Genomic DNA, 144,179 nt, shown 5'->3' with positions numbered 1-144,179 from the left:
TGAGCGTGTGAGTGTAAGTGACTTGAGTGCATATGTGTGTGTGTGAGAGAGAGAGATAGAGAGTATGTGTGTGCGTGCGTGCGTGCGTGCGTGCGTGCATGTTACAGTACTGAATGAGTGGGATGCTAACAAACCTAATAACACAAACAATCAGACTCTGTCACCATAAACAATACGGTGTGCTTGTCCTGTACATATCAGGATGTCACAACTATGTCTTGTGTATATGGACTGAAACATATCTGTGTCCTGTAGATCCATACCATATCACACATAAATCTTTGATGCTTGATAGTTTCCGGATGCCAGAACGTGGAGAAAAAGTTGCCTTTGTATATCAAACGAACCCTTATCAACTTGATCTCTTGGTCGTCCGGATAAAGGTGTGGTAGAGAGTAGACGGATGTGGGAATCTTGTTTGTGCTATGGGCATCTTGTTTCCGCTAGTTGAACATTAAGTAGCAACCTAGCTACCACGTGGTGCGTGGATTAAACCTGCCATAGAATCTGGACCAAACAATCCAGTGATCGGTATAACGAGCAGTGATCTACTTGTTTAGGGCAATACACCTGTCTAAACTCCAAATGGCCATGCCTGACCAGCTGACCCTTTGAAGTAAGTGTAAGAGAGTATAGAGATGCAAATACCCAATGTAGTGGTCAAAGAAGGGAGAGCACAATTACCAATTACGTCATAATCAAAGGGCAGTAACTCGGTTTCGTTTAGCTAGGCAAACATAGGCCTCTTGACAATATAACAGTTCGTCGCTTACCGTGCGGGTTATACTTTCATCGCAAGAAAATGAGTGTATATTTTCAGACATTGATATTAAGTAAATCCATTTTGGTTCACACAACAAAGCAATTTTCGTATGCACGTCCTAGTGGGGCCAGGATTTTGTCAAAATTGTGCACTTTGATTTAAAAGCACCAATTTTCTGGAAAGGCTTGATAAGGCCTGTGAGTGACCATGGTTTTACGCCTCTTTTAGCAATATATGAGCAATACCACAGCGGGGAACACTAGAATTAGGTGCTGTACTCATGTGGGGGGTTGTCTTCGGCATGACGAACGATCTGACGTTAGGTTCATGTATGCAAAAATGCATTAATTTTACACTCATAGATGCAGATAACACACTGTGTATATATTCTCGGTTGTTGGACTCCAGTTCGCCGATACATGAGTCGAGGACGCGGTCGAAAGAACAGTTCTTTCATATGAAGCTGAGGTTGAACGTCCTGGCAAATTGCCGTTTCCTTGATTTAACCAAAGTAACGAAAAGGCAAACAATCTCCCCACCAGTCTTTTGATCTGAAGTATATGAACACACGTCGATAAAAGTACAAAACACGCTCGACATGCCTTTCAGTTTCGTTTCTTTAAACGGCTCGTGCGGGTATACTTGAAATCAAAAGAATCTAGTGAGGTTCTGTTTATTGAACAGTATTACACGAGTATGACGATGTGTGCATTCCCAAATAGCCCATGTTCCTATTCTCCAGTACGAGAAGTGGCTCATTCTACAGGAAACTTTGTAATCTACAAGCATGTGACAGTGTCCCAGTGAATCTCATAGCACATCGCATGACTATGTCAAGCAGTGAAGGTCACCCTGACCTGAAGAGGTCAATCAGCGACAAACCCCCCAGCGCTTCAGGTGACGTCTGGTCATTTGCATCTTCGTCGGTCGTCAGCTGCTGGTCGTGCTGGCGTTTAATACAATGACAATGACGATGTAGAGGAGGTATATAGGGTTGGAATGATGTATTCACGGTGTAGAAGAATGTATATATGGTTGTCAAGGCAGAATATCTGACAAACTATTTTGAGACAGAACAAGTCAAGTGAGCGTTTATAACCATATCATGACCCGTAACACACACACACACACACACACACACACACACACACACACACACACACACACACACACACACACACACACACACACACACACACACACACACACACACACACACACACACACACACACACACACACACACACACACAAAGTCAGGAACGCTATTTTGTGATATTTAGGGTAAACGGATGTCAGTCAATCTTTCGCAGTCTGAAACAGTTCCACTACATGTTCAGATAAATATGTCAAGATGGAAACAAGAAGAAATGTCGATACAGAACAGCGTACAAGGACGCGGTCATTACTTGGCTTGTGGAAATATCTTAATGAGGTCAATCACGATATGTATATATGCTTTAAACTAGCTTTGCCCCGAGGCTATACTAAATGCAAAGTCCATGGATGTTTTGTTATTGTATCTTTTAAAGAGTCAAGTCTAGATAAGGACGGTTTACGGATGGCTATCTGTTAAAAGTACAGTATATATTGTATAGAAATTACCATCTAAATGATGAATTATTACCTTGGAAAGTTGTGCAAGTCTGGCTATTAACAGACTTTGTTTAAGTTGATACAATGTGTATGTAGCTCGGAACTATCCATCTTCATCAGACCTTCTTCACGTGATTAGCGCTGTCAGTGTCTTGGAATGTAACTACCTGGCTCTCATTACCGACTGCAGGGTGTTTCTTCCTGCGGGAAGGATTGTACTTAGTGAGTGATCTGTCTCAGAAAGGGCGTTCACTGACCCGCGTCCCGACCACGCCTGATGCCCTGAGCTAGTGTACACGGTGAGGGCATGTAGGCCATGGATCGTATGCCAGCCGATACAACAATGACGGTCAGATATTAAGACATTACAAATCACAAATAAATATTCAAAATGCAAAATATTTATAGCAAAATTTGTGCGATGAAAGAGCACACACACACACACACACACACACACACACACACACACACACACACACACACACACACACACACACACACACACACACACACACACACACACACACACACACACACACACACACACACACACACACACACACACACACACACACACACACACACACACACACACACTGTTTTGAAAACTGTTAAGGCACGACCATTGTCATAAATACGCTGTCTGACAAGGGGAAATTATCGACAAATAAAAAACTTATCTTAAATATATGTCGAAAGATTAAAAGTAAAATGTCTCTCAAGACAACTATTTAGAGAACGTGTCTATTTTTGTCCAGACCTATCTCGGTAACAGACAAGCCAGAATGGATATAGGTCGAAGTAGTTGACTTTGTTGTTTAACCTTGAGCTCCTTTACTTTATATTTATGACTTAAATCTGTATATAATAGAGTCTGGATCAAACAAACCAGTGATTGGTATCATGACCATCGACCACCACCCGATCCTGTAGGAATTCAATATTTAGCTTTTCTTACGGTAGAAGCTTTTCACTTGGGTGAGCGATTGGTCTGGCGAGGCTCTGTGGGGTGGGGGATACGAAATTAGTCTTATAAAGGGCGAGTTCTCTTAAAATGTGAAATTAGTAAATTACGGAAAAGGAAATCACACAGTAATAAGACAAGATCATGTTGCTGACAGCCGGCTGCTTTATTCATATGATTTACATGTCGGACGGCTATACTTGGGTAACATTGTGAGACCAAACTTCACGTTTATAGGAATCCTACCTATTTGCGTCTCAAGATGATGGATGAACAGTTTGTGCTGTAGATACGCTCGTGACGTTGAGAATACCGTCACAGTTCGAACAATTTTCCAAATTAATGCCCCGCATAACTACATCTCAAAATACATTCACGCTATTTAGTATACATTACACAAAAACGATAATTATAAACTGGAAAAAAACCCCTCAAAACAAAAAAGTGTTACTAAAACCCTTTTATCTTGACATATTTGTTTGTCGTGCTGATAACAGGAAACCAGCCAGCCACAGGCCATGTTGAAAATATGTCACTATCGACCCTGTGTTAAAACAAACGTCTTGGAGAAACTAATCCACCTTTCTTGTTAACCTATGTGATGAAGACCACAAACGGCCTCCTCCCAATCACCTCACTGTTTGCAGGCTTCATTGTAGGCTAATTATGCATATTTTACCCACGCTAAATGTTTGTTTATTTGTTTCACCTACTCCCGAGGATGTTGCGAACTGGGACGGAGGTCAGCGCGGCACCCTGGTCATAGAGGATGATGTGGTGCTGATGGAGGTGAATGCCGCCAGTATACTCACATTGTGTTAGCCCTGTGGCGAGGCTATCTATTTTTGAGTGTTGTATAAACACCACAGCTATGCGATGTGGTGAGGTCATGTGTTTGTTTACACCCACGGTGTTTTCTCAGGGAGACATTTGCCCGACTGTCTGAATTCTGCTGTGGTTCATTCCTGGGCTTTGGGCCGTCGTTCCAGGACCAATGCAGTATCGTCGTCATACAGGGCCAATGCAGTATCGTCGTCATACAGGGCCAATGCAGTATCGTTGTCATACAGGGCCAATGCAGTATCGTCGTCATACAGGACCAATGCAGTATCGTCGTCAGACAGGGCCAATGCAGTATCGTCGTCAGACAGGGCCAATGCAGTATCGTCGTCATACAGGGCCAATGCAGTATCGTTGTCATACAGGGCCAATGCAGTATCGTTGTCATACAGGGCCAATGCAGTATCGTTGTCATACAGGGCCAATGCAGTATCGTTGTCATACAGGGCCAATGCAGTATCGTCGTCAGACAGGGCCAATGCAGTATCGTCGTCATACAGGGCCAATGCAGTATCGTCGTCAGACAGGGCCAATGCAGTATCGTCGTCATACAAGGCCAATGCAGTATCGTCGTCATACAGGGCCAATGTTCACATACGACGACGTTTGGCTCGGAAAATGTTGTAACGTAGGCATGTTTTACATGCGACAATGTCACTTCAGTATGTTTTTGTCTTTTCCTCATAATGATTCAGCCGTCTGCAGATTATCCACTCACATTACAACATTCCTACACCTGGTCATCTTACAGTGGTGTTATAGTCTTAGGAACGCCCCATCACAACTAGATCTAATCACTTCTGCGGGATTTAATAGTGTCTGGCTAGTTTTAGATGACTTAACAGTGTCTGGCTGGTTCTCCATGACTTAACGCTCTCTGGTTCTCGATGACTTAACAAATTTCAACTGGTTCTCGATGACTTAACAGTGCCCAGCTGGTTCTCGATGACTTAAAATGTCCAGCAGGTTTCCGATGACTTAACAGTGTTCAGCTGGTTCTCGATGACTTAACAGTGTTCCGCAGGTTCCCGATGACTCAACAATGTCTGACTGATGCCCGATGACTTAACAGTGCCCAGCAGGTTCTCGATGACTTAAAATGTCCAGCAGGTTTCCGATGACTTAACAGTGTTCAGCTGGTTCTCGATGACTTAACAGTGTCCCACAGGTTCTCGATGACTTAACAGTGTCCCGCAGGTTCTCGATGACTTAACAGTGTCCCGCAGGTTCCCGATGACTTAACAATGTCTGACTGATGCCCGATGACTTAACAGTGTCCAGCAGGTTCTCGATGACTTAACAATGTCCAGCAGGTTCTCGATGACTTAACAGTGTCCAGCAGGTTCTCGATGACTTAACAATGTCCCGCAGGTTCCCGATGACTTAACAATGTCCAGCAGGTTCTCGATGACTTAACAATGTCCAGCAGGTTCCCGATGACTTAACAGTGTCCAGCTGGTTCACGATGACTTAACAATGTCCAGCAGGTTCCCGATGATTTAACAGTGTCCAGCTGGTTCTCGATGACTTAACAGTGTCCTACAGGTTCCCAATAACCTAACAGTGTCCCGCAGGTTCCCGATGACTTAACAGTGTCCAGCAGGTTCTCGATGACTTAACAGTGTCCAGCAGGTTCCCGATGACTTAACAGTGTCCAGCTGGTTCTCGATGACTTAACAGTGTCCAGCAGGTTCTCGATGACTTAACAATGTCCCGCAGGTTCCCGATGATTTAACAATGTCCAGCAGGTTCCCGATGACTTACCAGTGTCCAATTGCTTCTCGGTGACTAAACATTGTCCAGCTGGTGCTTGATGACATATCCCTGTCTGACTGGTCATAATAGTGTCCAGCTGGTGCTTGATGACATATCGCTGTCTGACTGGTAATAATAGTGTCCAGCTGGTTCTCCATGACGTAACAGTGTCTGGGCGGTTCCCGATGTCTTAACTGTGTCTGCCTGGTCATCGATGACTTAACAGTATCCGGCATGTTGTCGATGATTCAGCAATGTCTGACTGGTTCTCGATGATTCAGCAATGTCTGACTGCTTCTCGATGACTTAACGTTGTCCATCTGTACAGTGCCTGCTGGCTAGTTTTCAATGACTGAACAGTTTTGGCCGGTTCTCAATGACATAACAGTCTGGTTAGTTTTCAATGACTGAACAGTTTTGGCCGGTTCTCAATGACATAACAGCCTGGCTAGTTTTCAATGACTGAACAGTTTTGACCGGTTCTCAATGACATAACAGCCTGGCTAGTTTTCAATGACTGAACAGTTTTGGCCGGTTCTCAATGACATAACAGCCTGGCTAGTTTTCAATGACTGAACAGTTTTGACCGGTTCTCAATGACATAACAGCCTGGCTAGTTTTCAGTGACTGAACAGTTTTGGCCGGTTCTCAATGACATAACAGTCTGGCTAGGTTTCAGTGACTTAATGTGTCTATCTGGTTCTCAATGACATAACAGTCTGGATAGGTTTCAATGACATAACAGTCTGGCTAGGTTTCAGTGACTTAATGTGTCTATCCGGTTCTGATAGTATCCATCTGTTTTTCCATGTCTGGCTGGTTCTAGATGACCTTACATTACCGCGACTTTGTCCTCGGACAATATTGTTTTTCTCGAGTCCTTAAAATAGCTACTGACCTCATGAACACTCAATAATTATATAAATACATAGAAACAGAATATGTCGTCAGGACCAATGGTGAATACCATAAAGGAACTATGATGACTACCCTTTGTCAGCGGTACCAACCTGTCTTACTATATGTACCACAATATTCCCCTAGGATTCTGTTCGTGTGTTCAGTATATTCTGATACTGTTGGAACCTGTTAAACATACTTTTCAATTGACAATACTTTAAAGAAATGCAATGTGTGAAGCGTTAAACAGAGATACTGAACTGGTGGATAAGCAAACCCCGTCGCGTATACCTAGGTTCAGGCATTAGACTATCGGCCTTAACTACGAACAGAAGTCAAAATGTCTGCAACCGCTGCAACGTGCACCGTTATCCAAGAAAGTCGTCCAGCACTGTTTTTTACTAGTATTCAGGAGGTAAATATGAAGTTGTCGAGATTCGGTGAGACCTGTCCTATGACTGCACCATACTTTGTTCAGACCGCCCTTTGAGTAACCCATTTACCCCCTAATGAATGAAAACTTGCCCACAAATTCTTCGACACGGCACTTGCGGATCAAACTATCTGCGGATCTTGTCGCCAATATCCTCAATAGTTTTAATTTTTCGGAATATTTGCCCAGTGCACAAAAGCCAGGCTATAGATCACGTACATGTTGGTCTCTTTCAGTCAGGGCACGACAGACTCTCAGTCTATATAAGCAAACCATGTTTCTGTGTTGCTATTAGCGACGGGGCGTCACGTGATCTCGGAGATCACGTGATGTAAACAAGTCTCCATGTAAGCGCAACACAAGTCGTTATGTAAGGCACTGTTTATTATGTGGAGTGTAATTTGTTCAAGGTCACTTACCAATAGTCAGTCTGTTACACACGAGAAACCCACAGCCTTATTACTTTTCCACACACCAGCCACTCAAATAACACCCATCGTTAGGCGAGCTGGGTCGGGGTAAGAGCTTAATGTACGATGGGATTGAGGTAGGTCCCTGGTTTGACTTGTATATTCCCGTGAGAATAACAGAGTTTTTTCTGTACGTGTTTGTGACGGGCTGAACGGGCGGGGCTGGATATGTCTGCCTTTTTATAACTATGTGATTTCTGGTTGTCGGGTTGTGTACATGGGTTGTAGTAGGGAATGGGTTGTATTGGTTGTAGTGGAGTAGGGACTGTGTTGTTGTAGTAGGGAAGGGGTTGCATTGGTTGTAGTGGAGAAGAGACTGTGTGGGTTGTAGTGGAGAAGGGACTGTGTGTGTTGTAGTAGGGAAGGGGTTGTATTGGTTGTAGTGGAGAAGGGACTGTGTGTGTTGTAGTGGAGAAGGCACTGTGTGTGTTGTAGTGGAGAAGGGATTGTGTGGGTTGTAGTGGAGAAGGGATTGTGTGTGTTGTAGTAGGGAAGGGGTTGTATTGGTTGTAGTGGAGAAGGGACTGTGTGGGTTGTAGTGGAGAAGGAATTGTGTGGGTTGTAGTGGAGAAGGGATCGTGTGGGTTTTAGTGGAGTAGGGATTGTGTGGGTTGTAGTGGAGAAGGGATCGTGTGGGTTTTAGTGGAGAAGGGATCGTGTGGGTTGTAGTGGAGTAGGGACTGTGTGTGTTGTAGTAGGGAAGGGGTTGTATTGGTTGTAGTGGAGAAGGAACTGTGTGTGTTGTAGTGGAGAAGGGATTGTGTGGGTTGTAGTGGAGAAGGGATTGTGTGGGTTGTAGTGGAGAAGGGACTGTGAGGGTTTTAGTGGAGAAGGGATTGTGAGGGTTGTAGTGGAGAAGGGATTGTGTGGGTTGTAGTTGAAAGGGACTGTGTGAGTTGTAGTGGAGAAGGGACTGTGTGGGTTGTAGTGGAGAAGGGATTGTGTGGGTTGTAGTGGAGAAGGGATTGTGTGAGTTGTAGTGGAGAATTGATTGTGTGGTTGAGAAGGCATTGTGTGGATTGTAGTGGAGAAGGGATCGTGTGGGTTGTAGTGGAGTAGGGACTGTGTGTGTTGTAGTGGAGAAGGCACTGCGTGGGTTGTAGTGGAGAAGGGATTGTGTGGGTTGTAGTGGAGTAGGGACTGTGTGTGTTGTAGTAGGGAAGGGGTTGTATTGGTTGTAGTGGAGAAGGGGCTGTGTGGGTTTTAGTGGAGAAGGGATTGTGTGGGTTGTAGTGGAGAAGGAATTGTGTGGGTTGTAGTGGAGAAGGGATTGTGTGGGTTGTAGTGGAGAAGGGATTGTGTGGTTGAGAAGGGATTGTGTGGATTGTAGTGGAGAAGGGATTGTGTGGGTTGTAGTGGAGAAGGGAGTGCGTGGATTGTAGTGGAGAAGGGACTGTGTGGGTTGTAGTGGAGAAGGGGTTGTATTGGTTGTAGTGGAATAGCGGTTGTAGTGGAGAAGGATTGTGTGGGTTTTAGTGGATCTTGGCTGCTACGAGCAACGTAGTCGAGTCACAGGGGCACTTGGGTTGAGTTTAGTTCACTATAGTGGATGGATATGTTTGAATAAAGCGCCGTTAATTTGGATGAACTGGATATAAAAGGTTTACGGTTGGACTTCTCATGTGAGCATACATGTAACGGCAGTATCCTTGCTCTGTCAGTCGAGGTGGGCTGCAACAACAGGCCTAGCTGGGCCATTAACGCTTTGTCCTTGAATATATATATATATATATATATATATATATATATATATATATATATATATGTCGAGTTATAACATCGAGTTATATCCTATGCACGCTTGATTCACACCTCGCTCTTTTCATCAACAAAACACAGAAAGTTCCAGGAAATTTTTGAAATGTTTGTTTGTCCTCTATGTCCGGGTAGCAATGGGTTAAGTGATTGGGTTGGGGGTGGTGTGAGGGCTGGGGTGGGGTGAGGGCTGGCATTTTCATTCCCCATCTCCAAATTTCTACACATGCCGGATCATAAATTGCCTTAAATGGATGAGTGGGGACCCCTGGTGTTTTCCCTGGGTTTCACAACTTGCGTTTATGGACGGTACGTCTATCCCGGACTTACTTGGCCGGAAGCATAGTTTTGTTAAATATCACAGCGTGCATGTTGAACTCTAATCACCCTATCTTGTTCCCTTGGCAACGCGTGGACACATTGCTGACGTGTACCCAGCCTGTTTGTAAACACGAGCATGCTTTATGCGTTTCCTTGACAACGGAAATACAGACACGCCATTACTAGCGTATTGTTCCGAGGCGACAAATCCTCTTAAGGTTTCTATTTATATCACATAAACATCCCTCTGGGCATCCTATAATTTGGTCCATATCCAGTGCAAGTGTCCCAGTGTACCGCCATTTTGAATAATTGGCATTAGAGTCTGGGAATTACCAAGGGCAAAGGTCCAGCAATAATACTCCGCGCGCCTGGTGCGTAAATGTTACTAAATATAGCTACTGCGTCGTGGTAGCCAGACCAGACCTGGATTTCTAGTCCAACTATTTAAAAGCCAGTCCGACATCAACACCTCCATCTTCTACTAAACAATACGTGGTTGTTACAGACGCTGGACTCAATATCCCCTCCACCCCTCTAAAGTGTTATGTAATGTTGTGGCGTTGGCAGATGGCAGGCGACGGCGTGGGTGTGATCGGAGACGGTGGCCTGCGCAGTCTCGTGGGGGGGAGGTGGGAGGGATTCTGATTGTATGTACTTTACAAACATATGGTCCTGGAATGAAGTAACATTTGAGCTTAATAAGATAATTCTATAATGGATGCCGAGAGTGGGACAGGGAGGCTCATAAACACGGGATGCTGTCGGCGATTGGTTATATATACATAGACCAAGGGTTACATTCAATCTTTTGAAGATACTTCTACGCACGTCTTTGTTGACAGGACCAACTGGATCTGTGTTGATGTCAGGAGCATACGTCCTTGTTCGTATGTTTACATAAAACATATATATTACCATATGTGTAATTACAAGTTCTGGAGACACCTCTGTCGAAATGTGACATATATGGAGTGAGTGAGAGTAGAAAGAAACAATTTATCTGCGTGCTCTCAGCCCTACGTTACGATATTCACCAACGACTACAACTGCCAGAGCGTGCGTGTGTGCGTGATTGTGTGCGTGGGTGAGTCAGTCAATCAGTCAGTGAGTGAGCACATTTACATAAAACTACAGAGCTACAGGGTGGAAGAACAGCATAGTGAAAACAAAATATCACTGAATCGATGCAGGGTTGTGAATGCACTGAGCGTAGGAGAAATGATAATAGACTTTTGTCGTTGTTTACCTGTCCTCATCTCAGTTATTTACAGGCCGTTGAACCGAGCCTGCATATTTCCCAACTTGTGTGCGAAATATTTTAATAATAAACTGACAGTTCTATTGTATACATGGGTTCAGGACGAGTCATTCACCTGTCTTTATCAGGTCGATAATTGATGGTTCTCAATGCAGTTGTCCACAATACATTTACATGTCACATGTGCAAGTAAGAATTGTTTCCAAGTGCTTGATATTCCGCCATACATATGCTGAATAACAATAGGCACATATGGCGCTTAATTCCAGGAACAACTGTGAGGGCTAGCTGTACACACCTTGTGTGTCACTGAAGCAGTTTTAGCTAGGATTCCACATATGCCATGTTCATACATTCTGATTTCTGGATTAGTGTTTAGCTCTAGACAGGTTAAACATGAGTTACCGTATATTTATATATTTAATGGGCATGTGATATTTCTCTACTGCGGCTGCTTCCCAAAACAAAAGCCATGTCGACATTTCTCCATATTTATTAATTAATAAATAAACTGTCAAATTCCCAATATTGTCAATAGCTAGGTGCTGTCACAGACACGGATTCTAACCTATTTTGATGTTCTTTGACATAAAATGTGTAAAACAGGTAGTGCGAGTGCATTTCAGTTGTGGCAGTTTGATGCTGTGGCGCATGATATGTATGCAAATATTATCATTTAATAATTGTGCACGCAAATTATATATTCGGAGAATAAGAGGTGGTCTAGATACTGCCCTCTGTGGACAGTGGCCAAGGCAACGTGAAGTGTGAGATCGGTCACTTGCCAACTGACCAGCATATGTGTCACCTCCAGCTGCTGGACGCTTGACAGCCTCGATGTGACATGCCAGACAAAATTGCTACAATGATACGAAATAAATTGGCAGAAAAACGTGGACGTAGTGACGACCTTCAACAAGCTAGTATTGAAGGAATTGATGTGCACTCTAGGTAATCGATTAATGCGACGGCACCGACAGCTTTTCATGTAGAATCAGATCGTGGGAAAGCGCTGATATTATTGTGACGTCACACGGTCTGGTTAATGAAAATAGTCCCGTCCTCTGTGACGTCACAGGATTGTGACACAGGTACTCGAGTCACAGTCAGATGATGTTGTTAGGAAACCGTTAGTCACCTAGCTAGTATCACTCCTGGTCGAGGTAGTGATCTCACTCGGGAAGATATACACGGCGTACGCACACATGCTCTGTATTAGTCACTGTTGGACTTGTACCAACATCCCAACATCTCGGCCATTTGACCGCGCAGTACCCAAGCCACGGTTGTGTCTCTATCAGTGGATATTTCCACCTGGTGTGTCATCTCCACGAGTTGGTGAATCACAAACAAAACAAGCAACACTGGTTGTGTATAGAGCGAACGTGCTAAATTTGGGTAGCCATTAAACAAAACTGACGTCACAATTCTATTTTCTCATCGAGAGTGAAGAGCGTACAGATATTTGGGTATTTCCTCAGAGAGAACGAGCATAATGCAGGAATGTTGGCACAGGTATATATAGTCTGGTTCATAATTATTGAGAATTTTTCTTCTTACTTTGAGCTATCCTAACACCTCAACTGATTCACTGATACTTAAAACTAAGTAATGGTATAAGGGAGGTAACTCATCTTGGCCTACTGAGTATAGTACAATTACAGTTACCTCCCCTGAATTTGTAGCAGACGTCATTTTCCTCAGCACTGTCAACAATGTCTGCTGAAGATAAAAGAAGGTTGATTTTTGAGTTGTGTAATCAAGGAATTGATGATGTAAATACATTGGCAGAGAGAACAGGAACTCCTCTTTCTACTGTGTATAGGATTAGGAAGAATTGTAAAGAGGGAAAGGATTTTGGGCACCAGAAAGGAGCAGGGAGACCCAGAAAATTGGACTTCTCAGATCGCGTCCGGCTGGGAATTTTAGCGTCTAAAAAGCAAAGGGCAAGCATCTCCAACATCAGGTATGAAATGATAGAAAGGGGATCAACAGTTGTATCAAAATCTACAGTTAGAAGAAATTTGATTGATCTTGGATGGGAGAAAAAGACTGGAATTCCTTCTCCTCTCTTGAAACAAGAACATAAAGACAGGCGTGTTGAGTGGTGTTTGGCACATGAAAACTTTGACTGGGAAAATGTGATTTTTACTGATGAAAGCTCAATATGGGTATATCCCAATAATGTGAAAATATGGACAAAGTCTGCGTCAGCACCGTTGTATCGACGACCTAAATACAGCCCAAAGTTTCATGTATGGGGAGGGATATCCTTATTAGGAACGACCCCGCTGTGTGTGTTTGAGGGAAAGATGACAAGTCAACGCTACACTAACATATTAGATAATTTTCTCCTTCCAAGTGCACATGTGTTTTATGGAAATGACTGGATTTTGCAGCAAGATAATGATCCTAAACACACCGCAAAACATGCCAAGCAGTGGTTTCAGTAGAAAAATGTGACTGCATTACCATTTCCTGCATATAGTCCTGACTTAAATCCCATTGAGAACATTTGGGGGATGATGAAGGAATGTGTGAATCAAAAGGGGTTGACAAAAATTGAAGACATGAAGAGAGAAGTGGTCCGATACTGGGACAGCATAACTCACGAGACACTAACCTCTCTGATAGGAAGTATGCCTACCCGTCTTAGACTGTGCCGTGAAGCTCAAGGAGACTTGATAATATATTAAATTGTTACCTACACAACATGAAAAGGTCAGTTCACTTTCACAATACATTCAATTTTATCTGATTTGTTCTCGTTTAATAATATGAAATGCTTTAGCTATTCTCAATAATTTTGAACCATACTGTACATACAACATAGTACGGAATAAGTACCCGATTCTATTCATTACTGTCAGGTCGCCACCATGCAGCTGGGATATTGCTGAGTCAAGTGTCAAACAAACAAACAAACAAACAAACAAACAAACAAAAACAAATGTCATGATGGTAGAAGCATAGTGTAAACTATCAACTGTGTCTAAATAAGTGACTAATTGAAGTAATTCTTTACAGTATTCCAAGCCACACATGCTGAAGGACAGTGTTAATGACCTATCTTTGTTTCATAACTGTTTCAATGTAGGTTACACGCGTTGGTACAGCTGGACCAATGTTTCCGTTCATGGTCCGGTCCGTATTGGTATATAGCCTTGATATTGGCGAATCTATAACACCATGGACCCGAACGGTGGGTTGCTAAATTTCTGCCAGCTAAAAGTACTTGATATAAACACGTGATACACACATGTACAATCACGCCCGTATACACAGTCACGCACTCATGCAGCCAGACACACATATACAGTAATAACTTATATATACTGGAAAAGTTGAGCTCTAACCAGTTTGCTGTGGGGCTTGGCGAGTTCTCACCTAGAGCAGGCCCACGGTATTCCTGCACGGAGACTGCACAAAATGTGCATACCTTTCTGAAAAACAACAGTCATCTTGGTGCAAATAGAACAATAACCAGCATTCAGCATCCTGTCTAGATACTTTAATAACTCAATCTCATAGATAAAACCTGAAAACTTTCATATACGTAATTCTTCAGTAAGTGATTCAGTCATCATGGGAATTTAATCATTCCCCGGTTACATTCTCAAATGCTTATGATTTAACTAGTCATAACAAAAAAGGCACCCGAGTAATCCCGAACTGCGAATAATGAATATATGCAAACTATGAAATAAAATTCAGTCTAAATGACAGAGATAGCAATACCCCAGAGCACCACCCAAACGCATTTAAATTTGAGAATAAATCGAATGATAAACCATGTCTCGAACTAAATGTTCACCTAATGACCATATACTCCACAAAACGTCAAAACTTACAAGATTGCTGGGGTGTTGTTAGAGGTTTAATGAAGAGAGCTGCCAATACAGGATACAATACAGCTATTGATACTCTGTGATGTCCGAACGGATGAATAATTCTGTCCTTGAAGTTTTTTTGTTGTGTAAGTTTTGTTTACTGTTCAGTACTATCAAAATACCAGGTAAGGTATCGATGTCAGCTGTGATGGACTAGGCGATGTACAACACGCTAGGTAATCAATGCTCTTAATGTATGCGTGCGTTCCTGAATCAGTACAGCATCAGATTACTGGTGGTTTTAGGTACCAACTATAAATAAACGACCTCTGTCCTCGCGTCTCAAATAACACGCACAAGCACTAACATGCATACCTCGAGAACAACATCCAGTCAATTCGCGTCCCATAATGGTGTCTACACGCACGAATTCCTATGAAGCTCACTCGTGGTGAAATGTGAAAATTTAGAACTGTGGTGACATCTCCCAGTGTCATACCGACACTGTTACCATTACAGAAGGCTTTACATAAGTTACAGCAGGGGACACAGCTGAACCATTTGAAAACCAACATGGCACGGCCTTTCCGTGTTCCTCGATACCTTGCTTCTCGAAGCGGTAGAGCTGTAGCTCATTCCCCGGCCGTTCACCTGAAGATTCCTGGCGCGTGTGCGGCTAGTGCTGATACTATCTAGTCGTGGTATTTAGCGTAACCTTGTCTGCTACAAGACAGATGTATAGGACGTATCCGACACGCACACATATTGTACTGGCAATATAGCCATATCTGCATGCAATGCTGATATATTCCCAGCTAATGCATAAGTCTAAATGTCTTTTTCGTGTGCAAGTGAAGATGAGCACATCACTACTGTCATTCCCGCGCCTCTTGACCGCGTGGCGACCTGTCTGGGGCCGAGAAGCTTAGTCTGATGCCGACCGAGGGCAGTGCGGGCCGTTACGGAGGTATTAGTATGAGGGGTAGTCGTTCGGGGATGGACTGTGCGTCTGAATAAACGGTGCGTGCGATAAGACATGCGTTAAGGGGGATACGGGGTCTTGAATAATGAACCGGCCAACGCAAAAATAATCTGATTTCATGTATACAACTTTGAATAAATCTAAACTGCTAATACATATACCCAGTTCATAACAATCTATTTTGTACTTGCGTCTTGTAGATAGATGTTCATGTTGTTAATTACTGGTCCAGACTCGATTATTTACAGACTGTTGCCATATAGCCGGAACATTGCGGCATAAATCTAAACTCACTCACTCACTCATCCCGACTTTTGTGTCTGTTATGTGGTTTATATAATATTTTCACTGTTTCTTCAAGGAACGTTTCGTCAATAAATGTATTGTATCCGATACACTATGTGTGAGATGAATTTGTACCACGTGGTACCATCTATAAAGTTTGCACCACGTGGTTAACACGCCACGCAGACACGTATGCCCCACATTTCCGAAATGATTCCGGGGCTCTCAAAGACAGGTGTTCGAGCTGTAGAGAGGGGTGTGAAAAGCATAACTGCCCGGATGTGCCGGGAATGCCGGAATCCGGTTCCACTGGAACACACCAGTCTCGACCGGCTGACCAAGCCCACTCGTGCCACGCACCGTACGTGAAGCATGTCAGTCACGTGGGCCGTCACAGTGTTGGTGTTGTCGTTGTCACTGTGATGGAGAGTCCGTATAATATCGAGGACGTTTCTGCGTGTAATTTGGCATTCTGTAGTAGGACTCAGTTAAGTCCGCAAAACCAGGGGTGGTATACTAGAGGGCGCGTATTAAATATAGTTAGGGGTTATATAACACGCTGAAACAATCGGTTTAGTCAGGGTTTGTACAACAGAGGGGATGCACAAAGTTCAGTTAGGGGTTATATGACAGTATTGAAACATCCAGTTAGGCCAGGAGTTGTACAACAGAGGGGATGCATTAAATAGAGGTTAGTGGTTAAACAACAGTGTTGAAACAATCGGTTTAGTCAGGGTTTGTACAACAGAGGGCATGCACAAAGTTCAGTTAGGGTTTATTTAACAGTATTGAAACATCCAGTTAGGCAAGGGGTTGTATGATAGAGGGGAAACATAAATAGAGGGTATGGGTTATGCAACAGTGTTGAAATAGTCGGTTAAGCCAGGGGGTGTATCATTGAGGGGAAAGTATGGCAACGCGGGGGATGTTGGTCTGGGGCTGTATGTATATCTAAAGTAAGCCGTGAGGCTTGACATTAGACCAGCAGATCTCTACAGAAAGCACGTGTGGCATGGTCAGTACCTGTTCCATATTCCCACCTCCTTCCCTCGCCCCATCTCAGATGTGTCTCACTTACCCCCTATCAGACACATACTGCATCAAGGTTTTATAGACGATTTTACTCAGAACCAAGGGGTTTTGTGTTCAGTTCATTTGAAGTGTAGACGCATGTGTACATGCTTCAGCATAGTCAGTCTTACAGTTCCATGTTATATTCCCTGCAGCATAGCCCCCCTCTCCCTTCCTGCAGTGCTAAAGCCCCCAAAACAACCAGTCCAGATTTCCAAAGGTTCGAGATCCCTGGTCTCCCTAGAGTTCCTTTTCAATTTAAATGTATTTATTTGTTGCAGTAAAAATACACATACATATTCAGAGACTTAGCGTTGTCAAACAGAATCTTTCACAATCCGGCGAGACTCAGAGACACTAACATGCATGCCAACCTGAGACTGTGTCAAATTCACAACCTGAACAAGACGGATGATGAATCCACAGCTTTAATTATACTGTCTAAACGATAGCACAGACAAACAGTTGCCTCTCGGGAACTAGATTTAACGATAACCAAACGCCAGCCGGTGTTTGGAACCGTTGCTGTGAAAAATCAGAATGTTTTGAAAGCGTCTATCCGATTGCGAAAAAACTTACATTTGAGACTGTACTTGAAGATTATTTCTGGCTAAAGGTACTGTTTCCCTACCACGTTATCGATCAATGTTCGATTTACGCTTATGCGTGTCTTGTATCGAAAGATAATTTCTCTATGTGCGTAATTCTATAATTACCTTCCACATTTACCCAGTTAGTCCCAGGTAGTGGATGACTTTCCCAATCAGGATACTTTTGTCATAACAGGGTATTTTATTTACATCTATCCCTTACCCGCACTCATCCGCGTTTTCCTTATCTATTCTCTACCTTATTTGGGTAGCCATGTGGTAAAAGCGTTCGATTGTCACGTCGAAGATCTGGGTTCGATTCCCAGCATGAGCACAATATGTGAAGATTTCTGGTGACCTCCTCCGTGATGTTGCTGGAATATTGCTTAAAGCGGCGTAAAACCACGCTCACTCACTCACTCTACGATGTTTCCTCAGTCGGTCCTATCTCTGTCATCTGTTACAGCCAAACACTGCTGTGTGGAAGTTGAAGTGTTCTATATAACTACCTTCAGTAATCCATGGTTCGTCACAACTGAAACACGATAACTAGATTAGGAACAGGAATTGACCAAACCTTTCATTCGTGACAACCATACATTCGACTTATCATAGTTCGACACAGCGATGTTTATATTCCTCTGTGTGATCTTCCCGATTTCTTCATTACCCTATATTTGATGCACCCGCACAAACATTTTCTGCAAAGTTGTACTATAATGACATTGCATGCCTTGCACGTGAAACGAAGGGCAGGCGTGGGAGATTTAGAGGAGATATGGATGGTTCTGACTTTAATGTCAGACAGTGTTTGGGTTGTCTCAGACATCTCGAAATACTCCTGCCCCGATCTATCTGCTCCCACACACGTATATAGATACTCCAGGGGAATGTTTACCCTTTACATAAGCCCCCACAGCCTCTCTCTTCCCCGTCGCGCAACTCCAAGAACCCCATGCATGGCGTTCCACCACAAACGTAGCCCGAACACTAGATGAGTCTCGCTCGGCACCAGTATAGTACAACTGGCGATATTTTATGAACAGCCAAACAAATACCGTCGGCTTACTTCTAGTTTGACATTTACTGGCAGATATAAAGCCAGCTTTTTAAAAAAAACACATCTATAAAAGGATAGTAGCATCCCAAATGGAGCCGTGGAAATTCATATTTCCAGGAGCTGAGACAATCTGGCCTTGCCCAGATATACTAGGCTTGAGCCAAATTCCTTCTTAGTTTATTTCAGGGTCTGGCGGACAATGAGCCACAGGCCGTAAAGCGGGACAGCTCTCTGCCACGGAACATCACACATGCCCCTCTATGTCGTAGCGTAGCGTGGGCTCTCTGATGCAGAAACAAGCACTGATGCATGCGGGAACAGAGGTCATCGTCCGGTTAAATGAGACACAATTATAGAAGGACTTGGGTTTCATGAGCGGACATCTTAAGCCCAATCTTAACAGATCTCATTTATTTCACGATAGGGGCATCGAGGATCTGTGCACGTGAGCGCGAGCGAGTGAGAGCCTGAGGCTGAGCGAGTGTTTGTGTGTGAGAGTATGTGTGTGATTGAGTGCCAGGGTGAATGTGTGAGTGTATGTGAGTGAGTTTATGTGAGTGAGTGTATATGTGTGAGAGTGAGTGAGTGTATGTATGTGAGTGAGTGCCAAGGTGAATGTGTGAGTGGATGTGTGTGATTGAGTGCCAGAGTGAATGTGTATGTGTGTGAGTGTACGTGTGTGAGGGTATGTGAGTGAGTGTATGTGTGTGAGTGATGTGTGTGACTGAGTGCCAGGGTGAATGTGTGAGAGTATGTGTGTGATTGCGTGCCAGGGTGAATGTGTGAGTGTATGTGTGTGATTGAGTGCCAAGGTGAATGTGTGAGTGTATGTGTGTGATTGAGTGCCAGGGTGAATGTGTGAGTGCAAGCGTGTGTGTGATTGAGTGCCAGGGTGAATGTGTGAGTGCAAGCGTGTGTGTGATTGAGTGCCAGGGTGAATGTGTGAGTGATGTGTATGAGTGACGTATCAGCAGCAAACAATCATGAGTGAAGACAGTTAATACCACTTAATGTGCCACCAATACCTCTCGAGAGTATATATGACTTGTGTCGTACACAGAGGGTATGTGTTTATATATATATACTATGGAAAGAGATTATGTGTGGTACTAGACAGTATATGCGCCTCAGAGACAATATAATAGATCTATTGTACGGTCTCTGGATTTATTAAAGAGCATATGTGTTTTATTAACGAGCATACTTTTTTGTTTGAATACAATGTTAAATTGTGTTTTATTAACGACTATACGTGTTTTATTAGAATACATTGTTAAATTGTATTTTATTAACAAGTATACGTGTTTTAATAGAATACATTGTTAAATTGTGTTTTGTTAAAGAGTATATGTGTTTTATTAAAGAGTATATGTGTTTTATTAAAGAGCATATTTTTGTCATTTCATGCCATTTTGAAACATGCTTTCAGTGAGTCAATACAAATTGCCAAACACAAAATTGGATGGTACTTTAAACTCTGTTGCCTCTTAGATAAGTTTAACATCAATGAAACTAACCTAACTTCTTCCTCTGTTCTGAAGGACCTCCAACTGAAATTTACTGACATGTTCCAGTCCTCTGTTCAAGATGAACCAAATTCACTAAATTCAAGGAACAAACTTAGAACTTACAGCAAATTTAAATCAGAAATTTAATGTTGTACTATGTCTTGAACACTGCAAGATAAAAAGAACCCCACCGTGTCCACTTCACAAAGTTAAGACTGAGTAATCATAGGCTATACATTGAACTAGGTAGGAAAACAAGACCACCAACACCTTTGGAAGACCGTCTCTGCAGTCAATACTCAGTTCTTGAAGATGATGAGCACCATTTCATGTGTTTCTCTAAATATTCAGATGTAAGGTGCTACTTATTTACGTCCCTTTCGACGCAAAATAATAAATTCCAAAGTCTTTCTACAACGGAAAAAATTAACCTAATGTTTAGAAATGACCAACCTAATAGTATAGAACAAATCATTTGTTACTATGTACATAATTTCAAACAAATATAGAACACTTCTTGATCATCCTATCCCGTTGTTATATATACATCATATCGTATGTGTTTTCTTGTGTCTCACTATGTACCTGACATATGTAGTATTAGCTTCTAGCTGTTATGATAAGGATCATCTATGTATATTTATATAACATTGTACCTTGTAACAAAACAAAACAAAAACAAACAAAAAAAACAAAACCAAAACAAAACAAAACAAAACCAACAATAATAATTCCATTCCAATATCACCTCCCTGTCCCCATCACGTGTCAGTTTTCATACTCACCCTCATCCTCAGCTCGACAATAAGAGACTGAAGGTTGCTTAACACTCGAGGGTTCTCTTCCATCGTCATTTGATCATAGGAAAACGTACCTGTACAAAAATATTGATCTGTGCATGCTGGTGCTAATACCTGGGTCAATAATTAATTTCAGTTCCTTGTACATCAACGTACTCCTGTGATTTAACATGGCAACTGATACAGACTATATTTTAGGGTTTCTGTAACTCGGTACCCCGGTTCTATTATTTAAGAAATATCTTACTGGAACAATGAATAAATTGCGATAGGCCTCCTGAGCAATGCAAGTGACTCATAAGTGAGAATTCATTAACATCAACAAAAATATTTTAAAAAATCTCCAGCTATTTTCGTTCCCTTCGCGCCAACATCTGCAAGCCTAGATTGGCATCCTGGCGTTAACAATGTTCCCGTTCAGGACAGAGTAAGATGAGGCAGGAACGATGGTTCCAAACGAGTTAAATTACTTCATTCCTTTTTGATCTTTGAAAAACGCCATGTGCAATCTGGATGCTCCAGTGACCTCGATCCGTGTTCGGGTTCGCACAAAGGAGTTTTCAGCCGAAAAAGGCTTCATTGGTAACGCCATGCCGGGACTACTTTCACACACTGAACAAAGCCCAGTTCCCGCCATGAGACAAAGAATTAGGTCCTGTTATCAAACACAAATGACCTAGTTCTTGTTCTTGAATTTAGAACACGTCATGATTTTAACAAAGGTTATTGACCTCAATCTCCTGAACACATTTGTATTCAGAAATAAATAGGTGCTCTCCGGTAATATATATTTATATGGCGAAAAAATTGAACAAATGGTGACTCGTAATAATTCAATATTTATTAAATAGTAACAAAGGTGTTTTTTGCCTGAATTTCAATGTTAAACCATTTGGTGCGATTCATATGGTAATGTTTCCCACAAATTCCTAATAATGCTTGAACCGATTAAGATATAACTGCACTCTTAAATCACAAAAGAAACTTATGTCACCATTACTCACAAAAACACAATTATTTTGCAAAACATGTATAATGTGATGGTTAGAAATGCGTCTAAAAAGTAACAAATGTGGCGAAAAATACAATGACCAGTCAGTTAACGTATAATCCTATCTTTATGTTAATTTTTTATTTCACCATTCAGGGAAGGCTCTGTGTGTATTCAAACAGAATAATCAAGTCTTCTTCTCAGTTAATTGAAATAGCCATGTTCATGTTTATGGATAAACATGATTTCAAGACTCTCTCTTGTTTACAAATGTTATGTCGAAATAAATGCACACATGTGTTTGTTCGATACTTATTGACTTTTCTGTTCTTTCAATTGTTGTCGATCCTAATCGATTTCTGTATGAGCTGCACAAAGAAGGAAGACCTCTGCTTTACAGTGATTTAACCTGTCTTAACTGCACAGAAGAATTTGGTGTTGTTTGTTGTATGAATATATATATATGAATATAACATGTTTTAAACTTTCCGTAATTGATTTATAGCTTTGTTTTGACAAAACATATTCTTCATATCCAAGACATAAATAATGTTATGAGCTGTTCTATAATCCACGACTACAGTACTAACGTATGTTTTTGTAGTGTTTCCCAAGGACTAAACATAGTGTCTGTTGTATGGAGTTTATCCAAGAAAAAACATAGTGTCAGTTATTTGGAGTTTATCCAAGACAAAACACTGTGTCTGTTATTTGGAGTTTGCCCAAGACAAAACTTGGCGTCTGTTATCTGGAGTTTGCCCAAGACAAAACATGGCGTCTGTTATTTGGAGTTTATCCAGGACAAAACACGGCGTCTGTTATTTGGAGTTTATCCTGGAGAAAACACGGCGTCTGTTATTTGGAGTTTATCCAAGACAAAACACGACGTCTGTTATTTGGAGTTTGCCCAAGACAAAACACGACGTCTGTTATTTGGAGTTTATCCAAGACAAAACACGACGTCAGTTGTTTGGAGTTTATCCAAGACAAAACACGACGTCAGTTGTTTGGAGTTTATCCAAGACAAAACACGACGTCTGTTATTTGGAATTTATTCAAGACAAAACACGACGTCAGTTATTTGGAGTTTGCCCAAGACAAAACACGACGTCAGTTGTTTGGAGTTTATCCAAGACAAAACACGGTGTCTGCTATTTGGAGTTTGAAGGCCGTTTGTTACAGTATGTACATTATTATGAACAAACTATCACAGGGAAAATTTATACCATTTATCGACACCCCGAACAAACTGACTAATGATAGAACCAGAACGATGAATAGAGAAAATAGGAAATCAAACGAATTCTGGCTCGTTGAAGGAACTCTAGTCTTCTTATCATTATGGAATCAAGGTGGGAAGTTGGAAACTGCTCCGCATATGCGTTTGATGTCTCTATTATTCGTACTCGGAGAACATGACTGATCCTGTCATTGTTGAAGCTCTATCAGACAAGCTTCCGACATAAACACATCATGTGTCGACATTACCACGATGTCCCCACCCCCAGCTGGCCAATACATTAGCGATGAAACAATATCTGCCGTGCACGTGCCAAGCTGATCTCGTGACCGCGTGTTCGACCTGACATTAACCTTATATGGTATCGTGGGACGCGCATAGCCTGTATAATGGATGTCATTAACACATATGAACACGTAAATCATATGACGTCCGACTGTGACCAGCTCATTATGACGAGGGAACTTCTCGAGTACCGGGGGTTGCATATGACACAGTTAAGTAGCAGATTGACGGGCGCTCTGCAACACGTGTACAGTAGTGAAGGGCAGTCAGTAGCTAGTTTATGTGCGTTGTTCGGGCACATACGTGTGATATATCATGTGTCATATATAATTCTATCTCAGCACGCATGCATGTTGTTATTAATGTAGCACTATAATTTCAATCAATTTTATTATAATGATATATACATGTACCTTTCCACACGTTCATTACGGAGAGACACAGTTTGGTTGCGCCAGCCCAAACACTTCACGTTGTTTCGATGACAGAATACAACGGCGCTATCGTTGTCATGACAGAATACAACGGCGCTATCGTTGTCATGACAGAATACAACGGCGCTATCGTTGTCATGATAGAATACAACGGTTGTGGAAATGAGGCAGTTTGTATTCCCCATTTATGAAATAAACGAAAAGTCAAAATAATTATGCCTGATATTTAATGCACCCAAACCGAAATAAACCAGTAAACCCACTGAAAAAGTCTTCCCGATAATGAAAGCAGTATTGCAAGTGAGTTGTAACTCCAGACAGGAGCTCTATGAGGACACATGTATTCATCAGTAGTATGGCTGTACCAAACTCCAGAATTAAGCAGTTGAGTGCTGTTGTCAGCTGTGTCCACGAAATGCACGAGATTTTGAAGGCCACGTGCGTATACGCATAGCGATTCCTTCTCGCGCTGACCCAATCATATCATCTGTTTCCTTCTGTTGAGGTTGCACTGTTGCTGTGATGATCGAGTACAACGGTTCCACTACTGTTCTCATGATAGCATACAACTATTGTACTATTGGCGTCAGTATGTGAATGTGTCCACCAAGTCAGCTAATCTCACCAGCCGATCCCGCTAGTCGCCTCTTACGACAAGCATGGGTTGCTGAAGACTCATTCTAACCTGCATCTTCACGGGGATTGGTTGATAGACTGGATCAGTTACAACATTGTTCTAATGAAAGATTAGAACGGTTGGAAGAGAATATTCATGTTAGAACAAATGCATTATTTAGGTGATAGAACAGGGCAGTTGCAGCGTTGTTTTCGTCATTGAATAGAACATTTGAAACATTGTTTAGAAGTCAGTATTGACCATTTGAAACATTGTTTAGATGTCAGTATTGACCTTTTGTAACATTGTTCTTTTCAGTGTTGAATCATTGCTTTGATAGCTGAAGAAATCGGTTGCAACATTGTTTTCGTGATAGAATAGAGCAGTTGCTGAGCTAAGGTACGATAAAGTGAGATAAGATAAAGTGAGATAAGAAAAGATAAAGTAAGATAAGATAAGATGAGATGTTGTGTTTTTTGTGTTTGCTTGACATGTTAGCTTGTAACATGCTTGCTAGTGTTCTTTTAATGTCGAACATGTGTATGCATCTAGACAGTCCAGTACGTGAGTCTAATCGACTGATATATGAGGATATACCTCAACCATGTCAGGGAGTCTGACCACCCGCTCCCATCAACGAATCACGTACGTGTGTGCGTATAGCCACTCACAGGTTAGGTTCGATATAAGTGATGTTTACTCTGACTCTTTTGTGAAATAATTTGTCAGATATGTTTGAATTGTGACAAGCAAAGTATCGCTGGTGATGTATGGATGGAGGGTCCTAGTTCCAGACATTGGCAGGGACAGCTGGATTCTTTCACATATAGGGTCCGTTGTCGAAATGTCTGCAGGTTATATTACAGGGCTAAGTGGATATATAGTGAAACAACTCCACAACATCATGCAAGTCTTGTCTTGTCTTCCTTAGATTACACCGAGTTAATGCATTAATGAGTCGGGCGGGGAAAGTAGGTCATTAGCCTCAACATGACCCAATAAGGTCAGGCATCTTAATATGAATGCCTCAAGCCTGGGTCGTGCAATGCCCACCCCTCGGGACAATTATGAAAGGGCAGAGACGACCTAGGGACTTGTCAGAAATGGCAAAAGCCGAACCTTAGACGGCCCAATCCTTTCAAGTACTGTAATGAGGTCGCGTGGCCTTGTTTGATCAGGCGACGGTGTGTGTGTGTGCACTGCTGTCGGTCGCGAGGATGGTGATGCCACTTGACCAAGTTTCCCAGCAATAGCTTCCGGTCAGACTGACCAATGTTGCTGCAATCTGTTCACAAACAAATTGGCCGAAGGTCGCTTTCCTGAACTCCCAGACAATGCCAACGGTCTTCCTGTTCGATGTTGTAAACAAAGACGGACGTCTATCTGTATAGGCACATGTGAATTCTGCCAACTAGAATTATACCTACCCTGACCTATCTATGTGTATCTTTTTACTAGTCATAGCTCACTGATACATGGTATTGCCCATACCCCACCGCTGACACAAATGCTTCGCATTCGCTATATATACACAATGTATCTGTGCATGTCGATAAATTTAATCCGTACCTACTGTGTTTATTTATTTTGTAGTTTATAGAATATTATCCTGTTCCATGGATAAAACATCTTATATAACAGAAGCGGAAAGAATGTGAGAATGTGTGTTAGTCTCTCTCTCTCTCTCTCTCTCTCTCTCTCTCTCTCTCTCTCTATATATATATATATATATATATATATCAGTGTGTGTGTGTGTGTGTGTGTGTGTGTGTGTGTGCGCGCGCATACATGCTTCATTTTCATCCGTTGTCACTCCAGTTTCAATGGTCATTTAATACACTCTCTGTCATATCTATGGATTTATGGTCCTCAGCAATGCATATGCTGTTAACTCATTTGAATTCGTAATCACTACATCAATGTCCTCATCCAACACCCGCCGTTGTGAATATTCACTAACTGTGGTTATTGTAGTTGTTGCTGTTGTAGTAGTTGAGGTTGGCTAGCGTCAGGTAGAGATGGCGACGCTATCTGGCTCGTGAGAACCACAATATGCCACCCAGTCTGTGTGAAACACAGCCTGTGTGACCCTCTTCAAGTCGATTCGGTTGTGCTTTCAGACATTAAATTGGACCCTACTCGCTACACATGGAATATATTTACTTACCCCTTAACACAGTCGTACGTATATACGCGCGCACATTGAAGGAGAGGGCGCTTGACGTCATTCTTTCCTTGACCAATCAGATCGGCAGAAAAATAATGTCACGGTCAACATCGCGGAGACAGTGTTAGTTCGTCTCGACACAGACAGACATGTCACAGGTTCGGTTTACTGATAGATTAACATATGTTCAAGTACACAATGCCATTTCTGTTCAGAAAAGTCATTCTAAAGTTAGTTGCATGTGCATATTTCCAAAATCTTTCAGCTTGGTCAGCATGACTGCAGGGCGAGATACATACTACATGCAAAATTTACCAATATACCCATGTTTGTAATTATTGCTATGCCAAGACGCATGTATTTTTGGAAGTGACACCACTACGGGTATAGGTACAGTCTGTATTGTCTACAGAGGCAAATGACAGACACTACTCTGTCTGGTCTGTTCACGACAAGGTGAACTGTACGTAACATTCTATACTCGATAGATATAGTCGCCATAAAATGTTATGCATAAATGAAAGATATTTATACATAAGGATATGGTCCAACAATCAGTAATAATAATAAATAAATTCATGAGAACTTTTTGTGTCTTCAAAAGATTTTATTCAATCCGAATTTACAGCCTTAGGGAGGAGCTTAGGGATGTCAAGTATATTTTGAGGAATTCAACGATTCTGGGGATGTATGCCCCGGTCATTTAATCAGGAATACGTTTCGGAATATATGGTTTCTCCTTCATCAGGAATACAATGTTTTGCAGATTATGTTTTCTCCTTCATTAGAAATACGACATCTCGGAGAATATGCTTTCTCCATAATCTGGTAGAAGAAGTTAATCTACGCTCCGAAATTTTGCGTTCCTAATAAAATTGTTTCCCTCAATAAATTCATGATTAAATCAATGTTACACCCCACATCTACAAATTCGTACCCTTTTAACGAATTCTAGTAAAGAATATTTAGAAAATTTATCTGGGGATATCTATTACGCTACTACATACAGAAAAAAATTATACTACCCGATGAAGTGTTCACTGTATTTGTGCTGCAGGCCTGAGGCCTCCTGAGTACGGAAATTAATATAGATTGTTGCTGAATATTATAAATATGACAATCAGGATTGGACAGACAGACAGACGTAAGCAAGCACAGAAGGAATCACGCATGTGTATACACAATAAAAAGAAGCATGAATTTTGTTCGTATGCCTTTTGGCCACTAATCACGACCCGTTGATATTTACAAATACTCTTTCGCCACCTTGAAAGTAAACTATGTTGTAGGATTTGTGAGATTCAGGGTGGTTGTGAACACCTGTTAATTAACGTGTTGTGCTCATCAAGCCTGGGTGGTCCCGAGACCAAGCGTCATTGGGGTCACTAGCTACGCGCGCAAATACTCATGACGTCAGAGTTTACAATCTGGTGTGTGTCAGTCTCCAGATTCCGTATCGCACCTGTCAGTCAATGCACGTACGTATGTAAGTGCAGGTGTTCTCGCACTGTGCAGGTCAAACAATAGACGCGAATGCCGCACCTTGAACGATCGCCCCAGTCTGTAGATAGACGTTTTCAACGTTTTTAATAATTGACTCGTTTGTTGAGGTGGCGGCGTCAGTGTGGATGATTGAATAGATCCATTGTCTAAGGGGGCCGAGGGAGGGTTGGCTCCTCCATTACAGCACAAGGTGGCATCAGTCAGTTAAGCTGATGTCTGTTATACGACCACCCCTGTAGTGTAGTGGATAAAGCATCTGCCCGGTCAGCCTAAGGTCAGTGGTTCTATCCCCGACGGCGTCATATCATAATGCGGTAAAATATGGTACTACTTGCTGCCTTGCCTGGAATTCAGGGTAAAAGCAAAGGTGGTGCGCATTGTGTAACATAACGTGATATGTACCTGATATAACATTACGTGATGTGCACCTGATATAACATAACGTGGTGTGCACCTGATATAACATAACGTGGTGTGCACCTGATATAACATAACATGATGATATGTACATGATATCACATAGACTTGATTGAATCTGATATCGATATTTCTCATAATGCTTCTTAAACCCTCCGTTTTCACAAAGGATGCAACCAGCTGTATTCATAATCCGCTAGTTAACCCGAGGGCATTAAATAGAAGATGAGACTATAAAGTGTTTTACAGGGTCAGGTAATGCTTACAATTCCTGTCATTTCAGCAATTACTCTCACGCCTACTTGAAAGTATTAAAACAGTCCCCTTATCCTGTCAAGGAAATAATGGGCGGGAAGTGAGTGAAACGTACTCAACACATCATGTCAGCGTAACCTCGCTACGTGGGGTTTCAGTTCGAAAGGATATAGTTCGCGTGTTTTTGAATGCTCGACGATAATCTCCTTGGGTTCAGCAAGGTACTTTGTGCATTATTATAGATTAATATGCACCGACTGCATTAATGCAATCCGCAGACGTACCGGAGATGAGTGATCCAGGCAGCCAGAAACATTGATCTTCTATAATTAGGGGTAATTACAAAGGTGCGCATCTGCTATTTACCTGAGATAACTCCAGGTGTAACACGGTGCCACGATTTCACGTTGTAAGCACAGGTACCAAGGCCGTTGTGAGTACAAGCTTCAATCTGGACACATATTTCGATAAGGCTGCCAAACCATAAATATTAGAGATGAGCATCAACATTCTAAACAGCAAATCTTAACTCGAGTAGTGACTTGTGATTTGTTTAACGATATAGTCAGAAATATTTCGGCGCTCTGAAATACTACAGCCTTGGCCAGGGGGTTGACAGCAGGACAGTATTCCGTATGGGTCACCGTGACATGCAGTCGTCAAGGCCACCAGATCCTCCATTTATTCATTTCTGTCCGTTACTTGGCAACACTAAACAGAATGGTAGTTCAGAATAAACATTATTCTCATCTGGAAACCGTAGGGATGACTAATGAGAAGTGGTCGATATCAATAGCAATACCAAATATGATATATGATCCATACAGAAAACATGGTTTGACGCATCCACACAAATGAAAGCTATCGATGGTGCTTTGACTCACCTCACCACAAGCTGCAAATATTGATGGTGGTTTGACGTTCTATAACCTGCAGATATTGATGGTGGTTTGACGTACAATAAGCTGCACATATTGATGGTGGTTTTACGTACAATAAGCTGCAAATATTGATGATGGTTTGACGTACAATAAGCTGCACATATTGATGGTTGTTTGACGTACAATAAGCTGCAAATATTGATGGTGGTTTGATGTACAATAAGCTGCAAACACGGATGGTTGTTTGACGTACAATAAGCTGCAGATATTGATGGTGGTTTGACGTGCAATAAAACATTGATGGTGGTTTGACGTGCAATAAGCTGCAGATATTGATGGTGGTATAACGTACAATAAGCTGCAGATACTGGTGGTGGTTTGACGTAAGCGCACACGTTGCAGATATTGATGTCTCAGGCTAATGTGCCGTAAGCCCATTCTGTGATTGGGAAGGACCTGCAGCTGGCAGGTGTCAATTTCCAGTCGTTAATTTCCCGGTACTGAGATGCATGTCGTCTTCAGTCTTATCAAATAGTTAGTCTCCCCTTCATTCAACAGCTGGCGCACAGACCAATTTGTCTGCCACTGACAGGTGATCCAAAGACTAGTATGAATGTCAGTTGATAGTGAGGTCAGACAATACTCTCTGTACAAGCTTATACAAACTTCTCTAGAAGCTGGTCTGCGAGGATGTACAGGCAGCATATATCTGGGCATGTTTTAGCACGTTATACATAATTACTGGTGAAGTTAGACATGCTCTTTCTGCAATAGCCATATATAGCCAGTTGTCACGAAATTAATCTGATAGAACATCTAAAGTCCTCTCACATCTCCCCTTCTCCTTCTGTCCTCTCTCATTTCCCCATGTCATCACTTTCTCTCTCCTCTCGTTCTCATATATCTCACCCCTCTCTCGCCTCTCGTTCTCATATATCTCACCCCTCTCTCGCCTCTCGTTCTCATATATCTCACCCCTCTCTCACCCCTCGTTCTCATATATCTCACCTCTCTCTCATCCCTCTCTCACCCCTCTCTCATCTGTCTCTCTCATCTCTCTCCACCTCTCTCGTCTCTCTCATTCCTCTCTCATCTCTCTCTCACCCTCTCTCATCTCTCGTTCTCAAATGTCTCTCTCATCCTTCTCTCACTCATCTGTCTCTCATATTTCTCTCCCATCTCTCTCTCTCATCCCTCTCTCATCTGTATCACATCTCTCTCATCTCTTTCTCATCTCTCACTCATCCCTCTCTCATCTCTTTCTCATCTCTCACTCATCCCTCTCTCATCTGTCTCTTACATCTCTCTATCCCCCTCTCTCATCTCTCTCTCTTTCTCCATAGTATATAGAATCAAATGAATGTTCACGACACACCCGAATGTGATGGCGATGAAAGTGTAATCTACGTAAATGGTTTCTTATAAATCTTCCAAACTGTAGCCGAATACCTGTCCAGAACACACCAAAATACAATTTAACAAAACAGACAAAACTGTTTAAGTTCATAAAAGTACATTCTATGGTTCGATCCCGTGTGGACATATATTTCAGTACGAGTGAGTGAGTGAGTTTAGGTTTACGCCACACTCAGCAATATTCCAGCTATTTCACGGCGTTCTGTATATAATCGAGGCTGGACCAGACAACCCAGTGATCAACAGCATGACTGTCTAACTGAGCAACTGAGAACGGATGACATGTGTCAACCAAGTCAGCGAGCCTGACCACCCGATCCTTTCAGTCGTCTCTTACGACAAGCATATAGTCACCTTTCATGACAAGCATGGGTTGCTGAAGGCCTATTTTACCCCGAACTTTCACGGGTGCGACCCTGAAGCTTGTTTATATTGTGTGTAAAAGGTTAATATGGCAAAAAAGCAGGAGTTAATAGTAAGCATACAAATGTTGCAGGCAAAATGTAATCATGTATATATGTAGCATATCAAAACTAAATGTGTAATATTTAACAAACAAAAGGCAAAGGCATCTTATCACCTTAAAGGAACTTGGTTTTAGGTATTAGAAAATTCTCATACGTTTATATACATATCTCTTCAAAAGAGGTCCCCAAATATTCGTGATGTCGATCACAACCACATGCAGGAATACACAGTCTTGCTTATATAACCGAAATTCAGCCGAAAACGTCATGCCGTCAACGTTCAACACAACACACAGGACGTTGTTTGTTGTCTGAATCATTTTTTCTGGCGAATCAGTTATTTTTTTTTGGGAGAAGGGTGGGGGGAGGCGAAGTATGCCGCCGTGGAATGTGTATAAACCACATGACCATGAATCTGTTTTGGCGCGCAGACATCAAACAGACAGCTGAATGTGAAAACACGGCCACAAACACACCAGAGACCCCTCTGTCCCGACCAGGTTGCCTTCTTTCATGTGACATACTTGTTCTTAATTTCAACACCTTCTGTAAAGTTGGCCAACATTCCAAGCGTTGGGATCCTGAGCGTATTTGGTTAACAAATGCCGAATGCATTCATATCGATCTTCCACCAAAACAACACCAGACGATCAAGCGCATACTTCAAACATTAACTGGCTAAAATTAACAACAATGAATCGCCGGGCTGTAACCGAGCGGTATTCAAGGTCAATGCATTGGAAATACCACGGGTCCATTTTGAATGAAATTGTTGATTGAGGATTTTTTGGTGAATGCATTAAGTCAGGTCACCCAGATTCATGAGAAACACACAGGAACAGCTGACCTGCTTTTGGAGAAGACAGAAAACTCGTCTCACAATGCACTACATGACGAACCATGGGCCTTGTCACCCTAGGTTAGAGAAATTTGGGCCTTGTCACCTTAGTTCAGAAGAAGGTGGCGTGCGTCTTGTCACCTTCTGCATAGTTCATGTAGCCATATGTTTTGTCTCTTTACATGTACGTTAACGTATCAAATCTTGTCACTGTTCATATAAGCCCCTGTTCAGTATTCCTGAAAGCGACGTAAGCCCATACTCACACACCCATTAAAGAAATATCTGCTCACCGTGATAGCAGGATAAAGTATGATTCTAGCTCTGTTGTTGATGCAACATAAGATCATAATGATACATACAAATTAATCATATTTTGATTGTATTAATATTTGTTCGTGTGCAAGTAGTACAAGTCTAGATTTGGGTCTCAGTTCCTGAGACACAGACCAAGTCATATGACTTTTGTGTTTTGATTTTTTCCTGTTTACCCGTTTGAAAACCGTAATGTCTGCTCGTGAAAGCATGATGGTATTTGAGGGTAACGCTGGTGCGAGTTGGCGGGAACTGGTAGCAGTCTGTTCCAGTACCGCTGACCAATCACGTGACGGGTCATGACCTTTACATTTGCTTGTCAACATGGCCGGAATGCCACGTTCAGGATGCATGTTGAAATGGCGGGAACGGAGAACAAACTCGCAGTGGGTGAAAGAGTTTGTTTTGTCTGTGGACAAATCTCTGTGTTTGAACGGAGCCAAGTTTGGGTCGACCATCATGAGATTCAGGGCAAATCTAAAACTGCGCCAAAGAATGTCGAGAAATTCTTGGCTCTGTCAATATTTGGTAATGTCCCGCTGGAGCTCTGCACGCTGGAGATATAGGAAGGATGACGACCATGCTCTGACCGCCGCTGAGATACCCGTTGAGTCCAAACAATACTAATTGCCAGCAGGATCTGAATGTTACCAATGTTTTCTGTTGTACATAGAAGTAGATAGAATGAAATATGTTCCTTTCACCGCTATACATTGATCATTATGTTAATGGCACAGGTCGGATGTCTAGCAGATGGTGTTAAGACAAGATGGACGATAATAACGCTGAATAAGTCACAAGTATTACAGAAATGTACCCTAGGTACGTATAAGCCCAGTACTACGAGGTGACGTAACGGAGAGGCGAGGTGTAGGTCAGGTTGATGACACGGAGAGACGAGGTGATGGTAAGGTTGATGATACGGTGTAACAAGGTGATGGTAAGGTTGATTATACGGTGTAACAAAGGAATGGTGAGGTTGATGATACGGAGAGACGAGGTGATCGTAACGGTAATGCCAGAGACTATATAGTAGACCATATAATCTATTATATGATCTCTGGTACTGATTAGGAGAGGCGAGGGGATGGGGAAAGCAGATGATAAGGAGAGACGAGACAATGGTGAGGGGAGACGATGTGATGATGAGGCTAGACGATGTGATTGCAAGGGAAAGGAAACGAGATAGGACTATGTACCTTCAGCTATATACACAACAATTGACCCCTCCCCCAAGATAAAAGGATGGATTTATGTGTGTGGATGTTATATACATATTGATGTTTCCCCGTACACAATACAGATATAATTTGCAGCTGAGTAAATTTTCGTTATGAACACCATAACCTGTAAGTCATTCTCACGATGTCACAATGGAAACTAACAATCGTATATTCACCGAGTCGCATTCCTATCGTTTACAGTATCAAACCTGCACGTCTATCCGATTAATTCACACATTTCAGGGGACCATACATAGCATATGGCCACTGATTTGATGCTTGTGACGGCGATAAAAGGGTGGTATGAAAAGGTTTACGATCACACAGCTTGCAGGCGGTTCACGACCTCATGTATGACCCCCAGGTGGTAAGGTATGATAGTCAAATATTGTTCCAAAATTATCATATTATCAGGTACGATACAATAGGACTACATGCCTGTTGTTGTGTTAAGGCCAGGTGTAAATTTTGTTTTTCACAGATATGAATTTACATTGGTCGTTTGTAGCAGGCACAGATAAATGTTGTATTTCACAGCTTTACATCTTCGCGTTGGTTGGTTTGTAATTGACGAGCAATAATATATTTCACAAGTGAAGGACATGGCGGTTGTATAAAGACTGTATATATGTTGTATTTCACAGCTTTACGACAACTTGACGCTGTTGTCTGGAAAAAAACAACAGGTCACAGGGACCACTACCACTACCACTACCACGTGATTAAAGCGTTCACTGGTCAGAGAGAAAACCCGAGTTCTATTCTCTACATGGGTACAATGTGTGAAACCCATTCCGGTGTCCTCCTCCGTGATATTGCTGGTATGTTGCTAACGCGGCACCTCACTCACTAGTACTACCACCACCATCATCACCACCAAAGCTACTACTATCACTGCAACGACTGTTGTCACCACAAATACTGCTACTGCTACTACTACCAGCCACACCACGAACTATCACTATTTCCACTATCGTAAAACGTTACTATTTCTCGTGCTGCAGTCTGTCTCACGACAACAGAGACACATCACTCCCTCTTCCGCCCAGCCACTTCTGCAGTGCAAACTTAGTCAGTTTCTGAAGTTCGTAGCAGTTTATGCTCTTCTTTTGAAGAGGATATTGTCGTATTTATCTAAGCTGTGACATTTCTGGTGTTCCCAGCCTTGATATTGCTGGAATATCGATAAAAGCCACACAAAAACAAACTCAGTCAATCAGTCAAAACTGTAAGTGTCCTTACAGACATTTGTTAGGTAGTATAGCAAACAAACAGAAGTATTGTGCACTCATGGTCTAATATTTGCATTAATGCTTCATAAACCTATATTCATGCCCATCGACCTAAGTGTCATAGATGAAATACTAAACCAGATCACAATATGTCAGGTGTTTATAATTGTGATAAATGTTTGCAGGTCAAATCAATACATATATTTATACCTATCTATGTATAACCATTTAAAGACTACCGACTATTATCCGCTCCATAGTAAGTGTATCACAGCACCCGCCATTGACGGTGTCTCAGGAGTTGGTACTGACAGGTCACCATCTGGTGACTTTAAACACTTTATCAAAGAACGGTCTGACATACACTTATTGTAATTCATTACACTCGTACTGTAGACTAAACTTTCATAATCGGTTAACGCTGAACATTTATTTGGAAAGCAATCAAACAGCAGATGTAGGCTATATATATCCCGAGTTTAATGACACATACACTCACAAGAGCACACTCATACACACGTGCATACACTCATGCACATATATCCTATCGTACATACCCTGAAAAAATATGCCCAATACTCATCTTGGAATTGGGTGTATTGCGGCTCTTCACCACCGTGACATCTGTATCACAACGATAAAAAATGAAGTGATCGGTTTTAACATCAACCCATATTGGAGACAGATACCGCAACAAAATTAATCCCAGTGTGTGTTCCATTTTGATGTTTGGCATATAATGAACTCATTTAATCTTTAGTCGTCCTAACTTCTCAAACAAACGGTGCTGGCATTGGTATGACCCTTAAAGAAACTGGAGGAACTTGTCGGTAGCGACAAACGAGGGATATACAGGTAAGGGGAGATAATCTTACCAGCACTGATCATTCCTGGAGAAAGACGACTAGTGCGTAGTAAGCCGAAACAGATGTAATATATACTTTCGTGTATCTAGACAGTGTTTGTTACTATTGTTCTTTCCATGCATGTGAATTCAGTTATCAAATAAAAGAGTTGTCTGGCGTGGATGGACTCCTTGCTCGTACCACTGCTACCATGAAATACCCGTATTACCACTAACTACCACTATTACCGCCACTTTAGCCAAGAATATCCGGGTAGAATTGATCTGGAGCAGCCCGTGGTTTTGTAAGAGGCGACTAACAGGATCGGGTGGCATGACATAGGGTATCATATCTCAATTGCGTAAATGCTGGAGTATGATCAATGGGTAACCCATGCTTGTCGGATCGGGTCCACACATCCTGTACTCCAACAGTGTAGAACGATGCTCATGTTGTTGATCACTGGATTATCTCGTCCAGACCCGATAATTTACAGACCGCCGCCAAATAACTGGAAATTTGTGCTGAGTGAGGTGTTAAACAAACTACTACTACTGCTGCTGCTGCTGCTACTACTACTACTACTATTACTATACTGCTGCTGCTACTACTGCTACTGCTGCTGCTACTACGACTACTACTACTACCGCAACACAACGTTTACTACGACTGTTACAACCACCACAGCTGCTACTACTTCGGCCCATTCAGCATCTATCATCTGGTGTCAGTAACAACACAAGTTACGCCTTCTGCTACCACAACCCCATCCGCCACTGTACAAGTACATCCACTATTTTCACCGGCTAGCCACATGGACTTACACCATAATGCCCCTCTGAGTTAATCCTATTCCCTGGGGCTAAATACACTGTTTCACCTGCTGTTAACATACAGACATGTCGCGACGAGGCAGGTGCGGAGCAGAAGGTCTGTAATAAAAAAAAGTTGTTTCACATGTCACGCGCTAACTACTCTTGGAATTCACTGTAAGGGGTTGGTCCCATTGGAAGGAAAGACCATACAGTGTGGTCTCTGATGGAGGTTATGTTCTGAAGCTGGACTCCCTTTTATTATATTTGATGACTAGTATAATTCAAGGACTGCTTTCTTTTCCGTAAAATATGTTCATTTCAGAGACTAGATATTTTTAGTAGCTTCTCAACACAGGCCATTTTGTCCTGGATTTCATAAATCAGACCTGAGCAGCACATGTCTATGACGTCACACAACCAATGCCTCCATGTGATAGATGGCTTTACCAACTGACCAATCAGCGAGTGGCTTCAATTTCCTCCTACACGGAAATACAGGCGACTGCCCGGGGTCAGGATGATGAGCCCCGATTCAGTGCAGGTTAACATGCTGTAAAACCTGACGGAAGTCTCACCGTTATATACCTCTCACTCTGACATTCCGACATGGCGGGGTCACCGCATATACAGCCCCGTCTGGAACCATTCCCTGCGTCACGGTCATCATAAATACGTCACATGCAGCGATGACCGGACATTGTGTAACAAACAATGATAGATGGAAATGCTATATTTGCGGCTTTTATTTTTTGCTGCTGTTGTTGTTTTTTTTAACTTCGGCTACATAATGACATTCGCTGACCTCTATACACTCTCCAGGTGAGATCATGGTCAATATGCTATACATGACAATGCAGACCATTCAGTTGGTATACTGGGAATACAGTATGCTAGTACTGAACCCTCTCCAGATGAGATCGAGGTCAATACGTTATACATAACAACATATACCATACAGTTTGTATACTGAAATTACGGTCTGCAAGTAGGGAACCCTCTCCAGGTGAGATCGTGATCAATATGTAATACATGACAATATAGATCATACAGTTGTAGATTGAGGTTACATCATGTTAGTACAGGAACCCTCTTCCGGTGAGATCGTGGTCAATATGTAATACATGACAATGTATATCATACAGTTGGTAGATTGAGGTTACTGTTTGGAAGTATAGAACCCTCTCCCGGTGAGATCGTGGTTAATATGTAATACATGACAATGTATATCATACAGTTGGTAGATTGAGGTTACTGTTTGGAAGTATAGAAACCTCTCCCGGTGAGATCGTGGTTAATATGTAATACATGACAATGTATATCATACAGTTGGTAGATTGAGGTTACATCATGTTAGTACAGAAACCCTCTTCCGGTGAGATCGTGGTCAATATGTAATACATGACAATGTATATCATACAGTTGGTAGATTGAGGTTACTGTGTGCAAGTATAGAAACCTCTCCAGGTGAGATCGTGGTCAATATGTTATACATGACAATATAAACCATACAGTTGGTAGAATGAGATTACAGTGTATAATTGTCGTGTTTTACCTCTACTGTGGGGTGAAACAGCGCAGTGGTAAGGCGCCTGTATATTTATCCCAACGAAGGTTCATGCCTCGAGGTAGGTACATGTGTAGTATCCTTGGACAAGATTGTCTCAGTTCACTTAGGTGTCAAACGGGTAGCTGTGAGGATGTGCAGGCAATTTGAATGTTTAACAAGCTGCAATGTTGTATGATCCCCAGGGAGTTGAAAATGTATCCGAAAGTACGATGGTGTCCTATGGCCGGGGACAGATGTCCTTTTATCATACATAAATATGTTTCTTGTCTTGAATCTGCTTTCTTATAGGTACTGACGTATTTCTCTGTTTAAAAAAAGTTCCCTTTATTGTCCTTGTCGTCCAGAGAAATCTATTGTGTTAGCATGTAGTGTGAGGTTTCATTGTACAGTTTCCTTTTCAGCATATATGTGCGTATTGGTATTTTGTCAATTGAATGTCTTCCTGTATTTCATAACTTTATATCATTCGTCTACAGAATGTATACTGTATATTTTTAAGGTTCCAGCAGGGCCCGCTAAAACAGTACTTGATGACTATTCACATGCGAACAACTCGAGTCATCAGCAACACGACCTTGAGATCCCGACCCACGCGGATCGACCCCACGTAAAGTACATCCCAACTTCGCAATAACAGATTGATCATTCTCCGCTTGATTGAGCAACAGCAACAACGGTAGTCATTGTTTGTGTGACTGCGACTTACAGCTGGTGCTTGATTGCGTCCGAAACTAATATGTCTCGATTTGTTTTGTTGTCAAGCATTCTTCAAAACAAACAAACATGTTTGGAAAATAAAATGACGCAGTTTAATTATTAACAATAACATGGTGTACCCAGCGCACTGTAAGTCCACGTAGGTCTGTGCACGTTAGTCTGCGTACGGTGGTGTGTCGTCTCTGCAAAGTAATTGGAAATCTATGAACAGTCTTTAAACGGTCTATGTACGATCTGTACAGTATCACACTGCACGCGGTCCCATGGCTACCCCTGTTGAAGATGAATGGAATGGACTCGTACTTGAAGCGTTTGCTCATCAAGACACCGACACAGTTCGAATCCCAGCGTGGCCCCATGTACTCGCTATATATGTGTATAACTGTCTGCGAAGTGCGCTAGATCGTTACAAACAATTTGTCCTCTACAATAGTTTCATATTTTCGGTGTTCTTAAATTCAAAATGACTTTTGAACAAACAAGTATGACTACCAATATGAACTATGGTAACAAAATGACATAATTATGTTAAGTGAATATAACTTATCTATCTATTACAACATATGTCGCTTCACTGATAACACGAACGTGATTTATCAGCAGATGTTTCGTATCCTTGTAACGCCTGATATTCTGCTGGTCAACAAAATACGGATGTGTCCTGTGATTGGTTGAACGGGCTCCGGCAGAGTGTTGCTATGCGATGCGGAGCTTTCATCTTCGCCTGTGATTCATGACAGACATTGTGTTTGCAGGGGGACATTGCTGAAATCAATACGTAATTAACACACTTTAAAGACAGTGTATGTTTTATTGCTTGCCGGGTTTTGAAAATTAAGGTTAATTAAGGATCGATGTCCGATTTATAAAACAATACTCAAACAAACACACATATCAAATTGTATATGAACGAATATTTAGTCAAGGTGTTGTCCTAGATGGGTCATACTGTGTACGTTGTTGAATGTTGTATTTGTTTTTGTTGTAGCCACTTAAAGAACGATCTTGAAAAAAATATCTGCACACCTGCCTTTGGCTGAGACACACCTCCGTGTCACTCATATCACGCGCTCACGACAAAACTAATAAATCTCGCACCAAACGGGGTTCACATGTAAATTAAAAACGAAATAAAAATCCACTTCTCGAATCCTGTTAAGGATCTTTTCACACACACACACGCACATACATACACACGCGTACAGAGCACATGGATCCACTCTACACTCGGTCAGGTTGTGTGACCATTCGGCCCTCCTCAAGCTTTTTTTCCTCTCTTGGGGTTGGAAGCTCTGTGTCTGTAATGTTGACAGTATATGTTTGACTGTCTATAAGTGTCTACAGACACCAGAACGTATCACATACCATCGAAATATGTGTGTAAACAGTGGCAACGTCTTGGAAGGAAATGTTTGCGATCTCGTACAGCTTGCCGACATCTGCGCTATTGTCACAAGACTGTGATGACGTCATCACATCAAAGTGTCAAGAGAAGCCATATTGGATAGGCCATCCTGCTACTTACAATAGGAAGCCCCTCCTTGTCTACGAGGAGGTCCGGTTACCCTGCACACTCGTGACATCATAGCTAACCATGCGGCCAGGACTATTCAATAACAACTACATACATTTTATCCGAGACAAACGTGAGCTTAACGATATTTAAATTAGCAATGTTTGGCATTTATCTAAACCGACGGACCATACCAACGACCTGGGCCTTGATTTTCCAAGCTCTCTTAGGGCAAAGGCAGTCGTATGTGTCATGCGTTCACATTAACTACAACTATCTTAGTGCTAAGAGAGAGTCGAAAATCCACGCCCTGTACTACAGTGAACATATGTGCAGAAAGGAATAGCTCATAATTTAAAACTTTAAGGATTATTTTTTGAAACTGAAAGAACCTATGCAGTCAAGATATTTGTTTCGTGAAATATTCACATTCATCTATATACTGCTTCGTGTAAACAGGTATCTTTACTACACTTGTCGCAAATTAATTCTCTTAACCCAATAATAAAACGGTAACAGCAACCCCGATGGTGCAGTAGATAGCGTATCTGATGGAGATCAGAAGGTCGGGGTTTGAACTCTCTGGTCACGTCATATCAAAAGACGTTACACCCCATCTTAACTCTGACGTCGTCGATGACGGCACACGTCCGGTACGACCATGACAAGGGGGCACAACTGGGGCTGTGGAGATATGATGGCTCCGTTGAGTGTGGACACATTTACAGTGAATGCCATTCACGGTTTGGGTTCGAATCAAATCGATCCTGGTTAGGGTTTGATCCCCTGGTTTAATTAGATTTAGTTCCCTTTCAAAGATCGAATGTCACATCACGTGTGTTCTTGAGGTCGAAAAGAATTCTTGGTTTCAATCCACCAAAAGTTTCGGTCATTACCAGAAAAACGCCAGTCACCTGCAGGAATTGTACCGGGTACGTCGACGTATAACTTAAATTCCGTCCAAATCGACATGGACTATTTCGAGACGGACGTACCTGGTTCAGAGGAAGATGACATAATTGTGTGATGATATATTAACTGCTTCCTTTATTTCTTTATTTTCACATTCTTTCACGTGACGTAAGTGCGTTATGACACTGACACAACTGACATGGTAGAAAAATGCAAATTCCACATCCGGAGAAGGACTTCCTCTTGACTGTAAAGAAATAAATCCTCGTGACGTCATCTCACAGCATGATATTATGATAAATGTCCTGTCTCAAGCTATGTGTGTTTTCGTGCCACGAGCAAGTCACATCACATTCCTCACCGTCTTTAAGGTGAAGGTCATCAGCCTTATGGCGCGAACACAGACTGTCTCAATGGACGACACACATGTGCTAATTACGTATCTCACTAGCTGCGACCCACTCGACCGTTGGATTCATGATCAGTTTTCTATGTTATTATAAGGAACTACAGAAGGGAGTGTTAGAGGAGTCATAAAACGACACTCACACCGCTGCTTGGTGCAGAATCTGCTGTTTCTTTATTATTTGTTAACGCTTCACTGAACGAGCCGGCAATATGGCGGCGATCTGTAAATATCTGAGCCTGGACAAGAAGGTACAGTGATTGACATCATGACTATCACCCAACACAACTGATCGTGAGATGATCTGAAAAGCAGCCAGTTATGCAACTCTCTCATCTAGACTAACATATAATCTCTGAAATGAACATATTTTTTAAAACAAATCCTAAGTTATATTCATTAAATATACTAAAAAAGAATCCAGAGATTTTCTTTTCAGAACCTGTGGAAATCTAAATTTGCCACATATTCTAGACTTGCATGATCTTTCTTGGATATATTTATTTCCGGGTCAGTATGACAGCCTACGTTCTCACGATCCGACCCATTCTGTAGACTGTCCTTCGTTCTGTCGATCCATACTAATACTGTCCTTCAAAGGTACAAATCTAGATAAGAAGACTGACGCCAGTCTGTTTAGAGGGACCATGTGTTTGTTTTATTTATTGTTTTAATTCATCATTTCGACTAAAAATAATACCTTAAAGACAAACTCAAGTCTAGATTCTTGCCATGAGTCGCTGGTTATCTGTACTTTTACCTGGAATCTTGACGGATGCCTTTGGTTGTAGGGAACATGAGTGTAAGATAAGTCCCCGATCGCGAGTGTCTCGTTTTATCAAATACATGTATATCCGGAGGCTTGCCGAGGATTGTCAGAATGTTTCAGGCATCCGATAAAATACCACACGTGTGAAATTCCATTTATCACCCAAAACATTTTCCAACTTTTCACTTTGCAAGCAGTAATAACAAGTTTCTTGAGTGTAATAAGAACAGCTGACAGATCCCAGACAGATCGGTGATATGATTTGATTGTGACGTCATTCCGGCGCTATATATCGTAGAAACTATTTTTGGGTGACACATGTCAATATGGCCTCCATAATTACACAGTCAACCTATTCAGCATATTCAGTTGTTGGGTCAGACGTGCCAGGGCCCACGAATACGATCTATGGTCCGGGTTCTAATCCTAGATACAACCTGATGAGGTACCCTATGCCTGTGTTGGTGGGATTCACAGGGCACATGCATCGCTTCAGGTTTCCCTGCCACATTAGGCTGACGGCCTGCTATATAAATGACACTGACATTGGGTAAGATTTTGGTGTTTCTTAAATGTGAACCAGTCCAGTAATTAGAACTTAACACATTCATCAATATTTAGAAATGCCTTTTCAACGTGACGACATATGCTGAAGAAATATGACCTCAGATTTGTGCGGAACTGGGGTGTGTCTGTTCAGCTTCCTGCACTCGGAAAAAGAACATACTAGGTAGTAATGTTTTGTTTCTGTTGCTGGTTTAAGGTTAGACTACGTAGTCAAGCACATCTGATAGTTATGGAGGGTTTAGTTAGTTAAAGAAGAATGTGCAACGTTACTACAGAAATCAATGCGGCAACTCGTTTTGTTGTGACCTCAAAAGCACCACAACTCACAACCTGCAGTCCCACTAGAATGTCGTCTCTGTGAAACATGCAGTGTCTTAGAAGATGAACAACACTATATAATGTATAGTTTTAAGTATAGGAGAGAAAGGGAGTCACTTCTACAAACATTTCTTTTTCATAAAAAAAACTTTGCTACACTTCCAAGAAAAGAACAATTTTTAACAATTTGTTCAAGCAGAAATCCCCAAACTATTTCTATATGTCATGATATTTACAATTTTAAATGAATTCAGTGTATTGCCTCGTGTTGCTTCCATCCGATTATACTGCAGATGATAAACTGTTGTAATGTACATCATTTATGTATCTATATTTCTATATGTTTGTAACTGCTTCATATTTGTAGTTTATAGAATATCGCTACTGTTTCTTGACGGAATGCTATCCAGTAAATATCTTATCTTATCTTCACAGCTGTTTTCGCAAGCTCCCCGTTCTACGACAGTTTGATTTATTGTAAAACAGTGCTGTCTATATGTTTGCAGTGTGCCAAATAATTTCGAAAGTTTGCTAGGCAGTCGGGCTAGCTATGCGTGAAAGTTACCAGCCCACAAAATATTCCACTAGTCCGAAATTTGAACGTGGACATTTGTGTCATCATTAAGCTGCTAACACTTTTATCAGGCCAGAATCTTGCAGGATTTACAAGCGTTTTGTAAGTTATCAAGTCGGAGAGAGTGATATATTTGCAACATGACGCCATGAAAATTCCCTAGCCAGTCGGCCCGGTGCTTGTGAAGATTTACTGGCCCGTCTGCATGTTTACAAGCCACGGGCTAGCGGGATATTTCGCACGCTGTTTGTATGACATTGTTTCTGATGAGATTCAGTAGGACGGACACTTGTAATATACTAGCCTGGGATTCTAAAGTAATGTGGAAGTTTCTAGTTCAGTCGGAACAATCAAGCTCAGAAAACATATTTGTGGAAGATTCGTTTCATATATAGAAGCACGTGATGAACCCCAACTTATATCATTATATTAAGACCACTAGTTGGTGTCCACTTCGCCCTGGATATTAGACCTATGTATGTATCGGAAACTGGGGTATTAATTATGATACCAGTATTATTATCACCAACTTGCCATTAGTGAGTGAGTTTAGCTTTCCGCTTTTAGCAATATTCCAGCAATATCACCACGGGGGACACCAGAAAATGGGCTTCACACATAGTACCCGTGTGGGGAATCGAACGCTGGTCCTCGGCGTAACGAGCGAACGCTTTAACCACAAGGCTACCCCACCGTCCCAACTAACACTGCTGTGGTATGTAAAACGGAATCGGTACAACCCCTCATGTTTTTACTGCCATTGTAATTACGTTGCACTAATTTGTATTGATGCGTAAACTAAGTTTATTCATAACATATTTTTGTAAACAGAATACTTTCTTTGTTCGTCTGTATCCAACTAATTGTCGATTGGTTCAACATGAAAATCAACATGTGACATTGTGGGCTCCATACCCGGTGCACATGGCTTCGATCATCAGAGTGTTAGGGGCGGTGGGGTAACCTATTGGTTAAAGCTTCAATCGACCGTCCAAAGTCCCGGGACTGGAATCCCACATGGGTTCAAGGTTTTAAGCATATTTCTGTTGTCCACCGCCATGTAGCCGTGGACCGGCGTAAAATCATAATCACTCATTCACTCAAAGTACCTAACACCATGCACCTGTATCATTGGGCTTTCATCTCACATAAAACTGATACTGATGTTAGTGAAAAACTGTTGTTTGGGACGTCAATCCCCAAATACCCACTCACTTTTGATCTTTTCCAGTTTTCAGCTGATCTAACCCAGCACATGCACATGTTCAAGATTGTGCATGTATTATATGTCTGTTTATTAGCGTCAAGCTGCACCTACATCTCCAAACACCTGTATATGTAAATCAGTTGCAGCCTGTACCTGGAGGTGAGGTCTCCTGAACAGCAGTTACAACACCATGCGGACAATACAACCAGCTGGTACAAGTACCTCTCCTCGAGAACGCTGAACATCCGGGTTCAACAGAACGTCGAAACTATTCCCTCTTCTGATTAGTTGGAATGTGGACACATACGCACATCTGATTGGATGTTCACCAGGAAACAAAACAGTTAGCAGACACTGTCGTGACGTCATCTCACACGAGTATTTCCGCGTTATCTGAGTTATTATTCCACTGCTATGGAAAGGAGTTATTTCCGGGTCCGTGTCTACCACTGATATTTAAAGTATCAACAATTTTTCGGTAAATGCGAATGTTTTTACCAGAATTGATTTCTCGTGGCCTTCGCGTGGGTCATTGTAACGAAATATGGATATCGAGGGATCCTTTTTTCATTCATATGATTATACTCAGAGTAAAAAGGAAGATTAAGACAGCATTGAGGTTCTGGTCCATAGTTATGCCAAGTTTTGAAGGATTTTAATTTCATGGTGGAATTGTTTTGCTTTCTGATATTTTTGTCCAATTATTTTTGTCATCTGTTTAATGACAGTCCTCTGACACATAAATACAATTTTGGACAGCTTTAACGCAATGTTCTGATTTGTTTTGAAGCCTGCCGGGTATAGAGCCGCACGTATCTAACCAAATCATCTAGTGTCATCTAGCCTCGTCAGGAATGCATCAAACATTCCAGCATTCTGCCCACTCAGTCAACGGTATTAACGATAAAAACAGGCCTCACTTATGAAGCAGACAATGCCGGAAGGGTAGCCGTTTAAAGACGATAGCTTACAACAAATGTCATATAAAACTATCATAGGGTTACTGACCCGTCGTGTGGTATACTACCTTAGTTCATTGTATTATCGGCGCGTAACATCGGTGTACTTTAGTGCTAGTACCCTAGTTCATTGGGCGTCTCCCTGTACCTCAATACCTATGTTCATTGGGGATATAGGCATATCTACTTGTGCCTTAATACATTTCATCATGAGATCTGGCCATGTCTCCGCGTACCTCAATACCCCAGTTCACTGAATGATATGGTTGTATATCCATGTGTCTTGGTACCCCATTTCATTGTGTGATCTGGGCATATCCCCTGTGGCACATTTTCCCTCTTTCATTGTTTTCTATAGACATTTATTCGCGTGCCTTATCAGTTCCTCGTGTGACCCTAGCAGTATGTGAGTATCTGTATACCCTACTGCACAGTGTGACACAGACCTTCATTCCCATACTGCTGCATTGTGGGACCTGCATGTAACCTTCATACCGACCTGTGTACACCTGATTACCCCGGTGTTGTTTGGCCCGTGAAGCTATTTAATGGCCGGTCTGTGTGTCTGATTTGACGTTTCAATGATAACATCTCCACAATCAGAGACCATTATAATAATCTATCACATGGTCTCTGCCATAATGCACCATCTGTTAACTGTGTATAAATACCATTGCATTCATGCACTGCCGGAGATTTTAATATTGGTTTAATTAAGAACATATTCCCCTCTCTTACTCTCTCCTCCCCTCTTCTCTCACTTTCCTCCCATCTTCTCTGACCGTCCCTTCCCTCTTCTCTCACTCTCCCCTCTTGTCTCCCTCTCCTCTTTTCTAACCGTCCCCTTTCTTCTCTCACTCTCCCCTCCCCTCTTCTCTCACTCTCCCTCCATTCTTATCTAATCGTCCCCTCTTTCTTCTCTCACTCTCCCCCCATATTCTCTAACCGTCCCTTCCCTCTTCCCTCTTCTCTCACTCTCCCACCCCTCTTCTATCACTCTCACACCTCTCGTCTCTCTCTCCCCTCCCCTCTTCTATCACTCTCCCACCCCTCTTCTCTCTCTCCCCTCCCCTCTTCTCTCACTCTCACACCCCTCTTCTCTCTCTCTCCCCTCCCCTCTTCTATCACTCTCCCACCCCTCTTCTCTCTCTCTCTCCCCTCTTTTATCACTCTCCCACCCCTCTTCTATCACTCACCCCTCTTCTATTACTCTCCCCCTCTTCTATCACTCTCCCACCCCTCTTCTCTCTCTCTCCCCTCCCCTCTTCTATCACTCTCCCACCCCTCTTCTATCACTCACCCCTCTTCTATTACTCTCCCCTCTTCTATCACTCTCCCAGCCCTCTTCTCTCTCTCCCCTCCCCTCTTCTATCACTCTCCCACCCCTCTTCTATCACTCACCCCTCTTCTATTACTCTCCCCCTCTTCTATCACTCTCTCACCCCTCGTCTACCACTCTCCCACCCCTCTTCTATCACTCTCCCCTCCCCTCTTCTCTCACTCTCCCTCCATTCTTTTCTAATCGTCCCCTCTTTCTTCTCTCACTCTCCCTCCCATATTCTCTAACCGTCCCTTCCCTCTTCCCTCTTCTCTCACTCTCCCACCCCTCTTCTATCACTCTCACACCTCTCGTCTCTCTCTCCCCTCCCCTCTTCTATCACTCTCCCACCCCTCTTCTCTCTCTCTCCCCTCCCCTCTTCTCTCACTCTCACATCCATCTTCTCTCTCTCTCCCCTCTCCTCTTCTATCACTCTCCCACCCCTCTTCTCTCTCTCCCCTCCCCTCTTCTATCACTCTCCCACCCCTCTTCTATCACTCACCCCCCTTCTATTACTCCCCCCTCTTCTATCACTCTCTCACCCCTCGTCTATCACTCTCCCACCCCTCTTCTATCACTCTCCTCTCCCCTCTTCTATCACTCACCCCTCTTCTATTACTCTCCCCTCCCCTCTTCTCTCACCCTCCCCTCTTCTCTAACCGTCCCCTCCCTCTTCTCTCACTCTCCCCCTCATATTCTATCACTCTCCTACCCCTCTTCTCTAACTGTCCCCTCCCCTCTTCTCTCACTCTCCCCTCCTAATCTTGATATTCTCACTAAGTGTTGCACTTGCTGCACTAACTTGCACTACCGCACCCCCCATCTCCCTATAACCCCACCCTCCACCCCTATCAGCCCTCCCCATGCACTGGCGTTACTCTCTGGCTCAAGTGCAGCAGCAGTAGCAGCATCCTCCGTTTCATCAAGTACAAAACGTGCAGTGTCTGGTGCTGCGGCTAGGCAGGCGGGCTCGTCCGGAACTATTTTCTGCTGATCAACAGAGCGTTGCGTGGTTACTCGGACGAATAGTGATACACTCGGCTGAATCGTTCATTACAAATTATTAACATGTGCATAAATGTCTGCCGCCGCATTTTACTAACTCGACCTCATCTCCTCCACCCCTGCAACAACTCCTCCTCCTCCTCCTCCTCCTCCTACTACTACTACTACTACTATTACTACTACTACTACTACTACTACTACTACTACTACTACTACTACTACTCCGCTTTGGGGATAAAACCAGCAATCCGTCTATACACAATACAATGTGTCTGAGAGAATCCAGGAGAGGGTTTGGCATGGAATCTCAACTGGCTAGCTATACTTTAAACATCCTCGCTAAACAAAACACGCACATGAAAATGAATACAAGTGCGTGAAGTGTCTACACAGGTGGAATATAGGAGGCACTATTCATCCTGCCCCTACTAATACCACCACGTGGACTTCACCGGCAACTTCACATCCAATACCGCACCACCTGCCCGCTGCCATTCTGAGCAATGCAATTTAAACTTTAATCTAATAAATGTGAATTTGAATTGCAATACGTGTGAAATCCATCACTAATTTACCAGACCTTGTACGATTAAAATACAAGAATGTCACTAAACCTGGCTGGCGTTGAGTGTCGACAAAAAAGGCGAGGACTCGGGGCACACTCGTGACGCCGTGAGTTAAGAAAGTGCACCTGTACGATAATCGTGAATGCGTCAAATAATTATCCCATAATTGCCACAATGGAATGTATACCCCCGGGACAACTATTTATAAACGGCGATAAAAGATCCCAGCCTAGACCGTCTCGAGTCGGCCCGTGTGAATCAGTACATGATATTCATAAAAATAACTCCTTAACGAAACATTATATAAAATGCCAGCATGTCGACGTGGCAGCAATCGCCATGTAGTATGGTCATGCTTGGTGAATGATCAAGTGTCTGGTGCTTCATACCCGCAGTCACCGTTCCAGCCGACGTGACACGTAAACGCACTTTTAGCAGATTGACAGGAATGGATGTATATGTTTGACTCGAAAATCAAAATTCTCTTCATGTGTTAAGGGAAGGAATGGAAATTGTTAGTCGTTCAGGAACACCCGGTGTCCTTCACTGAGTGAGTGAGTTTGGTTTACCGCCCCTTTTAGCAATATTCCAGCAATATGAAGGCGGGGGACACCAAAAGTGGGCTTCACACATGGTACCAACGTGGGAATCGAACCCGGGTCTTCAGCGTGACGAGAGAACGCATTAACCATTAGGCTACCCCGCTGTCCCGTGTGTCGTTTATTGTTTCGTGTGTCGTTTATTGTTTCGTGTGTAATGGTATTAAGTGTGATGGCTGTGCGTACACAGAGTTAAGATTGCAAATAGTTACAGATCGTACAAGGTCATCCTCGATTTAGGTAACCCGCGATCACCTGTATGTTGCGTTGAGAAGTCAAGGATCATTATTTGGGTTCGAAACCAGCATCATCGGTTTCTGAGGCGCCTAATGGACGCAACTCCATGTAGCACCAAGTACTGGTTACAAACTTATGTACATGCTGATGTATCAGGGCGTGGACACACTGATGATACACATTGTGATGTATCAGGGCGTGGACACACTTATGCACATGCTGATGTATCAGGGCGTGGACACACTGATGATACACATGCTGATGTATCAGGGCGTGGACACACTGATGATACACATGCTGATGTATCAGGGCGTGGACACACTGATGATACACATGCTGATGTATCAGGGCGTGGACACACTGATGATACACATGCTGATGTATCAGGGCGTGGACACACTGATGATACACATGCTGATGTATCAGGGCGTGGACACACTTATGCACATGCTGATGTATCAGGGCGTGGACACACTGATGATACACATGCTGATGTATCAGGGCGTGGACACACTGATGATACACATTGTGATGTATCAGGGCGTGGACACACTTATGCACATGCTGATGTATCAGGGCGTGGACACACTGATGATACACATGCTGATGTATCAGGGCGTGGACACACTGATGATACACATGCTGATGTATCAGGGCGTGGACACACTGATGATACACATGCTGATGTATCAGGGCGTGGACACACTGATGATACACATGCTGATGTATCAGGGCGTGGACACACTGATGATACACATGCTGATGTATCAGGGCGTGGACACACTGATGATACACATGCTGATGTATCAGGGCGTGGACACACTGATGATACACATGGTGATGTATCAGGGCGTGGACACACTGATGATACACATTGTGATGTATCAGGGCGTGGACACACTGATGATACACATTGTGATGTATCAGGGCGTGGACACACTGATGATACACATGGTGATGTATCAGGGCGTGGACACACTGATGATACACATGCTGATGTATCAGGGCGTGGACACACTGATGATACACATGCTGATGTATCAGGGCGTGGACACACTGATGATACACATGGTGATGTATCAGGGCGTGGACACACTGATGATACACATTGTGATGTATCAGGGCGTGGACACACTTATGCACATGCTGATGTATCAGGGCGTGGACACACTGATGATACACATGCTGATGTATCAGGGCGTGGACACACTGATGATACACATTGTGATGTATCAGGGCGTGGATACACTGATGATACACATGCTGATGTATCAGGGCGTGGACACACTGATGATACACATTGTGATGTATCAGGGCGTGGACACACTGATGATACACATGCTGATGTATCAGGGCGTGGACACACTGATGATACACATGCTGATGTATCAGGGCGTGGACACACTGATGATACACATGCTGATGTATCAGGGCGTGGACACACTGATGATACACATTGTGATGTATCAGGGCGTGGACACACTGATGATACACATGCTGATGTATCAGGGCGTGGACACACTGATGATACACATTGTGATGTATCAGGGCGTGGACACACTGATGATACACATGGTGATGTATCAGGGCGTGGATACACTGATGATACACATTGTGATGTATCAGGGCGTGGACACACTGATGATACACATGGTGATGTATCAGGGCGTGGATACACTGATGATACACATTGTGATGTATCAGGGCGTGGATACACTGATGATACACATTGTGATGTATCAGGGAGTGGACACAATGATGATACACATTGTGATGTATCAGGGCGTGGATACACTGATGATACACATTGTGATGTATCAGGGCGTGGACACACTGATGATACACATGCTGATGTATCAGGGCGTGGACACACTGATGATACACATTGTGATGTATCAAGGCGTGGACACACTGATGATACTTATGACATCCTTCAATTGTCATTTTTCTCTTTAGTACTGTGTCCGACTTCGGATGAAAACCTCCCTGGTTTGATTCCCATCATGGTGCACTATCAGTGGTATTGGTCTGACACATCAGAGCGTTTTGGATATGTGGATACTGCTGATGCAACAGCAAACTCAGTGCACATTTAAGTCAGAGTAACACCTCCCTGTGATATTTATAACGTGATAACCTTGTATTTTTGTCGTCTGCTCGGTTTCCGGTATCCCGCCATTACGTCTTCAGTAGTGACAGGTCATGTTGTCTCCTCAACCGAAATCTCACAACACTGCATGACTTCACACATACAACTCTTAAAAGTTAGTGACTTCACACATAGGACGCTGTGCGACTTCACACTTACAGCACTATGTGGCTTCACACTTACAACACCGAGAGGGGCTGTGTTGAAGCCAAGTGGTTAAAGCGTTCTCTCGTCACTCCAAAGATCCTGGTTCCGTTCCCTAATGGGTATAATGTGTGAAAACCATTCCTGGTGTCCATGCAAGAGATATTGCTGGGGTATTGCTACAAACTACACTCACTACAATCACTGTATCGCTTCGACTTAATACTTACAGCACTAAATGACTTCACACTTACAAAACTATATTTCTTCACATTTACAACACTGTATGATTTGACACTTACAACACTATATGACTCCACACTTACAAAACTATATGACTCCACACTTACAACACTGTATGACTCCACACTTACAACACTATATGACTTCACACTTACAACACTATATGACTCCACACTTACAACACTATATGACTCCACACTTACAACACTATATGACTCCACACTTACAACACTGTATGACTCCACACTTACAACACTGTATGACTCCACACTTACAACACTATATGACTCCACACTTACAACACTATATGACTCCACACTTACAACACTATATGACTCCACACTTACAACATCATATGACTCCACACTTACAACACTATATGACTTCACACTTACAACACTATATGACTTCACACTTACAACACTATATGACTCCACACTTACAACATCATATGACTCCACACTTACAACACTGTATGACTTCACACTTACAACACTATATGACTTCACACTTACAACACTGTATGACTCCACACTTACAACACTGTATGACTCCACACTTACAACACTATATGACTCCACACTTACAACATCATATGACTCCACACTTACAACACTGTATGACTCCACACTTACAACACTGTATGACTCCACACTTACAACACTATATGACTTCACACTTACAACACTATATGACTCCACACTTACAACATCATGTGACTCCACACTTACAACACTATATGACTCCACACTTACAACACTGTATGACTCCACACTTACAACACTATATGACTCCACACTTACAACACTGTATGACTCCACACTTACAACACTATATGACTTCACACTTACAACACTGTATGACTCCACACTTACAACATCATATGACTTCACACTTACAACACTATATGACTTCACACTTACAACACTATATGACTCAACACTTACAACACTATATGACTTCACACTTACAACACTTACAACACCATATGACTCCAAACTTACAACATCTACGTACAACAGGAATTGTGACGTGCAATTTCAAGAGTGCTAGAGCATGTATTTCCGCCAAGCCTGCAATGTTCACCCACTACGGGTTTCGATCCTAACACACTTGGGTACACCTATGCTAAGGGTACATCGATATGCAGACAGCCAGCTCACGTAGCCGCCCTCAGTATGTATGAAGGCTTGTGCACTCATATCCTACAACCCAAATCGATGCATTGTAATATAGCACCTGAACTTTTACAAGAATACAAGCCTCAATTCTCTGATATTATTAGCTAACAAACTTGACATGCTTTCGAATGAATTAATTTCATTAAATTTTATTTTTAGCTCCACCTGGTTTGCTAACCAGCTGTATTAGGAACCAGGGAGGACAGAATCACACAACACAGGTTCCATGGCTGTCTTTAGTTTCGATGAAGGTGATGACGCTGACCGCGCTATGAGCTTGGTGCATGGAATGTGGAATGTATCTATCCGTGTTTTCACTTTATCATTTGTGTGATATCTTCTTGGTGTTTGTGATGTGAAGCTAGGTCGCAGAGCAAACTTCTAAATGCGTGTATTTGTCTCAGACAACATGACCCACGTGTATTACAAACAAACCACCTATCCCAAACCAATTATCCCATGTCTATATTGGCGTTACACACGATACGTGTGTGTGTATACACATCCGAATAACACGTGTGGATAGACATTACGCACGGCAAGGCTGTGAGTACATCACACGTGTAACGTGCACACAGACATCAGACAAAACACATGTGCAAACCCACATACTACACGTGCATGCAGACATCATACACTACAGGTGTGTACAGTCATGCACACACTGCACAGCGGCATGCCTCAGTCTCTGAATAATGATATTTACAGTAGATGTTCGTCAGGCTTCCGTTCTGAATGTACTACCTCTCCCCACGATCCACACATCTCTTGGATTCAAACATTCATACACTGCACGTGTTTATTTACAGACTGAGACCATATAGCTGGAATATTGCAGAGTGCGGCGTAAAACTAACCTCACAAATGCACTCACTTTTCAAACATTCGCTGTAGATGTCTCCAGATATTTAGAGAACGTAGTCACTTGTTCCTTATTGTGGACAAAAACTTTAAAATATACTCATCAAAAACAAATAAGGGAACACATGAAAGTCTAAGTGTTCCTATATATAACTAAATATATAATGCATAAATATTTGAATGATGTATTTACATAGACTCTCAAAAAAGCTGGAGCTGGAGAAGTCCTCAGTAATGCTTTTGCTGGTTTAGCTGGCGACAATAATGCCTCAAAACTCAATTTTAAAGCTGACTATGCTGATTTTGCATATTTGTAATGGTTTGTATGAATTAAAACGAAGGTAAATCCCAGCATATCCAGCGTAGATTATTCACATGGAGTCAGTATTGACTTGGCTGGGACAGATTCGGCAGACGAGAGCGGAACGTCTTCAACGACATGGATATTGTACGACCGCTTCCGTCAGATGTGAGTTGACAGAGGCAGTCTAGTTGGGAGGACAGCCTTATCATTTCAGAATGTCTAGCATCATCACAAATGTCCTGTCACCGATTCTTGCACTTGTCACCACTATGTGCTTTTTACGTCCACTGAAACCTGTACTTTTGGATAATCTGGTTATAATCTGGTGAGGACAGTCAATATGCGATGCAAACCGATATCAAGGCTTCAACTTCATGTTTCGGAACAAACGTATTTTCACTGTTAAATGTGATATATCTATTCTTCCAGGGGAATATAAATATAATGTGAAGACAGAACTGTAAATACCCTGTAACGTATGTATAATTTCAAACGTTATATGTACCATCGGTTCATTCCCTGGATACTTTAAGACTTGGTGGTTCCCCCTACTCTGTCACACAGGCCCTGAGTCAAATATATCCATATATAGATGTTAGTCTACGGTCATCCCCCACACGCATCGTTATTACATAGATAGTTGTATTGTTATAGATGTGAGAACCTTGAATATGCTTTCGGGCTCTAGCACCAGCTGGCTGTGATGATCTAGCTTGTGAACCTAGTAAAGAACACCACGATGATAAAACAGTTGACCGTATTTCTTCACTAAAGTTATTACGAGGGACTATTTTCAGATGGTTGTGTGCGTATTATACTAATCGGTAAAACTAGAGTCATTAGCCTCGTCATAGCCTTGCTGCAAGGCTTCACTGAGTGCTGACTCCATGGAAGTAATAAAGTTGTATCCGTCGTGGAGGCAAGTCTAGGTCAGAGGACGCCTGTCTGTTAGAAGAATATATGATAATAACTGTTTAGAAATTATTATTTAAGCTATCAATTTTTATCTTACAGACTTGTGCAAGTGCAGTCTCATCAGGTGTAGGTCCTAGCCCTTCATTTATATAAACATCACGTACATCAGTCAAAGGCAGAACATATGCATAAACATCACGTATATTACCTGAATATCTAAATTTACATCACGTATATTAGCCTATAATATACTTATATATCATGTACATTAGCTTAGCATGTACGTAAATATAAAGACATTGTTGTCTGTTTTCATATATAGCACGCACTATCGCCCCACCATCTACACAACCAATATATTAACCTTACTATCTACCTACAGCTCGTTTATTATTCGACAAATATCTACATAAACATATATCTGGTGCTCAACGCTATGTGTTCTGATTACTACTAAGCCATGGTGTGTTATGAACAAATGGTACTGCAACCTCTAACAGAACAAGGCAGACATATTTAGCCGGTTAGTAACTCAATAGTCACTATGCAGATTACAAACAATGTGAATTTTCTGCCCCAGGTTTTTGTACACACTGTTGTAACAAAGGAATGTGGCACCATTCCTTTCACTGACTAAATAGCTGTTCAGGGTGTCTACCTGTACAGGGGATCACACGGCCATACCAACATCTGTATCGCCTGGGTCGTGAACTTTAATTCTAAAAGTAGACCCCACCCCCACCCCCATCCCCACCTCCCACCCCTCGTCTCCAACCAAATACACACACGGACTATGGTTCGCGTGTCCTAAGCTTAACCCGAACTGAAAGCGGTCAGTGGGTCACACAAAGCTATCACCACCCTGTGCTGACCATGAACTGACCGGAGGAAATGTAAACAAACGCAGTCTCGTCTTGGTGGTGATGATGTCGTTCGCAGTGATGGATGTGACAACAATACCAGTTTTCCCCGATCTTAAATCTTAAACTCCTCCAGGATTGTCTGTAAGGAAAATAGTTTAACTTTATGTATAAATCAAAGCTTGTGTATAAATCAAGGACTACACAATCCCACAAATGTGCTGAATTGAAATGTCGTCCTATCATACTGATAAATATAAATGCTTGCTTCACTGATTTAGGAAGGCCTTCGACACATACGAACGACATTTTTTTGTCTACCAAGTAAATACAGTATGCATGGAATTAATGGTGACCTGTAATATGGTCCGCTTGGTCTACATGTGAAGTACCAGCAAAAATATCACAAGGGTTGTCTGTGCCATTTGTTTTCAACACTGGTGTTCGTCAAGGCTGTACATTGTCGGCAACACTCTTTAACATATTGATTATTGGTATACATAAACACCTATAACCAAAAGTGTAAGCGCTACAACCGAATCAAATGTGTAATATATTACGGTCTGTAAATAATTCAGTCTGGACCAGGCAATCCAGTGATCAGCAACATCGACAGGGACACGATGCCATGTGTCAACCAAGTCAGCGAGCCTGAGCACCCGATCGCGTTAATCGCCTCTTTCGACAAGAATGGGTTACTAAAGACCATTTCTAAGCCGCAACTTCAATGTTTAGGGAGCGGATATAGCTTTTTGAGAAAGGTTGATGAAGGTGGCGGTGCACACACGTGCACACCAAGTAATGATGGATCCCTTCCCTGGATCCGTCTATGTAACAGTGTCCATTGAAGGTCTTCGCTTCAAGAAATTTCCCGTGTTGTAACGACAAACATTTTCGTGTGTATGCGGATGCTGTTGCCATCTATCTATCTATCTATCTATCTATCTATCTATCTATCTATCATCCATCCATCCATCCATCCATCTATCTCATAGACAGTACTAAACCAAATTCACTAAATTTAAGGAACACACTTAGAACTTAGAAAATTTAAATCAGAAATTAAATTTGAACCATACCTTGAACATTGCAAAATGAAAAAAAACACACACTGTTTCCACTTCACAAAGTTAAGACTGAGTGATCAAAGGCTACAAATTGAACTATGTAGGAGAACAAGACCACCAACATCTTTGGAAGACCGTCTTTGTAGTCAATGCTAAGTCCTTGAAGATGATGAGTACCATTTCATGTATTGTTCTAAATATTCAGAAGTAAGGTGCTACTTGTTTAAGTCCCTTTCATATCAAAACAATAGATTTCAAAATCTTACTACAACCGAAAAAATTAGCCCCATGTTTAATAATAATCAATCAAATGGTATAGAAATAATTTGTTACGGTATGTATAACTTCTTGATTGTGCTACGTCAGTATGATACACATTATATCGTATGTCTTGTTACTGTGATTAATTATATGCCTGATTTAGTAGCAGTTAGCGTCTAGTTGGTATGATAAGGTTCATCTAGGCGTATTTCTATATCTTTGTACCTTTTATGTTCATGTTTGTAGTTTATATCATATTGCCACTGTTCCTTAATGGAATGCTATGCAATAAATATCTTATCTTGTCTACAAACTCTCACACACTGAATACCTGAAAGATTGCGACTGGCAGCAATGTCGGCACACCGGAGAGTGGTGTTGAAAAGTCATTTTATTGACGCATCATTCAATGTTGAAATGAGAATTTCAATAATATACACTCCGTGTGTTTGAGAGAGACATGACTCGGAGGATACACCTACACTACTCCCTGCTGAGGTAAGAGATCAGCCTTAGCCCAAGGGTATCTAGACTTGCATAGTGAGTTGGGTTGTATGCAGCTTTTACCAATATTCGAGAAATATCACGGTGGGAGACACCAGAAATGATCTTTATACATTCTATCCTTGTTGAGCACTTTACCCGCTGTTTTACCCCACCGCCCGTCATACCATAAAGGCTGGGTAGAAGGTAAACTTGTAAACTTCATGGATTGTGAGAGACCAGCCAACGTGAAAGACAATTCTAAAACGAATATATACAAACAGTATTGGAGACGAAGTGTCCTCTCTCTCATCTGAAAAGGATACAGGGCAACAGATGTTAAGTAAATGTTACGTAAACCAAGAAATTACAGAGAAAAAGGGCTTGTGAGTCCCTTTTAAACTAGCAAATGGAGTAGCGATGACTTAACACGACATCACGGCCCCAGGCTAATTTGCATATCACGCGACCGGACTTTTCTCCTATTAGTAAACAAACGCCCTCATAAGTAAGACAATACTGACCCAACGCAAGCGATTCGGTGCGATCTTCGTAATGTTTTACATTGTTAAATAAATAGTATTCTACATCTGTGACAGTAAGGCTTATGGCAATGCATATCTATGTATCAAGCGGGCAGGGCCATTTGCTCTCTCTCGGTACTCAGGGTAGGAGAGTGCGTTTTTCAGAAAGGGGTATTCCACTGTAGATACCATATATCGTATGTATAACATATGTATGAAAGAATCTGCCTGCCCCTACAGCCAGCGAGTGTCCAATGCTATTCCATGTTATGATCCCACTGGTTGATGACAGGTGGGATATACCACCGAGTGTCCGATGCTATTCTATGTTATGATCCCATTGGTTGATGACAGGTGGGATATACCACCGAAACTAAGATTGCTACTGAAAGAAGTCACTTTTTTAATTTTCTGAGAGTTATACTATTGCATGGTGTGACCCTAGAGGACCAAGAATGTTTCAACCTGCCCAGTCTCTGTCCAACCACTGGTCATCTATTGTCAAGCTCATGTCCAGCGCCTGTTTAGATACATAGTTTGGAGGCAATTTAATAGAGGAAAGATCATGAAAGTTTGGTATTTCAGATTAAAGGGTATTTTGAAACGTTTGGATTAACTTTCAACTTTCAGTCCTTTACCCAAAAGCTTAATACTTTGAAAACTCACATTCGAAGTTGAAAACCTATGAAAATTCAGATGTAAACCTAAGAAATGGACAAACTACTTTGGATTAATACATGGTGGATTAAAGACACGAAGCTACCTGTTCGAGTATTTATTCAGAAACAGGCGAAATCTATTACCTCAGTTATTTCAAGATAATACGAGCTGTTGTTTAACCAACGTAACACCATTGCAAACAGAATATTTTGTGACGGTGAAGAAGAACACAGATTATACCAAAGGAGAAAGATTAGGAATTAACACGGACGCAGGAATTGAAAATGCTCAGAATACAAATTTTGACTAGTATTATAATCTTACAGTTCAAAAGGAAAAGGTATTCCCAAAATTTCTTCAAGCGAGCAAATACCCGAAAGAACTGAACACAAGAAGAATCCATTATAGTAATCAGTATACAACTGGAGAGTTTAATGATTTAGGTAAGAGATGATACAGTGACTGGTCAAGAGCAGTTTCCACATAAATCCGGAGTGAAGAAACAAGCCAAATCACCTTTGGACAAGACATATAGGAACAAATACAGGCTTACTACATGGGCAAAGCTTGACATGGTCAGCTTTAAAGTCAGCTGAGATCGTTTTTTTTCTAACTAGTTTTTCCATATTCCTGGCAAGGTGTGGAAATACCATGGATTCATGAGAAAACTAGAGCACCCCCCAAACCCCAGGGAACGAGAGAGAAAGATGGGGAGAGCAGATCGATGCTAGTTTCGTGGATAGACAAGCGCACATCTTGTCGAGTCCATTGTTTGGCACTATTAACAATGTCAGACAAGCTCAAGAAAACCCTAAGCTGAAAGAAGCACCAAAGAGATATGGTGTTTGTTGCCGATGCATCATAATCTGAATCTAGGAGTCAAGAAACGGCAAGCAAAGAGAATGTTCTGAGTTGCTCCACTTCAGAACATCACAATGCCCAAACCGGAGCCGGTACTTAAGCAGTACGAGTTGACAGTATGCTGAAATGTGAGCTAGAGATTTCAGCTAATCACACCTACCCTGTTCCAGACAGCATCGTCAACGATTTCACACCTTTGTAACAAATATAGGCTGGTAGTAAATAGAAAGGGTCAACTCCATCACAATGGAACCCTCAGAACAATGACGAGTGAGTGAGAGAGTATGGTTTTACGCCGCTTTTAGAAATATTCCAGCAATATTATGATGGGGGGCACTAGAAATGGGCTTCACACTTTGTACCCATGTGGGAATCGAACCTGGACCTTCAGCTTAATCTGAGCCAAGGTTCAGTCTCCAAAGCAGTGGAGTTATTAACCAAACGATTTGGAAGCCCTCACTCCAAATCACTGTCTGCTCGCCAAGCGAAAATCAAATTTGCAGCCAGATACGCTTGAATTAAGCGGTTCTTACACACGACGCCAATGGCGTCAGATGCAGTACAGTGGCAGCTGTTAAAACCGGCCCTCACTGAGCCTGAGGAACTGCTCCGGTTTCGACAATGTGCTGGTTTGTAGAGCTGATGATAAATATATAAATCGTGGATGGGACTAAGATTATGTGCTGGTGTTGGCAACTTGCCGAAATGGACAGATGCTGGTTTTGACAGCTTCCACTGTATGAGGCAAATTTGTTATAGAAGAGATGGCTAAGAGAGTACTTGTCATTATTTAAGTAAGAAGTGAGTGAAGCTGAGAATAAATTTGAAGACTGGTATAATTGTGATCAGTGGATAAGTCAGTCCCTAGAAATACATGGTCAACAGATAACGTTGTGATGCGTATGCATGATAGAAAGGGTTTTTTTTAGACAAGTCGACCCTTGAAGGTCCCGGGATGGAATAACCTTACAGCAACACATGATCTCCAAAAAAGGTGACTATGCTTGTTGTAAGAGGCGACTAACAGGATCGGGTGGTCAGGCACGCTGACTTGGTTGACACATGTCATCGGTTCCCAGTTGTGCAGATCGATGTTCATGTTGTTGATCACTGGACTGTCTTGTCCAGACTCAATTATAAACAGATCGCCACCATATAGCTGGAATATTGCTGCGTGTGGCGTAAAACGTAAGTCACTCACTTGTAAGACGAGTCGAGGCGAAAATGCGGACAAAGATTTTGAACACACAACCCAGTGTGCTTGCGCCTTGAGAGTGACACCTAAACAGTGTGGGGGAGCGTGTCCCCACAACGAGCCTGGAGCTGGGGGTTAGGATAAGAACACTGATCAATACGTTTGATCTGTTTGTGCATAATGTATGATACTAAGATTGTAGCCTGGAGCAAGTTAGAATATGTTGTCATAACATTTAGTTGTTTAGTCAATTAAAGTCGCTTAGGGTGACATAGTTTTTCAAGTCGAATTCGGACAGTTACTTTCTTGGCAACTGTTACATTCAGATATAAGTAAAAGATTGTTAGGTATTTCCGTTGCATGTAAGAATACATGAGTAACTTTGTTAAGGTTTTGTGTGAGTGGGTGTATGTGTTACGTGCAAATATCGCTGACATGTGTTTAAAACATAAGAATTTGCCAGACCCTGCAGCTAGTGGATGTTCATGCACGTGACTACTTTCCCAAGGTTTGTGACATCCATAACAAACACCGCTGTAACTAAAGCTTATAACGTAATTGTCTTTAGTTGGGTCTGATCCGATCAACAACGATAAGGGTCCAACCAGAAATTAATGATGCATGTGTGAACCCTACTGAAAGAGACGGTTTAAACGATTCAGTATTTCCATGAAATAAAACTGTTTATCATTATTCTGGCACATACGAAACTCAACGCGTCCTTGACTCGTGTCCCTTGAGCTGTAGAGACCCCCTGCCATATATATTCATCTGACAGTTGATACTCCCTGGAAACTCTGTAGGCAACATACAGCCGGTCCTATCTCGCCGCACGTACGGCGTACTGTAAAGCATGGAGTGGAGTCCTGGGGTGGAGTTTTGGAGTGGAGCCTTGGAGTATATGTTTATGTACACTTGCCACTTCAGTAAATACTGATTATTGCCATTAATGGCTCTTCCCAGCTGTGATTTATACCTCTTGTATCAAGTACTGTCACTGTCGTTGAATCAGTGGTTTTAAAAGTACTACAAATTATTAATGCTGGAATACGTAAATATTCTACAAATATGCTATAACTACAACCTATATATATTATCTGTTATATGTAATATATCGCCACTGTTCCTTCATTGAATGCTATACAGTAACACGCTATCTATCACATCTCAGTAATTAGCCATGCAGCCTTACAGATTGGGAAATGGTCGTTAGTCATACTATGAAGGTGCAAACCCTAAAGATAATCCCACACATATACAGTTCATAAAGTTATGTTTGATTTCTGAAATTTAATATTTATGAGGGAAAGTTAGAAATCATGTAATGGTACTGAATATATTATGTAAGACTTTGCAAATATTCAAATACGGCCATGAATGGGCACATGGTTTTGTGTTTTTAATTATGTTCTTCGTGATGTAACACATTGAACCACACAGGAAGATTGTATTCACGTTAATACTTTGATGGGACTCCTGATATCCTTTCAGATCGTAATAGTTCCAAATATGTTACATATGTACATGTTTATAAAACAAACTGTCTAAACTGACCAAAGTGGTATTATTACAGTGCCTTATCGCCCACTACGTGACATATTCAACAGTGCTGAGACACTGCTGGGGGATGTCAGCAATATCATACCTGTTCCTGGATGTGCCGACAAAGGGTTAATAACCTATAAGATATTTATATTTTGTTGCTAATTCTAAGCATCCTGAAAGCCCATACAAACTGACATATGCACCCTCCTCTGGCCACATTACCTGATAGCCGGTGGCTGGCCTTGTTGGAAAAGGCTATGGGTGTGGTCAGCCATTTCACCTCACATTCATGACTGGCCTTGTTGGAAAAGGTTATGGGTGTGGTCAGCCATTTCACCTCACATTCATGGCTGGCCTTGTTGGAAAAGGTTATGGGTGTGGTCAGCCATTTCACCTCACATTCATGGCTGGCCTTGTTGGAAAAGGTTATGGGTGTGGTCAGCCATTTCACCTCACATTCATGGCTGGCCTTTTTGGAAAAGGTTATGGGTGTGGTCAGCCATTTCACCTCACATTCATGGCTGGCCTTGTTGGAAAAGGTTATGGGTGTGGTCAGCCATTTCACCTCACATTCATGGCTGGCCTTGTTGGAAAAGGTTATGGGTGTGGTCAGCCATTTAACAAAAGACAGGAGTTCCCACCTTACGATATGCCTCTGAAGAGATTTGATCACTGTGTTTACACCAGCCCTAGGAGTAAAGAAACGGAAAAAACAATCTCAATGTTAACTGCGCAAGGCGATTGGATCCTGGGTTTGAGATGAAGAATGTCATAATACATGATGAAGTTCAGGAACAACTGACTTCCTTCACAAATAGAAATTTAAAAAAACTGATCGTTTTTACAACGTAACGTCCATCGTCCTTGAGGACTATTTATACTGAGCGATGTTTACCAATACTGTACTGTGAGATATGTCTGACATGGCATCCGTTATATGCCAGCCATTATAATATCTTTCATATTTTGATAACTCATAAAAATGTTGTTAATGCCTTTCAGTTTTCTCCAAAGTTCTTAAACATTTCTCACAAACTCCATGCAGTTATACTTTCATTAATTTTGTAGACAACAAATTGATCCAAAATTTGGAAATGCTTACATGGCTATCCTCACGAGCACTGGTTTAGCTTCTGTCATTCTGAGAGCAGATCGTATCAGAGATGTGTTCATTCTAATCTCTCACATTCCAATGCTCTCCCCAAACATAACCTGACAGAAAGTTAGAAACATAGTTGAAGACACAGAAAGCTGATGAAACTCACAAACAATCAGCTTCTAAAATTTCCAGTTGTATTTATTTTGCTTTTTGGTTTGTAAGTTCATGAATGTTGAAAGATAACTATCTAAAAAAAGTAACATTTGCCGTCACTGAATAATAAAATATATATTGTGCTATTTATCTTATGTAGACGATTTCTTTATTGAGTAAGAAATGAAACATTCTTGTAGCAATAACTGTTATATTCCTTCATGACTAGTATGTCCTAGCATTTACTTCTGACAATGTTATATATGTCCTTTATTGGACAATAAATAGTGCCATTATTACTATTTGTTTTACAGGTTGTAAATGATTTACGTTTCTGTTATAGCGCTTATGTTAGAACAACAGTTCTCGAATATTCCTAAAGATAAAAAGTGTGATGTTAGACTTATTTGTAACTATTTCACATGCACTACTACAGCCTGCATTGTCTTGTCCACCCTATACCACTCTGTGATTTTCATTTATTACTGTATATGACATTTATAGTCTTAATTGGCCACCCACCTTGATCATGTCTACAGTCACATCAACTGTTTCATCAAGTGCTATTGTTTCTCCTTATGTCCTTTATTGAGTGCTTGCTTGTCAATTGTTGTTAACTGTATACATGCTCTCATCTTTATTGTCAAGAAGTCCGGTCTTTCGACTGTCTGTGTAGGGACGACCGCAAGCAGAACGATGATGCTTGTAACACCCCGGAGTTGAGCCGACACCCCTCTCACCTCATTCACGTTTATTTGTTTGCCATGTCATGTGTAAGCAACTAAAGAATTTTTAAATCAACTATACTTCGTCTTCATCAACGTATTGTACGTATAATTCCGAAATAGCTCTCCTGGTTCATACACTTTTTTTCATGATGGCAACAAAGCCCCAGAACAGGACCAGCATTTAATGCTGTTAGAGAATGACGTTTCTGGAGTTAACAGGACTAACTGATACGTGTACAAAATGGTTCCTGCCACTGATAACACCAACCAGCTAAAGATGTTGAAACGAATGAGCTGGTTTAGCTACCCCTGTGATAAAAACAAAACAAAATAAAAGCAACCCCCCCACCCCCAACAAAAAACAAAAAAACAAAACAAAACAAAACAACAAAAAAACAAACAAAAAACAAACAAACAAACAAGCAAAAAAACCCCCCAAACCAACACAAAACAAACAAACAAACAAAAACAGCAACAACCAAACGAAACCAAACAAAACAAAACAAAAACAAACTCGGTTACCAAAATATTTACATTAAGACTCCATTCCAAGACTCTACTCCAAGAACTCACTCCAAGATTCCACTCCATGTTTTACAGTACGCCCGCACGTACAAGGCTGGAACTCAGTGTCCAACACTGCGTTGTCGGTGCCACAATAATACAGTGTGGACTTAGCTGCTGCAGTGTCCACGTAGTGACGTCTTCAACATCCACCCTGCATCTACGTCTGCAGCTCACAAGCAACACCATCAGGTACGTGAACTGCATCGTATTCCGTCAGATGATGATAACCAGAATGATAGGACATTGAGTTGATTCTATTACAGGCTCAGGCACGGACTGAATTGAGAAATGCCGAAACACAATGTCGTGTTAGTCTGGCAGTGGTTTATTGCGCTAGGTGTATCTGAACTGAAGGCAGGTGCATGTCTGTTAGGTAATATAGCTTCTACGAACAGAACTGTGTCTTGTTTATTGAAGGACAGAATAGCTACTGTAGATGGTCTACGATAAAGGCGATTGAGGTATGTCAGCTTCATCTTTGTAAGGTGTACGAAATATGCATATCAATAAAAGGACGGAGTACCTATTGTAAACTAGTAGCGTCCATTTGTGCCAAGATGGCTGACGTTCAACAGGTGGGTTCCCAATGTAGGAGGTGACACGCCCTCAATTTATAAACACGACCTTACGAACTTCTTTGAATCTCCCGTGAACCTAGTGTGTGGCAGACTTCTGTGAACCTAGTGTGTGACAAACACATTGTGAAAATGTTGGAAGAATGACTGCGACCAGATAACGTGATTCTTTCATCAGTGCCCTCCATCTGGCGAGACCACACTGAAGAACAGCTCGGTCGGCCGGTGTTACCATGCTCCGGCGTGAACGATTACAAGGCTAAAGCCTGAATTCATACTTTTTCTAGGATTGTTGGTGATATCAGGATGTTAGGTTTAGCTTATGAAACTTGACGTGTATTCTTTTTGCAGTCGTCTACGTTCAGACAGTGTATTTAGAGAATCTCACCATCTCTTAATTGATATCAATTATCTCATCACAAGCTGATAAAGCTGAATTTTCGAAGCTTGCCGAGTGTATACTAGTATGTATTTGTGTCTGAAAACACGATGGTGAGATTCTATTTAACCTAATAAATCACTGTCAATGAAAATGTCCCTCTATGAACTTGGTACTACCGTTGCAGTCCAATGGTGTCATAGTATTTTGATGTCATCAAGGTCATAGCGTTGTCAGGGCATTGTGCAAATTCTGCTGTCAAGGCAATGAGTGAGTGAGTTACGATTTAACGTCACATCGGCAATATTTCAGCCATAACGTGACGAGAACACATGTGACATTGAAATGGTCAAGGAAGAAAAGATCTACAGTTAGGGATTGCAAGCGCAATTGGCCATTGGTCACGTAATCTGTATCACACTGGAGACCACCCACACGTCCCTTAATGTTTCTGCACAACCCTGTAGGTTTTCCTGGTCCGTGGATGGACCGTCGTCCCTCAAGTGCATACACTGACTGTCTGGTTCTACAACAGTAAAATGCAATGTGGGTTAATTATCTTCTGATGATGCAGATGTTCAAGTCCTCGTGTGTCATCACCAAGCCATGTTTCGTGCGTTTCAGCACGGACGAAAGCTTCTGGCTATCTGCCCACACTGATATACTGGAATATACCAGAAAAACTGTGAAACGTAGTGATAAACAACACCGGCAGGCACACAAGCTCTGCTGTGGAGGAATGTGGGCATTTACAATCATACGATAGTAAACTTCCCCCTTCATATCAAGTTTTTGTCCAAAGGGAAATAATTTTGGTTTGTACGAGCTAACTCGAAATTTGATATGAAAGGGGGAAAGAGTTTTGTATCATATTTATTATCGACGTTCTAAAAAATGAAAATATCGTTAAAATGAAGCAATATTTTGCTTTCCTATATAGAACCATGTAACGCGGATTAATATATCATATTGGTGATTGGAATGTCAACCGCTTCACTCTAGGAGAACATACGCAGCGTAGAGGCAATGTATTTGCTATACGGAGCCTAATCACAAGAAAATAAACAAATTAAGACAAGATCAAGTTGTAATCAAAATTTAATTCTATTGAGTTGAGGATTTGTTTTCAAAAGCGATAATGTAATTCATCAAAACACTTGTGAAGTGTAAATATTTTAAACTTGACTACGTGACCTAAATCTTGCCTGAACGTCAGTCGGCCATCACTGTCGGACTCGTCATGTTGAGAAGCGTTCACAAAGAAGATTATAGGGAGCATTTAATTAGAAGTGGCCAACCCAAAAGCAAAGATGAATGTGAATAACAGGGAACTGTATGTCTCAAATAGTTGAGCTTAATGCTCTTCATCGGAGGACGAGTTACTGTAAATGATTCGGCGACGCTTTGCGCAGGATGACAGTGACGCCTTCTCATCTCGGCATGGAATTCCCACCTGTCGAGATTCGATGTTTATGCTGAAGAAAATTGGTTCTGAAAACAGAGCCTACAACCTCGAACGAAAACGATTTCAAGCCTATTGTGTTCAGATTCTGGGAAGTGCGTTTGAGTCCTACGTAAGAAACCACGGGAGGCATGACAGTGACAATATGTTTGTGCGGCAGGACGCGAATGGATGCGACTGACAGTGGCAGTGATACAGATACAAGAGCGCCGCTCGTCTCTTGATGTTGTGTGTTACTGTGCAGTCCTGACAACACACACGCAGAAGGTATTCAATCTCTTGATTATATTGACAACTCTTCCAACCAATTGTCCGTCAAATTTCACGAAATCAGTAACTTTTGCGGGCGACGCCATATTTGTTTACACTTATGAGAGACCTACTAGACGTATTTGTTTACTTATCTTTAAAGATTTGTTTTATTTTCGTTTTTATTACAGAAACTTGAGTTATTACAGAATTGAAAATAATGCTAGTAACCACACTAAATGAAATAAATTTTATCTAATTCCATAGAAGTGTTTTCGTTTTACATGCTCTCAGGTGTGAAAACGTTTGAATGAAAATCATGAATGGAATGAGTGATGAAAGAAGTACCAGTAATGTCAAAGTTCAGTCAATCAGTCCATCGAAGGTGTTAAGACACATATGTGTCAAAACGCTTTGTTATGAAACACCTTTACGAAGTACCACGTGGGTAATAAATAAAATTATTACTCGCCCGTGGAAGATACTGCAGTGTGATATTTTATATGACGTCATCATGATTCACAGTTATGACTTCACAATGCTAATGCCGCTGTCGCAATGGTACCAGACTTTGCTGGACTCGCTGAAAGGTGAGAGTCCTCACACAGTAGGCAATTTAGCCGCAGTTTCTATCAATTTTATTAAACTCGTGAAACATTTAGCATCAAATTAGCTTTCCCTCGTTTGATGCCAAATCATTCACTTGTTTCATAAAAATGGTATTACACGGAAGGTCGTTTTGTATCCACTATATAGCCAACGAGGTATGTGTCACCACAGGAAAACTGTCACAAGAGAAAATACTGACGCCATGTTTGGCGTTATCATGTATACCAAATGAGTTATTCTGATTCTTCCCCGCTAACACGTTATTTTGAAGGTAAACTCGTAATACAGTTTTGAAGGGTACCTTTCTTGTGTCCAGTCGCTCTCGACTCCATTACAAAGAGCACCTTCAGTTTGGCTCACTTTGTTATTTATAACTGACTGGTTACATCTCAGTGACACCTCATCTGATGAAGGAGGGCATCACTTGGATACATTGCATTTGAAATACTGTCCATACATACCTTTGTTCAGATTTAAACAAGTCTCCGCGGCGAGACGTGCATCCCAGTTGTGCGTGGGCACTTAAAATAGGTTCATGAAGAATGTTTATATTTATTTCTTTAAAGAATGTTATTGCAACGATTTTCAAATTCTAACTATATAAAGATGATCAAGCCTGGCACGGTTTTTGTTTCTATAAGTAACATTCCATAAAATATACACATGAGCATTAATTAATCACCCCCAAAAATAATTGTCGATTGTAATAAAAAGGGATCAAAACAGAGAAGTCAACCAGTTATATCTAAATGTACATTCAGTTAGCATGAAATTCACGCGCTGACTCAAAAGCATGCTTTTCATGATAAAGTTCAGTCATGGTACAAGCGACTGAAGGGTGGAAAACGTGAAATGAAGTATTCTTATTGCTTTCTTATCGACGTATCCATAAGTTACAGATCTGAAATTGAACTTTTTTAGACATGCCGAGGCGTAGGCTTTCTGAAAATACCAGATGGCAGATTATTGGCATGCATGATGCTGGTTTCTCCTGTCGCAGCATTGGGCCCAGATTGAATATCAACCACACTGTCATTAGTCGCCTTATAAGGAAACATGCGGCCACTGGTTACGTCAAGGATCGTCCACGATCAGGAAGCCGAGAAAGACCACTCTCCGATATGACCGTGCCCTAGTTCGCCTAGTGAGATGCAGGCCCATGACCAATGCCAAAGATCTCACAGAACAATGGGGAGTGGATGTTCGTCTCTCAACCAGCACCATCCGAAGGAGGCTCAGGTCCGCTGGACTCCATGCACGTCGTCCAGTCAGACGTCCCTTACTCACTGATAGACACATTAAGGGTCAACGTTTGGCGTAGTGTAATTAACGGCAGAACCACAATCTGAGAACAATGGGGAGTGGATGTTCGTCTCTCAACCAGCACCATCCACAGACAGACATTGTCCGTGTGACCATAGTTTTGGACATAATTATTGATAACGTTTTTAGTGCCCCCATATGACCGTCAATAAATTACAGCCGAAAGTAGCAGCAGTGTTGGTAGTTGATGGATTGACACTTTAGATGGCTCAGTTCACGAAATTATAACCATGTGTTTTGTTTCCATATCATGAATGACCGGCGTGTTGTGTTAAACACAATCTTATAGCATGAAAATGGGCGGTGCTTAAATAATGCTCATGTGTATATATGTCTTATTTATTGTTTTCTAAAGTGGCAACATAAAATGCACGACTCTTTATCTTGAAACAAATTTCGCTTGGTTCACTGGGATAACGGCCAACATTGTTCATACAATATTTTATAACGTAAAGAATACATAATGGGGTGTTAATAATTGTGAAACAAGTTGTATGATTGCATATGGATTTAGAAAATGATGATTCCATTCCCATTCTGTTATGAACACGTGCAAACATGCCAATTTTGTGCAAGCGTTTTTTATGATGTGCTCTTAAACATTGTCGAAATTTAAAGTTCATCGGTGGGTGAGTGCGTTAGATTGCCGACTTTGAGGCTGTGGGTTCGAATCCCGGATAGGGACTTAAGCTAACCAAGCTATTACTGTACTTTAGTGAGGACCTGTAATCCCAAATCTAACCCATGTTAGGTTGACTACTTTGTATGGCATGGTGTATTCAAAGCCGAAAGTTGTTTAAAGGTTACTTCAACGTTGTTTGGCATGCGTTTGACTTTCGTGATAATGAGGTGACGGACATCAGACCGTTATGGCGGTCCTCTATGGGAACCTATGGTAATCTTACGTTTAACGATGAGTGCAAATCTCAGTCAGATGTTCTGTAAAGCTTTAAATCTTTCTCATTAGGATATTTACAGTCAGTAGGTGTCACTCTTGTTTATTAAATACCCCTTACATATTTTGTTTTTCGTCTTCATGAAATGTGTCGAAGCATTTTTACAACATCATCTTTCGTCGCATTCAGTTCCCCATAGTCCCGCATGATTACGTAAGTGGATATACCAGAGATTGACTCACTCAGCGCTGAAGTATGTGACCAGACATTGCTGGGTGCTAATTTGCCTATGACATTAAGTTTCAAGTCTTAATTTACACTCCACTTTGGATTTCAAATACAATTTTTCAACCTTCCTTTAGCTAAAGCCATTGTTTCCAGCGCATTGGTTCCCCGCCGTGATATTGCTGTCAAATTGCTAAAAGCAGTGTAAAACCAAACTCACTAGCTCACAAGACATTCATTTCAGAACATACAGAAAATATGGCTGCTACCATGTTAAATGAAATAAAACACTAAATTTACAAAACTATGACCGTACCTACACATCATGTTTCATATTGTAATAGGACGAGTCTGGCCATCTATGGACTTTGCGTTGTGTATTTTTTAAAAGGTGTTATATGGAAATTCTAATGGCCAAGCTCGTACTACTGACCCAGGTTCTTTCCACTCTGTGACAATAGACCAATCTGCCACAATGTCTCACGGATAATATGGTGCCAACTTGAATTCTACAAAACAGCAACATGCATCAACCTATCGCAAATTCTTCATGTCGTATATGATGCCAACCCGACTAGATTCTGCAGTAAATACCTAACTGCTACAACTCCATGTGAGACAAAACAACTCACGACTGCTACAAACTGTGCCACAACTCATGCTAACTCGACTAGATTCTGCAGTAAACATCTAACTGCTACAACAGAGGGGGTGAACCTCAAATGAAACCTAAGAACTGTGTCTTACTCTCATGCCAACTCGACTAAATCATGTAATACTTGCAATGCACCATGTTAAAAAAGGTGCATAAAATCCTCCCACGAAAACCCAACATGATCGGACACAATATTCTACATGCGACTTTTATTTTTCCTTTCCTACTTCTTCTAACCTCTACAGTTATATATATGAAACTGAATGCATGGAGTCACCACGCCGACAGAAATGAATCCATTCACCCTGTTTGGACTTAACTACCTCACACTATTACAACTTTATTGTTAAACAAACATAATAAGTGGGGTGGAAAAGGGTTTCGTTCTGATACAGAACGTACAAAGCGGGCAGCTCTCACCTCCACACAGCTACTAGTCGTCACGGACTCACTTTTGACAGGCGCTACAACGGTTATCTACCCGGCCCAAGTGACTACCCGGATGACGAAAGTTGGGCTATCAGTGACTGGCCCGCAATACTGACAGCCTCTCCAATCAGAGCGCTCCTAGTATACGCTCAGCTGGATAGCCAAAACATGTGGCATTCAGCCACAACAGACGAGCTGATGGACTGACTGACGGACTGGCTGACTGACTGAACTAGGAAATGTCCGAAGCACTCACTACCGCAACCGGAATACATACGATCTGCAGCTCTCATTAACACACGTAAGCCACAGAAGCCGAAAACCCCTGTTTTACCACGATATCATATCTCTGTCCATGTGTAAATTAATATAGAAACAACCGTTCTGTCCAACAAAACTGATGCATTCATACTGAGTACAAATTGCGTACCTTTCTTATCAAAGGTTTTTGTGGAGACTAATGTAACTCCAAATGTAGACAGGTTATTACAGCCAAATGTCGCCGAGATGAAGGTGATGCTCATGCCCATATTTTGTTGCTACTTAGTACTTAGTACTAACAACTCTGAAATTTACAGAAAGGTCATAATCATCTAAATATATAGGATATATTGAAAAGAAACCCTGAGACCCAATGCAGTCGAGATGCATTCGAAGTGGCATCGGAACTACAATCCGCTTCACCTGCTTCAGTACAAGAACTGAGAACTGAAATGAAGAACGCCAAAACGTGTCAGTACAAAACACTTTGTTGTCTAACAGAAACGATACACAGTTAACACAGTCCCGATCAACGATCGTAATTTTGTTGTGAATCCGTTTCACACACTTGTCCTTGATTTCTACCACATGTATTTTAGTGACAAACAAACATGATCCTTACAAGTGTTTATCCTCTCTCTTATTAACAAGTGATATCATATTGTTAAAGATGTTTTCATGATCTTGACACAAGATCTGTTGCCCGATGATATGTGACAGATGATGAAGTTTGACACAAGATCTGTTGCCCGATGATATGTGACAGATGATGAAGTTTGACACAAGATCTGTTGCCCGATGTTATATGACGGATGATAAAGTCTGACACAAGATCTGTTGCCCGATGAAATATGACAGATGATGAAGCCTGACACAAGATCTGTTGCCCGATGAAATATGACAGATGATGAAGCCTGACACAAGATCTGTTGCCCGATGTTATATGACGGATGATAAAGTCTGACACAAGATCTGTTGCCCGATGAAATATGACAGATGATGAAGCCTGACACAAGATCTGTTTACCGATGATATATGACAGACGATGAAGTATTACCGTCAGGCGTACTCCATTCTCAGCGTTGTCATCTTCACTGTCATGTATGTATCTCTTCACTCCCACAGACAATTTACAGGAATGGACAGACACTTCAGGTGAAGTGAGGCAAGAGTTACAGGAATGTTGAAAGAATACACCCGGTTTGACTTGTGAAGTGAATGAATTAATAGGCTAAGTGCATCGCCAATTTTCCGACTATTGGCAGCAAGAACCAGTTAAAATCAAATCGCAAAAGTATGACTTCAATGACCATATGAAATAGCCATATATCACAAAGAAAGTAAAACAATAGTTTTGCAAACGATTTTGCTGAGGGAATAATAGCATTTTATGGATCATGGAAAACGGTGTTTGTAATGTAGACACATTGTTGTATGTCTTCAGAGTCAGTTATATTTCAATGATAATACTTTAGGCCTATTTACAGATTATTGATGGGACATACAGTCACTTGTCAGATATGGTAAAATGTCAGTTATACACCACCGATGAGGTAGACGCGCAGTAATAAACTACATATACAGTAAAAGGTAATGATGTGAAAGGTCATTTATATACTACTGATGAGGCAAAATATCAGTTTTATACTAATGAAAAGAAAGCGCACTGATACACTAGGAACAAGGAAAAGGTTAACCATACACCACGAATGAAGTAAAGGGGCAGATTCGTTACATGTTTCCCATACAACTGTTATTAAAATTCACATTCCTTTTCAATACCAGGATTGCCCCTGGGTACTGTTCATTTTGCCTGTTAGTTTAGTGTGTCAAAAACATGTCACTGTGAATCCATATTAAACGGTCATATATCTCCATGCACCAACAGATGTATAGTCATGTCGGGAGTTCACCTCGTGCTGCAGGACGTTAGGGATCCTAATGAAATACTGAATTAATCCAATTTATATTTCCACTGGTAAGCAATGCCTCCCACAATGCAAAAGAAATTAGCTTGTTTGTCATAAAAGTATTGTTTTACCAATAATGAAAAACACTGTAAGCTGCCCAAACATACACATAGTCCGCCACTGTAAGGAGCTCAGGGCCGTCTGCTACTCATGTGTATGATATTTGCTGACAACTATTCATAAACGACCTGGTCATTATTACACAGAAGAATAGTATTTAGAGTTACATCCCCATAATTTCGTCACAACTTATTTCACTTGTGCCTATTACTTCTGTACCCGAAATGAATTCAAAATTTACTGCGTTGTTTTAGAAAGTAAGCCGTTTCTCATGACTTTTCAGTTTTATGACAGTTTTACATATGTTGTCAAAGAAGATAATGTACATTCAAAACAGTGAAATGCCCATTTCCCAGACATTTGTGTCACCTCTCACCAAAGCAATAGTCCCAAAGTGCAAAATCATAACCTAAAACATGCTAATATGAACATGTATACCAATTTTCATAATTAAAATGAAATATATGTACTTCGTATGTTTCAGAGTTGTATAAAAGTCATAAAGGAATACACAATGACTTCAGCATGTATAATCTAAGGGATAACTTCCTTTTGGAAATTCTTTATTCATCTAATCTTGCATATATCTTGTAAATGTATACATTTTCTTGGGATAACATTGCCATATAATTCAACAAATGTTAATGAGTTTGAATGAGTATGGGTTCTATTTCCAGTGGGTCAGTGTTTTAATCCACTCATCCTTCAAAGTAAATGCTGTTTTTATGGTAACTTTTATTGTATAACAGTAACAGTTTAGTCATGAAAATCCAAAAATAATCTATTTGTGGTGCTCATCCTGGCAGATTGCTAGTTCAGAGTGTTGTGTACATTATCCCCCATTCATATTTATAGCCAATATTTTCCCACACTTGTTTAGTCCCCAGGGAGCATACATCCATGTTAAGCACGATGAAGTAACCAAGCACATTGCCACCACATCCCCATGGGTACAGGTATTACACCTGGCTGAAGTGAGATGATATAGAATTTACTATCTTGTCCATGGATACAATGCAAATGTGCCCAGCTCCTGACCCGAACCGAGGTGCCTCCACCAGGGATCGAACCCAAACTTTCAGCACGATATTGCTCTCCACATATTTACACAGCATGTACATTCATAGAAATTTGTTTCAAGAATCAGTCTGGAGTTTTGTTTCTGGATGAACCATATCACACTGGACATGTGAACCATCACAGCATGGCAGACACATCTCTGCATACTTCATTATTGATAAATACCATGTTATGAACATCTATAAAATATACGGAGTTTGGTGGCATATACAGATACCCTAATATTGAATATATAATTACACAGCAGGGAATGACATAATTGTGTCCCTATGAGTCAGGGGTAGCAAGTTACAGTATGACAATTTGAATTCAGGTATTGCGTATCCACGTTTTCAATCACAGTATATTTGTGAAGGTACACTTCCAAAACAGCACAATACATAACCATTATTTTTAAATTTTGTTTGTAGTAATAGTGTTATTGTTATTGAAGACTGTCAAAACAAGTATCCAACATTCCTTATATACACTTCAAAGTTGTAACATGATCCAGATGTAGGTACAAAATAGTCAAATTATGGTGATCGGGGTTCGCCTTGAACACCCTTATCACAACAAATCTAAGGAGCATATAATATTTTACAAATAACTGAAAGGAATTGGTGAAGAGGAGTAGGATGAATGGAAAATGTAAACAGGATGATAAAGTAATCGAGGTTCGCCTTGAACACCCTTATCACAACGGTCCAGAGGGGTATTTGTCATGTATATACATATTCAATGATGTGATGAAGACAATACTGATGTAGGTGAATCATAAGCAAGATTATAAAGTGATCGGGGTTCGCTTTGAAGTCTTAATGACGGGGACACTTCAGAGGGGTTATCTTCTGAGGGGGATATCTGCAGCTCATCCAGGGGTTCTACACTGATAAGTAACTGCCGTGGGTCTCTGTAGCACTCGTCAATTACATCCAGGTGAAGCCGTCTTAACCACTGCTGTGACAGGAGCTCACCTGAATGTAAACCGTCATACAGACGGTGCCACATGATCTTCTGTCGACCACGTGATCCAGTTAAATGCTGACTTGCCCTTCTATTACGGCGTTTGCCTCCGGTTTTCAGCAAGTCAGCATTAAACTGCAATCTACAAATCTACAAATGTCCTTGAAAGTACTCATCACTTGCTCGGGAACAGAAGTGCCTGGGGTACGTATGCCAATCATTTGGTTATATAACATGTGCCACTCCATACATATATATATAGTTGCATATTTCCCATGTTTGTGTATAAGCTTTGGCAGCTCTCTGCGTTACATTTGAAATAATGCAAGTGTTCTGCGCCCAGCCTTGCATAAGAAACCATTAAGGTGAATATGTACAGTTAGCAACATAATATCCTTCACCAAAAATATGTGCCCAAGCAAATGTACCATTCACAGACATAGCATATGTGAAATGATAAGATTTTTCAGTTAGAGGAGGGTCGGTTGGGGGGATGAAAACCACTGCAAACACTCTGCTCTATGTGACCAACATCACACAAGAAGAGAATGTTGCAAGGTGCACTCTTTGGCATTAGAGTGTTACCTATTGGGAATCAAATACCACATCTCCCTGGTGCCAGTCCTTTTCAATACGAATGGAGCTGATATCTTCATACCCATCATATTTAATGTCATAGAGCTGGTATTTCCTTGCACCAGAATCATCATCTGCACAGGGTGGTTTTGTACCTTGAGCACTGGCCTGGAGTACAGTACCTCTGTACCACTTTTAACATTTACCAGAAATGCATTTGAACCTGTGAGTGAAGTTTTCTACCAACAGGGTTTGGCATTTCTGATATTACTTTTATGCTCTTGTTCGCACCGTCAACTTTATTAGACTTGTCAAAGGTGCTGAGAATAAATCGCTTAGTAACAGTTATGCTACGTTCGCGAGTTTGTGGTGACAAAACAACACACAACGATGGTGGTTTGGGTCCTGACTGGCTGTTTAGATGGTGGACGTCAATAATTTGTTTTAATTTCAGTTTGAGACTGACTGAATCAAAAGGTACTTTTTTCAGAAAAAAATGTCTTCCTTAGCACACATTTTGGCTTGACGATGTCTCTGTAAAAGATGATTTGTGATGACGGATATGCAACTTGTTCGTTTTCGTTTTTCCCAATGAGAACATAATCCACATCCTCTGGTGTACTACAGTGGCATCCTTAAGTGGCGACCGACTGTGTGGCTCCCAAGCACTTGACTGCATTGCGATGTTCTCGTTCTGTCTCAGCTTCCTTCTTCTTTTGAAGACGTTCCAACCTCTGCTTATGAAGGTTTTGGAGACGTTGATGCCAGATAACTTTGAAATCCTTCATTTGCGGGCGGGCTTGTTTCAGCCTGAGGTGGCGATCTTCAGGAGACAGGGATTGCAGCCAAGCATATGACTTGTTGTAGGCCCAGAGGATGTTGGCTTCCAGGTGGGGAGTGCTCGCATTGGGTTTAAAACGACGAGGATGTTTGAGAAAAGCAAACTTTCTCGAATACTGTTTGATTTTGGCACAGATGATGACTCAGTTCTGAGTTGAGGATTATCATCTGCATGACATCCTGATGGCAACTGATTACCAACAAGACGAGTAAAATCAATTAGACAATAAGTTGCCATAAGTCCAAGACATTCCAAGGTCAGATCAACGTAGGGACGGTTTGCTGCAGATGCCAGCAGGAACGACTGATCCGGTTGTTGCTGGAGATAATTGTGCATTTGTACAAAGTATGCATTGAGATCAAGGATGTGATTTGCTGTTTTTTCTACTTAAAATCAGAGTGTAAAATGGGTGAGAGATGTGAACATGAAAAAGAGCAAGAGCAAGAACTTCAGAGGGGAGAATGTCATTGGATAGATCTTCTTTAACAGATTTAATGACTTGATTTTCGTGTGTGATGCTGGCTTGGAACTGCTTGAGGTGATGTTTGTGATGAATTGTGGCTGCTACATTATGGAACATGATGTTAAAACGATTGTGTTGAAATTGTTTGAAATGAATGTGTTGATTTATGGATTTCATGAATGCTGTATAACCTGCAGAGTCCTGCTGCAGGATCGCCTAAGGTATTCACCAGATTGCACGCAGACCTAATGACGTCCTCAGCACGGCTACATTCAACTTTCCTCTCACTGCCAGAAGATCTTCTTAGCGTGTACAAATTGCCATTGTCAGTTATAATATTTTCATATTGAGAAATGGTAAGAGATGCTGAATTAGCTAAACCCAATAGCACATGGAGGTGATAAAACCACCGGTTCACGTGATGGCTTTTTCTATGTCACTTAATTTGCTCCATATGTCTTCGGATTTGGATAATACAGTGTGGCGCATTTCTTCCAATCTGGTTTTGAAGACTTTATTAACAATATGTTGGTCCGTCATGATATTTTAAACGGACCAACATTTTGCCACATAATTCTTCAGAATCTTCATTCTTTGATGATCTAAGTTTGGCAAAATCCTCCAGACAGTGCACAGCTGGTTAATTTGTGTTGTTGTGTCACCACATACAGTTTCTACCATGCACATGGCCATGGTGGGCAGGGAAGTTGTGGACACTTGATACCCATAGAAATTACGCTGGTGGTCAGTCGTGCCATCAACATGGAGACAACTATTTGGATGCTACTGCAACGCATCAGCAACATACATTTTTTTCCTACAAGGTTTGCTTCGTGAAGAATAGTGCAGATTGTTGCATGACAAGGGAGTTTAGGAGCTTTTATAGTGGCCAGGCCTTCAAGAATTGTATTAATTGTATCAGTCATGTGGTGTGAGCTGACACCATTGCTCCAAGGTGCATGATAACTGCTCTTAAGTTATCAGTGTAGACACCTTCATTGAGGAAATTGACTGTAGGTCTCCTTGAGAGCACTGTCCACTTCATTTATGAGGTGAGCGATTGTTTTTACTTGGTGTTTCATTTTTATTTCCAAAATGTGTTTGCTTTGTTGTTCATTTGATATGGTTTCATTTTTACAAGCACAACTGTGTTCCATTTTTTCACTTTCTTTTGCAGAGAGTCAATTTCATCCTGTTGTTTTTGGATACAGTTGTTACTGTTCTGTTCATTCTTTAAAGCTGTTTTTAAAGATGCTTTTTCAGAAATATCTTTTTGTAATTGAAGGAGCAGCTGATCTATTTGTTCTTCCTTTTTTCAATGTTCTTTTTGTATTCCATGACTTAATTTGATTTTCTTTATTAGACAGCCTGCATTTTGTCTTGACAAGACAGATATTGATGGTTAATGATTTTGGAGCCTATTATTGAGGGCGATAATTGTTAAGGATTGTTGAAGGTTTCCTTGCGGGATTTCATTGGCCCATGATCAAAAAGCATCCAAGTTTTGTTGAAGCTGAATGGATTCTTGTTGTAACTCTTTCATTTCAGTGTTGAGACATTCATTTATTTCTTGAAGTTCTGTTTGTGATGAAGGGTGTGTTTGTGCAGGTGCAGCTGACAATGCAAAGGGTGCATTTGTGAATGAATAAATGCCATGTTTATGATTTCTGATTTTTTCAGTTATGATTTTGTGAACATGGTTGAGATGATATAAGCAGAGCTGTGGTGACATTTCATTTCCCTCGGGTCGAAAAACGTTGATGTATTTATGGATAGTGTCATATGTGAGGGATCTAATGGCTGCACGATAGCTCAGTTCCATGGCTATTTCATTTGTTAATGTTATGTTCGTAACTTTGTGAAATGTGTTCAGATGAGAAAAACAATAATTCCTTTCAAGATATACCAAGATATAAAGTCAAAACAGAATTTGTATCGCACTCAGAAACGGTGGTGCTGTGTCTCTCCAGTGGATGTCCACTGCATGTAGAACACAAGTCTGTCTCGGGTACTCAACTCTATTCCTGCACGCAATTCCGCCTGACGTCTGAAGGTACATAGTCATTCAAATTCACGCACTGACACGAAGATACAGTAAGATGGCAGTCACAGCACAAGTGAAAATATAATATGAAGGCAATGTAGAATTTCCACATGGTGAGGCCACATAGATGGGCAACTGAGATGTGCCCTGGGGCTGTAGTTTTCATGAGGCACAAAAGGTACTTGGGAGGCGATGAGAATATTGATGAGGTGATGGTGAGCAACGACGAACAGTCTTGATTTTGCTCAAATGTAGATAATAGATTTGGCGTTGTGGACCCCAGACAAAGTATAAAATTCATCACTAACCTCTTGGTTGGGTCTTGTCTGCTTGGCGTGAAGAGGCACAGAGATCTGTCTCCACCAGTATCGCACGGAGAGTTAGATGGTTGCACCTAGGGATGGTGGTGCTGTGCCTCTCCAGTGGATGTCCAGTGCATGAACAACACAAGTCTGACTCGGGTCCACAACTCTTTATTCTTACACACAGGCGTAGACTAGCACGTCTCTACAGCTTCGATCTCTCTCTCTCTCTGCTCTCGGCCCTATTGTCTGAGCCGTAATATATACCCAGGGTTGGTCAGTCATGGTCTTTGTTCTAGTTGTTCCCTCTTAGTTCCTGGTCAGTGATGGGTCATCAGTAATGATGGCCCCTAATTATCTTTATTGGACATGCGAAGCAACTGGACAGAATGTGCATTGTGCATTGCAGATTTTATCTTAACTTGACTGCTTTGTTCATTATCGCTGTGGCCAATGCCTGTAAGGCCTTGGTCTTTTCATCCATGTTATCTTTAGCGGCCAGCACCCAGGGACAATGGTATGTCACTGACCAGGGCTGATATCAATTACTCAACCCGCTAAGTGAGTGTGGGCCAGCTGGGCTCCTCTATTCGGGAGTAAACTGACTTAATGCATGGGGGACAAGCTGGGGTCTTGATATTGTGCCTTGGATATTTGCTTGAGGTTGACAGATATTATGTAGAAAAATAAAACATAAAAACAGCTGCATTTATATCATTGTCGTGGTAAGGCTCACCCCTTTTTGACATCCCCACGTAGTTATCAGGAAAAGTTTGGGTCTGGTTTGTACATCATAAATTGTTCAGTGGTGACGACATGGGCTGATGCAGCTTCGATGTCTGTTTATAAATGTTCCCTGAGCCCAAAGGACAAGATGAGCGTAGACAAAAGTCGAGCGTACATCAACCCAAAGGCCCCGATCGACCAGTGAACAACGTATTTATCTTACCGAACACCTCAATATTAATTTTGAACTGTTTGAAGCTTGAGTATCAGATTGTACACTTCAGCCAGCCTGTGTGCAACAAACGATTCGAATCTTGATTGCATCTTGCTGGTTTTCCTGTGGGTATTGTCTTAATAAAGTCGTCGCCGTGTAATACCCCATTCTAAATATTCACAAGGGTGGCGTTTGAACGTTTCGTTAAAATATATTTATTGGAATACGAGGCAAATGTTTTCGTAGCCATCGCTAAATTTTGCGGACGACACAAGAAGAACAGATTTAGAGTATCTCCCTTCCATCGATTTTCTTTCGCAAAACATCAGTAATTTCCGTGCATCATGCCTGATTCAATGTTACAGATATATTACCACGAAGTACCGAATGAGTTGCCATTGGCAGCGGGGTACATTGGTTAAGCGCTCTTCTATTATTTTCAATCAGAAAACGACATTTATGTGTGAGGTAAGATAAAAATGTATCTTCTACTTCTTGCTGCTTCAGGTTTCAACTTGTGTTGGTGTAAACATGAAAACCTTCTGTGTCATTCTAAGCACTTACCTCTGCCTCTGTCTCGCTGAGGATGAGGTGATTGACCTCAGTCACACATTCGGAAAGAAGACGATCTACTGGCCGGGAAATCCACCGTTTAACTTTACCAACGCCTTCCGGGCAACGCTTGGTGCGGCTTCGTAAGTAGTGAACTAGGTGTCAGCATACTGGTAGAAGAAACTAATGCAGGCCAATAACACTGTTTTGTGACAGTGAGACCCACTACATATAGTCACAGGCAAAAGAAACTTCGTAGTATTGGAGATGACATTTAAGTATCGGTGGAGTTTTTGATGCATTCAAGCATAAACTGCCGCCCTGAATATCAAATTATACTGGTATAAAATATTCGTGATTGTCAGAAGATGTTAATTTGTACAGCGAGGTCCATGTTATCAGACGTGGACTTGGATCAGACTGACTGAGTGTATCCGTGGTGAATTCGGGCTATTGGTTAGTGCAGCGTTGAACATGATAAGCTCACACTCTCTAACCCAGGCCCTAATTTGATTTAGAACTAAGATCTGTTTCAAAAAGGTTACTTATTAAAGGTCCTGATGTCCTTTGTTTTCTTGTTCTACAGTATAGAAGCCAATTACTTCCACACAGCTGAGCACAGTGGGACTCACATGGATGCTCCAAGACACTTTTGTGCAGACGGGAAACGTATGCACGAGCTGGACATGGATCGGCTGTCAGGACCCGGGGTTGTCATCGACGTCAGAAAACAGTCAGAAGCCAATCGTGATTTCCAGGCCACTGAACAGACTTTCAGAGATTGGGAGGAAGAACATGGCACTATTCCAGACGGAGCTATCGTACTTTTCAACTTTGGCTGGGATAAGTTTTGGCCCGATAGAAAGCTGATCTTTAATACCGATGATGTCATGAATCCTTCCACTTTCCACTTTCCTGGTGTGAGTCCCAATGCGACAAAATGGCTGACGAGCAACCGGAAAGTGCACGCGGTTGGGGGTGATACTCCATCTCCTGACTACGGTCAATCCAGTTTGTTCGAGACGCATGTGATGTTGCTGTGTGATCATGGGATCATAATCCTGGAGAATGTCGCAAATGTAAACAGTATGCCAGCAACGGGAACGAAGGTATACATTGGCGCCTTGAAGCTGGAGAATGGCAGCGGAACACCAGTCAGACTGTTCGCTGTTCCTATGTCAAGTGCGTCTGCAGCCAGGTGTTCTATGTTGTTGGCGTTGACTTTACTGTTTGTAGGAAGACTTTCATGAATGTGTTGTCCGATACTGACAGCAATAGTGACTGTCCCATATACCATGTCATTGTAATTGTTTGTAGCATTCAGCTACTTGTCGTGCCTAATAGCATCTCAATTTAAGGTTCCAGTCGCTTGAAGTTCATACAGCGCTGCTCAATGTTCCATATTAAGTGTATGTAATCTATCCAGCTTTTAGTAGTCTATTGATGATATCAACATCCTCATAGAGAATTCATGTTGTTGGATACACACAACACCGCTGGGTGTTCCATATCAAACATATTTGTTTTATTTATCCAAAGTCAACTGGTAATACTATCTTAGTAAATTATGCACTATATCGCCATTGGTCTTTTAGAAGAAGGGCCCTCTGCATACTGATATAATGTACACATTAACTTTCCATATCGATTCAAATAAAGTATGCCACATAGTGTGTTCTTACAAACATGAAGCATCACCTTCTACAATGAATCTCCTCTTCGTGTTTGTTTCTTGTTCGCCAAAGTGTGACCTGGCCTAGTTACATTGTGGGGACATCTTGCAGCCAAAGGTCTTCACACATTGTATCCTTGTGGGGAATAAAACCCAGCGGTCACTGATGAGCAAACCCCTTAACAACTTAGCCCCTAACAATGGTGGAAGAATAGGTTGTGCTTATCATCTGGTTTGAGTCACATGAACCATTATCCTGGAGGTACCCGATTTTAATGTACTGACCTCTTGCTTAGATGGAGGTTTGGCTTTTCAAAAGTAAGCCCAGTAGCAGGTCTTACCTCTTAAAGTAGGACCTCCTACCAGGTTTTACTTTCGAAAGTAAGACCTACTACCGGAGATACGAATGTTTCTGGTCCAAATGTCTATTCACAAAGCCATACTAGTGCTGGGATGTCTTAACTTAAAGAAGGAATAAACTTTGGTCTTTCGTATTCACTCAACTATTACATATGCAAGACTTGAGATTAGATTTAAGCGGAACGTCAAATTCATTCTACAAAAAAAACCCCTTGTGGTTACTTATACAGAGCGATTGAATGTTGTAAAGGGTCGTCTGCTTCTCCCGTCCGCCAACGATACCACAAGCAGGCTATGTAAATCCGTCACCAGAGCACTGCAGCGAGCCAGAAGGGTGTCCTCCCATTTGTGAGAACTCCCAGTTCTGAGACACATAAATTTATGGTTCAGTGTACATCCATACAATAAAAGTAGGAACAGCCCAGTTGCTGAAGAGTACCCACAGAAGGCATAGTTCATTAATGAGTTAATTAACACAGAAGACATTGTTCGTTAAAGAGCTTTTATCGTTTTCAGTAAAGAACACCGAGAGATACGGAATTTATGAAATAGATTGTTAAGTATATGGGTCAGCCCGGTTGACACAGGTACTTGTAGAAGACCTGCCATGTAATGGAGATCAAAGAGAACAGTCAAAGGTCAATTCATTTATATTAATTACAGTTAAAACAGTTATTGGTACATTTTTAACATATAAATGTAAGCGTGTAAATAAATTTATCTTTCAAATAATCATGAAGTTACCTACACTAAATGTATATTTTTAGAGACATTTACGTGAGTAGGTTAAATATTTTGTCTATCACAGTTTCACCCAGAGGTTCTGTACCCAGTTCTGTACCCTGTTCGAAAATTTTTAAGCAATCAACTCCAGATTTTATGATGTACGGTGCATTAAGTACATACCCCATCTGTATCACTTAGAAGTATATCAAACGGGGCTAAACTCTTATGTTGTAATGGTAAGTTTAATACAATATTTTGTAATGTTATGTCAAATTTGTGTTCTTCAAATGCTGATTTTAATTTTCCATTGTTATCAAGTATCAAGCGTATCCCATAGGATACTAGGCTGTGTTATATTTCGCTCACCTAAACGGCATTGTTTGTTTTAAAGACAATGTAGAATTCGTTCTCATTGATCAATTTAAGCAGTTATGGTGACGCTCTTATGTTGACTCATCGAAAGGTTGTTTCTGTATAATATATAAGCAGTCACTATTTTAAGAACCCTTTTGTTACCTTTATTTTATTACTATAGATGCTGGTTTAGTAAATTTAGAACTTCAAACTATAGGTTTCTCATTGAAACAAGACTTTGGTACGGTATTGAAAATGTAACAGAAACTGCCAATTTTATATCATGTGTCTGTGATGAACATTTTTTATACTGTCTAAATGCACTAAATCATCAACGTCTTTCCCATTATTTCTGTAGACATCCTTATATTGAAGAAAACGTTTATTGAATGAAATGTAATTATTCACCACTTAACGCTCAAAGTTATCAAAACTTGCCTTTGTTCATTGTATGTACACATGTGTATCAATGCGTAATCAATGTGCTGTATGGTCACTATATGTGACAATGTTGTGAGAATAAAATGCCCGTCCTGTTATGTTCAAAAGATCCAGTCACATAACCGATCCCTAATTAGCGAGGGTTAATTTATTCTTACACATAGGGGAGTAAGTTGTATTTGCTTGTTAATTACCTTCTCCACGGTGTCACAACTGGGAGTCTCACAATTGGGAGTTATAAAATAATGATTACTCCCTCGGAAGCCAGGTCGTGGTCGAAGTGACTATAATGTTGTACCGTAAGTACTATTATATTGATACCCATCTCGCTTCCAAGAGTAAAATTGTTACGTACATATTTCAAGAGTGTTATTGTTATGATAAAAAAATCCTTTTGCCCGTCAGTCACATACATGTTTTACTAATAGTAGCAAGCAGTTTTGATTTTTTAACTCGGTGAAAACAAACCCGAATACCATCTATTTTTAGAATAGTGCATGTTCGCGATAGGACGGCGCCATTTCTTAAAATCGTGACGTCACAGGCTAAAGTCAGTTCGACAATAAATCAGATCATGGTTTGTTTTCATCAGGTCAGAATATCAAAACCACTTCCCGCTCGCAGTTACATATTATCTGAATCGTGACTGAAAGGTTTTTGCATGATAAAGCTTGTAGCATAACGACTTATGTAACAGTTATGACAAGAGAGTTTGACAAAATCGTATGTGGAAACAAGTTGTAGTTCGGAAGCTGCTTTTTTCACAACAATTGTTAAAAGACACAATTTCGGGTTTGGACAAACCTGTAAACAAAACAATTTCCCCGGAAATGTGCATGAATTCTACAGCGGCCCTCACAGGTATACCTCACATTAATTCACGGAGACTCGCGCCCCTGATTGGTTGAAATTTATTTTCGCGGGAGAGAAATGTGCACTGTTGTCAAAAAGGTCAATGTACGGTAATTGAATGTAAATGAGTAGTTTTAATGATGGGCATTCATTAATAAAGATAACGATAAATAATGTATGTATTTGTACACCTTGAGTATAAGTGATGTTTAGTCATAGCTTCAATTCAAATGCATAGACAGAACCAAGTTAGGGCATCCTAACTCTAGGAAGACTTTGTGAATACCGTTTCTTGTGAAATCTCTCATGAATAACTCTCTTTATTTCAGTTGAAGTTGATTGTCAAAGAATTATTAAAATCTAAATATTTTAGATATTCAAATACTTACCTTACCATAGGTCTTATGCATATTACCTCAAGCCTCGCTAGTAGAGATCAGACAGACGTTGATTCGCCATTCCCTGAATGGCTACCTCGTGTATCTATGGATGTAGTCACGGAAGTGACGTGATCTCCCAACTCGCGCGAACGCGAACCATTCAAAATTCACTTTTACTGGCGGCAGGAAAAAAGGTCCGAAGAGTCCAAAGTGGGGAGGAGCATCCAGCGTTGGGAGGGAGTCACCGCCCTATGGTAAGGTAAGTATTTAAATATCTAAAAATTTAGATTTTAATAAACTCTTAACTTACCTTACCATAGGTCTTATGCATATGGCTTTGACAGAAAGGAAGGTGGTGTGGACTCCGGAGGACCTTCAACTCTTTAGCAGACAAAGCACATGCACAGGAGACCCGGGCGACCAATGCCAAACGTCACAGAGCAAACCTGGAAACAAGACAAAGGATAGCCCAAGGGAACTCCAAAGAGAAACCGACGCACCCAGAAGGTGAGGTTAATCCTAAGACCAATGGTAAGAACAACATAATTACCTAATGGGCGGAAGGCCGGGTGAGTTGCTGTGCAACCACCAACGGGCCAAAAGACTGTAGCCCCTCCATGTCCTCGACCGCCAAGTCCCTCAGGTAGTGTGACATAATCTGTGGCACCGTACAGTTCCTGTGGAGGACCATAGTGGACGCCAGAGCTCTAATTTCAAGGGGGCTGTTCGCCGTCGGATGGGGAAGTTTCTTGGCATCATACGCTGCCAGGATAGTCGAACGAAGCCACAAGGGAATCGTGTTTCTGTTTACTTTCCCCTTGCAAGATGAAGAAAAGGGGATAAACAGCCTTTCCCGGGAACGTCTCTTCGAGTCAGACCTCTGGATATAACATCTAAGGGCCCTGACTGGACACAGGAACTCCTCCTCAGTATCATGTCGTCCCAGGAAAGTCGATAAAGGCGGGATGGAAAACCGTCTGTCCGGTTGACCGGGAAGCTGATTCTTGGCAATGAAGTCCCACAGTAAACCCAAGTGGACTCGACCATGCCTCGCTTGTTCAAAGCGCACTTGTGCGACATCCAGGGCATGAATCTCACTAACTCTAGCTGCCGTAGCTAGGGCTAGTACGAAAACCGTCTTCCTAGACAACAGTTCGAAAGAGGCATCCTCTAGGGGCTCATATGGGGGTCCTCTCAAGTGTTGTAAAACGACATTTAGATCCCAAGCTGGAGGGCGGAACTTGACCTTCTGGTCCTCCAACTTGAATGCCTTAAGCAGGGCAACAACTCTGGTACTTTAGAAATCTGAAGATCCGCTATGACCGCCAAGACGGAGTTCAGCGCTGACAAATAGGTACCAAACGTACTCCTTTTCAGATGCTTGGAATTGCGTAGGAACATAAAAAAGATCGCCACAAACTGTGGGGAGGCTGTCATGGGATCCTGTGATCTCTGAGCACAAAAGTTTTCAAATGAGCGCCACTTGTCATCATATAGGGATCTGGTGGATACCCGATGAGCTTGGGCTATGGCATTCGCCACACGCGAGGAATGGCCTTTCACCCTTAATGCCTTCTGTAAATGGCCCAGCCGTGCAGATGGAATCTCAGCGGATCTGGATGGAGTTGTTGACTGTGAGGATGACGAAGAAGGTGTGGCCAGTCTGGTAGCTGAAACGGATCTCTGCTGATGAGGCGCCGCAGATCGGGGAACCACGGTCTGGCTGGCCACCAAGGCGCGACCAAAAGCAGTCTCAGGTTCTGTGTCTGCTTGATCTTGCCGATCACTTCCGGGAGAAGAACAGGTGGTGGAAAACCGTACGCGTCTAGAGCTTCCCACAACAGGGATAGTGCGTCGACTGCCCAAGCCTGCGGATCCGGTATGGGAGACACGTAAGTTGGCAACTGGTGGTTGAAGCTCGTGGGGAAGAGGTCCACCAGGGGTCTCCCGTGGAGAAGGCAAATCTGACGAAACGCGTCTGGATGAAGCATCCATTCCGTCGGAGAAGGTCTGCCTGGACGCGACAACGCATCTGCCAGTATATTCTTGCAGCTGGCCATATGCCGTACCGCGACTGTGATCCCGTTGCTGTCTAAAAGGTCTGCTAAAAAGAACATATGGTCTAGGAGTTGCTTGGACCTGGTCGTGCCCTGGTTCCGGATAACCCAAACGACTGTGCAATTGTCCGACGCCACCAGGAGCTTGGTATTGGACAGGATCAGTAGCCAGTGGCGTACTGCTAGAATAACAGCTTGCAGTTGTTGATGTGCCACAACTTTTTGACGTCGGACCACAGCCCTGAGGTCGTCCGGCCGGCCAGGTGGGCGCCCCACCCTAGCAGGGATGCGTCCACGAACAACTCATGGTCGTGACTGAAGTCTTTCAAACAGACGCCGGTGCAGACATTCGATTCTACCATTCACCACCGAAGATACTGATGTAGATGTGGAGTTAGAAGGAACTGTGACTTGAGATCGTTCATCTGGATGAATGGTAACAGAAACCTCTGTAACAGCAGCAGCATAAGGCATCCTAAGAGAGTAAGATCTTGCACCGACGTCAAAAGACCCAACAGAGACTGCCACTCTCTGAGGGTCATGGGTTGAGAGAGACCTCGATCCGCAAACACCAGTATCTTCCGCCACCCTTCTGGAGGGACCCTGACAAGATCGTCCTTCGTTAGAAACAATCCCCCGATGAAGGTCAGCTCTTGCGTTGGCTCCAGATGTGACTTGTCAGTGTTGACAATCCAACCCAGTTGATGTGACAGGCAGGTGGAGAAGTCCAACTGTTTGCATAGCAGTTGAGGACTGCAGTGGTTGAGAAGACAGTCATCTATGAACGGATCGAAGTCCACTCCCCTGAGATGTAGAAACCTGGTAACCGGCAGCGTGATCCGTGTGAAAAGCCACGGGGCCGTAGAAATTCCAAACGGAAGCACCCTCCACTGGTAATGCATATGGGAACATGCAGGTATGCATCCTGTAAATCCAGACTGGCTAGCCAAGCCCCGGGTGACAATTTGACTCGAATCTGCTCTAGTGACGCCATCCGGAAATGTGGAGGGTCGTCCCGGCTGCGCTCCTGGGGCTTCCGCTGAATGTCATTCTCCTTGGCGCGGCCGCGCCCCCTCCCAAAGGAGGAACGGATGGATTCCCTCCTAGGAATATAACGTTTCTTGCCGCTCCCTCTGGTTCTGCCACTGGTTCTGCCACGAAAGGCAGAACCCAGCGCCTCAAAGGTAGACAACGCAACTTCGGTGTTGGTTAACTCCGTGTGTGACTAGTAAACATCCGGGATCTGATCGGCGAAAAGAAACTTGGAGGTGAAGGGTGCATGAAGCAATTGGCGTTTAAACTCCTCCTGCCAATTGCAGGAATTGCCAAGAAGCCGGAGTGGCGAACAGATGTAGTCATGGCCAAAGCTGCACGTAAATGACCAAGAAGGTCATGAAGAATCCTGCCTTGCCACTGGAAAATCGTTGTGAGGTGGTCCACCCTGGAGGCATTGTCCTCTGATAAATCTACTGCAGCCGCTGAGGTAGCCGAGGTTAAAGCAGAAATAGGTTTGACCATGCGTTTGAGTTCTGTGTCAATGGCTGCCAACTTAGAGTCCTGCACTTTATACGCCGAGAGTGTAGAATCCAACAGGCGCTTGAGAGAGTCGTCCTGAGCAGCAGCATTATCCTTGAAGTCTATAGCTAGGCTGTGGATCTTATATTCCGATGTCCTTGACGTGGACGCCTTGATCGTAGGATTCAGTAAAAGCTTGGTAAAATCCTCGTCCAGGAGAGACACTGCATCTGCCACCACAGGATGGAGTGGAATGAGTAGTTCAGGAGACAAATGGATGGACGACGGGTTATTGGAGTCCACTGACGGAGAAGGACAGTCAGGCAGCCTATCAGCGATCCATTCAAACACTGCCGATAGTGGTAGATAGGTGCCATCATCATCGCATACTCCTGCCTCTTCCTCATAATCAGGGCAGAAGTGTTGCTCCTCCAAATCCTCACAGGAGACTAAAGTCGATTCCCGCCGGTGGGTGGAAGAAGTAGATGGAGTCCGAATAGAAGAAACTTTCAGAGAAACTCAAGGAGCCTCCGGTGAACGCCGGGTTCTGGAAGAGCGCCGAGGAGATCTAGATCACGATCGGAAACGCCGCCTACTCCTATTGGAACGAGAATCCTCCACGGAACGTCTAGGAGAGCGTGAGCACGAGCGCGAGCGCCAGTGTGGGGAACGGGAACGCCGACCTCTCGGAGATCTGGACCGCGATCTGCGTCTTGAGCGCTCCGCTTCCAAGCGCCGAGCGAGCTCCTCGTCCAGCTGTCGTTGTAACACCTCCTCCCTGGACAGTGTGTGCGAGATCCTGGGGATCCGATATAGGCGTCGGCGAAGGCACAGGAGACGGTGTCTGAACAAGTGCTGGCGTACGTATAGGCGCTGATACTGGAACCAGTGAGGGTGTCCCCATCGAAGCTAGCGTGGACGTTGACGTGGGCATAAGCGCTGGCGTAGGCGTCGGCGCTGGCACAGGCATAGGCGTTGAAGTTGGAGCAAGTTCAGGCATCAAGGTAGGTGCTGACATCAGCAAAGGCGCTGGCGCTGCAGATGTGGTAGGCGCTGGTTCTCTTACTGAAGTGCTGGGCGTCAGGAGAGACCGCAAAATCTCTGAACTTCTGGGTGAGCCAAGGTGTCCGGACGGGATAAGTCGACGAAGGCGTCCGAGACGAGCGAACAGGCGTCACTGACGAGCGTTCCAAACCTGACGTCGGCGTTGGCGCTGTAGAGGTAGGTAGCTCCGGGTCGTCCTGTAAGGAACCTAAGGATGAAGCTGGGGAAGACATTCTCCTCTTTCGCCGCCGAGTAAACCTTTTCCTACGAACGGATAAAAAGGTCTTGAAATCCGCCACTGAAAGACTTGCACAATGCTGACAGCGACTGTCAAGGGAACAGGCCTGTGATGCTCAATCCGGACACCAGGGGTGGAGATCCTTAGCTGACTTCTGCCCCTTGCAGATAGTAGAAAACTGCCGAGTCATACACAGTTAACTGCAACAGATAAACATAAACCGAAGCGTGAAACAAAATATCAACGCTTGAGGGGAGAACTGAAAAACACCTACACAAAATATGCAGCAAGAGCGCACCCCGAACAAGAAGTGGGTACGCCTGTAAGCTCGCGACAGCGACGGCCAGTAACCAACATGGCTACCTGCGAAACATGCCACGTGGATAAAAAAAACACATGAAAAGAAGGCAAAACAAGGAGAAATTACCATACGAAATGGCAGAACAGATGGAGGAAGCATCCCCAACGGAATAAAAACCTCCAAGCCTGCCATGACACCTTCACAAACAACGCAGGAAAACCCACACCGAAGTGAGAGAAAAAAAAACATTTACAGCACGAGGTAGCAAGGTAAGTGAAGTTAAATCCAATTTAACTAACCACACACCTAGGGAAACAACACACACCTACATGTTGAGAGACAACTTTATTCAACACAGATAGGAAAACTCCAAGCGAAACAAACACATCTGAACAGACGAACACTAGAAGTAAAAGTGAATTTTGGATGGCTCGTGTTCGTAGTGAGATAAGTTAAGGCAGAAGATAGCGCCTCAAAAGCCGACAACGAGACCTCCGTATTCCTGAGGTCGGCGTGTTCTTTATATACCTCCAGTATAGCGTCCCCGAAGAGCACTGGGGAAGAGAAAGGTGCCCTTATCAGCTTCTTCTTAAACTCCTCCTGAAACTCCTCCTGCCACAAGCCAGCAACACAGTCCTAATATGACCCAATAAGTCATGCAGGACTTTACCCTGCCACACAAAAAGCGATGACAAGTGCGCCAATCTAGATTCGTTATTCTCTGTTAAATCGGAGGTAAATGCACGAAAAAATGTGTCACGCAAGGTAGTCCGCACGTGTATAAATTTACAATTGCATGTAAAATGGACACAATGATAGAAAGAATACATACCACAACTCTTGGAAAAAAAAGCAAGTATCGAAAAAGTTAGGACTTTATTCGATCAAGAAAAAATCTTAGCAATCCACAACCGTCTGTCTCAGACGATGCTTGAAGTAAAAGTGAAGTTTTCGAGGAATCGGCGCGCATGCGCAGTGGGGAGATCCAGATACTTCCGTATCCTGACGTCGTGATTGTGAATGCAATCCATCTCCTGTTAAGCGAAGCTTGAGGTAATATGCTATAGACCTGTGGTAAGGTAAGTAAAAAATTTCAATAACACACCATAAATTGCAAGTTAATATGTTGGTTCAGCAGAGAAATATCTCTTATCAATGCATTAACTTAATGCATTTAATTCTTATACAACTATACACCGACATATCTATATATACATAAATATGAAGACAAAACAGAAACTGACCTTATATATATAAGCAGAGGTGAAGTCCTCAGCCACTCGGTCCACAAAAAGCCAAACTATTTGCTGAACAATGTATTGGACCTCTGACTTGTAACACTATCATCTGACCACTTCTTGATCAAAGAAAGTTTAACTGTGGGCAACATGACTTACATTATGCAGAGATAGGAAAAAAGGCAGACAATGCAGTGCGCTTGGCATTAGATTGAATCTGGCTGTTGAGGAGTTAATAGTTATGTAAGTGCTTGGTTGAACCTATCGTAAACTATTCTAACTATGTTACTTGTGTTATCTAGCTTGTACATGTACGTGATGAAAGAGAAACAAAATAGTTTAAAATACGTTTCTAAAACATTTATACAGAAGTAATAAAATCATCTCGGCCACATTTTGCTCATCTGACGACTTCTTGTACACACTGCGATGACCTAAATTAAATGAATTGATTATGTAATACTATAAACTAGGAAACAATTCTATTATCACACAGATTCCAACATTGTACAGAAAAATACACATAAACATTGGCTATTGATCATGCTGCATAAACATCTTTTAAAAATGTACCGTTCCGTATTTAGAGCTATTTTTTCAAAGCCTACTGACAAACTGGGCTAAATGCGTCATTTTAAAAAGTTTGAATATTTGTTATTTTCAGTCAGTCATAACATCTTAAAGTGCAAAGATATATGAGAAAGTTACCTGTTTGCTCGCAAATAAGCTGTTCTGAAACACCTGAACGTTAGGGGCGAGTTGCCGATGTGGCTCGTAGTGAGTCATTCGTTTTCCCAGCCTGTATACCATTAGCTCCACACAGGGTCTTCTCATGATCAGTACTTTTAAGCGTATTGTGGCCGATGACAACCCTGGAAAAACACTCTCCTGGTTTCGTTTACTTCAGTGGCGTGAAGTAGAATGCATCCTTTTTCTTGCCTGATGCCTTGCTGCAGTAGAATATAAATACTTCTTGTAATATTGGTAAATTTCCATTCATAGTTGCGACAAAGTAAGGAATGACTGATTAAATTCTGATAACTGATGGATTGATTCTATCAGTTTCAAGACCGCTTCATGGTCGGTCTTACTTTTACACTTCCCTCTCTGATGTCCTACTTTTCCAAACATGACCCGGCCTCCTTCACATACAAGTTGCATGCTGACTCCGGCAACTCTAGGTTCCACACTGATGCAATCTCTGTAAAGCACCAGACATGGCGGTCCTCATCTACCTGGGTTCCAGTCTCCAGTCTTGGAGATCGGGCACTCTGTTTAAATGCATACGTCTATATAAACGATACCTTTTCTGTCTTTTCACAACTATCTGAATGCTTTTCAAACTGTCAAGCAATCATCGTTAAAATGAGTAAGAAACTCAACAAATACATTTAACAATCATCAGTTTTAATGAAATTACGTCGTTAATGTTCATGACTAGTTTCTCTGTAAAGGTTGATACAACACATTTGGTCACCCTGGGTTAAACCAGAGGTTACATTAAACAGGCTTGAAACTATTGTCTTTCACTCGAGAAAATCGAGTCACCACAATCAATAATTGGACAGTAGACGATGTTTTCCCGGAAGTAGATTTCGATATCATATGTGCAAATCCTCTCTTTCTCCTACGCAGAACAAACATTCATCTATAAAGTACTTAGTGCCATCAATGAAGATAAGGATGTGTTCACAATACTCGGCTCTGGTCAGTTTCTAGCTATTCGGAAGTGATGAATTAATGAGTAGTTTTGGGGATAATGACTACTGATAGACCTGATGGGCAGAGCCTGTACAAAATCCCAACTCCTCGTTCTTTATTCGTTATAACGAAATAACGAAACCCGGACCCGCTGGAAACACGGTATGTTACATTTCTTATAGATTTGATAGATTTCATGGATATAAACGGAATAACGAACCTGGTGCTGCATGATTAGTTTTCGTTATTCATGAGCGCTAAACATCTCTTGCTGTCTTTCATTTCATAGGTTTCAGTGAATATAACCACGCCACTGCTAATACTATGTGTACAGACTTTGAATAACGAACGAGTTGCTAGAACGTTACTCAATATTTGACAGATGACTTACGAAAAACGAATCTGTTGAGAGCATCTGTTTAAGCATCTATCAATTATTATTCCATGCCTGAATATCAACCCAGGCTGATTAGATTATATTCTAAATTTGATAGATTTTCACAAAGTCTCAGGGCCCCTTTTCATTACACATATAATATTTTACTCTGAGCTTTTATTCTGCAAAATATGTTTAGAGACCAGTTGCTAGTCTAGGAATTGATGAGCATGAACCGAATAACGAACCCGCTGCAAACGTAAGACTGCCCGGGCAGGTCCGGCTACTTTTGACAAAGGGCTTTCCGGCGAGTTAGCTGACCACAGAAGAGATACAAGTTGATGGGTCAGGGCGGGAGGTATAGGTCTGGCCAACACCAGCTGCCACTACCAGGAGGAATACATACGGAATACACACGCACCGTTTTCCAATCAGATACTCAAACTAACTGACAGGTTTTAACGTTGTCTAAACTCAAGGAAGCACGTCAAGGTAAATATGTTTACAATATGTGCGTCTTTCTTTTCCATGCATGCTTGTGTTTTAATTAATAGCAAGAAAATAGATGGAATTTATAGCCATGGGTACTGGATACCATGTCACTTTGAAAACATAAATCCGAAGTTGTATGATTTTCGGTGTATTAGGCATGACACACTGGGCGTGTTCGAATCTCACCGGATGTGCACATGCTTAGAAATGTCTTCATGAAACTTATCTTATCTGATTTGATATTTGACTGAACTTTTCAAACAGCCACAGCCTATACGGTTTCTGAAAGGAGATTCGTATGGTTCATTACAGTGTCTAGACATAGTTAAACAACATAGAGTGTGTAGACATAGTTAAACAACATACAATATCTAGACATAGTTAAACAACACACAGTGTCTAGACATAGTTGAACAACATACAATATCTAGACATAGTTAAACAACGTACAGTGTCTACACATAGTTAAACAACACACAGTGTCTAGACATAGTTAAAGGTCACATGCAACAAAAAAATCAAACATAATTAAAACACATTTATCACTTATTCATGACATATAATATACACTGCTGCTTTTAAAAAACAAATAAACACAATTATAAGCGTACAATCGCTGTTCAAAAGTGCAATATTTTGTACTTGGGCTTACTTCCCCCCTTCCCCCGAAACGAAGCCCTCGGGAAACCGAACCCAGTCATAGCGGGTGGATATGCATTCAAGTGTAACGACGGCTTCCGATTGGCTGGTTCGTTTGCTGATATGCTGAGGGTTCATTGTTTGTACAGAAAGATGATCTGTTTGATGGGCATTTTAGAAGTATAGCCAGTCACAAGAAAGTAAGATTCTTTATGGATAACAACTTCTTTTTGTGTACTTGATGCGTCGTTTCAGTATGGATTCATATACTGTTGTCAAACAAAATCATATACACTAAAAGAAGTCGTTATCCATGAAGAATGTATGTAGAGATGTTGGGTTTGGAAAATACATGTTCTCTGAATTTGCGCTCGATCCAATCAAAAATCATGTCAGTAGAGATGGTAAACTACTGCGTGGCTGGAATCTGTCATTCGTCCAAGTACAAAGCAGGACTTGAAACTGACAAGAGTTTGCACCAGTTTCCGTCAGATCCAGTCATCCGAAAAAAAATGAATGTAGTTTGTTTGCAACCCACAGACACAAAAACGTCATGTGTATCAGACGTGCCTAATTACATAATGTGGGACTCGGGTGCACGAGTCATAAATCAACTTATTTTCTTTATGTCGTATAGTCTGATAGGTGTTAAGTTCAAATTGCACGTGGTCAAAGATTGAAGCTGTGTACTGCTTATTGTCTTTAGCAGACAGTCAGGCAGACATACAGGGGTCAATAAACCAGACACTGAGCTTTCTCTGTGACAGAGACTGCTTACCACAATCAACAAGTTGTTTTACGTAACGAGTAGATTATTTACTTGTTTGTGTCCACAACCAACTGCTCACGACCTCAGACGCTGGGCATGCATACTGTTTCATGCTCCGCGAACCTATTCACTGCGCATGCGTTATGGACGCAGCGCAGCACAGCAGTTGAAACCAGTTTTCCCCCCAGCGCTGGGGGGAATTTAGTGAAACGTTTGAACTCCGATTTCGCGGGCTTTTTTTTTCATCGCGTTTTTTCATCGCGTTTTTTCAACTTAATAGGTTGAATTGGCATTTTTTATGATTTGTTTCGGTATGTGCATGCCAAAAGGTATCAGAATCTGCCAAGTTGTGTTTTACGTTGCATGTGACCTTTAAACAACGTACAGTGTCTACACATAGTTAAACAACACACAGTGTCTAGACATAGTTAAACAACGTACAGTGTCTACACATTGTTAAACAACACACAGTGTCTAGACATAGTTAAACAACATACAGTGTCTAGAGATAGTTAAACAACATACAATATCTAAACATAGTTAAACAACATGCAGTGCACGTGTCTAGACATAGTTAAACAACAAACAGTATCGAGACATAGTTAAACAACGTACTGTGTCTAGACATAGTCAAACAACATGCAATATCTAGACAGAGTTCAACAACATACAATATATAGACATAGCTGAACAAAATACAGTGTTTAGACACAGTTAAACAACATACAGTGTCTAGACATAGTTTAAACAACATACAGTGTATAGACATAGTTAAACAACATATAACATCTAGACATAGTTAAACCACGTACAGTGTCTAGACATGGTTAAACAACGTACAGTGTCTAGACATAGTTAAACAACATACAATATCTGACCCCACTATGCAGTGTGGTCAGCTCAACAACTTCTATGTATTTCTGGAATATATAACGATGTCATGAGTCCACCAATTATTGTGTATATATTTATATTGTATATGACAGGCAGTATTAAGATGGTCCCAGCTATGGTGAATGAAGTATGTTGACGTCATGCTGTTTTTAGTTTGGAAGTGATTGTATGTTGTGTTTGGAAATGTTATCGCATGTGGTAACTAAAGGATAAGTCGTATCGTTTACTTTTTGCGCACTATAAACATATTGAAAGTAAGGCAACTTCATATTGCACTTTCTGGACACGTCTGAAGGCGTTGTCTGGGTGCTCGGCAGTATAGCAGGCATTTGTGTAACAGCTAGAGTTGTGTACAAAGATTGCTGGTCAGTTAACCAGAAATAGTCTACTTTAAAGCTGATGCTTTATCGTCAAGGGAGTAGGCAGGTTGTTTATCAAAAAAGGCATATGGTGGACTTGACTTGAGAGATACGCGTTCAAGCTGGAAATAAACGAAGCCAAATGGCGTACTGTGTTGGAGTAATGGTCCAGTTAGAGAGGGCATGTGCCCGACTGGTCTGGAGTGGTACATCATCCAGCGAGGAGATGAATCGAATCGATTCCTGAGATATGCAAGTACACAAGTATGGGTTTTCACAGAGTGCAGTTACCTTCGATTGTATGTTCTTGGCCTGTCTGGAGTGTGTTACCTGTTCGGTAACGTTATAATGTGGTTTCATTATTTCAAATGATCAGCTACAGAATCTTCACTGATGTTTGTATCATATATTCCCTGAATTGGGTTTCACAAACGACACAAGTTTTAATTTGTTTTCGCATTTTCTGAAGGAAAAGTAACCCCTCAAACAATACAAAAATGCCATGGTCTTGTTTCACTCTCTGCACCCAAAACTCTCGTGTCCCAATCACAAGAAACAACGCAGGTGATGCCATTTTCAGATTTATACCCCATACCAATGTCTAGCTTGTCCCTCTAGATATCTTCAGCAAACAGTCCGTGCATTGTCTCTGATAACTGCCACGCCCCCCGCCCCCAGCTCTTGATAACAGCGGATCTCACGTTTGTCTGACTTTTGCCAACTGTCATTGAAAAATTCACCGAAAAACAGCATTAATGTTCCTGAGTAGTCACACTTCTAAACAAACATCTCAATGTTTTCTCGTTCATGCTGTTTATCAAAAGCATGTATATATAACTGTATATCCTTCTGTCGTTGCAGACATTCCTTGTAAACATGAACGCCCTCTGTCTACTCGTCAGCACGTGTCTATGCCTCAGTTTGGCGCAAGATGAAATCGTGGATCTCAGTCACACATTTGGGAAGAAGACGATCTACGGGCCGGGGAACCCACCGTTTAACTTTTCCAACGTATTCCGTTTAACGGGCACTACCGGATATATGTAAGTAATGAGTGAGTGAGTTTAGATTTACGCCGCACTCAGCAATATTCCAGCTAAATGGCGGCGGTCTGTAAATAATCGAGACTGGTCCAGACGCTCCAGTGAAGCGATGACATGTGTCAACCAAGTCAGCGACCCTGACCACCCGATCTCGTTAGTCGCCTCTTGCGACAAGCATAGTCGCCTTTTGTAGCAAGCTTGGGTTTTAGAAGACGTGTTCTACCCCGGATCTTTACGGGCTGATATATATAAGTAGTGGGTGGGGGGAGTAGTGGGTTTGGGTGAGTGAGTGAGTGAGTGAGTTTAACACCTCCTTCAACTACCTTTAGAGCAGGTCTTGTCTTTTCAAAATGTCGTGTCTTATTGCCTTGTTTAAAAGAACAATGGAGGGGATTCTGAAGAAGGTGTTTTGTGGAATTTATGAATCAGTTTTGTGTATAAATAGTGCCTTCATTGATATTACTTTACTCAAAAGGACCTGCTTTACAGGTAATACAGTTTAACTTCAAACAGTGTCAGTTTGCCTTTATGATAGCATTACTTCCACCCATACAGTTCCACAGTTGCGCATCATATGACGTTATTGGTTACGTTACCAACACTTAAAGTACCTATACTTCACAACAACATTTTCTGACTTTAAACGTTTTTCCCGGGAAGATCCATGTTATGATTTCCAACAAACCATTCTTGTCGACAGAGTCGATTTATGGAACTCTGCTGTCAGACTCGCTGGATAGGTTGATGCATGTCGTCGTATGCCAGCTGCGTAGATAGATGCTTATGAAGTCAGTCACTGGAACCTCTGGTCATTCGATTCGAGTCTTCTTATAGCTGGACATATGATCGGTGTGGTGTTTAGAAACAAACAAAAAGCTAGGAAAACTCCGTTTAGAACATTCACTGTAGCCTTACTTCAAACAGTACCCTAGTTTCTGGTATTTACCCTATGGTTTGCGTGATCAAGACGCGACCATCCGCAACAACCTCATAAAATAATCGGACATAAAACAATTAACAAACGGCACAACATAGAATAGAATAGCGGATAGGAGAAGCAAAATATCTGTGATTGTAACGGTGATGTTGGTGTTGTACAGAGCGGAAGCCAATGCCTTCCAGACAGCTGAGCACAGTGGGACTCACATGGATGCTCCAAGACACTTTTGTCCAGACGGGAAACGTATGCATGAGCTGGACATGAATCGGCTGTCAGGACCCGGGGTCGTCATCGACGTCAGAAAACAGTCAGAAGCCAATCGTGACTTCCAGGCCACCGAACAGACTTTCAGAGATTGGGAGGAAGAACATGGTACGATTCCAGACGGAGCTATCGTACTTTTCAACTTTGGCTGGGATAAGTTTTGGCCCGATAGAAAGCTGATCTTTAATACCGATGATGTCATGAATCCTTCCACTTTTCACTTTCCTGGTGTGAGTCTCAATGCGACAAAATGGCTGACGAGCAACCGGAACGTGCACGCGGTTGGGGGTGATACTCCATCTCCTGACTACGGTCAATCCAGTTTGTTCGAGACGCATGTGATGTTGCTGTGTGATCATGGGATCATAATCCTGGAGAATGTAGCAAATCTAAACAGTATGCCAGCATCGGGAACGAAGGTATACATTGGCGCCTTGAAGCTGGAGAATGGCAGCGGAACACCAGTCAGACTGTTCGCTGTTCCTATGTCAAGTGCGTCTGTAGCCAGGTGTTCTATGTTGTTGGCGTTGACTTTACTGTTTGTAGGAAGACTTTCATGAATGCGTTGTCCGACACTAACAGCAATAGTGACTGTCCCATGTATCATGTCATTTTAATTGTTTGTAGCATTCAGCTACTTGTCGTGCATATAGCATCTCAATTTAAGGTTCCAATCGCTTGAAGTTCATACAGCGCTGCTCAATGTTCCATATCAAGTGTATGTAATCTATCCAGCTTTTAGTAGTCTATTGATAATATCAACATCCTCACAGAGAATTCATGAAAACATATTTGTTTTATTTATCCAAAGTCAACTGGTAATACTATCTTAGTAAATTATGCACTATATCGCCATTAGTCTTTTAGAAGAAGGGCCCTCTGCATACTGATATAGTGTACACATTAACACTTTCCATATCGATTCAAATAAACTATGCCACATAGTGTGTTCTTACAAACATGAAGCATCACCTTCTACAATGAATCTCCTCTTCGTGTTTGTTTCTTGTTCGCCAAAGTGTGACGTGGCCTAGTTACATTGTGGGGACATCTTGCAGCCAAAGGTCTTCACACATTGTATCCTTGTGGGGAATAAAACCCAGCGGTCACTGATGAGCAAACCCCTTAACAACTTAGCCCCTAACAATGGTGGAAGAATAGGTTGTGCTTATCATCTGGTTTGAGTCACATGAACCATTATCCTGGAGGTACCCGATTTTAATGTACTGACCTCTTGCTTAGATGGAGGTTTGGCTTTTCAAAAGTAAGCCCAGTAGCAGGTCTTACCTCTTAAAGTAGGACCTCCTACCAGGTTTTACTTTCGAAAGTAAGACCTACTACCGGAGATACGAATGTTTCTGGTCCAAATGTCTATTCACAAAGCCATACTAGTGCTGGGATGTCTTAACTTAAAGAAGGAATAAACTTTGGTCTTTCGTATTCACTCAACTATTACATATGCAAGACTTGAGATTAGGTTTAAGCGGGAGGTCAAATTCATTCTACAAAAAACCCCTTGTGGTTACTTAGACAGAGCGATTGAATGTTGTAAAAGGTCGTCTGCTTCTCCCGCCCGCCAACGATACCACAAGCACGCTATGTAAATCCGTCACCAGAGCACTGCAGCGAGCCAGAAGGGTGTCCTCCCATTTGTGAGAACTCCCAGTTCTGAGACACATAAATTTATGGTTCAGTGTACATCCATACAATAATGGTAGGAACAGCCTAGTTGCTGAAGAGTACCCACAGAAGGCATAGTTCATTAATGAGTTAATTAACACAGAAGACATTATCGTTTTCAGTAAAGAACATCGAGAGATACGGAATTTATGAAATAGATTGTTAAGCATATGGGTGAGCCCGGTGTGTAAATAAATTTATCTTTCAAATAATCATGAAGTTACCTACACTAAATATATAGTTTTAGAGATATTTACGTGAGTAGGTTAAATATTTTGTCTATCACAGTTTCACCCAGAGGTTCTGTACCCAGTTCTGTACCCTGTTCGAAAATGTTTAAGCAATCAACTCCAGATTTTATGATGTAGGGTGCATTAAGTACATACCCCATCTGTATCACTTAGAAGTATATCAAACTGGGCTAAACTCTTATGTTGTAATGGTAAGTTTAATACAATATTTTGTAATGTTATGTCAAATTTGTGTTCTTCAAATGCTGATTTTAATTTTCCATTGTTATCAAGTATCAAGCGTATCCCATAGGATACTAGGCTGTGTTATATTTCGCTCACCTAAACGGCATTGTTTGTTTTAAAGACAATGTAGAATTCGTTCTCATTGATCAATTTAAGCAGTTATGGTGACGCTCTTATGTTGACTCATCGAAAGGTTGTTTCTCTATAATATATAAGCAGTCACTATTTTAAGAACCCTTTTGTTACCTTTATTTTATTACTATAGATGGTGGTTTAGTAAATTTAGAACTTCAAACTATAGGTTTCTCATTGAAACAAGACTTTGGTACGGTATTGAAAATGTAACAGAAACTGCCAATTTTATATCATGTGTCTGTGATGAACATTTTTTATACTGTCTAAATGCACTAAATCATCAACGTCTTTCCCATTATTTCTGTAGACATCCTTATATTGAAGAAAACGTTTATTGAATGAAATGTAATTATTCACCACTTAACGCTCAAAGTTATCAAAACTTGCATTTGTTCATTGTATGTACACATGTGTATCAATGCGTAATCAATGTGCTGTATGGTCACTATATGTGACAATGTTGTGAGAATAAAATGCCCGTCCTGTTATGTTCAAAAGATCCAGTCACATAACCGATCCCTAATTAGCGAGGGTTAATTTATTCTTACACATAGGGGAGTAAGTTGTATTTGCTTGTTAATTACCTTCTCCACGGTGTCACAACTGGGAGTCTCACAATTGGGAGTCTCACAACTGGGAGTTGTAAAATAATGATTACTCTCTCGGAAGCCAGGTCGTGGTCGAAGTGACTATAATGTTGTACCGTAAGTACTATTATATTGATACCCATCTCGCTTCCAAGAGTAAACTTGTTACGTACATATTACAAGAGTGTTATTGTTATGACAGGCAAAATCCTATTGCCCATCAGTCACATACATGTTTTACTAATAGTAGCAAGCGGTTTTGATTTTTTAACTCGGTGAAAACAAACCCGAATACCATCTATGTTTAGAATAGTGCATGTTCGCGACAGGACGGCGCTATTTCTTAAAATCGTGACCTCACAGGCTAAAGTCAGTTCGACAATAAATCAGATCATGGTTTGTTTTCATCAGGTCAGAATATCAAAACCACTTCCCGCTCGCAGTTACATATTATCTGAATCGTGACTGAAAGGTTTTTGCATGATAAAGCTTGTAGCATAACGACTTATGTCAAGAGTTATGAGAAGAGAGTTTGACAAAATCGTATGTGGAAACAAGTTGTAGTTCGGAAGCTGCTTTTTTCACAACAATTGTTAAAAGACACAATTTCGGGTTTGGACAAACCTGTAAACAAAACAATTTCCCCGGAAATGTGCATGAATTCTACAGCGGCCCTCACAGGTATAACTCACATTAATTCACGGAGACTCGCGCCCCTGATTGGTTGAAATTTATTTTCGCGGGAGAGAAATGTGCACTGTTGTCAAAAAGGTCAATGTAAGGTAATTGAATGTAAATGAGTAGTTTTAATGATGGGCATTCATTAATAAAGATAACGATAAATAATGTATGTATTTGTACACCTTGAGTATAAGTGATGTTTAGTCATAGCTTCAATTCAAATGCATAGACAGAACCAAGTTAGGGCATCTCAACTCTAGAAAGACTTTGTGAATACCGTTTCTTGTGAAATCTCTCATGAATAACAAAACTATCTTTCAACAGTTCTTTATTTCAGGTGAAGTTGATTGTCAAAGAATTATTAAAATCTAAATATTTTAGATATTTAAATACTTACCTTACCATAGGTCTTATGCATATTACCTCAAGCTTCACTAGTAGAGATCAGACAGACGTTGATTCACCATTCCCTGAATGGCTATCTCGTGTATTTACGGATGTAGTCACGTGATCTCCCTACTCGCGCGAACGCGAGCCATCCCAAAATTCACTTTTACTGGCAGCAGGAAACAAGGTCCGAAGAGTCCAAAGTGGGGAGGAGCATCCAGCGTTGGGAGGGAGTCACTGCCCTATGGTAAGGTAAGTATTTAAATATCTAAAATATTTAGATTTTAATAAATTTTTAACTTACCTTACCATAGGTCTTATGCATATGGCTTTGACAGAAAGGACAGTGGTGTGGACTCCGGAGGACCTTCAACTCTTCAGCAGACAAAGCACATGCACAGGAGACCCGGGAGACCAATGCCAAACGTCACAGGGCAAACCTGGAAACAAGACAAAGGATAGCCCAAGGGAACTCCAAAGAGAAACCGACGCACCCAGAGGGTGAGGTTAATCTTAAGACCAATGGTAAGAACAACATAATTACCTAATGGGCGGAAGGCCGGGTGAGTTGCTGTGCAACCACCAACGGGCCAAAAGACTGAAGCCCCTCCATGTCCTCGACCACCAAGTCCCTCAGGTAGTGTGACATAATCTGTGGCACCGTACAGTTCCTGTGGAGGACCATAGTGGACGCCAGAGCTCTAATTTCAAGGGGGTTGTTCGCCGTCGGATGGGGAAGTTTCTTGGCATCATACGTTGCCAGGATAGTCGAACGAAGCCACAAGGCAATCGTGTTTCTGTTTACTTTCCCCTTGCAAGATGAAGAAAGGGGGATAAACAGCCTTTTCCGGGAACGTCTCTTCGAGTCAGACCTCTGGATATAACCTCTATGGGCCCTGACTGGACACAGGAACTCCTCCTCAGTATCATGTCATCCCAGGAAAGTCGATAAAGGCGGGATGGAAAACCGTCTGTCCGGTTGACCGGGAAGCTGATTCTTGGCAATGAACTCCCACAGTAAACCCAAGTGGACTCGACCATGCCTCGCTTGTTCAAAGCGCACTTGTGTGACATCCAGGGCACGAATCTCACTAACTCTAGCTGCCGTAGCTAGGGCTAGTAAGAAAACCGTCTTCCTAGACAACAGTTCGAAAGAGGCATCCTCTAGGGGCTCATATGGGGGTCCTCTCAAGGGTTGTAAAACAACCATTAGATCCCAAGCTGGAGGGCGGAACTTGACCTTCTGGTCCTCCAACTTGAATGCCTTAAGCAGGGCAACCAACTCTGGTACTTTAGAAATCTGAAGATCCGTTTTGACCGCCAAGACGGAGTTCAGCGCTGACAAATAGGTACCCAACATACTCCCTTTCAGATGCTTGGAATTGCGTAGGAACATAAAAAAGATCGCCACAAACTGTGGGGAGGCTGTCATGGGATCCTGTGATCTCTGAGCACAAAAGTTTTCAAATGAGCGCCACTTGTTATCATATAGGGATCTGGTGGATACCCGATGAGCTCGGGCTATGGCATTCGCCACACGCAAGGAATGGCCTTTCACCCTTAATGCCTTCTGTAAATGGCCCAGCCATGCAGATGGAATCTCAGTGGATCTGGATGGAGTTGTTGACTGTGAGGATGATGAAGAAGGTGTGGCCAGTCTGGGAGCTGAAACGGATCTCTGCTGATGAGGCGCTGATGATGGGGAACCACGGTCTGGCTGGCCACCAAGGCGCAACCAAAAGCAGTCACAGGTTCTGTGTCTACTTGATCTTGCCGATCACTTCCGGGAGAAGAACAGGTGGTGGAAAAGCGTACGCGTCTAGACCTTCCCACGACAGGGATAGTACGTTGACCGTCCAAGCCTGCAGATCCAGAATGGGAGACACGTAAGTTGGCAACTGGTGGTTGAAGCTCGTGGGGAAGAGGTCCACCAGGGGTCTCCCGTGGAGAAGGCAAATCTGACGAAACGCGTCTGAATGAAGCATCCATTCCGTCGGATAAGGTCTGCCTGGATGCGACAACGCATCTGCCAGTATATTCTTGCAGCCGGGTATATGCCGTACCGTGACTGTGATCCCGTTGCTGTCTAAAAGGTCTGCTAACAAGAACATCTGGTCTAGGAGTTGCTTGGACCTGGTCGTGCCCTGGTTCCGGATAACCCAAACGACTGTGGAATTGTCTGACGCCACCAGGAGCTTGGTATTGGTACCGCTAGAATAACAGCTTGCATCTCCAAGTTGTTGATGTGCCACAACCTTTTGACGTCGGACCACAGCCCTGAGGTCGTCTGGCCGGCCAGGTGGGCGCCCCACCCTAGCAGGGATGCGTCCACGAACAACTCATGGTCGTGACTGAAGTCTTTCAAACAGACGCCGGTGCATACATTCGATTCTACCATCCACCACCGAAGATACTGATGTAGATGTGGAGTTAGAAGGAACTGTGACTTGAGATCGTTCATCTGGATGAATGGTAACAGAAACCTCTGTAACGGCAGCAGCATAAGGCACCCTCTGAGAGTAAGATCTTGCACCGACGTCAAAAGATCCAACAGAGACTGCCACTCTCTGAGGGTCATGGGTTGAGAGAGACCTCGATCCGCAAACACCAGTATCTTCCACCACCGATCTGGAGGGACCCTGACATGATTGTCCTTCGTTAGAAACAATCCCCCGATGAAGGTCAGCTCTTGCGTTGGCTCCAGATATGACTTGTCGGTGTTGACAATCCAACCCAGTTGATGTGACAGGCAGGTGGAGAAGTCCAACTGTTTGCATAGCAGTTGAGGACTGCAGTGGTTGAGAAGACAGTCGTCTATGAACGGATCGAAGTCCACTCCCCTGAGATGTAGAAACCTGGTAACTGGCAGCGTGATCCGTATGAAAAACCACGGGGCCGTAGAAATTCCAAACGGAAGCACCCTCCACTGGTAATGCATATGGGAACATGCAGGTATGCATCCTGTGAATCCAGACTGGCTAGCCAAGCCCCGGGTGACAATTTGACTCGAATCTGCTCTAGTGACGTCATCCGGAAATGTGGAGGGTCGTCCCGGCTGCGCTCCTGGGGCTTCCGCTGAATGTCATTGTCCTTGGCGCGGCCGCGCCCCCTCCCAAAGGAGGAACGGACGGATTCCCTCCTAGGAATATAACGTTTCTAGCCGCTTCCTCTGGTTCTGCTACGAAAGGCAGAACCCAGCGCCTCAAAGGTAGACAACGCAACTTCGGTGTTGCTTAACTCCGTGTGCGACTAGTAAACATCCGGGATCTGATCGGCGAATAGAAACTTAGAGGTGAAGGGCGCATGAAGCAATTGGAGTTTAAACTCCTCCTGCCAATTGCACGCATCCAAGAAGCCGGAGCGGCGAACAGATGTTGTCATGGCCAAAGCTGCACGTAAATGACCAACAAGGTCATGAAGAACCCTGCCTTGCCACTTGAAAATCGTTGTGAGGTGGTCCACCCTGGAGGCATTGTCCTCTGATAAATCTACTGCAGCCGCTGAGGTAGCTGAGGCTAACGCAGAAATAGGTTTGACCATGCGTTTGAGTTCTGTGTCAATGGCTGCCAACTTAGAGTCCTGCAGTTTATACGCCGAGAGTGTAGAACCTGACAGGCGCTTGGGAGAGTCGTCCTGAGCAGCACCATTATCCGTGAAGTCTAGGCTGTGGATCTTATATTCCGACTTCCTTGACTTGGACGCCTTAATCGTAGGATTCAGTGAAAGCTTGACAAAATCCTCGTCCAGGAGAGACACTGCATCTGCCACCACAGGATGAAGTGGAATGAGTAGTTCAGGAGACAAATGGATGGACGACGGGTTATTGGAGTCCACTGACGGAGAAGGACAGTCAGGCAGCCTATCAGCGATCCATTCAAACACTGCCGATAGTGGTAGATAGGTGCCATCATCATCGCCTACTCCTGCCTCTTCCTCATAATCAGGGCAGAAGTGTTGCTCCTCCAAATCCTCCCAGGAGACTATTGTCGATTCCCGCTTCTGGGTGGAAGAAGTAGATGGAGTCTGAATAGAAGAATCCTTCAGAGAAACTCCAGGAGCCTCCGGTGAACGCCGGGTTCTGGAAGAGTGCCGAGGAGATCTAGATCGCGATCGGAAACGCCGCCTACTCCTATTGGAACGAGAATCCTCCACGGAACGTCTAGGAGAGCATGAGCATGAGCGCGAGCGCCGGCGCGGGCTACGGTGTGGGGAACGGGAACGCCGACCTTTCGGAGATCTGGACCGCGATCTGCGTCTTGAGCTCTCCGCTTCCAAGCGCCGAGCGCGCTCCTCGTCCAGCTGTCGTTGTAACACCTCCTCCCTGGTGGTTCCAAACCTGACGTCGGCGTTGGCGCTGTAAAGGTAGGGCGTCTGACCTCGTCACATCAACCCAACCCCCTGCCTGGGTGGAAGGCAACGGCGTAGGCACCGAAAGCTGAGTAGATGACGGAGCAGGCGCTGCGCCAGACCTCGGCGCCTGCGACGGCTCAGGCCTCTGACAGGTCCCCAGAAGAGCAGGCGTTCCCAAAAGAGACAAAGGGATATCCGATGAGTGGAACACCCCTCCCCCCCCACCTTTAACATAAAATGGACTGTGCCACACATCATGCTATATGTGTGCAATAGACAAGTGAAATGACTATCACTTTAGTTTGCACAAAGAAATAAAATGAATAATCCTGACCGTGGAGGGCATCAAAGAATGAAAATAAGTGCCCTAAAGTCATCATCTCCGTCAGATCTCCTGTTAAGCGAAGTTTGAGGTAATATGCTATAGACCTATGGTAAGGTAAGTAAAAAATTTCAATAACACACCATAAATTGCAAGTTAATTTGTTGGTTCAGCAGAGAAATATCTCTTATCAATGCATTAACTTAATGCATTTAATTCTTATACAACTATACACCGACATATCTAAATATACATAAATATGAAGACAAAACAGAAACTGACCTTATATATATAAGCAGAGGTGAAGTCCTCAGCCACTCGGTCCACAAAAAGCCAAACTATTTGCTGAACAATGTATTGGATCTCTGACTTGTAACACTATCATCTGACCACTTCTTGATCAAAGAAAGTTTAACTGTGGGCAACATGACTTACATAATGGAGAGATAGGAAAAAAAGGCAGACAATGCAGTGCGCTTGGCATTAAATTGAACCTGGCTGTTGAGTTAATAGTTATGTAAGTGCTGGGTTGAACCTTTTGTAAACTATACTAACTATTCTACTTGTGTTATCTAGCTTGTACATGTAGCTGATGAAAGAGAAACAAAATAGTTTAAAACACGTTTCTAAAACATTTATACAGAAGTAATAAAATCATCTCGGCCACATTTTGCTCATCTGACGACTCCTTGTACACACGAACGGCGTCTCTGCGATGACCTAAACTAAATGAATTGATTATGTAATACTATAAACTAGGAAACAATTCTATTATCACACAGATTCCAACATTGTACAGAAAAATACACATAAATATTGGTTATTGATCATGCTGCATAAACATCTTTTAAAAATGTACAGTTCCGTATTTAGAGCTATTTTTTTAAAGCCTACTGACAAACTGGACTAAATGCGTCATTTTTAAAAGTTTGAATACTTGTTATTTTCAGTCAGTCATAACATCTTAAAGTGCAAAGATATATGAAAAAGTTACCTGTTTGCTCGCAAGTAAGCTGTTCTGAAACACCTGAACGTTAGGGGTGAGTTGCCGATGTGGCTCGTAGTGAGTCATTCGTTTTCCCAGCCTGTATACCAATAGCTCCACACAGGGTCTTCTCATGATCAGTACTTTTAAACGTATTGTGGCCGATGGCAACCCTGGAAAAACACTCTCCTGGTTTCGTTTACTTCAGTGGCGTGAGGTAGAATGCATCCTTTTTCTTGCCTGATGCCTTGCTGCAGTAGAATATAAATACTTCTTGTAATATTGGTAAATTTCCATTCACAGTTGCGACAAAGTAAGGAATGACTGATTAAATTCGGATAACTGATGGATCGATTCTATCAGTTTCAAGACCGCTTCATGGCCGGTCTTACTTTTACACTTCCCTCTCTGATGTCCTACTTTTCCAAACATGACCCGGCCTCCTTCACATACAAGTTGCATGCTGACTCCGGCAACTCTAGGTTCCACACTGATGCAATCTTTGTAAAGCACCAGACATGGCGGTCCTCATCTACCTGGGTTCCAGTCTCCAGTCTTGGAGGTCGGGCACTCTGTTTAAATGCATACGTCTATATAAACGATACCTTTTCTGTCTTTTCACAACTATCTGAATGCTTTTCAAACTGTCAAGCAATCATCGTTAAAATGAGTAAGAAACTCAACAAATACATTTAACAGTCATCAGAACGTTTTAATGAAATTACGTCGTTAATGTTCATGACTAGTTTCTCTGTAAAGGTTGATACAACACATTTGGTCACCCTGGGTTAAACCAGAGGTTACATTAAACAGGCTTGAAACTATTGCCTTTCACTCGAGAAAATCGAGTCACCACAATCAATAATTAGACAGTAGACGATGTTTTCCCGGAAGTAGATTTCGATATCATATGTGCAAATCCTCTCTTTCTCCTACGCAGAACAAACATTCATCTATGAAGTACTTAGTGCCATCAATGTAGATAAGGATGTGTTCACAATACTCGGCTCTGGTCAGTTTCTAGCTATTCGGAAGTGATGAATTAATGAATAGTTTTGGGGATAATGACTATTCAATACCTGATAGACCTGATGGGCAGAGCGTGTACAAAATCCCAACTCCTCGTTCTTTATTCGTTATAACGAAATAACGAAACCCGGACCCGCTGGAAACACGGTATGTTACATTTCTTATAGATTTGATAGATTTCATGGATATAAACGGAATAACGAACCTGGTGCTGCATGATTAGTTTTCGTTATTCATGAGCGCTAAACATCCCTTGCTGTCTTTCATTACATAGGTTTCAGTGAACATAACCACGCCACTGCTAATACTATGTGTACAGACTTTGAATAACGAACGAGCTAGAACGTTACTCAATATTTGACAGATGACTTACGAAAAAAGAATCTGTTGAGAGCATCTGTTTAAGCATTTATCGATTATTATTCCATGCCTGAATATCAACCCAGGCTGATTAGATTATATACTAAATTTGATAGATTTTCACAAAGTCTCAGGGCCCCTTTTCATTACACATATAATATTTTAATATGAGCCTTTATCCTGCAAAATATACTGAACATCATTGAAAACGCACCACCTGTAAATTTTGAAATAAGGCAATGGAATCTTTTGGAAATGGAAAATTAATGGTGGGAATTTTGATAATAACACACTAGATCGTAAATAACGCTCTACAGTAAAAAACGGATCGTTCGAACACATCATCGAACACATCACATGAAAACAACAAAATTCATGCACATCACACACGAAGGGCACAAATTGCATGCAGAAAGCATGCTGTTCAGGGGTATAAATGACCTTCGGCACAAAACCGTTCTCATTTTCGCAGTACTTTCGTAAGTAAAGTTTTTTCGCCATGCCAAGATTGTCACCAGAGGAACGAGAACAGGCCTTGGGTACGTTGCAGGTCGGCGCTTCAAGCAGAAACATTGCACGACGATTTGGGTGTCATCATTCGACCATTCTGAGGCTTGCTAACAGATACCAACAAACAGGAACCAGCAGGGACCGGCAACGCCCAGGTCAGGCACGTGTTACCACCCCTCGTCAAGATCGAGACATTGTACGGCGCCATATTCGGGATCGAACCTTGCCCGCTGCCAGAACCGCCAACGCTGTCCAGGGTCGACGTGGTTTGATCAGCGCTTCCACCGTCCGACGCCGTCTCCGTGCGGCAGGGTTACGTTGTCGACGCCCTTACGTTGGACCCATCCTGACTGACAGGCATCGCCGTGAACGCCGACAATGGGCTGAACAGCATCGTGTGTGGTTGTTACGACGTTGGCATGGTGTGGTGTTCTCCGACGAGTCGCGTTTTCACTTGCGAAATGCTGACGGGCGTCTACGGGTATGGCGTCGACGGGGTGAACGTTATCATCAGGATTGTGTTGTGCAAACCGATCGGTGGGGTGGAGGCAGCATTATGGTGTGGGGGGGGATAAGTTATCACCACAGAACCGCACTGATTGTTTGTCGTGGCAGAGTGAATGCCGTTTACTACCGTGACAACATTCTTCAGAACAACGTCGTTCCCTTCTTTCACCAGCATCAAGATCTGCACACATTTCAACATGACAATGCACGAGCCCACACTGCACGTGTTTCGATACAGTATCTGGCTAACAACAACATTCCTCTCATTCATTGGCCTGCATTGTCACCAGATTTGTCACCCATCGAACACTTGTGGGATTACATCGGCCAACGCCTCGCACGTCGTCCGCAGATCAACAACCTTGGGGAACTCGACAATGCCTTGCAGCAAGAGTGGAATGCAGTGCCTCAGGACTTTATTCAGAGACTTATCCGTTCAATGAGGAGACGTTGCACAGCTTGTGTTGCTGCTAACGGGGGTCATACACGCTACTGATTTTCCATTTTGACCCCATCTTTATTTCATTGTCAGCTGCATTAAATCTTCACTGTTTTGCTTGATTGTTTTTTGCTTCTTTTCTTTATCAAACATTGGTCTACACAAATATGTAAAATTTACATAGATTGCTCACTTCTGCTCTTAGAAATCCACAATTTTAGGGGTGGTGCGTTTTCAATGATGTTCAGTATATGTTTAGAGACCAGTTGCTAGTCTAGGAATTGATGAGCATAAACCGAATAACGAACCCGCTGCAAACGTCAGACTGCCCGGGCAGGTCCGGCTACTTTTGACAAAGGGCTTCCCGGCGAACTAGCTGACCACAGAAGAGATACAAGTTGATGGGTCAGGGCGGGAGGTATAGGTCTGGCCAACACCAGCTGCCACTACCAGGAGGAATACATACGGAATACACATGCACCGTTTTCCAATCAGATACTCAAACTAACTGACAGGTTTTAACGTTGAGTAAACCCAAGGAAGCACGTCAAGGTAAATACTTTTACAATATGTGCGTCTTTCTTTTCCATGCATGCTTGTGTTTTAATTAATAGCAAGAAAATAGATGGAATTTATAGCCATGGGTACTGGATACCATGTCACTTTGAAAACATAAATCCGAAGTTGTGTGATTTTCGGTGTATTAGGCATGACACACTGGGCGTGTTCGAATCTCTGTGGATGTGCACATGCTTAGAAATGTCTTCATGAAACTTATCTTATCTGATTTGATATTTGACTGAACTTTTCAAACAGCCACAGCCTATACGGTTTCTGAAAGGAGATTTGTATGGTTCATTACAGTGTCTAGACATAGTTAAACAACATACAGTGTGTAGACACAGTTTAACAACATACAATATTAGACATAGTTAAACAACGTACAGTGTCTACACATAGTTAAACAACACACAGTGTCTAGACATAGTTAAACAACATACAGTGTCTAGAGATAGTTAAACAACATACAATATCTAAACATAGTTAAACAACATGCAGTGCACGTGTCTAGACATAGTTAAACAACAAACAGTATCTAGACATAGTTAAACAACATACTGTGTCTAGACATAGTCAACCAACATGCAATATCTAGACATAGTTCAACAACATACAATATATAGACATAGTTGAACAAAATACAGTGTTTAGACACAGTTAAACAACATACAGTGTCTAGACATAGTTTAAACAACATACAGTGTATAGACATAGTTAAACAACATATAACATCTAGACATAGTTAAACCACATACAGTGTATAGACATAGTTAAACAACGTACAGTGTCTAGACATAGTTAAACAACATACAATATCTGACCCCACTATGCAGTGTGGTCAGCTCAACAACTTCTATGTATTTTTGGAATATATAACGATGTCATGAGTCTACCATTTATTGTGTATATATTTATGTTGTATATGACGGGCAGTGTTAAGAGGGTCCCAGCTATGGTGAATGAAGTATGTTGACGTCATGCTGTTTTTAGTTTGGAAGTGATTGTATGTTGTGTTTGGAAATGTTATCGCATGTGGTAACTAAAGGATAAGTCGTATCGTTTACTTTTTGCGCACTATAAACATATTGACAGTAAGGCAACTTCATATTGCACTTTCTGGACTCGTCTGAAGGCGTTGCCTGGATGCTCGGCAGTATAGCAGGCATTTGTGTAACAGCTAGAGTTGTGTACAAAGATTGCTGGTCAGTTAACCAGAAATAGTCTACTTTAAAGCTGATGCTTTATCGTCAAGGGAGTAGGCAGGTTGTTTATCAAAGATGGCATATGGTGGACTTGACTTGAGAGATACGTGTTGACGCTAGAAATGAGCGAAGACAAATGGCGTACTGTTAGAGTAATGGTCCAGTTAGAGAGGGCATGTGCCCGACTGGTCTGGAGTGGTACATCATCCAGCCAGGAGAAGAATCGAATCGATTCCTGAGATATGCAAGTACACAAGCATGGGTTTTCACAGAGTGCAGTTACCTTCGATTGTGTGTTCTCGGCCTGTCTGGAGTGTGTTACCTGTTCGGTAACGCTGCAATGTGGTTTCATTATTTCATTTGATCAGCTACAGAATCTTCACTGATGTTTGTATCATATATTCCCTGAATTGGGTTTCACAAACGACACAAGTTTTAATTTGTTTTCGCATTTTCTGAAGGAAAAGTAACCCTTCAAACAATACAAAAATGCCATGGTCTTGTTTCACTCTCTGCACCCAAAACTCTCGTGTCCCAATCACAAGAAACAACGCAGGTGATGCCATTTTCAGATTTATACCCCATACCAATGTCCAGCTTGTCCCTTTAGATATCTTCAGCAAACAGTCCGTGTATTGTCTCTGATAACAGCCTCGCCCCCCGCCCCCAGCTCTTGATAACAGCGGATCTCACGTTTGTCTGACTCTTGCCAATTGTCATTGAAAAATTCACCGAAAAACAGCATTAATGTTCCTGAGCAGTCACACTTCTAAACAAACATCTAAATATTTACTCGTTCATGCTGTTTATCAAAAGGATGTATATATAACTGTATATCCTTCTGTCGTTGCAGACATTCCTTGTAAACATGCACGCCCTCTGCCTACTCGTCAGCACGTGTCTATGCCTCAGTTTGGCGCAAGATGAAATCGTGGATCTCACTCACACATTTGGGAAGAAGACGATCTACTGGCCGGGGAACCCACCGTTTAACTTTTCCAACGTATTCCGTTTAACGGGCACTACCGGATATATGTAAGTAATGAGTGAGTGAGTTTAGATTTACGCCGCACTCAGCAATATTCCCGCTACATGGCGGCGGTCTGTAAATAATCAAGTCTGATCAAAACGCTCCAGTGAAGCGATGACATGTGTCAACCAAGTCAGCGACCCTGACCACCCGATCTCGTTAGTCGCCTCTTGCGACAAGCATAGTCGCCTTTTGTAGCAAGCTTGGGTTTTAGAAGACGTGTTCTACCCCGGATCTTTACGGGCTGATATATATAAGTAGTGGGTGGGGTGAGTAATGGGTTTGGGTGAGTGAGTGAGTGAGTGAGTGAGTGAGTGAGTGAGTGAGTGAGTGAGTTTAACACCTCCTTCAACTACCTTTAGAGCAGGTCTTGTCTTTTCAAAATGTCGTGTCTTATTGCCTTGTTTAAAAGAACAATGGAGGGGATTCTGAAGAAAGTGGTTCGTGGAATTTATGAATCAGTTTTCTGTATAAATAGTGCCTTCATTGATATTACTATACTCAAAAGGACCTGCTTTACAGGTAATACGGTTTAACTTTAAAAAGTGTCAGTTTGCCTTTATGATAGCATTACTTCCACCCATACAGTTCTACAGTTGCGCATCAAATGACGTTATTGGTTACGTTACCAACACTTAAAGTACCTTTACTTCACAACAGCATTTTCTGACTTTAAACGTTTTTCCCGGGAAGATCCATGTTATGATTTTCAACAAACCATTCTTGTCGACAGAGCCGATTTGTGGAACTCTGCTGTCAGACTCGCTGGATAGGTTGATGCATGTCGTCGTATGCCAGCTGCGTAGATAGATGCGTAGAACATTCACTGTAGCCTTACTTCAAACAGTACCCTAGTTTCTGGTATTTACCCTATGGTTTGCGTGATCAAGACGCGACCATCTGCAACAACCTCATAAAAATAGTCCGACATAAAACAATGAACAAACGGCACAACATAGAATAGGATAGCGGATAGGAGAAGCAAAATATCTGTGATTGTAACGGTGATGTTGGTGTTGTACAGAGCGGAAGCCAATGCCTTCCAGACAGCTGAGCACAGTGGGACTCACATGGATGCTCCAAGACACTTTTGTCCAGACGGGAAACGTATGCACGAGCTGGACATGAATCGGCTGTCAGGACCCGGGGTCGTCATCGACGTCAGAAAACAGTCAGAAGCCAATCGTGATTTCCAGGCCACCGAACAGACTTTCAGAGATTGGGAGGAAGAACATGGTACAATTCCAGACGGAGCTATCGTACTTTTCAACTTTGGCTGGGATAAGTTTTGGCCCGATAGAAAGCTGATCTTTAATACCGATGATGTCATGAATCCTTCCACTTTCCACTATCCTGGTGTAAGTCTCAATGCGACAAAATGGCTGACGAGCAACCGGAAAGTGCACGCGGTTGGGGGTGATACTCCATCTCCTGACTACGGTCAATCCAGTTTGTTCGAGACGCATGTGATGTTGCTGTGTGATCATGGGATCATAATCCTGGAGAATGTAGCAAATCTAAACAGTATGCCAGCAACGGGAACGAAGGTATACATTGGCGCCTTGAAGCTGGAGAATGGCAGCGGAACACCAGTCAGACTGTTCGCTGTTCCTATGTCGAGTGCGTCTGTAGCCAGGTGTTCTGTGTTGCTGTTGGCATTAATTTTCTCCTTAAAAGCATTGTTATAGTCAGACTGACTTGCAATTATCCAACACCGCTCACCCTTACATGGTAAGCTATCGCCCGTTTGGCTTGAAAGAGGAACGGTGAATTGCTGTCGAAAACTAATAAAAGTTTAATAGTCATTGAAACGCTGATCATAATCAAAACATGTCTAAAATTCTATCATTGAAATTATGACACAGCTCGCTACTAGTTGCGAGGGAGGGGTGACAGAAAGGAACAGCCAGGTGTGCGAGAAAGGATGGAGACAGCACAGCACAGGTAAATGACTTAATAACTTTGTCGGCACATGTGCACGTGCCAAACGTACACCTGGCTGTTCCTCTCTTTTCATTCCTCCCTCGTAACAAATAGTGGACTATGTCAAAAATGTTGATAATGGTTTGTTAAATAACATTTTAACAAATTCTGCAAAAAGCTGGTCAATTGTTTTGATAACGACTACTATATAATAGCGCTTCATTGAGTATTACACGTTTATTCGTTTTCGAGTTGGTTTGCAACTGACCCACATTTGAGCCAGGCAGACTACAGGTGTAATATCTAGAATCACTGGCCATTCGCATGGGTTACTACTGTAACTACTTTATACTCACTGTTTTGTTTTGTCCAGTACTCATATGAGATGTTTGTGTTAGATAGTAGATTAACGGTAGTGTTCGGCTTTTTTGGCACAGTTAATGCGAGCTTATGTATAAACCAGAACCTTCAAAGCTCCTCAGAAGGACCATTAAGGTTAATATATACGAATAAACAATACAATTGACATGACTTTGTTTTTGAACATTGAAAAATAATCTATTATTACTAATTATTGCTATTATTACTATTATTACTCTGCTATTGCGCCCGTACTTTATATGCATGGTACCATGTTCGATATGCTAACATTGACAAACTGTTTCTTTACAACGTGGTATATAATATATCGCCAGATATCCCTTCTTTAAGATAAGCAAATGTAAACTGAAAAGCCCGATTGAAGGCAAGTTTTCGGAATACCACAAAGCTTAATTGGCCGTTATACTGAAGATATAGCTTCCCAGAGAGTTTCAATATATAATGTCCGGAAACCATTGGCTAACTCACACCTTTCATCCTTCAGGATGGGTCTCCACTATTGCTGACCTGAGCCAGGTGCCTCTTTTTTGAACATGTGCGAAACAATACTACAAAGACACATTACTGCTCAGATTATGTGTATTACAAATTATGACACGGTACATATTCACACAAACTGAGTGTAGTCCATCATGAAAGAATATGCAAGGACGTGCGTATGTCTTTTCGCCGCTTTTATACCATATCAAATTCAATACCCAGCGTTAACGTTTACAGTAACTGGAATCATGTAAATGATAATGCTATGTAACAGGACAAACCCTGTTGTATTTGAACTGAATCTGTTTCTCGTTTAACATTTAAATTTAGGGATTTTGGGTGTTGTTTTAGGTTTTCTTACTATCAATATATAAGAGGAACACTGAAATAAAGATGAAACACTGAATTCCAGCTCAGTCCACAGCATTTTGAAAGAAAGAGAAAATATGAAATGTCAGTTCGTGCTACCTCGTACCTTAAAGTATACTTATACATATATAGAGCAGCGTTTTGAACCGATAAGCTTATGAATACAAGTGAGATCATGGTTTCATATATGTGATATGGTGTTGATAGACTAATGATCATGTTAGTGAGGGAGGGAGTTTGTTTACACCTTAATATATTCTAGCGATATTAGCGGGGATAATAAAACGGCTTCAAACATTGTATCCATGGCCCCCGATGGGGAATCGAACCCAAGTCAATGGTATGACGAACAAACTACTAAGCTATCCCATCGCCCCTTATCAAAGGCTAAGATAATGACACCGGCTTAAACACGGAGCAACCAAATAGCATGGTTGTTTGATCGGCATTCTAGAAGTTGGTGACTCGAAAATGAAACATGCAACTTTATGGATGACAACTTCTTGTTTGAATATAGATTCTTACATCGTTATCAAGCTAAACGTGACATTTAGCATGATAATGGTCTAAGAATCTCCACCGAAACGTCGGTCTAAGCAGTACACAAGAAGCTGTCATGCATCAAGTTTTATCTTTAATTTTCGAATGGTTGATGAATATTTAGTGTTTGACAATACATCGTTTTTGTACAGTCGGAATGGTACAGTGGTGTTTAGTACAGAGGTCCTATGACTATGGCAATGGTTAGTAGCCTTTATATGGTGCTAAGGAGACAGTGAAAGATGTACACTGTCCACACAATGGCCACTACTACATCTGCGCGGTGGTGTCTGAAATATTTAAGTATCCAGCGTTAGTGAAAGCATTAGATGTCGTGTCTCCGTGGCTGGCAGGGATGTGGAGGTGGACAGGCTTGCCGTCGTTGTCGTTGCTGTAGTTGGCTCGGTATTTGCTTTCATGGCGGTTCACAGCACGCCTAAACAAAATCGCACCATGTTTAGTTTGGGCCATTAAAACATAGTTCATACGCTAATTAAATGAATATGTTTTACGCCTTCTTACGATTAAAAAGTCCATCGGCTTTACACATGGTACTAATCTGGAGAATCGAACTCAGACTTCGACGTGACTAGAAACGTTAGGACTGTTGGTGGTACATCATCCCTCTTACTAGTGTGCATTTGGACATGTCAGTAATAACAGGTGCCAGTCACGCCAGGATGACGAGAGCATTCAGTAATAGTTTCTTAAAAGAAAATCGTATACTACTGTATCGATACTATTGTATACTTCCAGAAACATCATTAGTATGTTAGTGAAAAGCATCCCTTGGTGTAAATTACAGACAAATGTGACTCACACAAGTTGCTATGTGTATTACGTACACACAAAATGTAACCCTGAGAGAGTGTGAGTTTGGTTTAACGCAGTTTCAACAGTATAGCAGTTATCACATCAGTATTTCCTGGGAGGGCAAATCCCAAAGCGATGCTTTTCTAAGTGAGTGAGTTTAGTTTAGTTTTCTCTGCTTTTAGCAAAATTCCAAAAATACAACAGCGGGGAACCCTGGAAATGGGCTTCACACGTTGTACCCATGTGGGGAATCAAACTCAGTTTAAATACATATTAAGTGGTCGAATAAATGTCTGGTGGCAAACGGTATCAACATGCAGCAAGCATTACCTGTGGGAAACCTACTCCTTTATACCAGATACATTCAGTTGTATTGTTTATTGTTTAGCCTAACCCACATGACACAGATGATACGTAACGGTACACACAGCAGGGGTCGCATACGTACCTCCACAGGAGGGTGAAGATCACCCCCATCAACAAGGCGATGCATATTCCTAGGATTATTGCAGCTATTGTGTCTGGAAGATACAGTAAGTGAAAATGCATTACATTGAATATCAATGTATTATTGATATTGATTATTTGTAAGCAGTAACAAATATGGACATATTCAAATAGAACAGCCCATACAAAACATAATGATATCTGACCAAGATCATAGTATGTTTTTAAACTAGTCTAGTCTTATGTGACCAACATATGCTCACCTACATAATAACCATGTCTGCCAAATGAGCGAAACCTTTGTTTAAAGCCGTAGACAGATGTGTGAAGGTTTTCTGTGAATGATCAATTCTGGACGAGACAATCAAGGAGCATCGATCCACCCCAATGAAACCGGGTGGCATGCAAAAACCGACGCAGTGAGCCTGACCACCTGGTCCTGTTATAATAAGTCGCCTCTTACGACAAGCAAGGGTCTTTGAAGACCAATTCTAACCCGGATCTTCACGGTCACCTTCATCTAGCCGTCAAGGCAAGAATGGTAGACACTCGTGCGTGATAACATAACATAACTTAAACAAATCAAGCTAATCCGACGGTATTATTTTGAATACTGGTATACGTGCTGTGTTCTGGACCTTATTTGTGGTGTTTTCCCTGAGTCTTCCTAACATTTGTTTTTGTAATTCAGTTACACATTCCTTTGTTCGCATAGGCGGATACAGAGGGGGTTGGGAGGCATCAGGGTGCAGACCCCTTCTTCTATCCTGAGATTTTATTACATGACATTGAAAATGAAGTGTGCAAACCTCCTATTCTCAAAAAGCCGTGTCCGTCCCGGTCCGCAATGCACATAAATCAAATATCGTGCACACTGGTTGTTTAGTATGCTTATGTATGTGACAGCGATATGTTGTTGTCATTGTTTCTGGCACGTACCGGCTCGGACTGATCCAGTGACGTACTGCTGATCCACAGCCGCTGGGGAATTCTCTGTCGAAATCCTTATTGGGTTGGGTAGATCGGCTGAAATAGAAATTGAACCAAGATTGTCAGCGATGAACATGCGGCCAGTGTCTTTCACGTTTGTCCCGTCGAAAGCTGGTTTCCATGGTATTCCCAAACATACTCTTTAGAACATCTCATGTCCCAATAATTACATTTTGAAACAAACAGCAAGAGCTGTGCCCGAAAACTGACTCGGCTTTAACTCAGAATGTCGGCTCGAAACCGGCACACTACACAACAATTGGTCCTTCAGTTCCTGTTAGCAGGACAAGCATTATCAGTCGTACATAAGGACGTGGAACGTCCCAATCCCGTCATATGAAATGAAGTAAATATGACGTTGACGTTACAAGCTTCAAATAATGGCAGAAAAAAATGAGCAATGTGTGAAATTGATGTGGTCCCTTTCGGGCTAATAGAAGAACTAATAAAAGACCGCATGCAAAACAAGTACCTTTCTTCACCTGCAGTGTATAAGGACAAGTCGGAGGATGTACATACATACATCAAATGAGTATACTTACGTCGAATACAGTCATGACCTTGCCATCCCTCTTCACAACCATCTGCGCATGCGCCAGTAGCTGGGTGACACTTGGACCCCTTGGCACAGTGGCCGCACCTGTACTGGCAGTCTTGTCCGTAGGTGAGGCCGGGGCAACCTGGTTCATATTGAGTGTGTGAGTGTGTGAGTGTGTGAGTGTGTGAGTGTGTGAGTGTTTAACTCCGCTGTTAGCAACATTCCAGCAACAACATGGCGGAGGACACAGGAAACGAGCTTCACACATTATACCCATGTCGGAAATTGCATCCGTGCGAAGGCCTTAAGCCCTACTCTACCCCACCGCGTCCGGGCACACCGTTATGTAGATGACTGTGCATGTACAGCGGGTGTTGTAACAGCCCGGTCCATACTTCAGTACACAAGAATGCAGTCAGCGTCGGAGTCAGCAAATTACAGGTAAACGCACCATGCAGTTCAGCCTTGACTTTGCCACTCGATTGATGTCGGGTATTACAACAATAAGGTACATAGGATGTACCCGGTATGATAAGTAGGACGACTTAGACTGAGGTGTGTATCCAGGATAAAGACGATGGAAATCGAATTCTTGTTTTGCCCTGACGTGTGAAGGCTGTGACGGTTACGCCACATGTAATTGCAGGTGCATATCACGGTCGGATTTCGAGTAAATATTTTACCACCATGAAAACATTACATTCATCCCTGGATGATAGTAACATAGATTTGGTTTAGTATCGGGCTCATCCACCCATGTGCCCATGCTGCTGGTTACTGGATGGTCTGGTCCAGACTCGATAAATTACAGGGGGGCGCAATATAGCTGGAATATTGCTGTAAACAACATGATAGGAGAGTATCGTTGTTGTGAGAAGCTACTCGCAGGCATGACAGGTTTGCAGTGTATGCATGTTGCCGCATCACTGTGGCGTAGATCGATGCTCTTGGTATCAATCACTGAATTGTCCGTTACAGAGTCGATTGCCTACAGACCACAGTCAGCTGGAAAACTGTGGCGTTATCCATCAAACAAACTATTAAAAGGCTTACTCAAATTGCATCTGGATCCCAACCATCCCTCCTCACATGCTGACGAACAATCACCGGTCACATGGTCGCATGGGCCTTCCCCAAGACAGTGGCCACACTTGAGGCCACAGTTGTGGCCATACGTTTGTGACTTGCATTCTGGAACAGACAGTTCATGTAGCAACATTATATACCATCATGTATACAGGATGTATTTTGACAAACACAAACATGTTCCACTCGCTATAATTGCTTCATAGAAATGTCTCGGTTAATGCATTTACCATTAAAGTTAAAAGTACTGACTTGTGATACACAGAGGACCAGACCATCCAGGGTCACATCCAGAAGGGCACTGTCCAGTATGTGGGTCACAATCTTCTTCACCCCGGCAGTGGCCGCACCTCGTACAGTTGTACCCATGAGTGTTCGGGGGGCATTCTGTGGGAGAAAGTGTTCAGGGTTCAGACGGTGGTGTAACAGCAGTCTCCCATACAACCAGTAGCAGCAACAGGTTCGACTGCTGGCATTACCCATATCAAGAGCTTTAGTGTCCAGGTGTAAACAGCAGTCAACAGCGGAAAGCTGAAGTTTCCTGATATATTTTATGGTAGAACAGAGTTATCTGCCTTGATGTGCACATGAGCATGGCGGGTTTGGTCCTTCTTGTTTCAGAACTGGCTTGGGACGGAGGGACGACCTGGTAGTTACAGCGTCCTCTATCACACTAATTCCGTTGTAAGTAATCCCTCATGGGCGCAATATAAGCAGCACAGTGCTGGTATTCCCCGACGTGATATTGCTGGGATGTTACAGTAACTAAATAGGCGTCAAACCATATTCACCCAGTCAATCTAAAAGGTTGGCTGTAGCCATACAAGGCAGGTAAAAGGTTTTTTGATCCGACTGGATTTAAATTTACTTAATACTTTTATGAAAACCCATATTCCAGCTCTCAACACAGTGCTTAAGTCAAGACCGGAGTCAGTCTTGTTTCATGACATTCAATGGTGACATTATGTTGGACATTCGTGAGAGCGTGTCTATAAGTCCCAGGTCCTGAAACATTCTGCTGTTGAATTGCCATTTGATTGTAAGCCTCATGTTTACACATTACTCATTATTAATGATCTGGTGTGACCATGTACTAATAGGAGAGATTGTCCAAGGCGTCACAGACAGGTAAGTACAATGTAGACAGGTAAGTGCAATAAACATCACCCCGCCAAGATGTTTCTCTTTTGCTGACCAATAAGGGGTCATTTTTCACATAGCCGTTTGTCTTGGTCCACACTTACGTATGTCACACCTCACTCCCATCCACCTGTCCTGGCACCTGTTTGGACAGTGTCCAGTCCCGACATCGCAGGTGTCCCCCTCCTGACATTGACCGCAAGGCGTACAGTACGGGCCATACGTCCCTTGAAAGCACTCTGGAACAACACGCTGCATCGTTGTCATCCACGGTAGAAATACAAAACACGTGTCCACATTTCTGTAAATCTACATCCAATGTGGCACATACATCCAAACTGCCATCACTTAAGGGGATTTCTAGAACACAGGGATGGAAATAACTTCAAAATTGCTAGTTCAGTACAGTGGCACATGTAAAATGACTCGCCCTGATAATCCGTCTACTTCTGAATTTGTAACCTGTTCCGAAGCTATCCTAACTCTGTTGCTCCTGCCAATGCTCTGTCAGTCGGTACCACATGGAGTCATTACCGTTAGACCTAAATCATATATGGCACTCTGTGGACTGGTGCGACAGTATACTCTATCCTGCTATACTCCCCTTACCTCTGTCACACCTTTCGCCGACCCAGCCAGGCTGACATATACTATTGGGGCAGCGTCCTGTGTCACCGTCACATGTTTCACGACATCGTCCACAGGGAGTACATTCAGACCCGTATGTGTTGTTGCCGCACTCTGTAACGGAGGGAGATAACTCTCCGTCACATGTAATACAGTTATTAACCTAAGGTAGGTTTTTTGGGTTGTTTATTTGTCTTAGTGAGTCAGTGAGTCAGTGAGTCAGTGAGTTAGCTGGTTAATACTGGTTCTAACATCCTTGAGAACTAACCAACCAACTAACTAACACACGTAAATGTACGTGACACCCGGCCTGTCACGTGAAATATTTATATTGGCGTAGTGTATATATTCATATCAACTCGAGCGACAGAAATAGTTTTTTGATTAAAGGCCTCGCTCGTCTTGGGTTCGATTCCCTACCGTCTTACCCTCAGCACAGAGAGGTCCGGTCCAGCCACTGTGACATCCGTGTGGGCACACTCCGCTATCCTGGTCGCACGCAAGGCCGAACCTGCAGTGACCACACACATCCGTGCAGTTTTCGCCGTACGTGCCTTCATCGCAGGCTGCAAAAGAAAATAGGTAACAAAACTGTATACCTTTTAATGCCCCTAAATAGCTGTCTTTTCTAATTCCGCCTGTGTACATGACTCCCTCGAATAGTTCTCCCTTATTCCACATACGGGAATGTGGGATAAAATCGGAGCGAAAGTGATTCCCCAGGAAACACATATTTCCCAGTTTTGAATTTCCGCTGTCCACTTTGTGTATGATATGCAAATCGCAACCCTCAAGCTTAAATGGCTGCTAATGGCCTAGATTTTCGATGCTCTCTTAGCGCTAAGAGATTACTGTATTATGCTTTAATTGTATAAGTGATGAGAGGTTGAAAACATAGCTAGGTGGAACACACCTAGACGCTAAGAGATTACTGTATTATGCTTTAAGTGATGAGAGGTTGGAAACATACCTAGGTGGAACTGACTCTGTACTAAAGATATACTGACGGCTACTGAGAAGTTGAAATTATACGAATGTGGTTTTGACCCAACGCTGAAGAGCATGCTTAGGAACTGGTGATACTTACGAAGGTGGAACCTGAACTCTGCGGTAAAGTTATACGACGTGACCTGGAAAAAGTTGATCGGATACTTTTTCTTTCCTTTAAACTGCAGGAAGGGTTTTGTCCTCAGGTCCCCTTCCCTCCCAATGCTGACTGACCCCTGGCCATCCCAGGCGACCCAAAATGCCCTGTATTCTGTGCAGTTCAGCACCGTCATCAGCTTGTAGTTCCGGAACGTGTTGCAGGAATAGCAGCCCTCGATGATGCCGGAGATTCGGTGCGACTTGGTGACACCCAGTGAAATGAAATAATAATTTCCTTCTGTAGGTGCCACCTTGATCTTCTCAGTCAACAGGATGTACACGTTGCCGCACGACTTCACTTGGAAGGTCAAGGACGAGTGACCACCGACGGGGACGCCGAAATCGTTGCCGAGAACAAATTTGGCCTTCCCGTCCGTCTCTGTAGTAACTAGGCGAGCTGAAACTCAGACGTTCAGAGTATGTGAGAAACAGGCTGAAATATGTCCGCCTACACCTCTGACTTATAACACGTGACGTACGGTCATGTCGTAGGGCTCACCATTTGTACCATCGCCATCAGCTTGAAATGGTTCTGAGGAAATCGGTTACCCTAATACTTCTGATATTTCTTAAATGACCATATCATGCGTATCATCACACACATATTATTACTTAACGTTTTCCTAAGTATGTATAATGGTGGGTTGTGTGTGTGTGTGTGTGTGTGTGTGTGTGTGTGTGCGTGCGTGCACGTGCGGTGCGAGTGGTTGATTCAACATTCTGGCTTTGAGGGTATTTACATGCTACGTTTTACAAAGAGCAGGGTAGCCAAACCTGGTTGGGGGGGGAGGGGGGGGGGGGACTTCACACGTAATACCCTCTTTTGGAAAATCGAATTCGGATGGTGAGCGAACGCTCTAGGCTATCCCCACCGTCCCCTGACAGGAAGAGGTTTCCCAAATGCGTTTGTAATAGTGCAAATACACATGGCTGCAGATCATAATACAACATTGCAACAAGGGAGAGTTTCACACGGGGTTTCTGAAAACACTACAGGGAATCACAACTATATTTCATTACTATAACGAATGGTACACAGTGTTTACAAACATATTCATTTGTTTCGTATCGGTAATATCACATATAAAATAGAAAGTAATATCTATTTATGATTTCAGATACGTAATGCGATATGACATTCGACTAATATTCCTTCTCTTTCTCTGTCAAGCATCTGTATGTTACCTACCATATGAAACATTCATTATCCAGACAGATGATGTATGGGTTACAAAAAGCATCAGTGCCTGGCCTTAACCAGTCTCTATTATACACCAACGTACCCTAAAAGCAATACGTAGACGCATATCCGAGTGAAGACAAGGGTTAAGATTGATCTCCTGCCTCTAACGCTTGCCATAAGAGACGACTAACGGTATGGGGTCATCAGGGGACGCTTTCTTCTCTTCTAGTCGTATTCCTAATCAAAGTCATGATGCCACCAGAGTTTCTGACTCAGCCATGGCCAGGATAGTGTCCAGTACAAACAACAACGTGTATGAAAATGAGTAAATGATGTTTGAAAAGAGTAAAAGCAGGAACACCATCTACAGAACATTGAACACAGTTGATGATTCTCTCTTGTTTTCAATCTGACATCTTGATTTCAGATACTCACAGTACGTATTCTGAAGGCTACCCGTGGTTTCTGCCACATCGTATGCGTCGTTATTGATATGTGACGGTAGTAAACTCACCTGCATGCACGTGCAGCCAAACAAAGCTAGTTACAACGACATATGCAGCCACCAACGACACACACATCGACGACATGTTCCCACGGCGTTTGACAACAGTACAGCTGATAGTTGAGACTAGTTTTCAATAATGCATGAACAATCGACTGTTCTGTGTGCCAGAAGGTCAAATGAAAGCTTGACTTCCACGTGATAGCATCGTCTACACACGTGAGTGAAACGTTGCACGTATACTGGAGTGTTTCAACTGGCTCTCAGTACTTGTGTCGCCGATCTGGACTCGGGTACTGGGGGCCGTGTTCGGAAGGACGGTCAGCAGGCGACGTCCAGTACAATACGTACGGCATAGTGTCTGGCTGGTCTACTTGAATCGTAAGTACTGATATGTTTCTCAGGACCTAGTATTGTTTCCTTTGTGATGCTTACTAATGCGTTATGTCAAGTAGTGTTTCCGATCACGTTTTTCACAGGTTTTACTGTTAACTGCACTAGGTAGTAAATACCTGAAAACAGGCGTACGCCTTTGTAGAACATTAGTTCTCGTGATTTGCTGTTTTAGATAACTTGAACTGGCAATAATTTCAGGTAGAGGACACATATTCGTGGTAAATCAAATATATTTAACTTTATATTTTGCACACTTTCAAATTGAGACGTTTAAATCGTGTAGAATTTAAACGACATATTTCAAATATTGAGGCAAGATTTTTGTGGTGTGTGCAGTGGAGCTATTTCTACTTTAAATATATATACTAGTCATCACCAGCTGGTTCCCACTGAAATCGTTGCGGGGATCTGTGATAATTCAAAGCAGATTGTGTCGGGCGTTATCCCCCAAATAGACCTCTGTAGACAAGTCCTCACTCACAGTTATCATGATATTAAATATACCAAGTCACCAAACTTGACCCCTGGACTTATTAAACTGCCAAGACGTGCAATAATTTCAGATCTTATCGCTGGACTTCTTGATTAGTGCCACAATATCGGAAGAAGTAATACATAATTGAATATATTGATTTTTCGAACATAAACCAGTTTTCCTGTATCATGTGCCGCACGCGAGCACGACTTAGCGTTAAATACCTTCTGATACATGCCGTATGTTTCTACTGGCAGACATATGCAACTCCTATGACGGGTGTTGTCATCAATCACGTAACCACGCAAACGGATGTTTAGATACTATATTGTTAACAGGCATAGTTGCGCCAGTGGGTGAGTTTACAGGAACGTACACACGGACGCAGACACACTGACAAAGACAGACAGACACATACACACACACACACACAGACACAGACAGACACACACACACGCGCGCGCGCGCGCGCCCATTACCCTTGCACTCTCGGCAAGTGTAGTACTAATAGTAACAGAAATAGTCGGCTCATAGCTTTTCACGCTGCTTGCTCACGGTGCTACGTACATTGCTATCCCTGGTCCCGGTCATAGGACACTATCATTCAACTCCCGGGGATCATAAAACCATGCTGCCTGCTAGACGCTATGAAATAAACACTCGCACTGCCAGCACATCCTCACGTGTACCCATTTTACAGCTGGGTCCAAGGATACTACGCAAAGTGCCCACCACTGGACCCGAACCAATGGTCCTTCACCAAAGATCGAACCCAGGTCTTCAGCGTGATATGCAGACACCTTACCACTGCACTGTTGCGCCCCCGAGCACCTGTCTCCCTGCCCTCACATCGAGCCCTGCTGGGGAAACTTAACGTATTAGTGAGTCACTCATTCCTCAGCAAAACTCTAAATATATAACAGCATCTGTGAGAAAGGTTGGGGTTAATTGAATAAATGAACAATTTGAGATAACATGGGTGCAAAAACACGAATTTATTGTCAAGCGTCGACAAGAATCAAAGATATGTTACCATGGTTACAGAAAGACTGTCTGAAGAATGATGGTACCTTATACCAAGTCGCCAATGTAAATTGCACAGAATTACTGCCGTAAACATGCCAAGTTAACGTCCCTTAGATACTGGCACACTACACGATTTGTATGTGAGCTTGAGATAAACGATATGTGTGAGAGAAACTACAGAGACGAGTTGATCGTATGCCCCTTTGGAAAATACACGATCTTCGAGGTCTGCTGGGGAAATTATGAGTTGGCTACTGCAAACGTCATCAGAAGCGTGATGCTCAAACATATCCCCAGTGGAATGTCCATTACTCCATACCCTTAGGCTATCAACACCTGGTGTCCGTATTAACATCATGGTGTAGATCATAACCACTAGAATATCGTCATTAATATCCAGGTGTCCGTTATTAAAACCATGGTGTCCGTTATTGCCACCAGGGTGTCGGTTATAAAAACACGGTGTCCATTATAACGACCAGTGTAGCCGTTATCAAACTAGGGTATTCATTTTTCTCACCAGGGTATCCATTTCAAAACCATGGTGTCCGCCATTACCACCAGCTAGGGTTCCGTTATCAAAACCACTGTGTCCGTAATTACCAACACCCAAGTGAGATCAAACTCGACTCGACTGGGATGGGTAAGTAGGTGAGTGAGTGAGTGAGTGAGTGAGTTGACACATCAGCATTGAACACAGGACAAAGAATTATTCAAAGAGATATTGAAACGCGAACGTTTATTGTTTAACAACCACAGACTAAAATATGTGACTTGAATGCGATACTGTATAAGATCATTTAACAAACAGTATATTATGTTATTTACTTACATTTAGGTTTTTTAAGGGCGTTTTGAAATATTCAATGCGATTTAATGATTGATAATTCCGCTTTCATTGGGAGTTTATTTACAGGTGGTAGAATTAAATATTCATGCGATCACATGCCTGTTAAAATAAGCATATAAGTGTGACGTGATACAGATTTTCGATTTTGTTTCAGTTACAATGTGTACGTATTCGTGTGGGTTTTAAACTGCATTATGTCTCCCGGTATCACAATATACCCTTGTACATCCAACCGAAAGAAATTGAATCTCCTCGGCCTGCCGCTGTGTGGTGTGTCCTTGACATCAATATTCCTAGTTAGTTGTCTCGTTCCATATGACGAGAAATGACGAGAACTGAAACGTGTACGTCAGCGACACACATTCATGCATTAAAGTGGCACGTCTATAACATATATGCCTGCATGCATTAAAGTGGCACGTCTATAACATATATGCCTGCATGCATTAAAGTGGCACGTCTATAACATATATGCCTGCATGCATTAAAGTGGCACGTCTATAACATGTATGCCTGCATGCATTAAAGTGGCACGTCTATAACATATATGCCTGCATGCATTAAAGTGGCACGTCTATAACATATATGCCTGCATGCATTAAAGTGGCACGTCTATAACATGTATGCCTGCATGCATTAAAGTGGCACGTCTATAACATATATGCCTGCATGCATTAAAGTGGCACGTCTATAACATATATCCCTGCATGCATTAAAGTGGCACGTCTATAACATATATGCCTGCATGCATTAAAGTGGCACGTCTATAACATATATGCCTGCATGCATTAAAGTGGCACGTCTATAACATATATCCCTGCATGCATTAAAGTGGCACGTCTATAACATATATGCCTGCATGCATTTGAAATAGCGAGTCTTGATTTTAGCAGTTTTGTTATGATCATGGAACATAAGGTAGTTGAAATTCCATAGTGTCACAATGAGACCTACGTTTTCGAAAATCAATTTAATAGTTTGATAACTTTCAATGCATGCGAAAAAAATAGTTTTTAGAAAGTGTTATCCTTCCAGAAAGCAATATGGTTATATTTTAAAACGTTTATGCATATTCATCATATCGCTCCATAATCCTGTTATGAAAGGTATGTAGTATTTTATAGTGGTATGACCTTGGCACCAGTAGAACATGGCGGCATTAGGCATCAGTGAATCCTTTCGCTTGATAAAAATACATCAAGGGTATTCAGGGGATGTGGAAATACAGTATAGACTCAACATCGATTGACCACGTCAATGGAGCAACAATTATGTTCCCAGTCGCTGGTGAGATTCGAACCACGACCGTTCTGGTCCGAAGACGAACGCAAACCCACCGTCAAGCTGACTAGGTAAGGATTTCATCTTTGAGATGACGCCACGCCTTGCTTTATTTTCCACAACATTCTACAGTCTATATATGCCAGGTAGTTTGTAAGTTCCATCCTATTTCATAGGCCTTCATTAAAGAAACCCCAACATTAGCCGCGGGACGCCTTTTCGATTTAAGTCTCAAAGAAGAACCACTTCATATTTACCTTCCCAAACAATGGGAGGTAATCTGGTCTTGTGTGCTCAAGAATCCGCCTGCCTGAGACTATCCAATGCTTTTAAACAGGACAGCATCCCATATACTCTTAACTTTAGACAATCTTAACACGAAAATTGGTTTCCAGTTTGTAAGGACTTTGAGCGTTGTAAAGTGTAATTAAACTTAGTGGTGGTGGTCTAGTGGTTTAAGGCCAATGTTCAATTCCCCATATGACCTCCATGAAATCAGTTTTGGGTTGTATCCTGTTGTGGGAAAGCTTTGATTTTCCTAAAAGCGAAAATATGCCATACTCGTACCCTCATATAGGAAATCCCCGTGAGTCTATCTGTCAACTAAACATCTACAGATTCTCCCGTAATGCTGACAACTTTAACAGGCGAAAATTGCTTCAGCGGGAATGAGGCTAGTTGGAGCAATTAAAATAGCAATGTTACAAGAACACCATCATATAATATACCAGACAGCCTATATCATTCTATCCTGATTAACATCTGCGCTGCCGAGGAAATCACTTAGCCTTTCTTGTCTGACATCTCTCTTCCAGTTTAACTGAATAAATCAAGGCATAACGCTAAGTGGTTTTCACCAGCGCGTACTTGTCTTCCTTTGTCAAGACGCGGGCTGAAAGTCTCAGCGTACCAATTCCTGCCGAGAGAAGGATCCATTGGTTTGGCTCCCTGGCACGGTTGATGCTCGTAAAATATTCCAATTGCATAGGCTGGTGCACGAGCTATCAGTCACTGGATTGTTTGGTCCAGAGTTGATTATTTAAAGACTACCATCATGTAACATAACTGAACTATTTATTGCCAAGACACGTCAGCACCAGCAGAGAGGAGGCTCCTTATCTCCAGCGTGCTTTATCATTGAAATTACCTGACCCGAGAGTGTCAGGACATGTTTTAAACCACTCGCTTACTGCAATGTGGAAGTCATCCAGAGGCTAATTGGAGTTACATTCCTCCCAAGAGTTCACTGTCGTGACATGCGGCCAAATAAATATCAACTTGACATAGAACGGTGGCTTAAAGTGGAGATCTACTCCACGATACAGGTGTTCATGTACACTGGCATGCAGCCAAGCTTGGCTCGACCGTGTAGTGTATGGTGATAGCTGCTAGCTATATCACGTACGGACCTCACAGACTGCTGGGAGTAGATGAGGTAGACATACCAGGAACAAAGACCCAGGGCTTTGGGGGACAATCACACAGGAGTCATGCCACACGCTGTAACCAACTCCAGAGTCCATGAGCATAGGATCAGTTGCGTACTGACGCGTGTGTTGTTATAATTACGTCTTGTTAAACGGCGAATTCAGCAAAATTCCAGCTATATGCATGGGGGCGGTCTTTAAATAATCTATCTGGACCAGACGTTGACACAAATTGGATGCGATGGCATGTGTCAAACGAGAGTCTGACCACCCTTGCTCTTACGACAAGTGTGCAAGTTTGGGTTGGTGAAGATCAGTTGAAAGCCGATCTTTACGGATGTGACACAGGAGTCCGAATTTAAACTGGGAGTGCTGTGACATGTACACAAGTAACCAACTGCCATTACGCTTTTTATTGATTCTATTTCTCTAGGAGGAAGGATTGTTATCAACTACGTTTTGATGGCCCGGCCTTATATTTACATCTTTGTTTATCGCCATTTTCATTTTCACAATTTGGAGCCTGAGCCAAAATGGATTGTAATTTACCATTTTCTTCACCATAAACTCAGTTTCACAATGCAGGTTTATTTGGTGTTGGAAATGAACTCTTTTACGTATTACATTGTTAATCCTCGGAATCTATGGGATGTATTTAAGTAAGTACGCATGAAACTTAACGCAGAATAGGACTGAAGTTAGTCTGTCGCACCGACCCTGAAGCAAAATATATCCAAGAAAGCCCATGCAAGTCTAGAAAATGTGGCAAGGCTATATTCCCTTTAGCCTCAGGTCTGAAAGAAAGGTCCGTGGAAAGTCTCAGGGCTCCATTTCATTATATTATGTTTTTTAACTATGAACTTTTTTCAGCAGAATATATGTTCATTTCAGAGACTGGTTGTTGGTATAGACTGAAGTAAGCCTCCGGCGATGAGCTATAATATTGATGTAATGTAGCATTGTGTTTTCCTTCTTGTCTAGTAACAAATTATTCTTTCTGTAAATCACTTCTGTATTTGGTTTTCGATTTTGCTTGAACATTATCATGTTGATGTCAATTACTGGAGAGTCCGGATACCTATGACGATTTTACTGCAGCTTCGATGTATTCACATGCAAACCAGACTGGTTACCGGTGTGAGCACTTTCATCGGCGACGATAGCAACTGTCGGGAGAAGTGTCTGGTTGCATACAGAGAGGCCAAGTCTAAACTTCCGTAGTTGATATAGTTATAAGTTGGCTCTGTCTCACCAACACAAGCGGGGAATCTGTCTGCTGCCCTAACGCTTCGCAGCAGACCCTGGGAACCAGGCTGGGAGTTTCCATACCCATAGTTGTCCACCATAGAAACAACTGCCAGTCCGTTCCGTACAACAAGGAGGTAGAGAATTGGTAAACTCATTTGTATTTACATATTCGTGATGAATGAATTTACTACACCAGAAGCGACGCTGTGTTTTAGTTTTTCCAATGCGTATTTTCACCTCACACTGAGCCCTATATGCAGGTCAGTGGGAACGCTGGTATTATATATAGGGGTGATAATCCACCACATCCAGATATACCCTTCTGAATATTTGTAACAACTTCTTCTGCCATGTCTTTTCGCTATTTTACATGATCGGGCCATAATAGGACGCCGATTTAATTAAAAGGTAATTTTCAGAAACGTTCATCATTTTGTGCTCTGCTCCCGAGCTCACTTCTAGTCGTGATATGTTCCTCAGTATTCTCCCCCGTCTCGGTCCACTGCCCCTCTCACCATTGACAGAGTGTGTTAAAATGGTTGTCTCACAAATATAAATGTCATTCGCAGAGGCAACTGACGATTCCTGTAATATTTTCCCTCTCCCAAATAGTGCTTTCACATTTTCTTTCTCACAACCTAATCGTGGCGAGTTTCCTGTGATTCCTCCCTGGTGCATTCAGCAGCATCGATCAATTATAGGTTCAGCTTTTCTATGTACAAATGTGTTTTTATTAAAACGATAGAATACAGTTATATGTTTTGCAAACACTGTGTGCTCCAGGAGAGGTATGACAGAATAGAGTACATGGTATAGAACAAGCACTCAAGACTTCCTACTGCCCGTGCTTTGCAAGGCGTGTGGACATACATCGCGACGTGCTATAAATACAGTCACAGGTCTTCGTGTAGTGGCACTACGTGTCTTACATGCACCCCTACATACCATTATTAGACACACTAGCACTGCTGGTCAGGTACCAATAACAGGCAGTGAAACCTGTAGTGACTGACACACGGGGAATTACCGTTCGTTCGTAAATATACACCGTTAAAATTCAAACAATCTGACTTTATATCCATATCATGTATTTTGCCACACCCGTGATCATGAACCATAGAGGTATGACATGAAACCAGTTACACTATGAAAGGGATGAAAGTTACATATGCGCTGCCATTGTCTTGACATTAGAGTTGATGTGCTCTTGGTGGCGCCGATAGCCCTCCGTACTTTCTTGCCTTCCTGCTCCGCTTCCTCAAAGGCCTGCCTCTCTGTTCTCGATGTTGTTTGCGACGTCTCCTGTTACCAGATCTCATCCTCGTCCAGGTCTTTGGAGTTCTCCTCCTCCAGGTCCTCCTTTGAATAGCTCTTACCATCTGGCTCAGGCCGTTACTCCCCGGGGACGATGGTGGTGACCCGGGCATGGAGCCGAGGGATGAGCTGCGTCCCCGGCTGTACCATCGGCTGTTTTTGTGTCCTGGGGGAAGAATGTCACTGTCCTTCATCACACTGTCCGCACTGCTACCTGGGGGGCCAAAATGAGACCCTGGGGGGCTAGGAGGGTGGCTCTGGGCCCACCCCCCTGGTGGACTTCCTCCGCTGGGCCAGCCAGGAGGGCTGACCAAGATGTTTACCGGACGGGGCGGGGAAGGAGGGAGGGACATGGTTTCCGGTCGACTTCGGGACAGTGCAAGGTATTCTTTCTCCGACATGATGTCTAGGCATTGACTGCGGCTGAGGATTGTATCCCCGATGCGGCACCTTTCTTGGTCGTCTACCCAGGGAGGACATGGCGGAAGCTCTGAGAATGCACCTGTAATAAAAAAACGCCAACAGGATAGTTTAATGTATTCGTGACCCTTGATACTGATAGTGTAACACTACGACAGTACGTTTGTCTATAAAGTATTGTCAACTATACTTAGTTATATAGACCATAGTGTTTTAAGGTTGATGACCAGTGGAGGTCCGAGTTAGAACTGATGTTCAGTAACCCACGGTTGCCGTATGAAGTGACTAACGGGATTGGGTGGTCAAACTCGCTGACTTGCTTCACACATGTAATCGTATCCCAACTGCGTAGATCGATACTCGTGATGTTGGTCACTCAATACTATCTAAATATGATGCTTAATAAACTATTACACGAACAAAATAGCTTGATACGCGCCTGACGAAGCTACCTTTGCTGAGGTTAACCTTAACTCCCATTCTTTAATATTGCACTAAGGTTACCTTAGTGATTTGCGATCTCCTTACCGCTTTGTGAAAGGAGACCCAGATTGGTAAAGGGTATTCTAAGTTATACTGACCTCCCATGACCTCTGCTCCTTGGACACAACCTGCGAATATAAAAGGTAGTATTAGACATTTGAATATAGTATTGGCACGTCATCTAAGAACATACTGAGTGAGGTAGGTATAATCCTGAATGTCAACACCACGATATCATGGTAGCGTGTGGTCCTCTGCGTAAAGCTCACTTCACGAATTAGTTAAACATCTTCGAGCTCGGAGTTGAGTCGAATCGGGGCTGTGTTTGTCAGCTTGACTCCTGAGAGTTTCGAGGATTGCCCACAACAAAGCACATGTGATGCATGTGGTCTCCTCTTAGGCAAGTGAGTTTGGGTACCCGGTAAGTCAGGTAACTATTCTAGCACCTCACACTCGGCTCAGGTTACCCGGGGTAATAATAATCAGATTCTTATTACAGCGTCCAGGGAGCAACTACTTAGAATTATTGTAGTAATTCTAACGTAACAAGACATTGCCATAACGCTCTCCCTTTGCCCAGGAAAGTCATCCAAACAAAAAGGAAAGAAAACATTTTCATGAGTATAACAAACTTCTGTGATGGAATCTATTACGAGATACCGATTGTAAACATGTGTTTCTCTGATTCACTATTTATCTCGTTAATGGAGTTTACAGAATATTGTCGCTGTTTTCACGGACTGTCTGTGCAATATAAATATTTTATCTTATGTGGAGTTTCCGTCATGACAAGATATGCAAACAACCTCTGTGGTTCATTTTCAGGATTTGCAATACCGTTTTGTCTTTCAAGCAAAGTGCAATGTATTTCGGCAGATACTACACGTTGAATATGTGGTGCGTGCTATGTATTTATGAGTAATTCTACATGGTGTTTGAGAAAGGATGTGCGCTTCCGGTACCTACGGTGGCACCCCTCACTCATGACAAGGGAACGCTGAACGCTGGAAGCCTGCATGGGGTGCGTCACATCTAGAAATGTTAAACACATGTCCGCCATCAAACAAGACTGTTTCACCCAGATCTCCAGTGTTGTAACTATGTTCAGTGTTCACACAATTCTGGAGTGTAAGTTATCTGTAACTTATCTGAAGAGTCACATGGCAGTCCCTGGAATGTTAACAACTCCTACCTCTGGGCCTCTCTCTCCCCGGAGCCTGCAGTCTCAGAGCTGGAGGGCCCGCCTGGCCATACACCAGCACACAGTACACCTGAAGCGGATAAAGTGAGTGAGTGATTTGTTTGTGTGAATGAGGCGTGTGTCTGCATATCAGTAAATGAGTGAGTTTAGTTTTACGCCGCTTAAGCAATATTCCAGCGATATCACGGCGGGGGAATATGACAGTGAGTGAGTTTGGGTGAGTGAGTAAGTGAATGGGTTTGTTTAGGTGAGTGAGTGAGTGAGTGAGTTTGGATGGATGGATGGGTAGTGAGCGAGTGAGACATGCATGAGTAAGGTGCGTACAAGTGAATTTTGGTTTATAAGTGAGTGTGTTTGAATGAATAAGTGAAGTATGAATGAGTGGAAAGTGCGTGTGAGTTTGGGTGAGAGAGTGAGTGAGTGAGTGAGTGAGGCGTGAGTACGTGAATGAATAATCAATCATGTTTTAGCTGTTTCAACCACTGGGTGAGCTGAGAGACGAAGCATAAACTTATTCCAGATGAATGTCCAGACAATAGTTAGATACTGCCCTGTCAGAGTCGGAGTTTGAAACTTTGGACTGTGAAACAGGGCTCTTCAGCCCCTACAGACCTTCAACAAACCCTGGTACGAGTATATGTCATAACACAGTACTGCCTTCACTACAGGATGTAACTCATTGCAATCTGACGGATGAATAATGAACGTTGGAGTGTTATATATTTCCGTTATCTCCACAAACAAACTGAACAATGGGGAAATATCTGTTTTAGAATCATACGGAAATCAATGTCCACGTGCATGTGCCAGGCGAAATAATTCGACCTGCACAGCCTCATGTGTACATGTGCTTGTCACAGCTGACCTTTACATAATGTTGTAAAATTAACAATGAAAACATATTTCAGCAAGATAACACTAAATATAGGGGTCGGAATTATTTGCAGAGAAAATATGCCACACAGTCTGAGAACACAAAGATGATGGCACATGGCCTCCAGCTGCACAGCGTCTGTGACGTCTTCAGAATGCTGCCTCCCTCCTCCGCATCAAGGGAGGGACCCATAAACAACTGGAACAACTGGTTGCCCACGGCAGCATTTCCTGCCCATGCTTACGGGAACAATCAACATACAGTTTCATTCAACATGATGTTATGAATGAATGTGACCATTAGCACGAGTGAGTGAGGGAGCCCCTACAACACAATATTCCAGTGTCATCACTACGGGGACACCAGATATGGGCTTCGGACATTGTATCTATGTGGCGATTAGCATTCTAGGAATTGGACATATCACTGTATGCTTAGGATGGAAATATATGAGTTGCTCAAAACTTGATTAACTTCGGAAACTCAAACATATATTGGTGTCTGTCACGGGAGAGGTCGCGTCGGTCTGTCGTTTCTACTGCAGTCTCTTAAAAGAGAGTTTGACGCTGATGTGAACAGTGTTTCACGACGTGTCAGCTAACGTTTCACGTGAGCCTATGTGGGGAATCGAAGACGAGCCTTCGGCATGACGAGCGAACTACGCCACCCCACCTTCCCTTAATACTGGAGCGGAGGGCCAAAGTGACTGGCGTACACATTTACCTTTTTGGTGAATCCCACGAATAGGGGTAAGGTGTTAACAAACCAACGACTGAAGGGGTAATATGGGAATCAAAATAATGAACAGTGGATCCTGACTCTGCTAAGGGAGCGAACGCTGCAAGTTCACCGAAGAACGTAGACCCCAGGCAAACAAATTTTATGACATAGTTTCAGTTATATCAATCCCAAACCTCAATATCATTAGTTTGTAATTAGTTAAAATTCACGTATCAAGATTTTAAAGTCAGTCTTTAATAAGTTTTGCATGGTAAAAGAATAGGAAACTCAATGTCTACGACACGTAATATAGATTGCCACAGACTTCAGGCACTTGCTCACTCGGGTCGCATATTACACCAGGATCGCATATTACCCAGCAGATTGTGTCTGTTCCCAAACAGCACAATTAAAGCCTATAAACACGCGACAAACATCGCAGAGGGCTGGTTTTGTCCACAACTAAATTTAACATCAGTGAGTCATTTCTCCAAAACGCGTGTTACAACCACTGAGTTGCATGCTCTTTGTTTAGACAATTTGACAGATGCATTAGAGGTAATTCACAGAGCATGAAGTAATACTTGTCACACAACCTAGTTTAGCTGTATCCTAGTATATCACTATACACATACAAGAGTCCCCACACTGTGGTTACATTAGATCCTGTAGTAGGCTCACTTAAACAAAGGATATCACGCACTTCAAATCTGAAGTGTAACTTGCTGTACCGTACACCAACGAAGTGGCAAAACATGCTCTTGTGTCCACGCCCCCCTGGAATCATGTCAAAGAAAACGCATCAATATTAAAACGAATAAGTGATGTAAAATAATTATATCAAAGTATACTTACGAGAGCAAATGCAACATAGAACACGGGTGTCATTCCAACACCCTGACGAATGATCGATGCCTCAAGCTCGGCGCTCTATCAATAGGAATACAAGCCGAGTGTGCCTGGTAATTTAAGGAGAATACACACCAGACTTTAGCGCCAACTGGCCATTTATAAATTCTAACTGCCCACTTGTCGGAAATGACTGCGTTCCGGTTACATGAAACACGCATGCGCTAGTATGTCAAATATTTAGCGCCATGAATGAAATGTCAAAGTTGAAATGATCCGTTGATTACATCACACCTTTTGACTTTGAAGAAAGACGAGAAAGTATGGTTTCGGATTAAAGGTGGACACTTGAAGATGAACTAACTCGGCTATTGTAGTAATGGGTACAACCTATTTGCGACTTTACAATATAATGAATTTTGAAGCAGTACAACATCGGGATCTAACCCTGTTAATTAAAACATGTGTAGGGAACCGGAAAGAAAACATTTAAATTTGCTTTTTGATATCAAAACAGGAACAAACATTAACACTGTATAATCGGAAGAACATACTTAACCTGACGATGGGACAAGGAAATGCCCATGAGTTGTGTTTACACAAGAAGACGTTGACATCAATAGTATCTTGTCTTAAACAAAATTAACGAATTTACCCAAGCTACGGCAGGTACTTTAGTAGAGGCAAGTGCATTTGTACATATAAGAAAAACCGAATGAGTATTATTCAGTTCCGTTAGTTCCCTGTAACAAGTTTTCATGATATTCCTCTTCCTACAAGCAATTTGGTGTTGTGTTAAGATTGTTATGGAAGTGATTTAGTAGTCGGGAATACTTTGTATTAACCGTCAAACCACAAAACAAACCAGATAGTCATTTCCATCTGGCATTGTGCCTTTCCCCTTCCACCTACAGTAGCTTATCGCATGGTGGTGAGCACCGGATAGTCATCAACACCTAAATAGGATGTACAGAGATGAAGCTGGAAATTCACACGGTACAGGGCGCCGCCCGGGACGGCAGCTAGGACACGGTCTACGGGGGCTGAAATAGCAACACCAGGAAGCAAATTCTTGGGGAAGAAGACTACATTTCACAGTACTGACTGGGACGTGACAAAACACAACCACACTCCCTGTAGCTCGCTGTAATTGTGTCCTTTCACCCGAAAAATGAAACAATGCATTTAATGAGAACCCAACATGACGTCATAGATCAGAGCTCTGCATTCTGGTCTGGTTCCAGTTTACGAGGTGGAAGAGCGTTTGAGTGGACACGCCTGTTTAGGACATGTCCACCTGTGAACGATTCACGTTGTAGGCTGTGTCGCCTTCTGCAAAACTGCGTATCAAGTCGTTTAAGCAACAATAATTCAGAATCAACTTATTTATCTATCCCGATTTAATCCTTTTTTTCTTTGCTTTGAAACACATTTTATAGCACCTTTGTTGCCCCAAATGGACTACAATTATAGGCAGCATTTTGTGTATGTCTTTCACGTGGCCACTGAAATGGGACGGTCGGTTTAACGGGACGGCCACTAAGAGGTTTCTCTATGATACAATGTTTTTGTATGTAATGTAGGGAGAGCAAGGAGGAGGGAGGGAGAGGGAGCAGTGAGCAAAGACTAAGCCATGTTGACACATCAATAGTCAGTGAGTGAGTGTGTTACGTTCAAGGCTGCTTGTATCACGACATATTTGTCAGCACAGCGTGGGAAGACAGCCAGAAGAAAGGCATGTCTCCACCATTCCGGTGAAACGTAGGACCGCGGCTACGGAGTTGCGAAAACAAGACACATAAAAGGTGCGAACGGAAATTCGAAGCACAGAATCAAAGGTTTCGCAACACAACGCAGCGAATTGTAGCGTCTTAGACCCACCAAATCACAGAGCCACAAGAACAGCAAAAACAGTCACAACCACCACAACGACAATATGCAAGAGGGGTGGGTGTAGCTAAGTGGTTAAAAGATTACCACCCGGGTCAGATTCTCCACATATGTACCACGTATGAAGCCCGTTTCTGTTGTCCCACGCCGTGATATTGCTGGAATATTGCTTAAAACATACCCACTCAGTCTCCATACTACTACAAGTACTACTATGCTTCTACTACACAGCCACTCTTACTACTACTACTGCTGCTGCTGCTACTACTGCTGCTGCTACTACTACTACTGCTGCTGCTGCTACTGCTGCTAGTGCTGCTGCTACTACTACTACTACTGCTACTACTACTACTGCTGCTGCTGCTGCTACTACAACTGCTGCTGCTGCTACTACTACTACTACTGTTGCTGCTGCTGCTGCTACTACAACTGCTGCTGCTGCTACTACAACTGCTGCTGCTACTACTACTACTATTGCTGCTGCTACTACTGCTGCTGCTACTACTACTACTGCTGTTACTACTACTACTACTGCTACTACAACTGCTGCTACTACTACTACTGCTGCTGCTGCTACTACAACTGCTGCTGCTGCTACTACTACTACTACTGTTGCTGCTGCTGCTACTACTACTACTGCTGCTGCTACTACTACTACTGCTGCTGCT

General features: G+C 42.3%; 5 protein-coding genes across 5 annotated transcripts; 3 read left to right on the top strand and 2 right to left on the bottom strand.

The window, feature by feature from the left end:
• Nucleotides 1-66,129: 66,129 nt before the first annotated feature.
• LOC137297054 (isatin hydrolase-like) lies at nt 66,130-86,902 on the top strand. The gene is made up of 3 exons (XM_067829008.1): nt 66,130-66,346; nt 82,949-83,136; nt 83,580-86,902. The coding sequence occupies exons 2-3, from the start codon at nt 82,973-82,975 to the stop codon at nt 84,241-84,243; spliced, it is 828 nt and encodes a 275-aa protein (XP_067685109.1). The 5' UTR covers nt 66,130-66,346; nt 82,949-82,972; the 3' UTR covers nt 84,244-86,902.
• A 13,375-nt stretch (nt 86,903-100,277) lies between these two features.
• LOC137296470 (isatin hydrolase-like) lies at nt 100,278-106,142 on the top strand. The gene is made up of 3 exons (XM_067828259.1): nt 100,278-100,444; nt 101,545-102,190; nt 105,933-106,142. Exons 1-3 carry the CDS (start codon nt 100,278-100,280, stop codon nt 106,140-106,142), a joined length of 1,023 nt encoding a protein of 340 aa, XP_067684360.1.
• A 10,585-nt stretch (nt 106,143-116,727) lies between these two features.
• On the top strand, nt 116,728-119,329 carry LOC137296884 (isatin hydrolase-like). The gene is made up of 2 exons (XM_067828769.1): nt 116,728-116,894; nt 117,914-119,329. The coding sequence occupies exons 1-2, from the start codon at nt 116,728-116,730 to the stop codon at nt 118,575-118,577; spliced, it is 831 nt and encodes a 276-aa protein (XP_067684870.1). The 3' UTR covers nt 118,578-119,329.
• A 425-nt stretch (nt 119,330-119,754) lies between these two features.
• LOC137296595 (multiple epidermal growth factor-like domains protein 10) lies at nt 119,755-129,311 on the bottom strand. Its single transcript, XM_067828407.1, has 11 exons — nt 129,067-129,311; nt 127,311-127,766; nt 126,652-126,789; nt 126,206-126,337; nt 125,701-125,835; nt 124,709-124,843; nt 124,424-124,561; nt 123,375-123,512; nt 122,782-122,868; nt 121,844-121,916; nt 119,755-121,018 (listed from the first exon to the last, which is right to left on the bottom strand). Exons 1-11 carry the CDS (start codon nt 129,140-129,142, stop codon nt 120,853-120,855), a joined length of 1,674 nt encoding a protein of 557 aa, XP_067684508.1. The 5' UTR covers nt 129,143-129,311; the 3' UTR covers nt 119,755-120,852.
• A 7,157-nt stretch (nt 129,312-136,468) lies between these two features.
• On the bottom strand, nt 136,469-141,831 carry LOC137296893 (uncharacterized). Its single transcript, XM_067828779.1, has 4 exons — nt 141,628-141,831; nt 139,170-139,248; nt 138,076-138,105; nt 136,469-137,576 (listed from the first exon to the last, which is right to left on the bottom strand). Exons 1-4 carry the CDS (start codon nt 141,658-141,660, stop codon nt 136,951-136,953), a joined length of 768 nt encoding a protein of 255 aa, XP_067684880.1. The 5' UTR covers nt 141,661-141,831; the 3' UTR covers nt 136,469-136,950.
• Between the last annotated feature and the right edge of the window lie 2,348 nt (nt 141,832-144,179).

The sequence above is a fragment of the Haliotis asinina genome, chromosome 9, assembly GCF_037392515.1.
Source record: "Haliotis asinina isolate JCU_RB_2024 chromosome 9, JCU_Hal_asi_v2, whole genome shotgun sequence".
NCBI classification, from domain to species: domain Eukaryota; kingdom Metazoa; phylum Mollusca; class Gastropoda; order Lepetellida; family Haliotidae; genus Haliotis; species Haliotis asinina.
The sequence above is the reverse complement of the archived record's forward strand: the minus strand, read 5'-3'. Positions and strand labels throughout refer to the sequence as shown.

Coding starts and splice junctions, on each gene's coding strand:
- LOC137297054 (XM_067829008.1), top strand. CDS start 82,973: ATGAAAACCTTCTGTGTCATTCTAAGCACTTACCTCTGCCTCTGTCTC. Junction 83,137..83,579: donor GCAACGCTTGGTGCGGCTTC/GTAAGTAGTGAA, acceptor CTTGTTCTACAG/TATAGAAGCCAATTACTTCC.
- LOC137296470 (XM_067828259.1), top strand. CDS start 100,278: ATGAACGCCCTCTGTCTACTCGTCAGCACGTGTCTATGCCTCAGTTTG. Junction 100,445..101,544: donor ACGGGCACTACCGGATATAT/GTAAGTAATGAG, acceptor GGTGTTGTACAG/AGCGGAAGCCAATGCCTTCC. Junction 102,191..105,932: donor TGGCGTTGACTTTACTGTTT/GTAGGAAGACTT, acceptor TGGCTTTGACAG/AAAGGACAGTGGTGTGGACT.
- LOC137296884 (XM_067828769.1), top strand. CDS start 116,728: ATGCACGCCCTCTGCCTACTCGTCAGCACGTGTCTATGCCTCAGTTTG. Junction 116,895..117,913: donor ACGGGCACTACCGGATATAT/GTAAGTAATGAG, acceptor GGTGTTGTACAG/AGCGGAAGCCAATGCCTTCC.
- LOC137296595 (XM_067828407.1), bottom strand. CDS start 129,142: ATGTCGTCGATGTGTGTGTCGTTGGTGGCTGCATATGTCGTTGTAACT. Junction 127,767..129,066: donor TTGGCTGCACGTGCATGCAG/GTGAGTTTACTA, acceptor TCTGAGTTTCAG/CTCGCCTAGTTACTACAGAG. Junction 121,019..121,843: donor ATCTTCACCCTCCTGTGGAG/GTACGTATGCGA, acceptor GATTTTGTTTAG/GCGTGCTGTGAACCGCCATG.
- LOC137296893 (XM_067828779.1), bottom strand. CDS start 141,660: ATGACACCCGTGTTCTATGTTGCATTTGCTCTC. Junction 139,249..141,627: donor TCTATGTTGCATTTGCTCTC/GTAAGTATACTT, acceptor TATCCGCTTCAG/GTGTACTGTGTGCTGGTGTA. Junction 138,106..139,169: donor GGGGAGAGAGAGGCCCAGAG/GTAGGAGTTGTT, acceptor TTATATTCGCAG/GTTGTGTCCAAGGAGCAGAG.